At 40.4% G+C, this 121,896-nt stretch overlaps 7 protein-coding genes, 1 non-coding gene and 2 pseudogenes across 8 annotated transcripts; 5 read left to right on the top strand and 5 right to left on the bottom strand.

Annotated features, from left to right (window-relative positions):
- Positions 1–7,907: 7,907 nt before the first annotated feature.
- LOC139468756 (uncharacterized) lies at positions 7,908–26,705 on the bottom strand. The gene is made up of 8 exons (XM_071250886.1): positions 26,608–26,705; positions 16,802–16,916; positions 16,096–16,263; positions 14,990–15,064; positions 14,010–14,232; positions 13,164–13,375; positions 11,101–11,261; positions 7,908–9,874 (listed from the first exon to the last, which is right to left on the bottom strand). Exons 1-8 carry the CDS (start codon positions 26,656–26,658, stop codon positions 9,617–9,619), a joined length of 1,263 nt encoding a protein of 420 aa, XP_071106987.1. The 5' UTR covers positions 26,659–26,705; the 3' UTR covers positions 7,908–9,616.
- Positions 26,706–26,989: 284 nt separating this feature from the next.
- Positions 26,990–62,934, top strand: LOC139469876 (coiled-coil domain-containing protein 6-like). Its single transcript, XM_071252192.1, has 9 exons — positions 26,990–27,389; positions 41,933–42,082; positions 46,489–46,617; positions 47,638–47,741; positions 48,301–48,458; positions 53,058–53,214; positions 53,787–53,905; positions 57,365–57,588; positions 61,231–62,934. Exons 1-9 carry the CDS (start codon positions 27,168–27,170, stop codon positions 61,300–61,302), a joined length of 1,335 nt encoding a protein of 444 aa, XP_071108293.1. The 5' UTR covers positions 26,990–27,167; the 3' UTR covers positions 61,303–62,934.
- LOC139467474 (uncharacterized) lies at positions 62,277–62,852 on the bottom strand. The gene has a single exon (XM_071249019.1). The coding sequence runs from the start codon at positions 62,850–62,852 to the stop codon at positions 62,277–62,279; it is 576 nt and encodes a 191-aa protein (XP_071105120.1).
- An 8,070-nt stretch (positions 62,935–71,004) lies between the features above and the next one.
- On the bottom strand, positions 71,005–73,309 carry LOC139469873 (cytochrome P450 2C23-like). The gene has a single exon (XM_071252189.1). It carries the CDS (start codon positions 73,121–73,123, stop codon positions 71,633–71,635), a length of 1,491 nt encoding a protein of 496 aa, XP_071108290.1. The 5' UTR covers positions 73,124–73,309; the 3' UTR covers positions 71,005–71,632.
- Positions 73,310–75,201: 1,892 nt separating this feature from the next.
- LOC139469874 (cytochrome P450 2H2 pseudogene) lies at positions 75,202–78,039 on the top strand (annotated as a pseudogene).
- A 348-nt stretch (positions 78,040–78,387) lies between these two features.
- LOC139468755 (cytochrome P450 2J5-like) lies at positions 78,388–81,243 on the top strand. Its single transcript, XM_071250885.1, has one exon. The coding sequence runs from the start codon at positions 78,503–78,505 to the stop codon at positions 80,024–80,026; it is 1,524 nt and encodes a 507-aa protein (XP_071106986.1). The 5' UTR covers positions 78,388–78,502; the 3' UTR covers positions 80,027–81,243.
- Positions 81,244–83,033: 1,790 nt separating this feature from the next.
- Positions 83,034–88,122, bottom strand: LOC139468753 (E3 SUMO-protein ligase ZBED1-like). The gene is made up of 2 exons (XM_071250884.1): positions 87,972–88,122; positions 83,034–85,312 (listed from the first exon to the last, which is right to left on the bottom strand). Exon 2 carries the CDS (start codon positions 85,291–85,293, stop codon positions 83,314–83,316), a length of 1,980 nt encoding a protein of 659 aa, XP_071106985.1. The 5' UTR covers positions 85,294–85,312; positions 87,972–88,122; the 3' UTR covers positions 83,034–83,313.
- Positions 88,123–92,634: 4,512 nt separating this feature from the next.
- LOC139469875 (phenazine biosynthesis-like domain-containing protein 1) lies at positions 92,635–100,524 on the top strand. Its single transcript, XM_071252191.1, has 9 exons — positions 92,635–92,739; positions 93,827–93,926; positions 94,942–95,040; positions 95,479–95,588; positions 96,314–96,343; positions 96,872–96,960; positions 99,006–99,199; positions 99,588–99,650; positions 99,843–100,524. The coding sequence occupies exons 1-9, from the start codon at positions 92,635–92,637 to the stop codon at positions 99,950–99,952; spliced, it is 900 nt and encodes a 299-aa protein (XP_071108292.1). The 3' UTR covers positions 99,953–100,524.
- Positions 100,525–101,965: 1,441 nt separating this feature from the next.
- On the top strand, positions 101,966–107,073 carry LOC139467473 (phenazine biosynthesis-like domain-containing protein; annotated as a pseudogene).
- A 533-nt stretch (positions 107,074–107,606) lies between these two features.
- Trnaf-gaa (transfer RNA phenylalanine (anticodon GAA)) lies at positions 107,607–107,679 on the bottom strand. The gene has a single exon. It is a non-coding gene; the product is annotated as a tRNA-Phe (tRNA).
- Between the last annotated feature and the right edge of the window lie 14,217 nt (positions 107,680–121,896).

Here is a 121,896-nt window from a genome sequence, read left to right as displayed (position 1 = left end):
TGACTGTACCAACTGAAAAAATGGAGATGATTTAGGTCCATTTCCATTGTCGAACAAGCACTCCTTTTTAAGAGATGCAATCTTTTTTCATTTTAAAAAAAAATGTTATATCCAAAGTTTAATATTTTAGCCATTACAAACACCTCTTTGAGAAGAAAAGAACGGAAGTGAATCCTCGTCACTTCATATTTATTAAGACTCATCCTGTGATTAAAGGACAGTTAACATTTATTTATCTCTTGCCAGACCACCTGTTATGTGTTGCCAAATAAATAAAGATATTGATATACACAAATTGTTTTATTTTTATTGGAAATGCCTAAACGAATGTTTAGCTCACCTGGCCTCGCCATGTCATGTGGCATGAGGATTGTTCATTCATTTTATTACATTTTTGACTTCTCTGAATCAGCTTGAAGGATTCAGCAGAGTTTTGGGTGGATGTTTGTTACTATGAGGGAGCTCAAGTTTGTTCATGGCAGCAAACTAGCAATGGCGATATGGCAGCCATCTTTGATGAAGCAATAATATAAGGGTAACGCTATTTTTCAGGGCATTATCATCTGCAGAAGCTCGAGGTCTTCCATTAACTGCCCGACGAAGGAGGACAGTTGAAACGACAGAGGGCTTCTGCAAATTGGGAAATAGAATTTTTTTATCAAATAAAAATAAACAATATCGGTTTTGAAACATTTTGTGCAATCAACACGAATTTCACTGACCCACTTTTACCAAAATGGAAACGTCATAGAACAAAGCAGATGACGTCACTATTGAGCGTGACGTCACCTTTCCCTATCCCTATGACGTCACCTAACAATGGGCGTGACAATGGCCCGCGAAGGAGTTTTCATGATAATTATAGCCATTTTAGCTATAATGCTTAGTAATCCTATCCAAAATGGCCAAAAGCCTAACACGGTAGGTGAAATGGTCACTGTAGGTAGTGTCAAGTCTATTCATGACATCGTGATTGGAAATAACATACTTTAACGTGAGCTAGTTGTTGACACAAGCTGGTTTCTTATGAGGTGTGGAGAAAGACATCATCTTGGGTCACAGACTTTCTCATAGATAGTTTTCTCTTAAACTAGCTTTTTTTAGCCATTGTTTTGTGCAGTAACAACAAAACAATACGATTTATGAAAATATTTATCAATAACATTGGCAATATATTAGGGGCTACTCTGTTGCTACATAAAAGACATACCCTGCGGGTATGAATGAAAAACCCTGTGGGTATGAATGAAAAGGTAGAATGCTAGTTACCCTGCGGGTAATGAACAAGTCCTGCGACCGTGCCGGCCCTGGACTGTAAATTGGAAGAAAGGTACTTTGGGGGCCACAAGCCATTCCTATGCTGTATGCAGGGGATGGAATGACTTGTGAAGCCCAAATGAGGTTGTGTGCAAGATGATGTACTTGATCCTGCCAGAGCCAGGCCAACCTCATCCTTTCCTCAACCCTGTGAGGATTCTGAGTTAGAATTGGTCCCCAGCAACCTATGCTGGTTGTAAGAGGCAATGTAGTGGGGATTATGGGTTAGAATTGGTCCCCATCAACCTATGCTGGTTGTAAGAGGCGATGTAGTGGGGATTATGGGTTAGAATTGGTCCCCAGCAACCTATGCTGGTTGTAAGAGGCAATGTAGTGGGGATTATGGGTTAGAATTGGTCCCCATCAACCTATGCTGGTTGTAAGAGGCAATGTAGTGGGGATTATGGGTTAGAATTGGTCCCCATCAACCTATGCTGGTTGTAAGAGGCGATGTAGTGGGGATTATGGGTTAGAATTGGTCCCCAGCAACCTATGCTGGTTGTAAGAGGCAATGTAGTGGGGATTATGGGTTAGAATTGGTCCCCATCAACCTATGCTGGTTGTAAGAGGCAATGTAGTGGGGATTATGGGTTAGAATTGGTCCCCATCAACCTATGCTGGTTGTAAGAGGCGATGTAGTGGGGATTATGGGTTAGACTTGGTCCCCAGCAACGTGTGCTTGTTGTAAGAGGTGACATAATGGATTGGGTGATCAGGCTTGCTGACTTGGTTGATAGCATGTCATCATAACCCGATAGCGTGGGTCATTTCCCACAGTATCCATCACTGGATTGTCTGGTCCAGACTTGACTATTTACAGGACACGGTCATATAGCTGGAATATTGCGGAGTGCAGTGTTAATCAACACACACATGGATGGTAGGTAGCCAGAACATAAATTCATGGTTTAGGTTTATAGCTGTATTGTTGATATTGACTTGATGCTAGTTGCCAATGCAACTTTACCTAATCATGTTAATGAAAGGAGTTTTAGGAATGTACCTACATATATAAAGAGAACAAAAACCTTCGAGGAGAAATGTTAATGTATATGTTTCTCTTCCTTTCTTTCTGTCATTTAATGTATTCATTGCAAAATCAGCATTATGTAAATCTATGGGAGATGGCATTCTATGTTGTGATAACTTGTGCCCTATCCTTTTGTGAGAATAAAATATGTTTAATATGGTAATGTTTGAGATAAGTATAATCACAAAATTGAGAGATACCACAGCATGTCCCTGGGGCACTTAAACATTTGGATTGTATTGTCATTGTGTGCCAATCCTTCTTGCTTTTGTACAGGAGTACTCTACAGTCCTGGGGGGCACGGGTGGCCCAGTCGTCTAAGGCCCCGTGATTCGTTGTGCAGAGTTGCGTCCCTTGGGCACGCCAGAAACCTATGATTGTGGGTTCAAATCCCGGTTCGCCCCGATTATGTTTCTAGGTTTGTCAGCGCCATACCCATGCTCGTGGGTTTCACCGAAGTGGTAAACGTCTGAGACCTGCATCACTTAGGGCTTTCCTCCCACACTAAGCTGATGCGCCGCGATATAATTGGAATACTGTTAAAAGCAGCGTTAAACCCAACTCACTCACTCATTCACTCGCTCACTCACTCACTCACACTCTACAGTGCTATAGGGATACATGGGTTATGAAACTGATAAGTGTAAGTGTGAATACTTACAATTGCCAGTTGTTAATGGGATAGGGGCGAAAAGGAAAATAAATTATGTTTCATTTTTTAATTTATTTTATTTATTTAAGTATACTTCATTTTATTTTAAATTTCTTTCACTTGCAAGTGTTAGGTTTTTACAAGTGCCAAACATTTTTCACAGTCCGTCTGATGAAAAAATAAAATTTTCAGTTTCAAAACATTTTAGTAGCAATATTTTTTAAGGGATTTGTGAAAAATGTACTATGCCAAGTCTAAATTGTGTGAAGTGAAGTTTTTATTGTGGGTGATGCCTACAACTTCTACCCACTTGAACAAAATAGCTGTAACCACACATCTGTTATACCTCCCATACTTTTAGTTAGTACTCCCAACTATTTAGTCATGTTTCACCTAATAGTGCCATGGAATAAAACTATTTAGTCATGTTTCACCTAATAGTGCAATGGAATAAAACTATTTAGTCATGTTTCACCTAATAGTGCCATGGAATAAAACTATTGAGTCATGTTCCACCTAATAGTGCAATGGAATAAAACTATTTAGTCATGTTCCATCTAAAAGTGCAATGGAATAAAACTATTTAGTCATGTTTCACCTAATAGTGCCATGGAATAGAATTTCCTCCCTTTTGAATCTGTGTATTTGTGCTTCCTTTCACAGATGCGTGTATTAGATATTTAATTTATTGATAGGGCATGCAATATGAAACATAAAAGATCAATTTCCACTTTCAATATATTTTATGAAAGTGTGGATTAGTATATTTAGTGGTATTAATTCCTTTAGCAGGAATGTCAGCTTACCTTGCCATCTTCCCATCATAGACGCTTTAGTAATTTAATATACCGGAAACCATGGTTTGGATCAGTGACCATCTACCATAAAGTGGTATATGGTCTTTTTGGAAAGTGTTCCTGGTTGTACACTACACGTGTAGTACAGAGTAGTCTCCCTTTGCTGCAAGGTAAGACATTTTTGTTTTTGTGTCATGGTTGAAAGTTTTAAACTGAATTGACCTGTCAACAGTAGATCGGGCACAAAGTATGTCTTTTCAATAGGTATAGCATCTTCCTTAGGCAAGAGAGTTAACCGACTATAAAAGTCCAGTTTCCACCCTTGCTGAACTAGGCTGGTATTATGGAGTTACATTTTGGCTGGACTAACGAGTCTGCATAGTCAAATCAAAATCGTGCACCAAAATCGAAATCCGGTTCGTTAACTGTCGTGCAGATTTCAGTCGATTGCAGGATTTGTAAGGCATGTGCACCGCCAACTCGTTGTCAGCAGATATTTTCCAAATCTTTTCATGTTTTTAATCAAGGTGCTCACGTGATTTGATGCATTTCGCGATGTAAGACCCGTTTTATCACAATATATATCTTTCGATTGATCAGATCGTCCTGACCGGGCGCCATCATTTTGTGTCAAGCAAACGCAAGTGATACGAGAGGTGGAATCTGATTGGTCCATAGGAGAGGCTTAGAAGAGACATAACTGGTAATAACCACTGGTGGCGCTACGATCGAGCCCAGTAATTCCAGCCTAGTTCCGCAAGGGTGGAAACTGGACTTTTAAAGTCGGTTAACTCTCTTGCCTTGGGAAGATGTAGGTATAGTTGCCCAGTTTTAAATGTTGCAGTTATGTCCGTTAGCTTCAAGGCCCTTGCAGTTTTCGATATGTAAAGGTTAAAGACAGTCAGATAATGGACAACGTACAATGACAAGTTCACACGACTTTCAGTCAGGTGATCTTTAAAGAGAAGAGGCAAAGTCGGTTTTGGAAATTTCTCGTTTATTGTTTGAATAATTGATTCATTCCGGTAGCACCTTCGGTGGGAGACATCTATCCTAAGCTCAGACTCACTGTCTGCGACATATTCATACAGGTAGATGCGCCATGCAGGTACCATGCTGTTGTGTGACTCTTGTACAAGCTCCATTGACAGCGGGCATGTACATGTGGCACTTTAGTACCCAAATGTATTTTGAATATCAGATAAAATCATTTGGTAAGCTTCCTACATTTATTGGTGGTACAAATTAAAATGTTCAATGCATCATTTTAAAATTTTTAATTTTAAACATATGTGAAAAATATGGAGATTTCAAACAAAAATCACACATCAATATTTGTGTCCTAACTCAAGAATGGGACAGGTGACAATCAGAGCTGAAATGTCATTTGATCTTATTAAAAAATATTTTATTTATTAAAGCATAGAAACTAAATTAATATATTTTTAAAAGGTTTCCATTTAATATGAACACAAAAACATACAATCTTTCACAAAATTGCATTAAAAAAAACCCATTTGATTAATTATAGCTCTAAAACACTGGCATTCAACACAGCACTTCTCTAAACCTGCAAACACACTCAACTTGCTACATGCCAACTCCCCTCACAACCCTCCTATACATAATGTCTGTCTTTATATACTTAGTTGCATTGCAAGTACTAAACAGCCTTTGTTCTGAGTCAAATGAGTCTGTTAGCTTTCACAGAAACGTCATATATCATCCCTGATAACAGCCCTACTGTCTTACCTTCAATGCACAGACTTAAAATAGTCATAACACTAAGATAGCTTTACGGAAGAGCCCAAGTTTCAAGAAAATGGCAAAAAAGTTTCAAAGTTTTATGAAAAATAACTGTTTTTCTTGGGTTCAAATTTGCTGCATGCTTCATAAAGCACACTTGATATGGTATAATTTTCACCCTTACAGATTGAATGACTTTTTAATTTCATTGCAAATTTTAAATTTTAGCCATTCTCAAAACTCCTTGGTAAACTGAACTAATCTGGACACAATACAATTTGTCATCCCCTGTGCATGACATTGCATTATCACAGTGGTATACCATATAAAAAAACAAGGCTGACTTTATCAAGTTTGTTTGTTGGGTTGTCATGTCATAATTTTCTTTCTTAAAATAATTGGCAGAAAATAAATAATGTACTTGCAAATTGGAATTATGTATTATCCATATGAATTAAATACCATGGTGTTTTTGTTTTTGCTTGTTGTTCAATGCTGCACTCAGCAGTCAGTGGTCTGGAAACAATCAAGTTTGGACCAGACAATCCAGTGATTGACATCATGAGCATCAGTCCATGCATTCAACCAAGTCATTGAGTCTGACCACTGATCCATTTAGTCGCCTCTAACGACAAGTGTAGGTTGCTGGGTACCAATATTCTGACCTGGAATCCCTATGGTTACGGACTATGGTGAAGGAGGTACCTGTATTTATAGACATTAATTCACAGACAATCCATAATTCCGTGTAGCATGTTGGCTATTTTCTAAAAGTATCATGAACTTCCACAGTGTCAGAAAACACAACCATTATGACACAGCAAGTATCAGTAATGTCTGCAAAATCCTGAATTGGCATCATCTTATAAACATTAAACCAGGTAACTTAAAACAATCATGACTTCACCTCTTCAGATCAGAAACAAAGATGAACAGTCATTGCTTCAAAGTGTCTTCATAAATACTGGATATTTCACACAATATCTACAAATAGTTGAGTCAAACTACACTCAATTGTGATGTAAACTTGCACATAAGTATTTTGGACAAGCCAAATCAACATAAATATATACAAGAGATCACTACAATGTCTCTAAAGAGAAATAGGAATGCAAGACGAAATTTAGCAAATATGCCTCAAAGATATGCAATTTTATAAAAACAACAACAATCAGAACATCTGATTGAGTTTGCGATATAAAAAATAATCTACATTCAGGTGTGTGTCTTAAGTTGTTAGTTCCTGGGCCGAACTCACAGAGCAGAGAACATTGGAGACACTGCCCTTAACAGCCTGTATGATCATCATTCTTCTTTTAGAAACTTGTCTCTCTCTTAAGTGTTTTGATCTCAGTTGTCTTCGCAGCTTTTCCTCTTTTAATCTCCTTTAATGGGGAAAGTTTAAATGGCACTCCCATTCATTAGCTTAGTTTAATTGACATGATTCAATTTGATTGACGAGAAGGGAAGAGCTGATTGACATGTGTTGTTACTGTTAGACAGTTGGACAGCTACAAGTCTTCTACAACCCACACTGCTGGCATCATCTAGACTAACATATCGTACAGAAAAAAACAGTTGTTCAGTTATCTTAATAAAAATCTAATAAAAAAGGGAGCCCAGTGATTCTCTTCATTTTCAGATACTGCAGTAATCTAGACTTGCCAAACATTATAGACTTGCATGGGCTGTAGTTGATATAAATGTATCAGGGTCTGTAAAACAGACTAGGCATCATCCAGTTGTTCCAGTCACAATACTGCAAGCATCAGCTCCATCACTGACTTACTGATAATATTCATAATTGTACAGTGTGTACATAAGTAACTTGGGTATATCATGTTTGTATAAACACCTGTAGTATGAATTGAATGTGTTTCAGTTCTTATGTCCATCAACCAGGTCCATGTTTCACCTACTTGGTTATAATGCCATACTTTCCAATGGGTGAGTGAGTGAGTGAGTATGGTTTTACGCTGCTTTTAGCAATATTCCAGCAATATCACGGCGGGGGACACCAGAAATGGGCTTCACACATTGTACCCATGTCGGGAATCGAACCCGGGTCTTCGGCGTGACGAGTGAACGCTTTAACCACCAGGCTACCCGACCGCCCCCACTTTCCAATGGACATAAGGTGGCATTATAACCTGGTTGTACTGTATACTTATTTATACACCTGCAGGGCATTATAGTGTGTTTCATTCATATGGTTAAAAAAAGTGAGTTGTAAATAATCCACACAAGGCTCCTTCATCACAAGGTAAATTACAGATAATATAGAGGTGTGTGTGTGTGTGTGTGTGTGTGTGTGTGTGTGTGTGCGCATGTGCGTGTGCATGCGCGTGCATGCATGCGTGTACTCATTTTTGTGTGATAAATTGATGTAAACTACAAAAAAAAAGTTCAAGAACACACACAAATGGAAGGCTTCTGCAATAGCCACCAGCTATGACAGATTAACTATTGTCATATGAAAAAAAAACCACAGGTGTTTTTTAACTTCTGAGTAGTTTGTTTCCTCACTACAAAAGATTTGATCCTTGGTTTCAGGAAGACAAGTTCCAACTGTTCCTACCAACAGTCGTGTGTGATTTTCTGCACGAGAGACACACAAAAAAGTAGGTTCTCACAACCCCTCATACAACATTATCCATAATTCTTTTTGCGACGTTCTCAACTATCGCCTCATCTGATCTGACTAGCTGTATACCATTATAAGAACTGTCATGGCAATACAATTTATGTAACAAATGTTCAATGCTTCTTAGCCAAAAGTGGGCAAAACCAACTGCAATAAATACTACTCTAACTTGTTATTATTCTTCTAACCTAGTTACTACTGCTGACAACTAAAATACTGTTCATATAGTGCTGCTGCCTTGGTTTACAAAAACATACTGTCAGGTAACGCTCTCATTGCGTGGCTCCAAAATCAGAGTTAAACAGTCGCTACCTTACACTGTTTTGGGTCTCTCAGAATATTTACACTGGACACCTCTAAATGAAGTTCTTTGTCCAATGGGCCCTTATCATAACTTGCCCTTAGCTATGAATAAGGCAATCGTGACAGACAATAGGCCTCTCCCCGAGGAAGCATGTCTCTGGGTTTCTTACCAAAATGGCTGACATCAATTTGTGGACTGTGTCCTGTTCACGTTTGTGTAGGGGTACAGAAAGTGAGTGAGTTGGTTAACACTGCTTTGACTAGTATTTCAGACATATCACATTGTGTGGGATGTGGGAGGAAAGCACAAACTGAAGCAGGTCTTTACTTTACATGTAAAGATCCAATAGCTCAAAAGTAAATTTGAACATGTATGGTATGTGTTCTTATGATATGTTCTCAGCTATCTTAACAACAAGTGTATGCATTCTTGATTTTGATTTTGAAGTAATTACCAGTCTCATTTATACCTCATCTCATAAGATCTCAGTTCACTTACATAATGAAAACTCACAACCTTAAAGGGCAATCTTTAAAGCAAATATGTCTCAAAGGTAATCTTTTCACCATTTTGATATGTCAGTTTCAGGGAAAACTGAATTTCACAGACCACTTCTTGAATTTAATTTCAATTCTTCACTGAATTTTCTTCATACAAACAAAACCATGAATAAATAATTGTGGATCAACGTTAAAATGGACTTGAAAATTAAAGAACTTTGTCCCATTGACCTGATTTTTTAAAGATTCCTATCATGGTGTGATTATACATATTTTCCTCATTTGTAAAGGTACAACACATACTGTAAGCTACCTTTTACTGTCACTCATAAATGAAATAATTCGTTGGGGACTGTTCCAAAGTGACGTGAAATACCAAACAATGTTTTTCCTTCATATCAAAATAAACGTCTTATCTTTCAGACAAAATTAAAACACATTTAACCTATAATGATAAAACTATAAATTTCATAAATAGATTTCTCCTCAGCATATTATTGATATAATTACTGTCGTATTTTAAATCCTTTCTGCAGCTGGTGATCATATTTCTTGGACAGTGTAACTTGAAGACTTCATACCCTGACCATAGATTCCCTTGTGCAGCAGCATGAGGCAGAGCTTGCCTAGTCCTTGTGCTGTTTGGTCTTGGGACCCTGAGTTCTGGGGACAGCACCGGAGCGGAACAGTAGCTGCCAGTACCAGACCAACCCAAGGACACAGAATGAGGTCACCACACAGATGTACTCAAAATGGTTGGGAAACGCGGTGCCGCAAATCGTGTACCACTCTTTACCGCTAGCGGGCTGTTTCTTCATGCAGTGGAAGTCGAAAACACCTTCATCATATTTGTTGAGGCAGAGATACTTGTGCTTGGATAGAGTCTGCAACAAAAGTCAAAATGGTTGAAAAACTAGTTTTGATGGTGTTTATTAGAACATGTGTATCGGATTCGGGGGCGGATCCAGAACTGAAAAAAATAAGGAGGTGGGGTCCACTTGTCGAAGGGGAACCCACCCATCCAGGATCCACCACTGTCATTATTGTACTAAAATGGCTTGTTCATATAATCAGCAGAATCTTGATGCTTCATACAAGCCACGGTAATATAGGGGATATATGGCTGACTGTGGCATAAAACAACATTCACTCACTTACATATACGCTCCTGACAACGGGGACATGGACATAGAGGAACAAGCAGCTTCCGTCAAAACACATAAAAAACTCAGATCATAAGAACCAAGTTTCCCTCTAGAGTCAGTGAGTGACTACGGTTCTATGCATCTTTTAGCAATATTCCAGCATTTTCACAGTGGGGGACACCAGAAATGGACTTCACACATGTGGGGAATCGAACCTGGGCCATAGGTCTGACAAGTGAACGCTTTGACCACTCGGCTACCCCACCGTCCCTCGTATTGTAGCTACAGATGAGTAACACTGTTATGTGTGTTCCCATCTTTCAATACTTAATGCAACCCACCGAAACCCTAGTCCTACCAAACATTCATGGTGCATGTGAACCACCTGCATGTACACATACTATTATACCTTCAACAGTATAAGGATAACACAACATAAAACAACAGGCTCGCTGACTTGGTTGATGCACGGTCATCGATCCCAATTGTGTGGATTGATGCTCATGGTATCAATCACTGAACTGTCTGGTCCAGACTCGATTATTTACAGACCGCCGTCATATACCCCGGTAGCTGGAATATTGCTGAGTGCGGCGTTAACAACAAACCAACCAACCAACCAACCAACCAACATAAAACAAAATGTCTAACATCGTTTAAATTTGAGGATTAAAATCTAAAAATTAATTTATCATGGCCTGATGTCAATGACATAAATATTGGCTGTAACAACTGTCTGGCTGTAACTAGTTGCATCCAAGGTCACTGTACTACAACTTGATTACAAAACAATAAAACTGGCGGTAAATATCAAATATGGTTCATTTCCCAAATACACCAATCACAGTTAAAAACATTTTTTAAAGGACTGATAAGAATATGATGCAAGATTGTGAGAACAATAACATCAAACCTCAACAAAAGAGCCTACAAACATTATTTCAATCACTGACAGAGGTACGTACCATTCCGAATGGAGTCTGGACGGGTAGCGTCGTGCTGCAGTTGCCGACCGGCTGGTGGAACCCAGTGGATTGAATACTTTCTGGCACTGCAGTGATCACGAGGTAGATGTACAGCCCATAATGCAGCAGCACGCAGAGCAGCACCTCGCTGATAGCACCCCCTGGTAAAACATGCACAAGAGTGAGTGAGTGAGTGAGTGAGTGAGTGAGTGAGTGACTTGTATGACAAGTATTTGGTGAGAGAGCGACATGCACATGAGTGGCCGAGTGAGGTAGTGAATTTGTACGACTTGTATTTGGGGAGAGAGCGACATGTTCAAGAGTGAGTGAGGGGGTGAGTGAATTTGTACGACTTGTATTTGGGGAGAGAGCGACATGCACAAGAGTGGGTGAGTGAGTGAATTTCTACAACATGTATATGGGGAGAGAGCGACACATTCAAGGGGGGTAAGTTTGTGAGTGAGTGAATTTGTAAGATATGTCAGTAGAGATGCCAACCCAAATTGAAGCTTTTCGAGTAGTGAGTGTGTTAAAAATTGTAAATTCATGTGAAAAAGCGTAATGTTAAAGGTACCATAATGTGGGTTTTTGCATCAGCATTATCGTTAGGCTTAGATGTACGTGAAACACACATTCACATGCATTGATACTAGTAATAGTCGCACAGGCCGTCACTATTTGAAATATGGGGCGATAAAGCTTAAAATAAGCAGAAAATATTAAATTTAAACTGCTTGTGTTTGACTAGTTTATGATTAAACCATGAAATTGAATAACAAAGTATTCCATGTCCCAAAAGCCCCCATTATTTTAGCCAGGTAACAAAAAAGGGCCTCAAAAAACTTGGGAAAGGTGTCTGGAATGCTGCCTCCTTGTTGAAACATGGTCAAAGCTCCACTAAATCATAATATTCAACATGTGACAAAACATTATTAATTGACAGGGTGATGTTTTGAGTTCCGAAGAAAAATAGGCATACTTGCAAATATATCCCTGTTGCATGCGTCCGTGACCAGTGCTTTAACAATTTGATCTTTGTGATATTTTTTTGCATGTAATTATTTGTGATAATAATGTCAAAATCAAATTTAGGGTGGACAAGGTAATTTAGGATGAAATTAATAGAATAATTTTAGGCTGAAAAGTGTAATGGTTGGCAACTCTGCGTTAGGGATAGACACGGACACTTGTCTGTTACGCTGAGCCTTGTGAAAATCCAGAGGGTCTAGTTGTTTTCTCAAAAAATCTAGGTATCTTATATAAACAACTAATCCAAAATGATCTTCAGGCTATCTCAATTTCACCAATGGTTTGAGTGAATGAGTTGAGTTTAATAACATTTTGAACAGCATGTAACTTATATCATGGAAGTGTTCAGTATTAAAGGGTTCTGGGTCACCAAGGTTTGCTTATAAAGTATTCCAGTGTAGGGACCCCTGTATCTTATCTCTTACACAAGGGTTTTAACAAGGATCTCTTAGGGTCCATGTTTAATTTTGAACACAACATGACGTGTCAGCATAATGTGGGAGTAAATCTCAAAGTAATGTGGATCATGATGATGCTGAATCAGAAAATTGACTCTGAGATCAGCAGATCCTGACACAACTAAGAGATGCAACTCTACACATTTTAGACACACATAAATTGTGTTAACATGACACTGCTGATTCTAAAATGTCTAAGATACAGCTCAGATGGACATAATAGATTTAATCATGACAAAACCTCAGACTGATTTTCTTAATCTAATTTTATTTCTTAAAATGACACTGATGTAACAGTAAAAACTAGAAAATATGAAAGAATCTTCATCGTTATGGATAGCCAAGTTATGGAGGTGAGTGAGTGAGTGAGTAATGTTTTACGCCGCTTTTAGCAATATTCCAGCAATATCACGGCGGGGGACACCAGAAATGGGCTTCACACAATGTACCCATGTCGGGAATCAAACCCGGGTCTTCGGCGTGACGAGCAAACGCTTTAACCACTAGGCTACCCGACCGCCCCTGGAGGTGAACTGAAGAGGTACCATACTGATAATCTAGACAGGAAGTACTTACTTGACTTCTGAGGTCCCCTGGCTCCCTCTAGTGGTGTTCTGTCAGCAATCCACACAAGGAGGCCGTAGACTCCCAGCAGCATGAGAACACATACCTCTGTGTGGAGCTTGAAGGAGTCATGCAGTGGGTGGTAGATCGGCAGAAACTGAAGCACTCCCAGGGGCATGGCCAGAAGGCCAGTCGCTATGGCAACCATCAGCTCCAACAGGAACCTTATGTTAACACAAAATACAACTGACCTTTTCATACGACAAAACTTGAAGTCATAAAGGTATCAAAACATTTGTTTTGCTCATGACATACCCATATCCTGTTGCGTATAATGAAATGCCCATGTTGTAGAGTGGAAACATTACATAAAATGGATCTGTTATCTCCCTTTGACCATAGCTAACCACACCAACCATAAATGAAATGATATGTAAGCATGTTGGAGAAATGATAGAAATGGTCTAAATTAGTGGAGTGAGCGAGTGTGGTCGCTTTAGAAATATTCCAGGACCCCCTGAATTTTATCTGTTAACATGAGAGCTATGACAAGGAGAGCAATGACAATACATTAAACTATGGTTGAAATGATCTCATAGGGACCACTAATTTTAGTTCGCTATAACCGTAGTTCGTTATAAGCATATAAATGACCACGAATATACAGCAAAAGTAAGGGGATCAAACTTTTTTTTGTTATAAATGTATTTTACTGTTTTTATGCGGCTTTCAAAAATATTTGAGAGCTATAACAGCAAGGACACTAGAATTGGACAAATTTTCCAAATGTGGGAAAAATCAAATCAAGCCTTTGGCATGACGTCTAAATTAGAGGGACAGGAGTAACAAAGATGTTACCCAGCAGACTGGAATTTGTTTGCTCTCTGACACAAACAGTTGCGGAGTCCATGGAAAACCAAAGTGAAGCCTGCAGCGAAAGTTGCGTGGAAGTAGTAGCTGGTCCACGGCACTGAGTAGTGGCGATCGTAGATGTTGGGGTCATCGTCGTGCCATGTCCACCACAACAGCTTGATGCCCATGATGTCGTAGGGAACGTCCAGGATAACAACACTGAGCCCAACTGTCAAGCAATACAATCAAGACATATGACAAGCCCCACCGTCAAGCAATACAATTCATACATGTACAAGCCCCACGGTCAAGCAATACAATCAAGACATATGACAAGCCCCACTGTCAAGCAATACAAAAAGTACATGTTAAAAGCCCCAGTGTCAATTTAAACAGTTCTAACATGCTTGGAGTGAGTGAGTGAGTTTGACTTTATGCCGCTTTTAGCAATATTCCAGCAATATAACGGCGGTGGACACCAGAAATGGGCTTTACACATTGTACCCATGTCGGGAATCGAACCCGGGTCTTCGGCATGACGAGCGAACGCTTTAACCACTAGGCTAACCGACCGCCCCCTAACATGCTTGGAACTTTTAGTGAGTGAGTTGGGTTTAACGCCGCTTTAAACAGTATTCCTGTTATATCACGGAGTGTCAGCTTAATATGGGAGGAACGCCCGAAGTGATGCAGGCCTCGAAGTTTACCACTTTGCCAAGTTTGGTGAAACCCACAAGCACGGGTATGGTGCTGAAAAAACTAGAAATATAATCGGGGCAAATTGGGATTCAAACCCACAATCATATATTTCTGGTGTGCCCAAGGGACACAACTCTGCACAGCAAATTCTGGTGTGCCCAAGGGACACAACTCTGCACAGCAAATTGCTGCAGCTCAGATAACGGAGCCCCTGTGGCCCCCTCAGTAAACTAAAACGGGAAAGTGACTTGATGAAACCATGTAACAGCTTCCGTAACAGATCGTACCTGCAAAAGGTTCGGCCCATCCCCTCAGCTTCATATGTCCGACAGCTACTGATGCCACATAGTACAACGATGGGTCTGTAACAAGCAGTACAAACTCATCTCAGTCTCTGGGGGGGGGAGCTCTGGTTATTGCTCGGCAATTGAGTGAAAAACAGCAACACCAAACCACAAGCAAACTTGCATCCTGTCTAACTAATAAAATGCACTAACACTGTCAAAAAAACCTGCAATTTTTGTGTTTGTAAATTGCAATTTAAAGTACAATTGTAAATACTTATCCGATCATACACTATGCGTTTCTTCCTTCTGGAATCTGGTCCAGACAATCCAGTGATTAATATCATGAGCATCGATCCACGCAATTGGGATCGATAACATGCTTCAACCAAGTCAGCGAGCCTGACCACGCGATCCCGTTAGTCGCCTTTTACGACAAGCATAGTCACCTTTTACGGCAAGCATGGGTTGCTAAAGACCTACTCTACCCCGGAATCTTCATGGGTCACAGACATATGCAAATATACACACATAAGTATAGAGGTGCATGTGAACGAGGGATAATACGAGTAACAATCTAAGTTAAAGGTAGAACGATGATGAGGTACCACTAAATGCAAAAAAGAGAACTTCCTTCTCGTTATATATGACAAATAGACAAAAAATAGACTTGTTTCTTGTCCCGTTAAGTTAACTGCAGACGGTCCAAGCTGTTTGGTAAAACACAAATGCCATGAAAATTAAACAAGAAAAAAGAATACATGTTTACTGACTGAACCTGTGATGATCCGTGTTAGAATTGGTCTTCAGCAACCCATGCTTGCCATAACCATGAATACAGGCGACTAACTGGATCGGGAGGTCTGGTTCGCTGACTTGGTTGATGCATGTCATTGTATCCCAATTGTGTAGATCGATACTCATGATATCAATCACTGGATTGTCTGGTACAGACACGATTATTCATACAGACTGCCGTCATATAGCTGGAATATTGCTGAGTGCGGCGTTAACAACAAACCAACAAAACTGACTAAACAAGATGAACCCATTCCCCTAAATCCTACCCAATCAGAACCCCCAGCCATGGTGATCATGCTTCCACTTACACAGCAACAGAATATGGAGAGGTAGTCGTTGCCCCAGCAGCATCACAGTTGCTTGTGCGTGCCAGAAGTTGTCAATGTCGGGGAGGAAGTAGCTGACACATTCCACCGTCAGGCCATGGAAAACTGATGCTAGCCACAGCCACCGAAACCTACCTCCATGTCGCATAGCTGAAAGGAACACATCGTCAGTGTTAAATAAGGCCGTGTTATCTCAATCTGATTTGGCAAAATTTAACTGGATATTTTTCTGAAACCTTTGAATATGTTGTACTCTATCGCTGATATTTTGCTGTTTCAAAATTAATAACGTAAAGTCAATTAAATGAAATATTTCACCTATGACTAAAGAATGACAAAAGTTAATTCTCTTAATTCAAGGACAAGGGACAGAACTCTGGACTTATTTTGCACAGAATCAGCAATGATTGATCAATTTATCAAAATATGGATGTCGAATTAAGCATCTTATTTGTGTTGATGACTTTCTTGAAAACACTCAATAATTACAAAATGTTAACGTGTAGGTGTCATGGAAAAAAGATAAAGATTGAACTTCTTTTTAATCTTTCAATGAAAACAGGGTTGGCAATGACTCGGCATATTTGTGATACAACAAATACAAAATAAAGGCCTATTATTAATGGAGGTTTGTTTCTAAGAATAATTTTGTCTTGACTGTGGAGTAAATCCGTGTACTCCTCCTCACCATGAATGAACGTAAGGAAGGCCATGGCATAGAAGGCAATCTCACAGTACAGGAAGTTGTCATGCTTCTTGAGGATGACATCAGCTTTACGAAACTTAATCCACCAGTTCCACTCCTGAAAACAAACACTTGAATTATTATTATCATTCTCAACCAACTCTCACAACCTTCAAACTTAACTGATTTCCAATAGAAAATGACATGATTGATGCAGGGGGTGGCTGAAAGCACCAGGAGGAAGCCTTCTACACCAGGGGGGTCCAGGCACTCCAGCATTGTTGGCAGAAGTGTGTGGCCCTCGGTCGGGGAATTATGTTAAAAATTAACTCCATCAACTCCATCAACGTAGTCCATCATAGTAAGGCTCAATATGTTCAGCCATTGATCTTATGTGTGGAATGTTAAGTGAAGAAATAGGGAAGGTTCGTATTCATCATGATCTTCTATAAAAACAACCCCCCCACCATCATCCTAGACTAAATGATTCGAAAAAAATGACAAAAACACAAAATTATTAACATCCATAAAAAGCAAAAAACACCATTATAACTGTTATTAATACGAGTGCAACAAACTATAACACTTACAGTGAGAGATAGTTTCAAGATTGTTTGATAAAACTGCTGGCCTGTTGGCCTGTGGCAAGTTAAAATAACAAAAGGCTTGCTGATATGTTAAGTACATGGCCAATGTGGCAAGTCAAAATTTCACCCCTTCTCTGTGTATGTTTAAGTATTTCATGAGAAAATCATGAGAAAATATTTAGGGGTGATGGGGTCGTGTGAATGGTTAACTCAAAGAGAGATATGTTGTTTACAACATCATCTGTATTTGCTTGTAAACCACCATGACATGAGGCAAATGGAAGCCAAGATTTAATCTCAGAGTGCAGGTAAAGACATTTTATGGGTGGGGAGTTCTAAGTCCCCCTAGTGACTCAGTCGCTATATGACCTCGGGTTCGGCCACTTGGCGGCCTCCATCATTTAGTTGTGTGGCCAGTTAGTACAGAAAAGCGGCCAGTAAACTTTGAAAGGAGCAAGCCCTGCTGGCTATAGACAAATTTGTTGTTAAATGTACCCGTTTCAAGAAGCAATGGGCACTATTCCAGCTATATCACAGCAGGGTACACCAGGAATGGGTTTCACACAGTGCGCCCATGAGTAGCTTACACTTTACCACAGAGATAGGCCACCACACTAATCCACTCAAGATGTCTTGTCCTTTGAGTCTGAACTTAACCGATCAGAGGCTCAGGTGAATATTTGCAAACCACACTAATCCACTCAAGATGTCATGTGCTTTGAGTCTGAAATTAACCGATCAGAGGCTCAGGTGAATATTTCCAAACCACACTAATCCACTCAAGATGTCATGTGCTTTGAGTCTGAACTTAACCGATCAGAGGCTCAGGTGAATATTTGCAAACAACACTAATCCACTCAAGATGTCATGTGCTTTGAGTCTGAACTTAACCCATCAGAGGCTCAGGTGAATATTTCCAAACCACACTAATCCACTCAAGATGTCATGTGCTTTGAGTCTGAACTTAACCTATCAGAGGCTCAGGTGAATATTTGCAAACCACACTAATCCACTCAAGATGTCATGTGCTTTGAGTCTGAACTTAACCGATCAGAGGCTCAGTTGAATACAGTCGTGCCCCGCTTATACGGACTTCAGATATCCGGAAACCTCGGTTCCCGGACGATTTTCATTCAAAACGAAATAATTACTATATAAATTTACCCGTATATCCGGAAATTCAGTTTCCGGAACCGGACGGTCATTTTCATACACAAAACACTGAAATGCACTCAAAATTGTCTCACTTATCCGGACAGTACACTTCCGCTGGTGGTAATATCTTTGATTCGTGAGAAGTCAATTAACCAAGTGACACTGAGTTACGTTTGAGACGAGCTTGTTTATTGTACATGTAATCCCCCTCGATAAATATGGCGTCTGTGGAGGTCAGAGGTCAAAGTTGAACTTCATTACGTATTACGAGAACATTACGTGGCATTGTTTTATATCTAGGGATTAAGATTACCTTGTGTATTTTCTCGTAAACTAAGCCGGAAACAGCAATCAGCTGTACACACGTTTTCTTGGAATCGACCGGTGATTCGGTAAAGACACACCCAATGATATAACTTTATAGGATTTTTAATGCAAGGATCGACAACAATTGTATCTTAAACTATTTTTTTTATCAGGAATAATATATTTCATTATTTTCTTAATTATATGCAGCCTTTACTAAACATATTTAAAATAAAAATAACCCTAAGCGAAGCAGCTGATCGCTATTCTCGGGTATTATTTTTTACATGGAACCAGTCTGACCAGTCACCGTCAAGGCTCACGCGCACGTGATCGCGTGATCGCGAGAATTTCATGTTGACATAGAATCGTCAAACAAAAACAAATATGACTTTTAACGAGTCAAAGTGTGTCATTTATGATATATGTATCCATTCTCTGTCAACTAAAGTTCGTTTCAAGGCGTCAATAGCGGTATTCTGACCGTGGTTGCTGTTAATAACGGTGAGTTGTGCGATCTTCCGATCGCTTCACGCACGATTTCGCCGAAATTAATAAAAACAATATGTATAAGGAATTTTGTCATGAGTTGCGTAATTGAAGGGAAGTAACTCTTCCAGTAAGAAACTGGTTTCAGGTATACGGAAATTCGTTTATACGGACGAATTGTGAAATGACGCAAGTGTCCGTATAAACGAGGCACGACTGTATTTCCAAACATCACTAATCCACTCAAGATGTCATGTGCTTTGAGTCTGAACTTAACCTATCAGAGGCTCAGGTGAATATTTCCAAATCACACTAATCCACTCAAGATGTCATGTGCTTTGAGTCTGAACTTAACCGATCAGAGGCTCAGTTGAATATTTCCAAACATCACTAATCCACTCAAGATGTCATGTGCTTTGAGTCTGAACTTAACCTATCAGAGGCTCAGGTGAATATTTCCAAATGCAAATAAAAATAATAAAATGTCACATGGTCTTGATACATCAACATTTATCACAGTTTAAATAATTTAAATATCATGTTTTCTCTAATCGTTACATTACATCAAAACTATTAAATTTGCGTGTGCAAAAAATTAAATTAAAGGTTATTATTTGAAAACATTTCTACTATGTGAGTGTAAAAATGAAATACAATACATTTCAACTATTATGTTTGAAAATGTAGAAATTAAATTCAATATTATTATTTCATTACATTTCAACTACCGTATTAAGCATGTTAAGATTGTGAGTGTAAATGAAACACATCATGTTTGTGGGCAAAGCAGATAAGAATGTTTGACCCAAGCACACCCTACAGGAGTAAACAGAAAGCCACACCTACTCCAGGTACAAGTGTCAGTTAAACAACTCCTCACTGACATGTTCCATTAAAGTGGTAGCGCATGTTTTGACCATCATTCCAGAAGATGTATGGCAGGTAAGAGCAAGGTGTGCTCTGACATACGATACTTACAACATGCAGAACCCTGCAAATAAACAGGATTTATGCAGAAGTGGTGCTGTGTTGCTTGCCCGGCTTTTTAGACCATATTCTTCTATGATTATATAGAAACATCATCTATATTTTTTTAATTCAGCTTAAAGCTACCTTTAATCATACTCTTGATATATTAATGATTTAATTATATGTGCTATGGGCTCACCATGCCCTTTATAGACTAAAAGCAATGTTCTCCTTAAAACAACAACATAAAAACAAGAAGAAATACTGGTTATGAGTTGATGATGTTGTGAATCTGACCAGCCCAGGCAACATCTGTTTCACCTGGTGATAACAACCTGCGGTATTCTGCCAACTCAGCAGCTGCCACAGAGGTCACATGGACTGCACCTCCGGTGCCCGATTAATGACCTCTTGCCCACACACACAAGCCTAGTGTCTGCCAGTGTTTGGTCACTACTGTCATAACGGTAAAGCAAATAATGTGATACACTTGTAATAATATTGTAACAAGGTACGAAGGGTGGTATTCTATTTAATAAAATGTTAAATAAAATGTTAAATAAAATATTTGATAAAATGTTAAAAAAATGAATAGCTAAATGTGTTGTATTTTAATCCTGTGTTTGCAATTACAATCAAATCATGGGAAATATGTTTTTCTCACAGGACCTTACTGTATTTGCTGAATCAGAGGCTCAGGGTGTTTAGAAAATTAAAAAACAAGGTGCTCATTAAACAAACACAATGAGTATAAATTTCTTGTCAGAGTTTGAATGCGAGAGACCAAATTTAGTTCAAACATTACAGAAACTAATACTTTGGGGTGATATTAGGTTTCGAAACAAGGCAAATGACACATGAAATGTATTTTCCGTTATGGAAAGCATTTTATAAAAACTGTAATCAATACTGCCATGTGTGATTTTCTTAATGATAACCTGGAAGTAGAAATCACACTGACATATAATGTTTACCTTCGCTCTTGTGTCTCAATAACATAATGTCCCAGGTTTTAGTGTAAAGATTGAAGGAGATTATGTTGCAATCATTATTCTTATGTACAAGAGAAAAATCTATCCTACATGTACATATTCTGGTTGCTTTTTTTTATTTGCAATATGAATCATAAATATAAATACATCCTCTCTATAGCATTTGATATATCACCGTCTTATGAACTTTCAGAAATAGTACAGGGTTGATTGGTTGTTTAAATGTGCAGGGTGGAACAGGGTGCTTAATATGGCAAATACCGTATTTGACGTAATAAGCGCCCACAGCGATATTTCCTAATATATTGGCTTGTGAACAATCCCGATTGATCAATGTACACAAGACTTATTTATTTGTGTATAATACGTGTGTTATATGCATCCTTAATTATGGGAAATTAAATTCTGGAAATATATATCTGTTGCATATAAACATTTCAGGCTGTCAGCATGAACCATGAAGTTAACGATCTTTCAAATCTGTTATTTTTCACCAAAAAAATATTCTAATAAGAACCCCCTATTTCTAATTTTGAGAGCACCCTGGTTGCTTATTATGTCAAATACGATAGGTTAATCCCAGGGATTTATCTTGGATTTTAAACTAAGTGCCTCTAGCAGTCAATTGGGGAAAATATTGTTATTTTGTTCAAAATTAAGATTTTTTCTCACAGTTATTTTCTTAAATTCAGAGGTATTTTAATATTGCATGATGGGATTGCATTCAATGGTTTAATATAAAACTAAGCATCAAAACCTCTTGATCCTTATTGGTCCTTTTGGGACACGGAAGGCCCAGTTGGCGAAGGCGCCACGATTCGCTGTGCAGGGTTGCGTCCCTTGGGCACGCCAGAAACCTATGATTGTGGGATCGAATCCCGGTTCGCCCTGATTATGTTTCTAGGTTTGTCAGCACCATACCCATGCTCATAGCTTTCACCAAAGTGGTAAACATCTGAGACCTGCATCACTTCAGGCTTTCCACCCACATTAAGCTGAAACGCCGCGATATAACTGGAATACTGTTAAAACCCAACTCACCCACTCACTATTGGTTCTTTTATCAGTGAAATAGAGGGCACCTCTGCAAGGCCATAACATCAGTTATTAGTTATTACGTGAATTGGGAAATTTATAATTCCAAATTGGGAACTTTTATTGACATTTGCTGCAGACGTCGGCCTCTGAGCAGGTCTAGATAATCTCTGAATCCATTTCTGAGTTGACCACAAGGTCAACTGGTAACATGCTGTTCATCTTGCCGGACCCGCTGTACTTGCTGGTCAAAGTTCACAAGAGGCTAAGTATATGCTTTGAGATAATGAGTACAGGTTAACAAGGCAAGTAGGTTATAAATATGGAGTGAGGGTGCGTGGTATTACCAGTATATTAGTTCATTGAGGTCTACTCTCTCAATGATACATATCACAATATCATTCTTAAATGCTCGATATATCTGGTAATTTTTACCATGTGTTTAATGTTATACACTTGCCAAATACCTAAAGGGTGAATCTGGAGCGACCATCTACGTCTATTTATTGAATGAGTAAACAATTTGTTGTCATCTTGTTTTGTTCCATATATGAACTTCAATTCTTAAACAGGTGTTTCAAACTGCTTCTGAATTAAAAATTTAAAAATATGCAATATATCGTGATACGTATTGCAATGCAGCCTTGCACATCATAAAATATTGTGATCCATTCTACATGCTCTAAGACTCCAATACCCATCCCTAGGACTAGTAGGAGATAGTGAGTCATAATTTGAGATGAGTTGTTTTTGAACGGTCTGTTGCTTTCTATCACTTAAAAGCATGATGACAGTGAAGTTAAAACTACTTAAAAAAAAAGAAAAACAGTTAGGCACTAGTTGTAATATAACATAGTACTACAGCATTGTAGCTCACCTGGAGCATATTTTGAGAAAGACAGTGAATATTGTTTTAGATCTGCAGTCGCAATATTTCAGCTATATAAAGCATGTTTTAATGTTGTCATTAGGAAGTACAAACTCCAAAATTAAGGAGATATAGAGCTGAAGTTACAATTCAATGTGTATTAATTGTCAAAACAATAAGAAATAATCTCTGCATATTATTTAAAAGTAAGTAAATTGTAACAGAATGTGTTGAATTGGTGATTAAAGTTAACTGAAATAAATGATGTGTGTTCCTATATTCTCATTCCATTATATTGTGAAATCAGTATATGAACAATAGGTAATGGTTTGCAAACACTGTAGTTTTTTATATCTATATTTATGTCGCTGACTTGCTGTGCCAAATAACTTTAAACTTCACATTTTTCCCAAAAGTTTAATACATTTATTACAGGCCTTTGCTCTATCTATGTCTCTTTGATTGGCTAAATGAGGGGCGGTCGGGTAGCCTAGTGGTTAAAGCGTTCGCTCGTCACGCCGAAGACCCAGGTTCTATTCCCGACATGGGTACAATGTGTGAAGCCCATTTCTGGTGTTCCCGCCGTGATAATGCTGGAATATTGCTAAAAGCGGTGTAAAACCAAACTCACTCACTGATTGGCTCAATGAAGATCAGGATAATAGGGCATGGCAAGTTCCAATAAAACTAAAACTCCAGTCTTCTGCAAAATTTGGGGCTTTGAGTAAGAAAACTTGAACCTCGAAACTGTGCTATATTTATAAGTTTGAATACAGGTTACGATACATTTCTGTCTTTGGCACAAACTATCTATTGTCACATGGTTGGGTGCAGGAAACGTATTAATACCTGGGTAACAACATTACCCAACCCAGACTTGGGTACCTGGTGTACCCGTGCTAGCCCTACAATATTTACTCTCAACTAATTACAAACATTTGGCCTACAGTTATCCTCTACTGATCACAAACATTTGGCCTACATTTACCATCAACTGATCACAAACATTTGGCCTACATTTACCCTCCACTTATCACAAACATTTGGCCTCTCTCTCTCGCATGCACGCACACACAAAAAAGGCTTGGAATGTATCTCAGGTTAATCGTTTCACCGGATTCAAAGGAAGGACAACATGCACTGCAGGTCAGGTGTTCTAAAACTCTGCAAATGCAAAGACATACTGTTTCCACCAAAGGCTGTTGAGTGAGTGAGTGAGTGAGTGAGTATGGTTTTACGCCGCTTTTAGCAATATTCCAGCAATATCACGGCGGGGGTCACCAGAAATGGGCTTCACACATTGTACCCATGTCGGGAATCGAACCCGGGTCTTCGGCGTGACGAGCGAACGCTTTAACCACTAGGCTACCCGACCGCCCAAAGGCTGTTGAAGGATACCTTAAATCTGTATGTGACGACAAACTACATGGCTAGGTAGCAAGTAACTATTAACACACATTGAACTTGTTACATTTTTTTTGCTTTGAAGAAATGAAATCATTCCATGACGGGGTGAATGTACTGCAGCACAGTTTCAAAGATGTAACATTTCAGTATCACCACCCTGGCATTGCCTCAAGCTGGGATATGGGATGTGACACAATCTGACCAGTGAGTGACTCGTAATCAAAGCTTGTTCATGATATGACCATATCAATCAGGAATATTATATGAATATTTAATTACTTCCTGTTTTTTCATGTTATAATAATCTGATTAATTAATGATCATCAATCATTATAGTAAATATGTAACACAGGACTCACTATGCAACATCTCATAGGGCTCCAGATAAAGGCCATATCGGCGTATGTACGGGTTTTGATTGCATGCACACACACACACACACACACAAACACACACACACACACACACACCAACCAAGCAAGCAAGCAAGCCAAACCAACCAACCAATGCAAAGATATTAATGTGAGCATGTAACACAGGAAATACCATATCAACAAATCTGTACCGAAGTACGCAAATTAATCATGTAATTACACTGTCTGGTTACAAAACTATTCATTGTATATCTGGACTAATGTTTATAAACCCCAACTTACTGCTGAAGGGATACAATGTAAAATAATTCTGCTCATAATATTTGAATTTTCCCCCTTCCACCCACCCCCACACAAAATGAAATACAAGATTAAATCAGTTAAATTCCATTTAATACTCAAAGTGTACTCTTTAGTTTTGCCAGTACTCCTATTAGGACTGGGACATATAACTCGGGTACTCGGGTCGGGTGGGTCCTGAGTTGGACCCAGGTACCCACAGGACTATCCGGACCCATGGTTAGTCATGTGATATATTGTTTAATGACAAAAACTTACTATAGCTCAGTGTCGCTAATGTTCGCATTTCTTCACCATGACTCATTACTTCTACAGATTAGGGAAAACAGGCACCCCATTCTAAGGATCTTTTCTTCAACCACATAGAGAAATAGTGCTCTTATCCTAATCTTGTTTGTCTTTCATTTCTTCAACATGTCAATGGTTTTGATGGTTGCATCACTAATAACCCAGTGTCAATATGTACAAACAAAATCACAACAAATGCCTGTCAAAGTATATTTAGCTTTCAATACATGAGCCTTCTTCGCATATTATGGTGCTTTACAGCCTCAGAAATACTGATAAAAATATTTGAGTATCCGGTTCATACATTCATTGAATATATTTCCAAAGGTAAAGTTAAACTGCAGCTTTTATTCTTAGAATAAACAAACATAACTCAAAAGAAATGAATGGGAGGAATCACCAAGTATCATCATGTCTGCGCTTATATTATTGGAAGACAATGTGTGAGCAGTAAACAGTACAAAGGTGTAAAAAATCAGATTTCTCCTTTTAATCTCCTGGATCCTAAATGCATACAATAATAACAGTATTTGATCCATATTTTTGATACAGTAATAATATAAAAAATATAAGTTACAGTTGTTTATCAGTGTGTGTGTGTGTGTGTGTGTGTGTGTGTGTGTGTTAGGTATTATTTACATTAGTATAAAGACAAGTGAAGAATGATGCATGATACGATCATAGTTTGTTTTCGTTCATAACAATAATGATATATTTTGACAATGCTAAGCGAGGCCTGGCACATTTTCCAAAGAATCTAAGCCAGACTATGGCACTGCTTACGTCATTTTCACGAAGGTTATTGCGGTTCCATGAAAGTCACGAGCTTACGGTTTAGCCTAAGCCGATGGCAAATCATCAAATCCCATAAATAGAAAAGACAAAATAACCCAAATCAGCGCATTTTTCAGTGCCTTTTGACAAGTTGATACTTCCATCATTGAAGTGATCGTACTCGTGCAGGCAAAATTTGTTTTGTCAGTCGAATGATGTCAACCTAAATGCAGTCTACTCTGCACATCTTGCATAACCAACTTACTTCTTTAGTCTTTGGTAAATAATCATTCACGGTTTTCCACACTGCATCCATTATGTTGTCTCTATCGCGCGTCTGCGCGCGTATTACAACGTGCTTTACCTTTGACCTTTAGTGGACTATAAACTAATTTCCGGGGTTTTAGGAGCATTTATTGTCAAAATATTATTCTGATCGATACAGTGTTTTAAATTCCTTTAAAAAAAAGAATATTATGTAACTCATTTTTATACCTACATTAAAAACACTAACAACTGCTACCTTATTTCAACTCAAATTATGTAGCTTTAGTTTCAGAAATGCACTTTAAAAACATCAAGGATCCCTTACCATGCCAATGACCTCTCGGGTCATGACCCAGCGCAAGGTCAATTTATTTTATTGACAGATCTATCACGTCGCTGGTTTATACATGGAGTCAGTTAATCAGCAAAAATTCGAACCGAAGTGTTCTTGTGTTGAAATTCAACGTTGATATTCGACTTAAACATTGAAAATTGTATTGATATATGTTGTCGTAGCGGCGGCTAGGTAGTCACGCTTGTTGATCTTTGTCGATCACAATGGCGGACAGTGCTAGTGAGTTGGAGAGCGACACAAGCTCCATTGACGGGGGCCCTACGATGAAACCACCATCACCAGCACAGATGGAACAACTGCAAAAGAGAATAGAATCCCTGGGTCAGGAAAACAGAGTATTGAAGATGGAGTTGGAAACCTACAAACTAAAATGCAAATCGTTACAAGAGGAAAATCGCGAACTGAGAAAAGCAAGCGTGAACATTGTGAGTCAAATGTCTGTGTTTAGAAACATGACTAATATTTATTTTTCTCACGATATTTGAAAAATAATAGAAAGACAGCTACAGAATTTGATTTAGATGTTGTCATTGAATAATTCCAGATATCTAGAACCGCTGTCATTGTGTTGTGACAAATGAAACTCAAAGTATTCTCGTTGCTGGATCGTCAAACATGTCAAAAGCAATTACCATCTGTTCACACATGTCTCACACATGGCAGGGAAAAAAATTTGTTTGTTATGTTTAGCTGATATGTAATTCATTTTTGATAATGAACGTACATGTTTGAAGCCAGCAAATTAGTGTTAATGCCAGTGTCTGAAAGACCATTTTGGAGATATCGTCTTCTATGTCAACCAATATGGATGGCAGTGATTCAGGATTGATATTGGCACATTCTATATTTGGCTAAATATGTTTGATATTAATCCTTGACAATATCATGCCTATGATGAATATATAGAACTAGGGCACAGATTATATTCCACTTTTACCATGTTTACCTCATAGTTTGTTTTGAACAGTTCTGCGTTCCTGGTTTGTCTTATCCCAAAAACCCTGCACAGCTGCTGACTTTAGTGTTCTCACATTCTTTCCAATAACTTCACATTATCAGGCATATCCATTACTTAATGTTACCATATTCTTGAAAGTTTTCAGTTTGTGGTTATTTCAAGTAGGCCTGTCCATTAACATTATTAATGCTTACATCAATATCATGGGTGTCTTCTTTTTAGAATGTTATCTTATTTTGCAATTCCATCCAGGGCTTGATTTAAGGAACTTTATTTAACTTGCACCAAGTATGTGTTGACATGAAAAATATGATTGCACTCTTGTCCCATAAATTTTTCAAAGATGAAACATAAAAAAAAAACAAAAAAAAATTAAAATTCACTTCTAGTGTGCCAAATATCATTCAGAGACAGGCAGTCCGACAAAATGTTCAGTGCCTAACTCATTCGACACTTTAAAAAAACACACATTTGATTGTTAAAGTCACACCCCACAGTTTTCTTAACATGCTTAAATTGATCATGTGGTCAAACTTGGTGATTTTGTTGATAGTGTGTCAGCATGCTTGGATGGCATGGATCATTGCTGATAATATCAGTCACTGGTTTATCTGCTTTACACTCGATTATTTATAGGCTGCCATCGTACAACTGGAATATTGTGGTGTTAAGCAACAAACAAACATAAAATCAGGCAGGTTCTTGGTGTTTCAGAATAATGTGTTGTTGCTACATCATGAATAACAAGGTCATTGTGAAGGTTGTACATCTTTATGATGGCAGGGTGTTTCCAGTAGAGAAAGAAAATAAGAGATTAAAACATGGTATTGTTACGATCAGTGGCCTCAAGATGACCGTGGATCCCTCTCTCTCAACCTGCCACTGTGGCTTTATATATTGCAGATCTACCTCTACAGTTGCCTGGTCCTCCCTCTCCTCCCTTGTATATAAGGCGCCGCGATTCGCTGTGCAGAGTTGCGTCCCATGGGCATGCTAGAAACCTATGATTGTGGGTTCGAATCCCGGTTCGCCCCGATTCTGTTTCTAGGTTTGTCAGCACCGTACCCGTGCTCGTGGGTTTCACCGAAGTGGTAAACGTCTGAGATCTGCATCACTTCGGGCTTTCCTCCCACATTAAGCTGACACGCCGTGATATTACTGGAATAATGTTAAAAGCGGCGTTAAACTCAACTCACTCACTCACCCTCGTATATTGGCCCCAGCAGCTGATTTCAGTTATGTAGTGGTAATATGTAAATGAGTGAGATGCTAGGTCAGTCAAGTCCTGTATGCCAGTTAACATTTGTGATATGTCTGGATTTATTAGTGTGATGGGGTTCAGTAATTGCTACTGCAAAGCCTCTTACAACTTAACTACTGAATGTATTGCAGCAGGAAATAAGCTGATCAATTATAAACTTAACTTAAAAGATTAACAACATTGAACCAAAAATGCATTGTGTTACAGAGCTCCAGATAAGCTTTTGGTGTTGTGGGTATTTTACCCATGCATTTTAAAATCATTGGGTATCAGTAATTCTAGGTGCGTATTCAAATATTCTGTTACCCACTAGTTTTTACACATGTGGGTATTTAAGTTAAATATTTAAAAACACTATTCATCTAGTCCCTGCAAACTGGTGTCGTGTGGGTTCGAGAGCTTTATAGGACTAAAAAATACCACCATACTTCCACAAGAAAGTGTGATGACAAATTATCATGATGAGTTTGGCAAGGTTGACGGAATGCTAACTTATAATTTCAATATAAGTTGCTCATTTGCTAATCAAATACGCAGGGTTACTTCACAATATTTTGATGATACGCACAAGTTTTATTTTTGTAGCGTATCTGTAATGTTCGTTGCATATTTGATACGCTTGGATTATATTTTACTGCATATTTCTGCATTTCTGATGCGTATTTCACGCAGATACGCAGCTTATCTGGAGCTCTGTGTTAGCATTGTTCAGAATTTCTTTCATAAAAGAGACTACTCAGGCAGTAGGACACCCTCACCCTTTAAATTTTATGTCATTGAATAGTCACTGAAGATGAGCTTCTCTGCCAATTTGTTTTATTAAAAGAAATTGAAATGTTTATAAGAATAGTCCCAAGTATCGTCCCAAGAGTTTTCAGGATGGACAGTGTAAAAAGATTTGCTCTGTGCACTTTTCTACCCAGTGCAAGGACTGTTTGACTGTACTGTCTGCTAAGTGTTATTCAAGCTCTCTTGATACATATTCTCTTCAAAATTCCTTCTTGTATTGTCCTTTGATCATGCTGATATTCCACTACCAAAACTGGTTCCTCATGTTGATTGGCCGACTGAAGTTTGAACCAAATGTTCCTCACCAGCTGTGTTATACAAGATAGGTGTCCAACACTCAAGGTCACTGGGCCATCTGGTCAATTTGATCAAAGTGCCTTTGATGATGGTGCCTTCGGTTTGAGTGATTGCTGACCAGATGCCTTGCCCATTAGATATCCTATTGTAGCCTGTCTGTCATCTCACGACAAAGAATCTACGTTCAGCTCCACAGAGTGGGCAGGCAAACAAAATGAAAAGAAAATGAAGAAAAAACGTTTGTTGATAATAAAACTACTATGTGAATATATGTGCCAAAACAGGTCTCAATTTGAATCTTGACCTCAAGAGTTTGAAAATGGTTATGTATTTTGATCATTTTTCAAACTGCATGTACTCCTAGCATCATTGTTTCGTTTTGTTCGCTATGATGATTGCTGTATCTGAAAGGGAACAACAGTGCAACAAGATGGGGAATAAACAAGGCCATGGGCAAAGTCACTTCTCTTCTTTGAATATCCTTCTGCAAATATCACATTCGACGTAATAAGTGCCCTGCTCTAATAAGCGCCCACAGCGATATTTGATAATATATTGGCTAGTGAACAATCCCAATTAGCACCCTTTCTGATTGATCAATGCACACAAGACTAATTTAGTCATGTATAATACGCACTCGTGTGTTATATGCACCCTTAATTATGGGCAATTAAATTCTTGAATAATATATCTATCCTGTATAATACGCATATATCATTTCAGGCTGTGAGCATAAACCAAGAAATGTACAATCTTTCAACTCTGTTTTTTTTTCTCACCAAAATTACATTCTAATAAGAGCCTCTTATTTCTTATTTGAAGAGTGCCCGGAGTGCCTATTTACATGGAATCCGGTACCTTGAATATTTTTGTGAGACAGGAAATTTGTAAACTTATTTCAAAGTGTAATGAATATTTTCTTGGGTCACACTCCTGGACATATAAATCTTTTCTTTTAGATAGAATGGCATTTTAGGACTGGTGGGGGAGGTGAGAAACACACAAACCACAGACAGTCTTAGTGGTGTATTGGTGCACTGAAAGTTGCATACATGATGATACTTTGGGCCAAGATATGCAGGGATTCTCCTAGGCGTTCTATTTTGGGAGTCATCATACCCTCAAAATCTTTTTTTTAAATTAAAAAAAAAAGAGTTAAGAGTCATAATTGTAATTGCAATCAGTAATTTATTTAACATATCACCATAACTGTTACTTTCTCTTAAAAAGTGTTCCATATTTTTGTGTTCCAATGATTTGTGCCAATGATAAGTTCGTACACCTTAAGTGAAAGGCTGTAGTTTTTTACTGCACATTACATATGAAATAGCAATTTTATATTTTAATGTGTAAACAGAGATGAGAATTTTCCGCGGATCCTCGAATTTTAATGACCACAAGTTTGTTGAAGTCTGGTGGCTTCCCCGTAAAACCCCCATATTATGGACCAAGCTCCATTGCAAAGATGTTTCAGCTGAAAAGGAAAATACCCATTCTCATCCCTATGTAAAGTTTGATGGTACTAACTATTAGATACTAACACTGACACAGTTGAGTCTTTTAGATGGGGGAACCCTAGAGTGAGTATTGTGCCCTGGGGCCATGTATCGATGCAGTACTCCTCCATGTATGTAGTAATGCTTTTGTCAGCAATATGAAGCTAAATGAAAGATTTGTCCCAATACAACATATCACATGTAGTATGAGCTATGATTAGGTATTAACACAAATGCCATATTTATTTATATATTGAAAGGGATGGTCGGGTAGCCTAGTGGTAAAAGAGTTCGCTTGTCACGCCAAATACTTGAGTTCGATATCCCGATAGGGTACAATGAGTGAAGCCCATTTCTGGTGATATTGCTGGAATATTGCTAAAAGCAGTGTAAAACCATACTCACTCACTCACTCACTCACTCACTCACTCACTCACTCACTCACTCACTCACTCACTCACTCACTCACTCACTCACTCACTCACTCACTCACTGTTTCTTGATAGTTGTACTCTGCAGTCATTGTGACCTCGGGATTGCAAGGTAGGAAAGCCCCTGGCTGGTTTCATCAAGCATGGACCCGCCTCCATGGCCTAGTGGGTAGACCCCCCGCCATGTCCTAGTGGGTAGACCCGCCTCCATGGCCTAGTGGGTAGACCCGCCCCCATGGCCTAGTGGGTAGACCCGCCCCCATGGCCTAGTGGGTAGACCCGCCTCCATGGCCTAGTGGGTAGACCCTCCCCCATGGCCTAGTGGGTAGACCCGCCCCCATGGCCTAGTGGGTAGACCCGCCTCCATGGCCTAGTGGGTAGACCCGCCTCCATGGCCTAGTGGGTAGACCTGCCTCCATGGCCTAGTGGGTAGACCCGCCCCCATGGCCCAGTGGGTAGACCCGCCTCCATGGCCTAGTGGGTAGACCCGCCTCCATGGCCTAGTGGGTAGACCCGCCTCCATGGCCTAGTGGGTAGACCCGCCTCTAGGGCCTAGTGGGTAGACCCGCCCCCATGGCCTAGTGGGTAGACCCGCCTCCAGGGCCTAGTGGGTAGACCCGCCTCCAGGGCCTTGTATGTAGACCCGCCCCCATGGCCTAGTGGGTAGACTCGCCTCCATGGCCTAGTGGGTAGAGCGTCTGCCCAGAGAACTGAAGGATGATGGTTTGAGGCTCAGTATATTGTGTCTGAGTGGGGTAGCCATGTAAAACTGTGGCATGGTATCTCATTTCACCTCATTTCCCTGTCCAGATGTCACCTGCATGTATTTCCAGAGATTCTGATGACCTGCTGGTTAATGTAGACCCATTATCCATTAAACACCCTGACTCCATTTTTACACCATAATGTGAGGGCAATCATTACAATATCATACACATGTAAATTCATGCTCCCCAACTCTCCCCATCCCCTCCCCGCCCCAACACATTTCTAAGCATGTGATCATGCCCGGCTGCATCATACCAAAAGACGTTAAAAGATGGTACTTGTTGTTACCCTGCCTGGTGCTCTGCATAAAGGGGGCGAAACAAGAACTGGTTGGCTTGTAGTCAGTATACTGTGTGCTAGCACTATTAAATGGCATAAGTCTGGACTAGTACCAGCAGCCTCATGCAGGCACGCAAGTGCATTGAGGTCGTTATATAAGTGCAATAATCTTGGACTCGATGTTAGACCCCATTTCACCTCACCTTACACAAGACACTCCTTGTACTTAAATGTATTTTGCTGCAGTACACTAATACCCCCTATGTTTGAAAGGCTATTAACATGATAAACACTTGATATTTGAGTGTAGTTGGATGTGGAAGTGGTGTCAGGCTCTCAAACAGTCTCCCTGGCTGTGTAATCTGACAATCTTCCCGCACCAAGCTTAATATATATTTCATGTTAATCACAAGAATAGCAATAATATCATCATAATGGCTGTCTTTGCCCTGGAGAGTGAAACGGCAAAACCGGTGATTAGTGAAAATCAGCTTTTTGCATTTTGATCTGGCTGGTAAGATAGCAGTGGAGCAGCTACTGGTTCTCAGTGAGTGTGCCGGAGATCACTGACATACAGCTACTGGTTCTCAGTAAGTGTGCTGGAGATCTCTGACATACAGCTACTGGTTCTCAGTAAGTGTGCCGGAGATCTCTGACATACAGCTACTGGTTCTCAGTAAGTGTGTCGGAGATCACTGACATACAGCTACTGGTTCTCAGTAAGTGTGCTGGAGATCTCTGACATACAGCTACTGGTTCTCAGTAAGTGTGCTGGAGATCACTGACATACAGCTACTGGTTCTCAGTAAGTGTGCTGGAGATCTCTGACATACAGCTACTGGTTCTCAGTAAGTGTGCTGGAGATCTCTGACATACAGCTACTGGTTCTCAGTAAGCGTGCTGGAGATCACTGACATCAGTTTGTGCTGGGATTTGGTTCACCTTCAAGATTCATGCATAGTTTCATGATCGATCATATTTGTGAATAGAAATATGACACATTTAGAGCATTTTTCTCTTTGTTTCATGCAAGTAACAAGAGTTACATAGCAAACTGTTTGTGTGATGTTTTACAAAACTTTGCAATACAACTCCCCAATCAGGAGAGGTTGCAATACAAACAGGCCTGAAACCTCCGATGTTCCATGCGACACTCCATGTCATCATCCTTACAAATTCATTTGGGGCGGTAGGGTAGCCTTGTGGTTAAAGCATTCACCCGTCCCACCGTAGACCCGGGTTCGATTCCTCACAGGGGTACATTGTGTGAAGCCCATTTCTGGTGTCCCCCTGCCGTGATATTGCTGGAATATTGCTAAAAGCGGCGTAAAACCATACTCACTCACTCACTATTAATTCATTCAAATTATTTTTGTAATTGAAAATTGATAGATCATAGGTTTCATTATCATTTCCCTGGTTACATTTATTGATGAGATTGATTATTTGGAACATAACTAACGTTTTGTATATGTCAAGGGTACAACACAACTACTGGGTACTGACCTCCTTGGGGGAATTTACAATTTACAATTCCAATGTCTGGGAAATGCAGTTGATGTTTATGTCAATTACATTATTTACCCTTGTTCAGATAACAGTTGCAAACAATTGAAAATTGAGGAAATCATGAAAATGGTGACCTTGAAGTTAAAGGTCAACTAGAGCAATGTGTGATTCACAGATGTGTCAGATATTTAGGATATGACAAACAATAGATGACTGTGTATTGCAATAAGCAAATATATTAACAAACCTTCCATTTGAAGGTTTTTACCCATCGTTGTCAAAGTCAACAAACAACCTCTTCATGCTACTATTCTACAATGATCAATGTCTATGAGGGATTTGGTGGAAGCATAGATTCTGCTGTGTATAACAGTATTGTCACAGAAAACTATTTACCATGTCATGGGTAGGTTTCTTGGCAGGATAAAGCCAACAGAAAAAATTGATATCCATTGGGGTCATATGCGGATAGAGATGCAAATATGAAAGTCAAATAGGGACTACAAACAAACATGGCATCGCCCTTGTCATTCAACGGTTGAGTCAGAATTAACCCTTAAGAATCTGGAAAACTACTGGGATAATTGATATCATTATCGTAAGAATAGTCTCATATACTTCAAATCAGTGTCTAATTCTGACGTAGTTAAGGCATTTTACACGTTTTGGCAACTCTGATGATATAAATTGTGAAACAATTTAGCGAGGACACTAGTCTAGCAGGATCAGTTTCCATATCTGTGCTTGCAGACCAATTGTTGTTTTGCCTATATGTAGTTACGTCACTGCATAAGAGACAGGTTTCAGTTTTAACCATATTGACTGTTGTCATTGTCTGAGTCAGTGACTGACACATCACTTACCTACCTGACATCATGTATAATAAATGTGCACTCTCCAGGAAAACTTGCAATGTTTGGGTAATGTTTGTGAGAAATTGGGAAGAGATTTTTCGAGCACAGAATTGGAGAATGATATCACACTTGTGTGTTTGGGGATGGTATGTATCCTGTGTTAGGAATACACACTATGTATTTCACTCGCCAAGGCTTGCTAAATACAATGATTATTCCTAATCATGCTAATACAGGACATTCATCCCCAAACACACTCGCGTGATAACCTTTATATCAGTAGATGAATGCTGTCAATCTGTCTTACCATGTTTACCACTGTGTTATGGACTCATGTTCATACATGGGTACTAGTCACTAGACTTGCACAAGTCTCTAAGGCAATAATTAATAGTTTACATCATAATTTTTAGATTATGTAAATAATAAGAACAAGTTGTCCCTATAAGAGACTGGAGTCTTTTGTACTGTTCACATATCTAGATTTGCCTCTTAGTATTAGGAAGATAGAATTACTACACATCCATGGAGGTTTCTTTCAGTACAGCTAGGCTAGCTAGTCAGATCTGTTCCATTACAGGGTGGTGGTGTAGGCTAGTGGTTAAAGCATTTGCTAATCACACCAGAGCCCAGGGTTTGATTCCTCGCATAGGCACAATGTGTGAGGTCCACTTCTTGTGTCCCCGCCAGGATATTGCAGGGATATTGCTAAAAGTGGTGTAAAAGCATACTCACTCACTCTTGTGTCCCTGCCAGGATACTGCAGGAATATTGCTAAAAGTGGTGTAAAAGCATACTCACTCACTCACTCACTCACTCACTCACTCACTCACTCACTCACTCACTCACTCACTCACTCACTCACTCACTCACTCACTCACTCACTCACTCACTCACTCACTCACTCACTCACTCACTCACTCACTCACTCACTCACCGATGTCAGCCCTGCCAGCTGTCTATGATATTGATAAACATGTTTATGTTTAGCCATTAATGAAGACAGTGATGCAAACTTTAACATGCTTAATATGGAACATTCACTTCCCCGTATACTGATAACATATTGGGACATCCCTGAAAAAGCCTGAAATTCTACTAGCCCTTGGGATACCTTTAGCATTCGACAAACTGATGCTATTGCCAATATGCATTGCTTGATGCTTCTTAGCATTAGTTTGTGCGGTCTGAACTGTTTTTCTTCTTTTGGCAAGATAGGATTCTCAAACAGTGTTTGTCTTGGATCCCAAACTAAGTGCCCTTGGCAGGCAAATTCGAAAAAAAATGTTATTTTGTTTAAAAAAAGAGAGTTCATATTCTTTTATTTTTTAAGGTATTTTAACTTTGCATTGTAACGTTGAATTCTGTACAATAATGTCAAATTAAGCCTCTTTCTTGGGTCTGTTATCAGTGGCATATGTCACCTCGACCAAGTCATCACATTAGCATACAATATTTACATGAAATAGGAAATGTCAAATTCGTATTTGGGGATTTCTAGTGACAGATCCTGCAGACCTGAGGCCAAACATCAGAGTGTGTGTGAGCAGGACTAGATAATCCCTATTGTCTCAAGAGACTGAAAGTGGTTTTGTTCATAATGACAGTGATTCATCACCGCAGACATAATGACACAACTTATGTGGTTGACCGCTCATGATCATTCTTACAAGTTTATCATGCTTCTACTCTGAGTGTGTCGAAGTTTCAAGGAGCCATGTCATAGGAAATGTTTGAGGTCTTAGTCATCTGAAGCTCGGCTGTAATTGTTTTGATAGCTTACGCCAGTATGATATGAACGTAATAAGATTTGTGGTGTAAAGTTAGCATTCATCACATATCTTCACAACAATTACTTTTCCAATATCAGTGCAAGTTGTTAAGGTGTGTATTGAGGTAGTCATAAGTTTAAATTTGTGAAGTTTTGCTGTGAGATATTTTTATTTGTGTTGTTATTAATATTAATTTCCTTTTGTTACATATATTAAATGATAGGACATGTCAAATGTGGTCAACTGTGTAGCCTTCAACATTCCGTCTGCCAGAGACTACTTAGTCGTGCAGAGGACAAGTAAAAATCGCATGATGGCTGTCCTCATCGACAAGTAGCATTTAAGGGCTGTAATTCTGAACCAGTTCTCTATGCATTCAATTTTGCTGCAAACTGGATTTGAATAAACCTGATAGAACATGTAAACATAGGATACTTTTTGTCCCATTCAAGCAAGGTAAGATGCAAACTCTGAAATTAATGCGTCTCCAAAAGAATGCGACCACTGGACCCTAGCCAAAAATGAGACTCAATATGAATGCGACACCCCCTCCTCTCAAGCATGAGTGGATGTCTATCTAAAAATGTCAGGTTTAGAATCCTCACCTTAATTCAACCTTACATTAATCCAATCACACACCAAATAGCACCGCTTATTAGCTATGAGTAAAGTACTTCTGCAAAAACAATACATGCGCGCTGGCTCGTGTGGCCTTTGATGCATTCGCAAAGAACAAAGGTTGGCGTCTGTTTGGACTTGCAGGTGTGATCAGTGATGACATAAGTGAGGAGAACTCTTGTCTTGACCCCAGCAGTGACAATTCACAGGACGTAATTAGTGTTTGAATGACATTGTTTGTATGCTTCATATACAAGTGCTGCTCAATAAACAGTGGTGTGGAATACATCAGTGTATGTCTAAGTTGGTATTTTTGCTATCCAAAATGTCTTATTGTCGATATACATGCGATGTTTAAAATTGCATTTTTCGCATTTAATTCATGCTCGTGTTAATTTCAAGATTTACAGTAATTTATAAGGCTGCTATGTACTTAAACCATTGTACTTTCCTCTTGATATCGTTTTCAGTAAATATTTACCCGAGTCACTGCTAAATCGAGATGAGACACAATTTTCAGAAACGACAAACTATTAATGGGGCACACCATGTTCTACATTAGGCACACCTGGCCCAGTCATCCAAGGGATCATAATTCACCCTGCAGAGTTACCTACCTTAGGCGTGCCAGAAACCTAAGAATCAGAGTATAACCTCAGATGTGCCCTTATTATTGTTTCTTGATTTGTCAGCACCTTACCTGTGCTGGTGGGTTTCAGACCTGCATCACAGCAGGCTTTCTTCCCACATCAAACTGACAGGCCATGATATCTGAAACCCTTTTCAAAGCAGCGTTAAACCAGATTCACCAGAGGAATGTTATACAGTACCACAGAATAATGTTATACAGTACCACAGAGTAATGTTATACACAGTCCCACAGAGTAATGTTATACACAGTCCCACAGAGTAATGTTATACAGTCCCACAGAGTAATGTTATATACAGTCCCACAGAGTAATGTTATACAGAGTCCCACAGAGTAATGTTATACAGTCCCACAGAGAAATGTTATACAGTCCCACAGAGTAATGTTATACACAGTCCCACAGAGTAATGTTATACACAGTCCCACAGAGTAATGTTATACAGTCCCACAGAGTAATGTTATACACAGTCCCACAGAGTAATGTTATACACAGTCCCACAGAGTAATGTTATATACAGTCCCACAGAGTAATGTTATACACAGTCCCACAGAGTAATGTTATACAGTCCCACAGAGTAATGTTATACACAGTCCCACAGAGTAATGTTATACACAGTCCCACAGAGTAATGTTATACAGTCCCACAGAGTAATGTTATACACAGTCCCACAGAGTAATGTTATACACAGTCCCACAGAGTAATGTTATACACAGTCCCACAGAGTAATGTTATATACAGTCCCACAGAGTAATGTTATACACAGTCCCACAGAGTAATGTTATATACAGTCCCACAGAGTAATGTTATACACAGTCCCACAGAGTAATGTTATACACAGTCCCACAGAGTAATGTTATACACAGTCCCACAGAGTAATGTTATACAGACCCACAGAGTAATGTTATACAGTCCCACAGAGTAATGTTATATACAGTCCCACAGAGTAATGTTATACACAGTCCCACAGAGTAATGTTATATACAGTCCCACAGAGTAATGTTATACACAGTCTCGGGGCGGTCGGGTAGCCTAATGGTTAAAGCGTTCGCTCATCATGCCGAAGACCCGGGTTCGATTCCCGACATGGGTACAATGTGTGAAGCCCATTTCTGGTGTCCCCCGCCGTGATATCACTGGAATATTGCTAAAAGCGGCGTAAAACATACTCACTCACTCACTTGACACAGTCCCACAGAGTAATGTTATACACAGTCCCACAGAGTAATGTTATACAGAGTATCACTTATATGAGGAAATGACACAAGAATGTATTATTTATATGAGGAAATGACACAAGAATGTATTATTTATTTGAGGAAATGACACAAGAATGTATTATTTATATGAGGAAATGACATAATAATGTATTATTTATATGAGGAAATGACACAAGAATGTATTATTTATATAAGGAAATGACACAAGAATGTATTATTTATATGAGGAAATGACATAATAATGTATTATTTATATGAGGAAATGACATAATGTATTACATATTTGGTAAACATGGTAAAAGGACACCAGGACAAAATGACACAAGAATGTATCAGATGTGTGTTGAAGTATATCACATATAAGATTATTGATTGAACCTACATTATCAGTATATCTTACTAGGATGTGTATCAGCATGATTAGATAAGATTATGGTTACATGGCACTTAAGGTGTGTCGTTACATGGCACTGAAAGTTTCTCACAAATATGGTGAAATGACAGTAGACATGCTAAATCTGTATGACAAAATACAGTGAGATGACACTTAATGTGTATCAAATATATGTGAAGTGACGCAAGGAGACACCGGTTGTTGGAATGCGAGCCTTTGTTCATCGTGTTTGTAAATGCAGTAGATACTGCTGCTGATTCCTAGCACCAAGGTCATCTCTGCTATCACAGGGACCCCTCCTCCATGGTATCCTGTTCGACAGCTCTGTGTTAGTTTGGGTTGCATATAGTACAGCGTGCATGGGACGAGGTGACCTTGGACTGAATTTGAACTGTTGACGAACAGTGCAGTGCAGCTGGGACTGCATGTTTTTCTGTCGTGGTGCAATCAATGACTGCATCAAGGATCTGCTTGACAGAACTGTTTGAAATGATTTAGGATACACCGAGGATTAATCTTGGCCACTGACAACAATAAGCTGTTGTAACATCATTGCGTGTCAGTTTAGTGGTTTAACTGGTTTGAATTACATTCAGTAGTGATACATATGAGAGAGAGAATTTCTGAATGTCAACTTCTTTATCGTGAGAAACACGTTTCGGAATATATGCTTACTCCTGTTGAACTCAACAGGTGATTGAGAAAGTATATACCCCACAACAAAACCAACCTGGAATATTGCTATAAGCGGCATAAAATCAAACTCACTCACTCACTCACTCACTCACTCACTCACTCACTTGGTTAAAGAGTTTGGCATGCAAGAACAGTAAACTATTTTTATAACGAACAGAGAGATATAACAAACTGTTTTATTTCATCCCGGCCATTTGCTGTATATGTGCTTATAATGAATTATGGTTATAACAAACTAAAATTAGTGGTCGCTTTGAGTTTGTTATAACCGTAGTGCACCATGTTTACTGTATATGGGTTGTTCTCTCAGTCAATAAGTACTGTCTGTTGATAGAGGGGTGACAATCCTATGATGTTGGGTTGATTTTCCACAGGTTATATAGTGTTATATCATTATCCAGTCTGTGATGCAGGTTCTCTCTGTTCATTATTTGATGTACCAGTATATTTGTCAACCAAATATGTTTTTATTATCAAAGGATTCAGGGGAGTGGGCCAGTGGTTGTAGACAATGCAAGTGGCTGTGAAGGGTTGTTCCCCTTTGCCTTATCAGGATCTGCAAGTTGTCTTCACCAATATTGTAGATGTCTTTGGCTTCTGTTACTTTTGACTATGGAAATATGTATCACAGTTGGCATAACCCATTCATTAGATTGCACCGACTGTTTATTGATATTTGGTTGATTCCTTGTCATCGTACCCTGACAGCGTGGATTGTTGCTCATGATATCATCACTGGATTGTCTGGTCCTGACTTATTTATACATAGGCCACCATCATATTGCTGGAATATTTCTAAGTACAGCTTTATCCAACATTAACAACAACTAAAACACAAGTAAGGGAAACAAATAAGATGATCTTTCCAGGTTATCACTAAGTTATGACTATCATTCATATCTAACCTTGGAGATAAATGGCATTTGGTTTGAATAGAAAAGACATCCATGATTCTGATGTTGTTGACTTCCGTTTGCAGCAAGCCAAAGCTGAACAAGAGGAGGAGTTTATCAGCAACACTCTGCTGAAGAAGATCCAGTCTCTGAAGAAGGAGAAGGAGACCCTGGCGATGAACTACGAGCAGGAGGAGGAATACCTCACTAACGATCTGTCCCGGAAACTCATGCAGGTGGGTCTCTAGGGGTGCAGGTAGAGGGGAGTACCTCACTAGCGATCTGTCCAGGAAACTCATGCAGGTGGATCTCTTAGGGTGCAGGTAGAGGGGAGTACCTCACTAACGATCTGTCCCGGAAACTCATGCAGGTGGGTCTCTTAGGGTGCAGGTAGAAGGGAGTACCTCACTAACGATCTGACCCGGAAACTCATGCATGTGGGTCTCTAGAGGTGCAGGTAGAGGGGAGTACCTCACTAACGATCTGTCCCGGAAACTCATGCAGGTGGGTCTCTTAGGGTGCAGGTAGAAGGGAGTACCTCACTAACGATCTGTCCCGGAAACTCATGCATGTGGGTCTATAGGGGTGCAGGTAGAGGGGAGTACCTCACTAACGATCTGTCCCGGAAACTCATGCAGGTGGGCCTGGATAGATGGGGAGTACCTCACTAACGATCTCTCCTGGAAACTCATGCAGGTGGGCCTGGGTAGATGGGGAGTACCCCACTAACAATCTCTCCAGGAAACTCATGCATGACATTAGAGAGTGATTACCTAACCGATAAGACTGACAACATGACACACTGGAGGGACCGCATGACATGAGGATATAGGTTCCGAGGCAATATAACATGTCAGCATGTTAAGTGGCCTTTATTCAAATAAAGTAAACATAGGGTAAGCATGAATTTGATTTTCAACATCAAGGGCATTGAAATATAGGAACTCTGCCAAATTGGAGGCATGTTATATCTTCAGGCTGATAATGATGTAGGCAGTGATTTCTGATTCTGTTATACTGAGCATGCTTAGGGGAAAATATAATCTGTTTCTCTTAATCTCCCCTGTCAGATTTATCAGTGAAAATTGTCTGTGTTTACTGCTATGGTTTAGGGCTAGACATCACATACTGGTATGCAATAGCACTTCACCTTGACCTTTATGTCAAAGTCAAGTTACAAAGGTCAAGTCTAAGACATGCTGCTGAGGAAACACTATGCTCAGCTATATCCTGAAGGTCAAGGACACTTCTCACAGTGATGGTCTGTTGCTGCTCAATAGAAGACATCCGTCGTCATTGGTTGTTGTCAATAATGTTAAATAAAATACTTTCAAAATTATGCTTTTTAGACAAATATCAAGGAATTCACATCTCACATTTGTTTCATTGATTTGAATTAACCATTTTAAGTTAGCATAAAAATAATGGCCAATTCTAATTTTGATTTGAAAAAATATTTACCATCATCATAGATCAGAAATTCAGTAATGTAATAGTTGTAATAGTTGTTAAATGTTGATATACCTTTCACCTATGACATAGGCAATATATGTCCTGGAAATGTTTTGATATAAAATGTAAAACTTAAATAGAGAATATCTAAAAAAATGCTCTCCTAAAATGATATTGTGTTTTATTAGGATTTCTTGATGGAATTTAGAAAAAGTGACATTTCTATCTACTCTTGGCGATTTATACACTGGGGAGACAGAGTTTGCGTTGTTTGTCACGCGTTGTCTCTGTATGCACATATAGCAGGGGAATTATGTACATTTCATGCTAATGTTAATATGGTGTTAATAACAAAACCTCCAATTTAATTCAGAAATGAAAACTCGCATTTAAATATATATCTGATCCAGATGTAACTATGGTAACCAGTTATGGTGCTGTCCAATTTCTACAGCCATGTGTTTAGAAATACATTTCACTATAGAAGGGGCTGACCATAGTTCTTGCATTGCCTGGCACCAAGAGTCATGGGAATGACAGTAAACTGTCTGAAATACTGCTCAGTTCGACTTGAGAGTGTGTTTAACTTTCAAGTAAGAACTTTTTTTAAGTTTGCAAAACAAATGGAATAAAGTAGAAAGTCATCACTGTTTTTGTATCGACAAAAAGTGTTATTTCTTTGTTTAAATTGCTTTGTTTTTTAAAGATCCTGTTTTTTTGTAAAATTACAAAAAATATAAAGCCCTATCCTTACACATTGCCATTTTCGCTGAACTGGTCTCATAGTTCTTGCTCTTCAACGTTAAATTTGTAAATTAATTCTAAAATGGTAACGCCTGAGAGTATTGAAAGAGATCATTGTCCCAGTGGTGCCCTGATCTTCTACTTATTGTGTCTGAGTGTATGATTAAAACAACCCAGAGGGATGTCACTCATGACGAGAGTAAAACCACACGTGCACAGTACCTGGTCTGACACCCTACACTAACAATAGGGGAATACAGACTGAAACTAGTGAATTATTTATGATCACATGAAACTGATATTGTTTATGTATTGTTTGCAACAAGACAACAGGATAATTGCTGTGGGATTTATCCTGGAAATGCATTATATTTAATCAGGTAATGATTATCATTTGTATTTATTTGTTATCGTTTTGTCCATAACGGTTGAATTGATTATGAAACTGGAAACAAGCAAGCAAACTTTTGTCAAGACTTTGAAGTGAATATGACCTAAATATGACATGTCAAAGCTAAAGAACAACTAGTAGTGATTATCCACCAAAGTGGATTCCAGTGGGCATAAAAAATAAAATACTAAATTAGGGGTGAAAATGATGTGAATGGATCACTGAAAATCAGTGATGATGACCGATGTTTGTGTATAGGGTATGTCGTGTCCTGTTCTACCAGGTCCTGTTCTACCTCACACAATCTGTATAGATAACATGAATAAGTCAGTGTTCGTGTGTTGTGTGACGCCGCAAAGCACCACCCAGCAGAAATACTTCATGAACAAGTCTGTGGTCATTCATCATTCTTGTTCATGAACATGATGAACAGTCACTGACTCATGAAAAAAACCAGCCGTGACTTGCTTCGATATTTTGTAATAAGTCAAGTGACTTATTTGTTGTAAGTCCTATCTGAACAGTTTGGGCCTGTCATCTGCCACTACCCCAGCGTTAGAAATTGGCACTAGTCCTGTAGTCCTTGCCAAACTGCCCAATAGTTACGGTATCATTAAGACTAGAAGAAAATAGCCCCTTTTAAGGGTTTTGCTATTTGTTATCATTATAAGGACCAGTGGACTGAAACAGTTAGTTTCTATCACAGGGTAGGACTGCTGCCAAGTAACCTGTTATTAGTAAGTATAAGATATATGGATGAACAACTTCTATATTACAATTAGGAGCAACGTATCAATGTAAGTTCTAAGACCATTGTCAATCAAGTGATGTTCATCCACGTACATCCTTACTTAGCACTCCAACTTCTAAATGCCTCTTAGAGAAGTTAACCTGTGCTTGCCTGTGTTGGGAGGCAACTGTATAGATAAGGCAGTCGTGGTTGTTGACTTGGTTGATTGCATGTCCCTGACTCCACTGGATTGTCAGATTCCAGGGCCTGGGCCCCGTTCCACAATGCGATCTTAGTGCTATTTGATTGTAAGCCTATGTTAAGTAGGGGAGTTACGACCAACTTAGCACTAAGATCGCTTTGTGGAACGAGGCCCTGTTCTTCAAAGCGATCTTGGTGCCATGACCTTTGTCATTCTTGGAGTTTGGGAGTTAGGATCGTCTTAGCACTAAGATCGCTTTGTGGAACGAGGCCCTGTTCTTCAAAGCGATCTTGGTGCCATGACCTTTGACCTTGAGTTTGGGAGTTAGGATCGTCTTAGCACTAAGATTGCAATGTAAGCAATCTTTTTCATAGATCGCCCAAAACCTGGCCATTAACGATTTACAGTTGGCAGTGTCAAGTATGGCACAATGGATAAAACTATTTACGATTTCACTACTCATTTTCACAAAAAATTAGTGTTTGATATAACATTTATTAAAGAATACATTTAAGGTAAGAATCAATACTTTTAACTTAGTGTGCAATTATGATAGATACTTCTACCGAGAAGTGAAAAATTATGATCACCCAAATGCATCGATGTATTGTCCCACTACTAATAAATGTACTGAGGACAATACCTCCATATATGTTGGATGTTGTCATACAGTTTTCTCAGATTATACAAGCAAATAACCCGTGAAGATTCCGGAGTAGAATAGGTCTCAGCAACCCATGCTTGCTGTAAAAGGTGACTATGCTTGTCGTAAAAGGCGACTAAACGGGATCGGGTGGTCAGGCCCGCTGACTTGGTTGATGCATGTCATAGATCCTAATTGCGTGGATCGATGTTCATGATTTTAATCACTGGATTGTCTGGTCCATACTCGATTATTTACAGACCGCTGTCATATAACTGGAATATTGCTGAGTGCGGTGTAAAACAACCAACCAACCAACCAACCAACAACCAGCAAATAAGGGTTTCTAGAAAGTACTGACGTGTACAAAGCTGTTGGTATTGACCTCTAAGAGATGCTACCAGTCAGTGACAGGGACTTGCCCCTTGTTTTAACATCTGCTGTCGGTGTAGTTAGTTGTTGTTGTTGTTGTTGTTGCAGTTGAGGCAGGAGAAGATAGAGTTGGAACAGACATTGGAGAAGGAACAGGAATACCAGATCAACAAGCTGATGAGGAAGATAGAGAAACTGGAGGCAGACACAGTGTCCAAACAGCAGACACTAGAACAGGTCAGTAGCTCAAGGTGTTGTCCAGACAGCAAACACTAGAACAGGTCAGTATGAGGCTCAAGGTGATGTCAAGACAGCAGACATGAGAACAGGTCAGTAGCCCAAGGTGTTGTCCAAACAGCAGACACAAGAACAGGTCAGTAGCTCAAGGTGTGTCCAGACAGCAAACACTAGAACAGGTCAGTAGCTCAAGGTGTAGTCCAGACAGCAAACACTAGAACAGGTCAGTAGCTCAAGGTGTAGTCCAGACAGCAAACACTAGAACAGGTCAGTAGCTCAAGGTGTAGTCCAGACAGCAAACACTAGAACAGGTCAGTAGCTCAAGGTGTAGTCCAGACAGCAAACACTAGAACAGGTCAGTAGCTCAAGGTGTAGTCCAGACAGCAAACACTAGAACAGGTCAGTAGCTCAAGGTGTAGTCCAGACAGCAAACAATAGAACAGGTCAGTAGCTCAAGGTGTAGTCCAGACAGCAAACACTAGAACAGGTCAGTAGCTCAAGGTGTTGTCCAGACAGCAAACACAAGAACAGGTCAGTAGCTCAAGGTGTTGTCCAGACAGCAGACACGAGAACAGGTCAGTATGAGGCTCAATGTGATGTCAAGACAGCAAACACTAGAACAGGTCAGTAGCTCAAGGTGTAGTCCAGACAGCAAACACTAGAACAGGTCAGTAGCTCAAGGTGTAGTCCAGACAGCAAACACTAGAACAGGTCAGTAGCTCAAGGTGTGTCCAGACAGCAAACACTAGAACAGGTCAGTAGCTCAAGGTGTGTCCAGACAGCAGACACTAGAACAGGTCAGTAGTCCAAGGTGTGCCCAGACAGCAAACACTAGAACAGGTCAGTAGTCCAAGGTGTGTCCAGACAGCAAACACTAGAACAGGTCAGTAGCTCAAGGTGTGTCCAGACAGCAGACACTAGAACAGGTCAGTAGCTCAAGGTGTTGTCCAGACACAGTGTCCAAACAGACCATATGTATGATATTGTGCCTTGTATCATTATGATTTCTCCCTGTTGTAGTTGCGCCGGGAGAAGGTGGAGTTGGAGAATGCCCTTGAGCAGGAACAGGAGTCATTGGTCAATCGGCTGTGGAAGAAGATGGATAAACTGGAGGCCGAGAAGCGGTTAGTTGTGACTTGTGTGACCATGATCAGTTTACTGTTGTGTCTTGTGTTAACTTGGCTAACTTGTAATTGTGTCCTGTGTGGCCATTGTAGGTTTAGTATTGTGTCTTGTGTTAACATGGCTAACTTGTACTTGTGTCATGTGTGGCCATTGTAGGTTTACTGTTGCGTCCTGTGTTAACATGGCTAACTTCCAGTTGTATTAACTTGGTTAAGATAAAGATGTGTCCTGTGTGACCACTATTGGTTTATTTTTGTGTCTTGTGTTTACTTGGCTAACTTTTGGTTGTGTCCTGTCTTACCATTATCAGTTTAAGGTCTTTTGTGAACCTTTTTCATCAGTTTTATAAGTACATTTACTACAGTGTTGATGTAAGATTTAAATGAACAATTTTAGAAAAGATATCTGTTTGATTATCATGATGTTCAGAATATCATAGTATGTGTATTGTACCGTTATAAATATGAAGTGACTGTTCAGAAAATGAATAAGAAATATTTCATGTCATGAAGTTTTCATAAGTTTAAAGGAATAAGCAGCATTGTGTATGTGATGCAGGTTACTGCAGGAGAAGTTGGACCAGCCCGTATCGGCGCCACCGTCGCCACGTGATATGAACAACGGTGACACAGCACATAACCTGATGCAGCACATTGAGAATCTCCGCGGGGAGACCAACAGATTAAAGAACCAGCTCAGACAGGCCTTGTCAGAACGTGAGTACACACAGGGACAGACAGATCCTCCTTGTCAGAACATGAGTACACACAGACAGATCCTCCTTGTCAGAACATGAGTACATACAGGGACAGACAGATCCTCCTTGTCAGAACGTGAGTACACACAGGGACAGACAAATCCTCCTTGTCAAAACGTGAGTACACACAGGGACAGACAGATCCTCCTTGTCAGAACGTGAGTACACATGGGGACAGACAGATCCTCCTTGTCAGAATGTGAGTACACACAGACAGATCCTCCTTGTCAGAACATGAGTACATACAGGGACAGACAGATCCTCCTTGTCAGAACGTGAGTACACACAGGGACAGACAAATCCTCCTTGTCAGAACATGAGTACACACAGGGACAGACAGATCCTCCTTGTCAGAACATGAGTACACACAGGGACAGACAAATCCTCCTTGTCAGAACATGAGTACACACAGACAGATCCTCCTTGTCAGAACATGAGTACACACAGGGACAAACAGATCCTCCTTGTCAGAACATGAGTACACACAGGGACAGACAAATCCTCCTTGTCAGAACATGAGTACACACAGGGACAGACAAATCCTCCTTGTCAGAACATGAGTACACACAGGGACAAACAGATCCTCCTTGTCAGAACATGAGTACACACAGGGACAGACAGATCCTCCTTGTCAGAATATGAGTACACACAGGGACAGACAGATCCTCCTTGTCAGAACGTGAGTACATACAGGGACAGACAGATCCTCCTTGTCAGAACGTGAGTACATACAGGGACAGACAGATCCTCCTTGTCAGAACATGAGTACACACAGGGACAAACAGATCCTCCTTGTCAGAACGTGAGTACATACAGGGACAGACAAATCCTCCTTGTCAGAACATGAGTACATACAGACAGATCCTCCTTGTCAGAACATGAGTACATACAGGGACAGACAAATCCTCCTTGTCAGAACATGAGTACACACAGACAGATCCTCCTTGTCAGAACATGAGTACACACAGACAGATCCTCCTTGTCAGAACATGAGTACACACAGACAGATCCTCCTTGTCAGAACATGAGTACACACAGGGACAGACAGATCCTCCTTGTCAGAACGTGAGTACACACAGGGACAGACAGATCCTCCTTGTCAGAACGTGAGTACATACAGGGACAGACAGATCCTCCTTGTCAGAACGTGAGTACACACAGGGACAGACAGATCCTCCTTGTCAGAACGTGAGTACACACAGGGACAGACAGATCCTCCTTGTCAGAACGTGAGTACACACAGGGACAGACAGATCCTCCTTGTCAGAACATGAGTACACACAGGGACAGACAAATCCTCCTTGTCAGAACGTGAGTACACACGGGGACAGACAGATCCTCCTTGTCAGAACGTGAGTACACACAGGGACAAACAGATCCTCCTTGTCAGAACATGAGTACACACAGGGACAGACAAATCCTCCTTGTCAGAACGTGAGTACACACAGGGACAAACAGATCCTCCTTGTCAGAACGTGAGTACACACAGGGACAAACAGATCCTCCTTGTCAGAACCTGAGTACACACAGGGACAGACAGATCCTCCTTGTCAGAACGTGAGTACACACAGGAACAGACAGATCCTCCTTGTCAGAACGTGAGTACACACAGACAGATCCTCCTTGTCAGAACGTGAGTACACACGTGGACAGACAGGGACAGACAGATCCTCCTTGTCAGAACATGAGTACACACGTGGACAGACAGATCCTCCTTGTCAGAACGTGAGTCCACACAGGGACAGACAGATCCTCCTTGTCAGAACGTGAGTACACACAGACAGATCCTCCTTGTCAGAACGTGAGTACACACGTGGACATACAGGGACAGACAGATCCTCCCTGTCAGAACGTGAGTACACACAGGGACAGACAGATCCTCCTTGTCAGAACGTGAGTACACACAGGGACAGACAGATCTTCCTTGTCAGAACATACATTTACAGCAGCTGACCAAACCACGAAATTTGATGGCAGCTTTTTATGCAACACCATGTAAATGCTTGTCCACTGCTTGGACATGTCAAGGATATCATATCATTTTTGTCTTTATAACTCTTGACATTTTTGTATCACGTTGAAATGTCAAGTCAAGATTTAATTCAGCTTGAAAAAAAGGTTTGTTAAATTCACGAAGGAACTACTGTTGGTCAACAATGGTCAAGGAATCTTGGTATATATCTTCCTTTGGGGGGTGGGGGCACGGGTGGCCCAGTTGTCTAAGGCGCTGCGATTCGCTGTGCAGAGTTGCGTCCCTTGGGCATGCCAGAAACCTAGGATTGTGGGTTCGAATCCCGGTTCGCCCCGATTATGTTTCTAGGTTTGTCAGCACCATACCCGTGCTCGTGGGTTTCTCGGTGGTAAACATCTGAGACCTGCATCACTTCGAGCTTTCCTACCACATTAAGCTGACACACCGCGATATAACTGGAATACTGTTAAAAGCGGCGTAAAATCCAACTCACTCACTCTTCCTTTGGGTGGGGCCGAGATGGTTTTTGTGTGACCTATATATGAGGTCAAAGTCATAGAGAAGGCTATTTGTAAAGTATGTTTGCCATTTTCACTAAAATGCCTTTTTCTTCAGATATGTTTTAGATCATATGAATGTAGTTCTTTTATTTGAATAACTATCTATGACAAATGATGGTATGTCAGTGATCTACTTTCACTGATAATGCTGTAGGGCGTATGCTATGTTTTCATTGTTACATTGGATTCCACCAAGGGACATCATATGTGGAATATAGGCTGGAAAGTCCGTTGGAATGTTCTTGAAGTACTTGCCACTGATAATGGAGCTCAAATTCACTCTCAAGATTGTACACTTAAAAAATGTACCAGGATTGGTGTTTACATTAACTCAAGAAGTGTTTCCTGGTTTACTGTTGTAGGATGACATTTGGTACATCGCATCCTTGTTGTAGGGCATTGAAGTGATAAAATTTTGAAGGCCGACTATTCTAGTGCTAGTATTACCTTCTGATGACCTTGGGATTACCTAAGCTCTGATTTGTGCATGTGTGTCTCTCCTTGTAACAGTATGATGGTGTCTCTCCTTGTGATACTGAGGCGCAGTGTCTCTCCTTGTAACAGTATGATGGTGTCTCTCCTTGTGATACTGAGGCGCTGTGTCTCTCCTTGTAACAGTATGATGGTGTCTCTCCTTGTGATACTGAGACGCTGTGTCTCTCCTTGTAACAGTATGATGGTGTCTCTCCTTGTGATACTGAGGCGCTGTGTCTCTCCTTGTAACAGTATGATGGTGTCTCTCCTTGTGATACTGAGGCGCAGTGTCTCTCCTTGTAACAGTATGATGGTGTCTCTCCTTGTGATACTGAGGCGCTGTGTCTCTCCTTGTAACAGTATGATGGTGTCTCTCCTTGTGATACTGAGGCGCTGTGTCTCTCCTTGTAACAGTATGATGGTGTCTCTCCTTGTGATACTGAGGCGCTGTGTCTCTCCTTGTAACAGTATGATGGTGTCTCTCCTTGTGATACTGAGGCGCTGTGTCTCTCCTTGTAACAGTATGATGGTGTCTCTCCTTGTGATACTGAGGCGCTGTGTCTCTCCTTGTGATACTGAAGTGCTGTGTCTCTCCTTGTAACAGTATGATGGTGTCTCTCCTTGTGATACTGAGGCGCTGTGTCTCTCCTTGTAACAGTATGATGGTGTCTCTCCTTGTGATACTGAGGCGCTGTGTCTCTCCTTGTAACAGTATGATGGTGTCTCTCCTTGTGATACTGAGGCGCTGTGTCTCTCCTTGTAACAGTATGATGGTGTCTCTCCTTGTGATACTGAGACGCTGTGTCTCTCCTTGTAACAGTATGATGGTGTCTCTCCTTGTGATACTGAGGCGCTGTGTCTCTCCTTGTAACAGTATGATGGTGTCTCTCCTTGTGATACTGAGGCGCTGTGTCTCTCCTTGTAACAGTATGATGGTGTCTCTCCTTGTGATACTGAGGCGCTGTGTCTCTCCTTGTAACAGTATGATGGTGTCTCTCCTTGTGATACTGAGGCGCTGTGTCTCTCCTTGTAACAGTATGATGGTGTCTCTCCTTGTGATACTGAGATGCTGTGTCTCTCCTTGTAACAGTATGATGGTGTCTCTCCTTGTGATACTGAGGCGCTGTGTCTCTCCTTGTAACAGTATGATGGTGTCTCTCCTTGTGATACTGAGGCGCTGTGTCTCTCCTTGTGATACTGAAGTGCTGTGTCTCTCCTTGTAACAGTATGATGGTGTCTCTCCTTGTGATACTGAGGCGCTGTGTCTCTCCTTGTGATACTGAAGTGCTGTGTCTCTCCTTGTGATACTGAAGTGCTGTGTCTCTCCTTGTGATACTGAGGCGCTGTGTCTCTCCTTGTGATACTGAGGCACTGTGTCTCTCCTTGTGATACTGAGGCGTTGTGTCTCTCCTTGTGATACTGAGGCACTGTGTCTCTCCTTGTGATACTGAAGTGCTGTGTCTCTCCTTGTGATACTGAGGCGCTGTGTCTCTCCTTGTGATACTGAAGTGTCATGTTTCTCCTTGTGATACTGAGATGCTGTGTGTTCCAGATGAGGAGAAGATGGCACAATACGCCCAGGAGGAGCGGCACATCCGGGAGGAGAACCTGCGACTGCAGCGCCGTCTTCAGCTGGAGATGGAGAGGAGGGAGAGTCTCTGCCGCCATCTGTCAGAGAGCGAATCCAGTCTTGAGATGGATGATGAGAGGTAAGATCAGGTTCAGCCACAGAAGTAAAGAACTGGCTGCAGATGGCATCACTAGTGTAATATTGCTCAAGTTTCTCACATAGCTTTTTCATGGCATATTACTATTGGCACTCATGATGTCACTTTAGCAGCCATGTCTGAATTCCAGGGCAGAATAGGTCCCCATTAGTTAATGCTGTTTGTAAGAGTCCTCCCATGAGCATTTGGGGGTCACAATTACTGACCTGACTGATCGTGTGTCAGTGGCAAGGATATTTGGTAATGTAGTCTACAAACCTGCCCCATAGATGAATATTTACAAGTTGCCATGATATAACTAAAATATTGCTGATGTGACTGAAGAAAACATTCACTCACTTTCTGAGACTTTACAAATGGTGTTCATTGTGTCATTGTCTCAAAACATGGCCAATTCGCTTGTTGACTTGACTAGTTTCTAACAGTATTCTTTTGCTTCCAGCCTACCTGAGTCAAGTAATTTACATTGTTTTGGTCAAATGTCTGAAGGAAGGACCATCTTGCAGAGATGATATTTTTCCACCACATGATATTGAATTATTTCATGTTTCCAGGCACTTTAACGAGATGAGCAAACAGCATGATATGTCTGGTCACACAGTCCGTCCCCGTACAGTTTCTAGTCCAATACCCTATGCCTCCTCCAATACCACAGCCAGACCACTGTCACCTGGTAGGTATCTTAGCAAGTTCATATTGATGCACAATACCCTATGCCTCCTCCAATACCACAGCCAGACCACTGTCACCTGGTAGGTATCTTAGCAAGTTCACATTGATGCACAATACCCTATGCCTCCTCCAATACCACAGCCAGAGCACTGTCACCTGGTAGGTATCTTAGCAAAATCATATTGATGCACAATACCCTATGCCTCCTCCAATACCACAGCCAGACCACTGTCACCTGGTAGGTATCTTAGCAAAATCATATTGATGCACAATACCTTTTGCCTCCTCCAATACCACAGCCAGACCACTGTCACCTGGTAGGTATCTTAGCAAGTTCATATTGATGCACAATACCCTATGCCTCCTCCAATACCACAGCCAGACCACTGTCACCTGGTAGGTATCTTAGCAAAATCATATTGATGCACAATACCCTATGCCTCCTCCAATACCACAGCCAGACCACTGTCACCTGGTAGGTATCTTAGCAAGTTCATATTGATGCACAATACCCTATGCCTCCTCCAATACCACAGCCAGACCACTGTCACCTGGTAGGTATCTTAGCAAGTTCATATTGATGCACAATACCCTATGCCTCCTCCAATACCACAGCCAGACCATTGTCATCTGGTAGACAGGTTTCTTAGTGAGCTCAGATCAGTGCCCAATAGTCTGTTTCCAACACTACAGCCATATGACTGTCACCTGGGTGGTATCTTAGTGAGTTCAGATCAGTGCACACTTGTGTATGTTTCATACACCACACCGATACCACTCTCTCGGTAGGTATCTTAGCCTGATCTGTTAAAGTCTTCAAAACTCTTCTTATCACTACAACCAGACCATTGTCATCTGGTAGGTATCTTTGTATGGTCAGATCAGTGCACAATAGTCTGTTTCCAATACCACAGCCAGACCACTATCACCTAGGAGATATCTTAGCATGCTCTTAGCGCACAATAGTCTGTTTCCAATACCACAGCCAGACCACTGTCACCTGGTAGGCATTAGTTTCAGTGTCCCCAACTCTTCTTGTCACCACAGGTAGATGAATGTTGGTTTGTATACATCAGAATTACAAGTTTGTTGACTCTTCACAGCCAGTCAGTCGAACACACATTAGTTGTCCTAGAGCGTCTTCCAAGAGAGAGGAAGGTCAGTGGTTCGATCCTTTGGCCTTGTACCTAAAGATGTTTCTACATAATACTTGTTGTTTCCCAGTCTGGCACTTAACATTTAGAGATCAAAACAAAGACTGGGGCTTGGTGCCAGCCTTGGAATGTCTTGGTGTCTCTATATGAGGGAAATGATCTGTAACGTCTATTATATGTCTGTAGGAGCTCTATGCATAACTTATATAGAATGCAAACCGAATTTGATGCGTGTGACTATCTTGTTTGGTTTAATAAAGTGTTTGTAAATATCTCTCGTTCTCATGAATTTCTTCAGTTCTGCCTTGTAATCGCAAAATGAATGACGTCTCGCGATTTTTTATGAATGAAAAAAGTAGTCCCGGTGTGACAGAGGTCACGGTTATCCAATCAAAACGAATAAAACAAGGTCAACCTTGTACGACACACGTGTGACGTACGGATTTAGTATCTTACAACCTGTATCTTCTCCACGTGGGTAATAAAACTCAATTACACTTCACCTCACATTAGTGGTCCATTATAGTGTTTGCGAATGTTTCAGAAGGGGGCTGTTGTTTGCTATGTTTGCCTGGCTGGATGTGCTTCATGATCTAGTTTGCATTTCATGTCCACAATCACTTCTGATCTATCTATGTGATCCAGGCACCAAGAGCACACTTAATTCATAATCCATGTGCAGCATCCTACAGCCTTTGCCTTGCTTTGCCTGTGTTGCAGATGTTCCTCATCAGGCAGGCTTTTATCATCATGTTTCATTGTGATTTGGAAAGTAATGTGAAGCCATCGTTCTTGATTATCCAACCTTTTTCCGTAGATATTCTGTGCAAAAACAGTTGTTAAAAATTCTAAACTTTGTATAAAACAATGGGGAATCTGCGGGTACCCACTGCTTGTAATAGGAGCCAACAGAAATGGGGATCGAGTGTCACAATCTAGTGTCCTGTACCCTGTTCCCAAAGTGATCTTAGTGCTGAGGTGATCGTAACTGCCATACTTAACAGTGGTATGATCACTTTGTGGAATGAGCCCCTTGCTGACAGGTATTGATGTTTGCTTGTGGTATTAACCACTAGTCTGATTACATTCAGGCTGATATATATATATATATATATATATATATATATATATATATATATATATATATATATATATATATATATATGTAGCACTGCTGAATATCGCTCTCTGCCTGGAAATAGACTAAATAAATTATTCTTGGTTCCACTGCTTCATTGAATAAAGCCTGACACCTTAATGATTAAAAGGAAACTCTCTGAGACTAGTTTAGTAGATAGCTCATATTTTCACCCTAACCAGATAAGGTGCTGCACTCCCCAACAAAAATCTCTAAATTCATTTACAATTGTGACTACTAACACTTAAATAAAAATGGCACAGACAGTTTGTGGACCTGTGCACAGAAAAGGATAGATAATCAAGCATGATTCACTCCTTCACCTCCTCTCCTCCACCTTCTCCTCTCCACATCTCTCCACCACCTCTCCACCATCTCCTCCACCTTCTCTCCGCATCTCTCCACCACCTTTCCACCATCTCCTCCACCTTCTCCTCTCCTCCACCTTCTCTCCGCATTTCTCCACCTTCTCCTCTCCACATCTCTCCACCATCTCCTCTACCTCCTCCTCTCCTCCGCCTTCTCATCCTCTCCTCAACCTTCTCTCACCATCTCCCCTCCATCTTCTCATCCTCTCCACATCTCTCCTCTTCTCCTCCACCTCTTCTCTCTTCCACCTTCTCATCCTCTCCACATCTCTCCTCCTCTCCTCCACCTCTTCTCTCTTCCACCTTCTCATCCTTCTCCATTTTCTCCTTCGCTTCTGCTCTCCTCAACCTTCTCTAACCATCTCCCCTCCACCTTCTCATCCTGTCCACATTCTCTTCCTCCATTCCTGCTTTACTCTCCTCCTCAACCTTCTCTCCTCTACCTTCTCCTCTACCTTCTCCACCTTGTCATCCCTGTCCTCTCTGCACTTTTCCACCTCATCCCTCTCCTCTCCTGCTTCTTGCCTCCACCTTCTCCTTCCCTTCTACTTCTCACATTCTCTTCCTCCATTCCTCCTTTACTCTCCTCCTCAACCTTCTCCTCTCCTCTACCGTCCCTTCTCGACCTTGTAACCTCCCCTTCCCTACCTTCTCTCCGTCCCACCTTCTCATGTCCTTCCTCTCTTCCTCCGTTTCATTTTCTCTCCTCCACAGTCTCCTCCTCCTCCTTCTCCTCTCAGTATTTCTCGGTGTGCTCACTCATTCACCCATCGTCACACATTGTGTTGTTCTGCTGCCAGGTTTGACGTTCGTAGCTAAAAGTCCCCCGAGTCCGATGAGACGCAGTTTGCCGGGTCAGCCTTTCCACCCTCCCTCGCACCCACCTGGCCACACCCCTGGTCATCAGTCAGCCCCACACACGGGGTCGGTGGCAGCAGCAACGGTGACAGCCCCACCAGCGTTCCTCCCTGGCACGTCGCCACCAGTGTTCAGCAGCATGCCTGTGGTAAACCCTAACATCCATGTGAGTTTCTGTGCAACATCATCAGCTCCATCGTTGCATTATTTGGTACTGCAGCATGCATCTGTCTTGTTGGCTGTTTGTGTTTTGTTTGCAAATGTTAGCTGGTTCAACGTGCAGCTTTGCTGCTCTCTTTTGTAATTATACAGTCTTACATGGAAAGCTACCAAAATACTCTCCACACATTAACATTTAGCATGTAGGGTCTAAGAAACGTTAATACACAATAGATGTTTCTGTTTTTAAATTATTATGTTTTATATTTCATAATCATGATAATATAGGAATCCATGTTTTCCATGCTTTGAATGATCAGCATGTCCATCCGTCCGTCCATCCATCAGCCGTCTGTTTTCCATTTCTGGAGCAGAACTCCAAAACTGTTAATATTTCTTTTTGAAACTGTCTATATAGATCAGTCTAGTTAGGAACTGGTGCTTTTTGATGATTTGGGATATTTATTCTCTTCTTTCTTTTTTTTTGTCATGATTTTTCATGATGAAAACAAGTTGTTTCTGGTGCAGAACTCCAAAATAAATATTTCTAATTGAAACTTGCTATAAAGATCAGTCTAGTGGTGAACTGGTGACGTTTCATTTGGGATTTTGAAATATACTGAACAGCATTAATTTTTTCTTCACTTACCTGATGGTATCAAAGGGCACTGAACCAAATATGGGGAAAAGTAGCCAAATTCCATGAGGGGTGGGATGTCATCTGCTAATGACTCTTGGTAGCATCTTAATTGATATGGATCATGTACATAAAATGAGATTCAGTTATTCTGCAGTTACGGTGCAACACTGTAATATTTTCGTTAGTCTAGAGCAGAAACCGCATGTTATAAGATATATATATATATATTTATACAGAACAAGACAATACTGACAGTTATATTCTACTCAAAAGAAGTAACACCATTTGATCCTTTCATATGACTATAGTTAATCTGTCATGCCATGACAGATTTAACTTCTTTTGAGTAGTATATATGAAAAGTCATATACCAACAATTCTGTAGAAAATGTGAATATTTGAATTATCATTTGGTCGGAAGTGGTAAAAGGATGCTTGACAACCCAGTCTTATCATTCATCTTATAACATCTAGACTATCAGCAATACAGCTAAACACATTGCAATCCCAGTAGTAAATAGGGGTGTCATGGCATGACAGAATAACTATAATAATAGGAAAGGTCTGGTGATCCTTAACTTCTTTTGAGTAGTATATATACTTAAGCATCTATTGTTACTTTTTCCAATACAGGATTTATTTTCAAGTTTTGCACAAATGATCCTCAATTTAAAACAAAGTCAATATCCACACTCATAAAATAGAATAGAAATAGATTAATTGCTGGTTTTTTTCCATGACTTTGCCGTAATGGTTTACAATCATGTTCTCTTGCTTCACTAACAATAGTGTAGCCTAAGTGCTCTTGCTAGCTTAGGCCTATCATGAAATTAAATTGGATATTGAATCTGATTGGATGATATTATTAGAATATGCCTAAGTTAACCCATTACACAAATACCCTTTGTCAGCTGGGCAGAAGGAAGATTGAATCTTCTTAAACACTGTATGCAATAGGGCTGGGACGAGTCCAAATTTACTACCCGGGTACCCGACCCCCTATTACCTGACCCTACCTGGGTACCCACTGTAGGTCTCAAGAGTTTGGAACAAAATGTCTGACCGGTATTTGTTTGACTGCAGCTCTGGCTAAAACTATTTAGATACATGCGTTCACTGAAGTTGACTGAAGCTTTATCATTACTCAAACATTTACAAGTCAAAAGGAATCAGTGCATCGTCAGAAAGAAATGCAAACATTAGTGACTTGTAGTGAAACCACTGAGCTATAGTGAGTTTTTGCCATTAAACAATATATCACTTAACTTACCACGGGTCTGGGTAGTCCTGTGGGTACCCGAGTTACCCGTCCCAGCCCTAGTCCGTCAGGGAAGTACTTAGCCGTATAAATCTCCTGTGTGTAAACCATTATGATGATGTCATGCTGAGCCAGTAAATTCATTGTCCATTCTGAACAAGTTTTAAAAAGTAAAACTGATGGAGCTGTAAGTCATTATGCATATGTTTATTTATCAAATACAGCATGTTTTTAGTTGGAGATATCATTCATATCTGTTGATTCCGGGTGTAGAGTGAACAAATTCTCATGATTTCTCAATTAGGGAATCTGTTACTCGGATATCGCTGTGCATGTCCAGTGTAGGATGAGTATCCAAGGTTCACTGGCCAGGACGGCTTGTTACCGTATATGACCGCGGATAAGCCGACCCCGTAGATAAGCCGAGGTGTTAACTTGACCATTGAAATACCAAAGAAAATGATATGACCCGCAGATAAGCCGAAAAGGCAAAAAAACACTGCATAGTCGGACTGCAAGACATGTGCCGGTACTTGCAGATGTTCAAAAATATAAGATGAAAAATGTTGGAATTATATTGAAAAAGTCATTATTATTTCTAATAAAGATTTAACAAACCAGTCATCCACTTTCATAATGTGGGAAGCTGTTTCTCGTGGGTTTTTTTAATCTCATAATGATTGTTATATGTTGCCATCAACAACGAAGCACCATTTTGTGAATCGGTGTATATAGAATTATGAACCCGTGAGAAAATATATCAGCTAGAGCGAAGACTCGCAGTTTGAATTCATCATCGTAAGCATCGCGTTTTCGATTCAAACTCATGTTGAGAATGTCATGTTTGTAACTGTAAATGTTAAAAGTCATCTTATTTTACTAGCCCTACTTAATGGAGGTCACTATTTGCAAAATGTATTAAAATAGTCTTAAGATTATCATGTTTAACAACAGCTAAGCTGAGAAGTTGCTTGGTATTATACATTTGTGGTGGTTCTTCGACTTTCACAGCCACAACTACTTGCACATGTACATGCATATCAGTCAATCAGTTTCCAGAAATAACCCAGTTTCCAATAAACTACGTATTGAAAACAAAATGACAATAAATGATGCCTCAGCTGACTCGATGATTTGTAGAAAATACTAGAAATGAATAAGTATTTGACAAGAATTTTCAAATAGACATTTGGGCCAGCTTGACTGAAATGTTACTAGCCCAATTTAAAAGTCACTGGCATTTGACTAGTTGGCAGGCAACTATTTCCAGCAGTGAACATGTCATGCCATGAGGTAGGTATGTCATGACACACGTGACATAGAATACCTTCACTGGGTCCCCACCAGATATGGTTTCCAGTACATTAGATTCAGATAGTCACAGTAATGAATACCTGTCCTTGGATTGTCAGTAGGACAGGGGAGATAACTCTATCATAACCTTCATGATCAGATATCATACACTCTTGTCCACTGATTTGCCTGGTCCAGGTTTGAATCCAAAATGATGAACCAGAAGCAAGCTCCCACTGTGTATAAACAAAGAGGTCATTCCAGCCATCATGGTCCCCTCGCCCTTATCACTAGGTTCCAAATCATGTCCGCCTGTCACTTACATTTTGATAAACTATTAGCAACAACTTGAAGCAAATTCCACCGTTCTCGGTCTTTAAATCGTTTTGCGACTCCACTCATTTCACTCACCACCTGAATGAGCTTCCAGTACTGACGTTTTACATCATCCCTTTCAGAAACCCAGACCCAGCCCAGAAAAATTTGCAAAACCAAGCGCATTGCCGAGCGAGAAGAACGACAAGACATGATAGTAAGCATGGCGGTCAACAAGCGATTCCACCGATCGAACAAGCCCAACTCTTATCCAATCAACTGATAGTGTTGTCTTGCGTTCTCAAGGTGCTACATGGCCTTGAATGTTGTTGGTCGGTGATGGAGGAGGGCTGACCGCTGCCGATTTTCTTGTTATTGCTGTCAACTGTGAAGTTGGAGGCTTGCTGTGGATCTCTATCAAGGCTTTGTGCAAAGTTACCAAAGCTTAGCGGAATGTTTTTTTCAATCCCCAGTTGTTGAAAATAATTTAGATACAGTTTTTATTTTTAAACATTAAAAAATGATGGAACAGAAAATCAACAGTTTTTAAAAAAAAAAAAAATTTAAGGAAACTTTACAGAAATTGTTTTTGCATTTCGATTTCAGTTGTATGTTCCTATTTCTTTTCAAGTAATGTTATGATTCAGAAGAGTTATTTTTTTTCTTTGATCACGGTGGAGAGAAACAAACTTGTTATTTTTGTGCAGTGTTATTTTCCTACACCATGTACACGATGACCATCTTATTCTGTGATAAAGAATGATGTGGGAGTATAGGTTATGTGTTCTCAGTCTTTATTTCAATGGATACAGGAGTCCATATCTGTATGGGAAGATCTTGTTAAGCGTACATATTTTGTATTTTGTATTTTGAACAATCCTATCATCCCTTTCTGTCATTCTATCAGCCTTCGAAAATCCACCAATGCATAAGACCTGAAATGATTTCGTGTTTCCTATGTTGTCACTGTGACGTGAAGCTGTGTATATTTGTTATGGTGATTCCTCTGTGTTATGTGTGAAGATCACATATCAGGCATTGTTGATTGTTTTCAGGTGTAATGTATTTGCTGTGGTGCCTCGTCATGCGACTTGTCAGGGCACAGGAAGTCAAAGAAGACCATGTACATACAAACACAGATATATTTATGTTGTTCGTTCAGACATCATCTTAGAGAAGTGCCTCATTTTTAAGTGTCCCTGGGGAAGTCCAGGGCAGATAGCTTTTTCCCCGTACTTGTTATTGAAGTGTCCCTCATACTTGTCATGAAAGTGGAGATTGGTTGGCCACAATGGTTGCTGAAAATGGATATACCATGTATTGGGGACAATTTTCCTCTGCCAGTTGGCTGATCGAATGCCTGGTCTGGAACTGGCTGATTGAATGCCTGGTCTGGAACAGGCTGATTGAAAGCCTGGTCTGGAACTGGCTGATTGAAGGCCTGGTCTGGAACTGGCTTATTGAAGGCCTGGTCTGGAACTGGCTGATTGAAGGCCTGGTCTGGAACTGGCTTATTGAAGGCCTGGTCTGGAACTGGCTGATTGAAGGCCTGGTCTGGAACTGGCTTATTGAAGGCCTGGTCTGGAACTGGCTGATTGAAGGCCTGGTCTGGAACTGGCTGATTGAAGGCCTGGTCTGGAACTGGCTGATTGAAGGCCTGGTCTGGAACTGGCTTATTGAAGGCCTGGTCTGGAACTGGCTTATTGAAGGCCTGGTCTGGAACTGGCTGATTGAAGGCCTGGTCTGGAACTGGCTGATTGTACATCACTGTAGGACTGTAGGGTCGATGCTTAGGCTTAAAAAAATAAAAGAATTGGTTCTCAGGCAATGGCTTTTGAAAATATAGTGCGGGCGGGCGGGCGGGCGGGCGGGCGGGCGGTGTGTTTTTTTGTGTGTGTTTTTTTTGTAGTTCAAACTAGTATGTAACCAAAGTTTGTTTACAATCATTTTTGTGAAATCATATTGTTCTTAAGTATTGTAGCATTTCACTGCCAGGGTTGTGTATTCAAGATGCGGAATATTAAAAAAAAAAAAAAATTTAAATGGAAATAAAAACAAAACATGCGGCAGACTATATGTTGATGTGGGCGGTGCCTGAGAACCAAGACTATTATTTCTTTTAGCCGTACAACAGTTTGCTTGGTCCAAGACCAAGTGACCCTTAGTTGAATTTAGTGATATAGTTCATTATCTCTGACTTTGAAAATCCTCATTTGAAACTGTATTTTCAAGATCATAGTACAAGCATTTTCCTTTTCACAATGTTGTGTTGATATTTAACTGTGTAGTGGGTTGTTTTTGAAAATGTGAAAAAAAGTGCACTAAACTGTTTTACCTATTTTGTGAACAATTTTAGACGATTCTAAGTTCTGATTCTTTTTACGAGATTAATTTGGACAATGATGGTCAGACAGATGTGACCTGGGAATATCACATGATCTTCTTGAGCTTTCCATTTTCATGTGTTATACATGTATATTTGTTGTTAAGGGTGCAAGATCAGAACTATACTGCGTGATTTTTCAAGAATCTTTTCTCATCATAAAGTCTGTCAGGAACCAGTGTGTAGGGAGGGAGATATTGGAGTGTCGGATTCTGCGTATGCACACATGTTGTATAAATGGTGATATCATGAATCGGTGTACACACCATACTATTCTGTCATGCTTAGCCAATCATCTTTGCGGTTGGTGTTTTACACATCCATCGACTTGAAAAATGGCAAGATGAAAATTTCATTAAAGCACTTTACTGACATTTGACTCTAATTGTATATAAAAAAGAGAAAAAAATCAACAAACTCTCACTAAAATTAGTTTATGTTGAAATGAGGATTCATTCTGAAATACAAAAAAACATAGCAAAGTTTGAAGTGATTGTTACGGAATTTTGTTTTGTTCTTCCAATGTCAGTGGACAAATTTTTGTATTAAAATTATCACAAGGCAGATGAATGTGGCCATTTTCCCACCTAAAAGACTGCGCAACCGGTTATGTCATATTGAAGGGCCGTAACTCTTATCGGCATACAACCAAATTAATTACCTAACAATGCTGCTTTGGAAATCAGTACTTTCATGATTTGGGATGTGTTCTCGTGAAAGATTAACGTGAGATATATCTGCGTAATGTATAGCCAAGTTCCTTTATCAAAACTTGAAGTGTAGGAAGGCATCCAGTATGTCTCTGATCTTGCAACTTTCATCATCAGTCTGTAACTCGTTATCATGTATAGAGAGATTTCTTGAGAAATGTTATCGTGTTGAAAGACACAGTCATACTGAAACTTGCATTCCTCTTAAACGATGTTTTAGTATTGTGTATGCTACTAACCTTCACACCAGAGTGGCTTAGGCTGTAGTAAAAGGCATAGTTACCTCCCTTAGATGCTAGGGCTGCTGCAATACAACAGCTGTAAATATTACTGATACAGAGTGCCTGCTTGGTATAGGCCTTCATGCCTTGTAGTGCTAAATGGCCTGCACAGCAAAGGGAGGGGTAGTTAGCAGGAGTTGAATACTTCATGCAGGGTGTATCTCAGCTGTACAAGCCTACAAGGCTGAGGACATTTTTTGAAGGGGTGGTTGGCGACAGATTCAGGGGAGGGTCGCCTAAAGCCATCACTTCAGTTAGTCGGTGTTAAAGTACATTCATAGTTATACCAATATATCCTCCCCCCCCCAAAAAAGTCTTTAGTAATACCCACCAGCCTTGACAGATTAACTATAGTCATAGGAAAAAATAGTGTGTTTAACCTCTTTTGAGTAGTGTACAATTCCACGTTTTAATGACCAGTTCCTGATGGATTGTTTTTAGGCCAGACCAGTTTTATTTTTTCTGTTATGGATGAGTGACCAATTTCAACATTATTTTACAAAAGTAAAAATAAATATATTGATTAACAATTTTGTTGATCAAATAACCATTTTTTGGGGTCACCTGTATTTGTGTTTGCTTGCATTTTGCTATGTTTACCAAACAATATTCAAATAAAACATTTAATTGGTTTGGCCTCAAACGAAAAACACTGATATTGATTCTGTATTTGTTTGCACATATAAACTACTCAAAAGAAGTTAAGGAACAGCTAGGTTGGGTACTCTTTAACTTCTTTTGAGTAGTATATGGTGCTACTCTCCATTGAAGTGTTGCTCTGTCCATCAATACCAGTATAGTACACCACTTCTCTAAAATATTAACCTGCATAATTTCTTTTGTCTTTCATTTCAATAACTGTCAGCTTTTGTTTATGTTGCTTGTGTTTGTGACTGATGTGTTTGTGATCAGTATGGGTGTGAGACAATTCAGAACGCTGTATGCGTTCATCTACTGCCACTGTGTGTGGATATAGAGAATCTCACCCGAGTGTCTTTTGATATCAAATATATCAACATGAGTTGATAAAAGTGGAAAAAATCTGAGGCTTGCCGAGGATTTTTGTTGATATATTTGATATCAAAAGACACGAGGGAGAGATTTTATTTATCATCCAACATCATTCTTTCAACTTTTTCAATTTGTAGACAGTAATTAGCAGTGTCTTCAGTGTAAAAAGTACTGAAAACAGCTCCAGTAGCAGAGCCATTAGTGATGTCATTTGATTGTGACGTCATGGTAACAAGTGATGTCACAATGGTCTGCAAAGCATTGTGATGTAATTTCTCCGCAGCGATATCTACAGTGTAGATATCGCTTGATCTCATCCAAGCATATCTCCAGTGGGAGCAATTTTGGATGATAAATGTCTATAGTTACTGATTAGCCTTGGACCCAATCAGGAAACCACAGCTTATCAATGAAGTCATGTGTTAATTCTGATCTCTCCTTTCTATGTGTGCATAAGCATTCCTTTATCATTCATTATAAATGATGGCGAGATATATTTTTCTGATGTAAGCTGTACTACTAAAAAAGGTTAAGGATCACCCGATTCTTACATTACTATAGTTAGTCTGTCATGGCATGATAGATTAACTATAGTAGCACGAAAGAATAGTGATCGTGAACTTGTTTTTTGTAGTGTATGTTAGATACTGCAAATGGTTTCTTATCAGTTGATGGTTTAATATAGTGGTATATTTTGTCTGTTTCCCAATGAATATGTCCACAGTAACAGGGCATTGAAGCAGATGGAGGCTGCTAGTTTTCTGTAATTTGTTTAGATTTAGATTGTTTGGCGACTTAATGATTTTGTAGCTTATTTTGTTACCAATCAGTTTGTCCGTCTTCTATCGCAATGTTCAGAAGAATCTTCCTTTGCTGTAGAACAATGCCACGCTGCACAAAGATTTTATACTACTCCACATTTTATAGGGTTATTTTTATCTTACCATGATACACAAAACTGATTCTCTCATTTAAATAGAATGACCTGATTATCCCTGTCAAAAGTTGAGGAGTATATTTAAGGTATGAGTGTCTCTCTAGGTGTGAGGCTCAGGACGGTGCCCTTTTCTGTCAAATATGTTTTTGCCATTTCTATAAGATAAGTCTGGCATCATATTTTGACCAATTGACACTGTCGGAAGATTCGGATACTAGTCTGGGTATCATCAAGAGTGATATGACCCTGAAGAACTGCCATAGTTCATGAATGTGGTATGAGTAATGAGTGCTGCAGTAAGCTGTGATAGAGATTGTTAAATGGGCAAATAGGAGACTCTCGATGTATATGCATTGTTAGGAGTTTCAAGGGTAGACTGGAACCTTTTCCATGACAAAATAAGCTGATTTTTTCTGATTTCAAATTTAGGGACTTTTGACATTTGTTCAGAAACTTTATGTAAAATGCTACTGTTGATATGTTTCTCCACTCATTCATGGTGTTCAACAGGCTTTCAGGGCTTTTTGTGTCCAGAATTAGCTTTATAAACTATGTGTTATATTTTTCTTTGTCTTTATCTTTTTTAGCTTACATCAACCAAACATTCACTTGTTTTCATCAGGTTTGGGCTCGGCGATGTGCTGTGCAGAGTTATATGCCTTAGTCACACCAGAATGCCATGTTGAAATAGTAGATTCCCCCCCCCCTTAATCATTGTTCTGTTAGCAACTTTGCCATGCTTGTGTTTTGACAAAAGTTTAAACATCTGTGAACTGTGTTACTCTGGGTTTGCCTCCCACATTAAGCAGGCATGCCATTAAGACTTGCAGATGCATCCCACTCGTGGTAAGTGGTAAACGTCTGAGACCAGCATCACATTAAGCTGACACGCCGCGATATAACTGGAATAATGTTAAAAGCGGCGTTAAACCCAACTCACTCAATCACTCCCACTCGTGGTCATTGTTATGTCAAACTGTATCCATGCTTGTGTTTTTACAAAAGCAGTAAGGGGCGGTGGGATAGTCTAGTGGTTAAAGCGTTCGCTTGTCATGCCAATGACCCAGGTTCGATTCCCCACATGGGTACAATGTGTGAAGCCCATTTCTGGTTTTCCCTGCAAAGATATTGCTGGAATATTGCTAAATGCGGTGTAAAACCATACTCTCTCACTTTACAAAAGCAGTAAACATCTATGAACCATGTCACGTTGTGTTGTCCTCTCACATGAAGTTGACACGCTGTCACGACTGACCCACTGATGAAGAGTGTCATGAAGCCTACCCAAAAGCCCGGTTCGCCCCGATTATGTTTCTAGGTTTGTCAGCACCTTACCCCTGCTCGTGGGTTTCACCGAAGTGGTAAACGTCTGAGACTAGCATCACTTCGGGCTTTCCTCCCACATCAAGCTGACACGCTGTGATATAACTGGAATACTGTTAAAAGCGGCGTTAAACCCAACTCACTCACTCACTCACTCACTCACTCACTCACCCTACCCAACAGTTGACTCAGTTGATACCCGACCAAGCATGTGTCGGGGGGAAATATTATCACCTCTTGCATCTCAGTCCAGACGAAGGAGCTTATACCAAGCCTCTTAGCACTTACAGTGATGCTTGTTATATTTTATGTGGCCATTTATCATTATGTCCTATGTTGGATGTGACAGACTTACAAACCAAAGATGCAACCACAAGAGTGTTGCTTGTTTCATGTACTTGCTTAGTGTAGGATAGTTACCCGAGTTGGACACTGTCCGACAGCTTGATACTGTACTCGTCATCATTAAGACGGGGGTTTCGCAGGGCCAGATTCGAGAATATTTCACCATGTGGTACAGTTAGCAACATAAATATACTCTGTGTCATGTTTGACACACTTTATTTGCTAATTATTTCAGTTGTTGCGTGATTCTCAGACCTGAATGTGTTTGCACAGGAAAATGAATACCAAAGGCCCGTTTCTCAGAATCTGCATGTTTTGAGAAACAAGCTAAACTTTTAGAAAACACAATGAATGTTATCAGGTGGATTCAAATGAGAAGAAATTTAGCTTGTGCATTTTAACATGTGCATGTCATGGACTTGTCCAGCTGATTTGGGAGTTTTTCTGTAAGCGTTTTTGAGTGGAACAAAAAAAATTCGGGGATGGATAGTACAAGCAACTGGTTCATTTCTTCTTGGCTCATGGACTTTTTCAGAGATAGTTTTCTCTTGATGTTTGAAAAATCTTCTTTCTTTTTAATAATTCATTTAAGTCCTTATTAAGTACGTAGTCATGTCAGAAGTCCAAGAAAAAGTCAAGTCAGTCATTGAAACATGTATGATAATTTTCAAACTAATATTTCAAAGTTTCCAGTGGGACAAGAAGCACCTTTTATCTGACCTCAACTTTTCCTTTCATACACGTGTATGATGTGAAGAATTTACTGTTGCTCCTGTGTCATGGACTGGCGTCCATACTTACAGTTTGTAAATTTCTGTAAATGCCTGAAAAGTATCAATTGGTGAATTCCTCTCCTCCCCTCCACCCTATCTACAGACCTGAAAGAAAGCAGCGTAAAACATACTCACTCACTCACTCACTCACTCACTCACTCACGCACTCACTCACTCACTCACACACTCACTCACTCACTCACTCACTCACTCACTCACTCGCTCGCTCCCCCGTACCAGAAATAGGGATTCAACATAGAAAGTAATGCGATATTGACAATTACTGTTCTGCTGACTAGAGTATGATCGACAGTGAAGAACGAAGAGTCTGATAGACAGATATCCAGTTTGTGGGTTGTTTATGGGGTTTGGGACTTAATATGTAGAGTATAATATCACAGTCGTAACAGTGTCCAGTTAATTTGTCGTTTGATATATGTATTACAAAGGAGGGATTAAAGTGTTTATAATCATGTGATAAAAAACTAAGTTGTGTGATATTAACATTATTTCCTGACCAAGGGAAACAGGTTGATTTTTAAATCAGGCCTCAATTTTTATTGGTTAAATTTCATCCTTGAATATATTTTGTCTTTGGCTAATTGTAACAAAAATAATGTAAACAAATTGAATTCTGGTTCTTGTTTGAAAAGGTATTTTGAAATTATTTCCTTTCTTAAAATGCACAGAACATTTCGAACATTGGTAACTCTGGCTTGACTATCAGTTTGGTCTTCAGGGTTATCTTTAAAGAAATATTGACTTTATTCCCTCCAGTCTGATCTACAGTATATTTCATTCTCGCACAGAGAAAGATGTTCACAGTTTTTGCATTTGATGTAGAGTTATACTGGATATCACCATGTATAGTGACAGAACTCGCCTGATTGGTGCTGATTGTATCGGATTAATATCCAAATATATGATTATGTAAACAAATAGTTTTTTATGCAGGTAATTAAGTGTTTCATTTGTGCTGATGTCAACAGTTATTTGTGTTAAATTATTATACTCAAGTGAGAAGCGTTTCCTTTCCTCAGTACCTGTTTTAGTGGATATTGTATTTACGAGAATGAGTTTTGATATATATTCAAAATGAGTAGTTTTGATGAAAAGTTTCGACTGTAAAGAACTGTTTGTGATTATAAGAACATTCTAATTATGTATTCTGAGTCAGATTTGTTTAAGTCAGATTAAAATATTTTAGGATTAAATGTTTTACATTTGAAGACTCTTTAACTGTATGTCTCAGTTGATTCAAGGATATACTTGGGTTAATTGTTCCCATGTAGGAGATCAGATTCAGTTGCTTTTATTTGAGAAGAGAGAATGTCCGAACAATTGATTTAAGTTTGGGAAATTCAACTATTGTGTATGTGATTTGGTGTCTCTTGTCAAACATGTTTGACATTTGACAGTATGTGTAAATTATTGCAATGTGCTTATATTGAATGTAAATAATTGTACATTAATGGAGCCAATAAATTTTAATATACACTTTGTGTTTGTTTGAAAATGATCATCATATCTTGGACTTAATGGTGTGAATGTATTTATTTAATATAAGGGAACACTTCTTCAGCAACCCGTGCTTGCCGTAAAGGCGACTATGCTTGTCGTAAGAGGCGACTAACGGGATTGGGTGGTCAGGCTCGCTGACTTGGCTGATGCATGTCATTTTATCCCAATTACGTAGATCGATGCTCATGATATCAGTCACTGGATATAGCTGAAAACCAAAGTTGTAAATGTCTAAAACCTGTGTCACTTTGGACATTGCTCCCACACACTAAGCTAACGTGAGATTACTAAAATACTTTTCAAAGCTGTCTGAAATCACTTTACCTCTTCCATATCACCAACCTTGCAAGATGGTTTGTTTGTTTGTTGTTTAACGCCGCACACAGCAATATTCCCACTACATGACAGCGGTCTGTAAATAATCGAATCTGGACCAGACAATCCAGTGATTGACATCATGAGCATTGATCCACGCAATTGGGATAAGGTGACATGCATGCCAGACAGAGTTAATGGGTATTTGTTGCAAGTGGTCATACCTCATCATATATAAAAATTGTATAATATATCACAATGTTTAGCAATATTTTTTATTAAATATAAAATAATAGAATATTTTACAACATACACCCAATAGTCAAAGTTTCTAAACATACAAAATTACATTACTGTCCTTATATTCTAAAATATGGATATTCTGTCAACAAATAGGGTAAATAAAGGCCATACAACCCTTTCCATTATCATAAAGACATTTCCTGAAAGGAGTGTCAATTGTACATTTCTAATATCATAAACATGTGTCGGAATAAATCACTATCAAATAGTGATGACCCCAAGTGTTCATGAACTTCACAGTTCATAGTTCATATTACAGTAAGTGATCCTGTCATCAGTCACAAAGTCTCCCAACACTTATTCGATCAATATTCATCACCACGAATGCAATATATGTGTGCTTCAACAGAAGGGGCACGTAATTCTTCATCACTGAAGTTGCCATTAAGTCCATAATGTTTTTGACATTGCCGAAATCATTCATCATACTTTATGCCTCACAGGGATGCCATGTGTGAACTCATTCTTGATGTAGTTATGGTAAAATAGGAAGGATTATAAAATCTCACTCACTCACAAAGAGAAAGATTTAGGGTTCACTTTGGCCAAACCACTGACTTGATAAATGTGGGATTCCAATGTTGGTCAAGGTTGCAGAATCAATATGTGGTCATGGTCAAGTACAAGGAACAACCCACAGACATCAGACTCTCGGTGCTGCAATAAACTTGAATGGCAGAGGGGCAAACGTTACTCCTGGCACAGCCTCCATGGTTGGCGGTTGCTCATCTTCAGGTTGTTGGAACTGGAAGCGCTGAATCATTGCTGTCAGGAAAAGGAAGAGTTCCATCCTTGCCAGAGACTCCCCAATACAGGCCCGCTTGCCCAGAAAGAAGGGGATGAGTTCCTCGGGCTTCACAAACTTTCCATCGTCATCCAAAAATCTCTCAGGCTGAAACCTTTCCGGATCTTTGAAGGTTTCAGGGTTCATAAGCACAGAGTCAATGTTGGGCAGTACGATGACTCCTTTAGGGAATGTGTAGCCCCTGAACTTTAGGTCATGAGGAACACTGTGCCAGATTGACACAGGGATGATGTTGGCCACTCTCTGTATCTCAGCTATGGTTGCTTCAACATAAGGTAACTCCAGCTTGTCCGACATAAGTGGCAGCCTCTCTTGGCCGATGTTCATCTTGATTTCTTGGAAACATTTTTCTTGAATATCAGGATATTTCATGAGCAGTAGAACGCCCCATCGTATGGTAGTCGCAGTGGTTTCAGTTCCTGCAAGGAACAAATCACCAATTACTTTTTCCAGATTTTCTAAGCCAATGGAAGACTCAGCGTTTTCACGCTCCTTCCGCTTAATCTCTCTTATGTAAGCTGATATATAATCATCAATGTTGGACTCATCATACTCTTTCAAATGCTCATCCATAGAAGGTTTTGTCAGATTGTTGACAAAGAATGCCAGATTCGCCAGTGTCCTTTTGAACTTGAATGGGTCTCCCGGAATATACCGAGCAAGTGGTATGAAGTTCAAGCCGGCTGTAGCTCCAACTGACTGAAGGTTTTCATCTATTTTAGCTGTCAAGTCCTTGAAGAATTGGTCGCCATAGACAAATCTTTTGCCAAGCACTATAGAAGTGATTATGTTGGCCACCGCCGTGTGGATCAAATCTCGGAAATCAAACTTCTTTCCTTTCATCCCTGCAATTTCATCCAGAAACGAGGCTGATTCTTCATTAACCTTCACCTGCAGTATGTTCCTGCCCATCCCAAAGTCTCTCAGCGTGGACAGCGTGAAGCGCCTCTGTTCCTTCCAGACCTGTCCGGATGTTCCGGCCAAGCCCATGCCCTTGCTTACCTCGTCAACCACAAAAACATGAGGACGATCAGAGAAAACATCACCATGCTTCACAAAAGCGTCTTTCAAGACCTCATAACCATTCAAGATGATCACTAACCGATTACCAATATACACACTAAAAATGTCACCGTATTTTTTATGCCATTCTCGGAATTTCTTCTTCGGATTCTTTCCGATGGACAACGCATGGCCAACAATCGGTAAGGGGAAACGTGGCCCTGGGGGTGTTCCCGACGGCCTCCTGGACGTCAGCCACAGCACGAGGGCACCAACACCACAACTGAGAATCGCTGTCAGATTGTCCGTGAAAAATGTACTCAGCATTGTCGCTTTCACTCTTTTAAAATAGGGTATTTGGGCCTCAGCGAATGGATTGTTATTTCCTTCAGTAGTCGATATACAAGACTGTAGGTTTACTCAGTCAAGATATAGGGACGTAGATATATACACCAGTCGTGATACAGGGCTGTAGATGTAACTTCACACACCAGTCGACTTAGTTCGACCACATATTTGTACTAGTTATTTCAAGTGAACGCGTAAAAATAGGCCCCTCTACGCGTACCGCCTCCACCAATCAAGGGAATGTACAGTGTGGCGAAACTGGAAGACGTGTATGTTGGATTTGAATCAAGGCCAGTGAAACTATGACAGGCTGTATGTGAAAAGGCGAAACATGGACCTTGGACCCAGATAGTATTTTATCAGTGGTTGATCCCGTATCAAAGAATATCTTCTTGGCCCACTTTACTTTGCCCTATATTTCTCTTATGTTTCGGACCGCCTCCGTGGTCTAATGGTAGAGCGTCCGCCCGGAGAGCGGACCAAAAGACGTTAAAAGATGGTACTTGTTGTGACCCAGTCTAGTGCTCGGCATTAAGGGGCTAAAACAAGGACTGGTCAGCTCGGAGTAAGTATACTGTGTCTGAGTGGGGTATTTATGTTAACTGCGGCATGGTATCTCAGTGTGCTAGCACTATAAATCGGCATCAGTCCGGACTAGAACAAGCAGCCACACACACACATACACGTGCATGCACGTCGCTATATAAGTGCAATAATCTTGGACGCGACGTTAAACCCCATTTCACCTCACCTCACCCCCCTTATGTTTCTTAATCTGTACAGGGACAGGTGTCGCCGATTTACTGTGCAGACAGTAAGTTACATTTAAAACCACTTGACCGACAATAGAGCTGCACATGCACTTCATCCCAAACCTACAGGTACAACATCTGTATATTATCATTTGATACCGTTCCACAAGTGTGCCTCACTTTCCCTGAACCATATTATTTTCCCTCCCGCCCATCCCTGACTAGAATGCTATAACCCAAAATAAAGCAAGTCTTATTATGTTTTAACAGGTTCAGGGCTGAATCTCCCATCTCTCTGAGGCTCCTTTCAATTTAAATGAATTCTGAATAATCAATGTCCATTGGTTGTCAAATTTGATGACGTATATCGATCTATTAGTTCATGATTACCCCATTTACGCAAAGACATAACTATATATCAGACTGAGTCTGCATTGTTACATTTTTCTTGAACGCAGGTGATTCTCACTGCTGTTCACTTGAGGCAAACAAAAGTCAGCCCTGTAGACTTTCAGTATACAGGTGACCCCTGGCTTTGTATATTCAACTACAGGAAGGGGGGACGGGTGGCCCAGTCGTCTAAGGCGCCGCGATTCGCTGTGCAGAGTTGCTTCCCTTGGGCACGCCAGAAACCTATGATTGTGGGTTCGAATCCCGGTTCGCCCCGATTATGTTTCTAGGCTTGTCAGCACCATACCCGTGCTCGTGGGTTTCACCGAAGTGGTAAACGTCTGAGACCTGCATCACTTCGGGCTTTCCTCCCACATTCAGCTGACACACCGCGATATAACTGGAATACTGTTAATAGCGGCGTTAAGCCCAACTCACTCACTCACTCACTCACTCACTCACTCACTCAACCACAGGAATTGTTACATTTTTCATTAATGCAGGTCATTGTCACTGGTGTTCACATTTGAAGCAAACAAAAGTCAGCCCTGTAGACTGTCAGTATACAGGTTACCCCTGGCTGTGTATATTCAACCGCAGGAATTCGTAGCTGTACACAAATAAAACTATTTTTACTGACCCATGTTTATTGACCCATGACATTTGGCCTCGAAGGATACAGTGGTCAGTAAATGAGTCGATAAAATAGGTTTGTGAACAGCTGCCATCGATTGCTTGTGGTTCAACGACGCCATAACGACGGATATATTCCTGCATAGTGCTTAACGCAGTGCAGCAGTGTGTATTGACACAACTCGAAACCCAGTTTTTTCAATGCGATGATGTACCCCAGAGGCGTACTTTGAATGCACATGCATTGTCCTTGGTCTGTGGCTAAAAATAACCTATCGCGTTCGTGGGACAGACTCTGCCCCAACAACGAAAGCCTCGTTACGCTGTGAAGTCAATCTGGGTTGAACAGTGGATTGGGAGTGTGGTCCGAGGACAGAGTATACGGAGAGACACAGAGTAACAATGTTGGAAGAAGTTTTCACCGGATATGCGACTCCGATTCTGGTATCAGGGATATGTCTGCTGGCACTGTGGCTCAGTACCAGACGTCCATCCGGGCTACCACCTGGGCCGAGACCTTTACCTGTCTTAGGCAACCTGCTGTCCATGAAACCTGACTTTAGGGAACAGTTTCAAGCATGGAGAAAACTACACGGAGATTTGTTCACTCTCTATCTAGGCAACCGTTTAACTATAGTGTTGAACGGATTCGATGCTGTGAAGGAGGCGTTGGTGAAGAATAGCGAGGTCTTCGCCGTGAGGCCCTACGCAGTTGTGTTTAACGATCTTTTCAAGAACAAGGGAGTGATATCAAGCAATGGGGACGTGTGGAAGGAACAGAGAAGATTAACCCTCTCCACGCTGAGAGACTTTGGAATGGGGAAAAATATGCTTCAAGAAAAGATCAATGAGGAGATTAGGGTTTGTCTTGAGGTTATCGCAGACCAGAAGGGACAGAAGTACGACACTAATCATATTATCCAGACATCCGTGTCGAACATTATTTGTTCTATGGTGTTTGGGAGACGATTTCAGTATGACGATCCACTGTTTATAGAATACCTGAGAAGGACAGACGAGAACTTCAAGGCAGCTGGGAGGCTTGGCGGTCTCAACTTCATCCCATTTGCAAAGTATATTCCTGGTGACCTTTTCTTGTATCACAAGACAGCTGAGAACATTGCGTTTTACGAGGACAGGCTGATAAAACCTTCCATTGAAGAACATCTCAAGGCCTTTGATGAGAATAACATCGACGACTTTATCGCTGCATACATCAGAGAGATGAAGGTTAAGGAGAAACAAGGCGTGGAGACGTCCATTGGATATGACAATCTGGTTAAGGTCATCGGAGATTTGTTCATTGCTGGGACCGACACCACGTCTACTACTATTCAGTGGATACTGTTGTATCTGACAGTTCATCAAGACATCCAGGCTAAATGCTTCAAGGAAATCGAAGACAATATTGGAACACAGAAACTGCCCGGGATGACTGACAAGCTGAAGCTTCCTTACATAGAAGCAACCATTACAGAAGTACAGAGGATCGCCAATATTGCTACCATAGCTGGATTCCATGGCGTCACCGAAGACATAGTATTCAGAGGATATCGCCTCCCCGCTGGGTGCATTATCTTCCCAAACTTAGACTCTGTCATGATGGATCCTGCAATTTGGGAAAATCCTGGACAATTTCGACCAGAGAGGTTTCTCGGTGCGGATGGTAAATTCACCAAACCCGAAGAATTCATCCCGTTCTCAATGGGTAAGAGGGCGTGCCCAGGAGAGTCACTTGCCCGGATGGAGCTGTTCCTGTTCATCACGGGTCTCCTCCAACGGTTTCAATTCCTGCCACCGGAAGATGAACCGCCGCTCTCGATGGAGGCTGTGCCTGGTGCAGTGCTGAAGTCTCAACCCTTCAAGGTCGTGACTGTACCTAGGAATTAGATTGTGTCACTGTGTTCTTTATAACTGAACAGGGATCGTGTAATTATGTTGAAAATATCACGAAGAGAGTTAGTCATTTTTGTTGGATCACCAATTACATTTTCGAAGGTATAAATGTTTAACGTGTATCAAAACTAAACGCAAGGATGTGGGGGTGGGGTGGATGATGTGTTTGTTGGTTCCGCGTATGCGAGTAGATGTTGTTACAGACTGCATGATGCAAGGTATAGTTGCCAGTAGCTCTTATCTTAAAATTACTCTTGTAGGAAGCCAATGGAATTAACAGAGGTAAACAAGTATTAAATTTTGGTTTGTGTTTGTAACAATGGTGAAGACCATCAATCGCAATGTATTTTGACTTCTCCCCTATGAGTGAGTGAGTATGGATTTACGCCGCTTTTAGTAATATTCCAGCAATACCACGGCGGGGGACACCAGAAATGGGCTTCACACGTGCGAACGCTTTAACCACTAGGCTACCCGACCGCCCCTCTCCCCTATGAAGTGTCTCGGGTTGATCACTGGCGGTTAACTCTCAATCGGACATTGTTATACTATCTCTAGTGAGCTGTGCTTGCTACAGCAAGTGAGTGAGTAGTTTTACGCCGCTTTTAGAAATCTTTCAGCAATATCACGGCCAGGGACTCCAGAAATAGGCTTCACACATTGTATCCCCGTAAGGAATCGAACTTGGGTCTTCGGCGTGACGAACGGACGCTTTGCCCTTTGGGCTACCTCATCGCTCCTCAACAGTAGGTGATATGCAGTTAATTGGAAGCCCGAAGTTACGCATATTCAGGTGGCAGACATTTACCATTAAACATTGGGCACTTTTATGATATACAGGATTGTTAAATTCAGTTAATTTTATTTCTAAACAGTCACGTCTTGTGTTAACCCGGAGTAATGGGTAGCTGGATAGTTAGAGCGTTCGCTCGTCGCGTGTTCACTTTCCATTGTGGGTTTACTGTATGAAACCCAACACCAACTCCGTGATATTAAATAAATAATGCCAAAAACGGTGTAAGGCATCACCCACTCACAGTATCCAGCGTTTGTATGTAGTGCTATATATTTTTTGGTAAATGTGCTCGGAAACGAGAACATACATGTTGCATAATTTCTTCTTTTGTTGACTCTCGCTTACCCAGTAGTGCTGAAGTGGAACTTAGTCACTATTTGGTAAAATTATTAATTATGATATAATTATTAACTCATACTGTAATACTAAATGAATAAATATTATTAAGTCAATGACTCTTTTTACAATTTCATATGTTATGTAGTAATATCAATGTTCAAAACATTTAAATTACTAAAACATCTAGGAAAAACATTAAATAAAAAAATCTAATATGTTAGTCATCAGAAATTATAGTCCACTTTCTCACACAACAAGGCGTAAATTCTACATCTGAATGGCAATGTGGCGAGCTGGTGCACTATTCATAGTACCACTAAGGCTATTCTATCCCTATCCCGTTCGGTAATAACCTCTTTCAGTCGGTCGATACCCTGCGCAGAGCAATGCGGCGGTGAGCCTGGTATAGTCAGTCTTAATCGCTTTATTGACTGCGCTCATGGGCCGTTCCGATTTGTCGAATTATGTGACAGGTAAAATGTGTCTCGACATGTCTGGGATTTGGGAGATGGTTGTTTATAACAGTCGCCCTTGCAGCTGTAACCTGTAAGTATGGACCAGCTAACGCAGATGATTTGTGACAATGTTACTACGACCTTGATTGTCGTTGGATCCGTGCTAGTTGTTGTGTGGCACTGTAGCAGACGACAATCACAACTTCCGCCCGGACCCAGACTGCGCTTGCCTTTGTTTGGAAATATGTTTTCATTTACACGGGGCATTAGAGAGGCGTTACAAGAATGGAGGAAGGATTACGGTGATATATTCTGTTTATACCTCGGACAACGCCGTGTCGTGGTGCTGAACGGTTATGACGTCATAAACGAAAGCCTTGTCACACACGGGCACTTGTTCGTGAAACGACCAGACCTGTTCGTTTCTGAGTATCCCAATCATGGCAGGGGCGTTCTGGGGACCGCTGTGACAGTTGGGTTGGAACAACAGCGAATAGCTGACGTTTGTCTCCGAGGTTTTACAAGCGGATCCGGGAAGGACATTTTGGAAATTAGGACTGGCGAAGAAGTCAATAATTTACTACGGCTTATCAAAGAAGAAAGTGGTCGAAATTTGGACCTACGATTTTTTATTAACTTCGCTGTCACTAATGTCACATGTTCTATTTTGTTCGGCAAACGATTTGAAGATGATGACCCACTCTTTGTTGAGTATTTGAAACGACGACAAGAGGATTTTAGTTTGACGGCCATTTTAGAGTTTATGCCATACCTGCGTTATTTGCCAGGAGATATATTCAATATAAAACGGTTGGCCGAAAATGTTGCATTTACAGAGGAAGAAATAATCAAACCTTCCATAAAACGCCATGAGAAGGATTTTGATGACCAAAATGTGACTCTTGTATCGGCTTTTTTAAAGGAGTGCCAAAATCTGGGCTTGCCTGTGAATGATGACCATCTTGTTAATATTGTTGTAGATTTGTTAATTGCTGGGTCGGAACCCACAGCTGTTGCTATCCAGTGGGGTATTCTTTATTTCATTGCTTACCCTGATGTACAGGACAGAGTCTACCAAGAAATCAAACAGAATGTAGGCTTGCATCGTGTCCCGAACATGTCGGATATGGAAAGCCTCCCTTATGTTCAAGCAACTATTTCCGAGGTGCTGAGGTGTGTGAACGTAAATCCTTACGGTGCCCGGCGGTTTGCTTCCCGTGACGTTATGTTCCGGGGATACCTTATTCCAGAAGACACAATGATTGTACCTGTTTTAGAATCAGCGTTGTTTGACCAAGAACATTGGGACAACCCAGAAGAATTCAAACCGGAGAGATTTCTGAATGAGGAAGGGCATTTTGTAAAACACAAACAATGGATTCCTTTTTCTATTGGTCAAAGCTCATGCTTAGGTGAGCAATTGGCAACTTTGGAAATGTTCTTGTTTCTCTCAGCAATGATTCAACAATTTCGGTTTCGGAAATCAGAAAAGTCAAAGCCGCTATCTTTCAATTCCGATACAAATTTGTCATTCAGACCTTATCCGAAGTGTGTTCAGTTGATTGACAGGCACCGTGTAAGCGAACATAGGAATAACATTCCATCATGCTACCTTCGTTAATGACATGGTTTGCAAACGCGGGTCACCTACACACCGCACGATGTGTATTGAATGATGTGTTACCAAGAATACGTGTGTTAGCAAGGGAGTATTTAAAACTGCATCCTCTATATCTTCAGGGCTAGCATTTCGGTTAATCTACAATAACGCCTGGATCCATTCCTGTGGATCTTGCGATCGCTAATTACCCGCCATTGATTTTTATTGACATTTTACCGACCAATCAAACGTCGACATAAGGGAAAGAGTAAGGGAGGTAACTCGAATTACAAAGAAAACAGGCCATTCCCAGTTTTAATGGACATGAAGACCTCCTTTTAATCATTAAGATTTATTTAGTGCTCTCTTTTGCGTCACGTTGTCGGTCAGTTTTTCAGTGTTGAATGTCTCGCAAACTCGATCCTGATCAATGGAACTGTCCAAACCAACAATTAGGCTGGTTTGGTATGTTAGACCTAGCAGCTAGTCTATCAAATTGGCAAATGTAAATCAAAGGCGGGTTGGAAGGGATCCTGGGGTTAGTGAAGGTTTACCGACATGCGAGCCCTGCATATACAGATGTTTAAAGGGAGGTCCAGTTGCTAAAGTGTTCACATCCTGACACCAAAGGCTTTTTATTGCCCAAAAATGTACAGAGTGTGAGCCCATGTGTTATGTCGTGATTTTGCTGGAATATTTGGAACATGTGGCGTAAAACCATCCTCACTCACATTTTGAGGCGACTAACGGGATCGGGTGGTCAGACTCGCTGATTAGGTTGATGCATGTCATCGATCCCAATTGCGTGGATCGATGCTCATGATGTCAATCATTGGATTGTCTGGTCCAGACTCGATTATTTACAGACCGCTGTTATATAGCTGGACTATTGCTGAGTGCGGCGTTAAACAACAAACAACAAAACATTTTGATCTAGATCTAACGTCGTGAGTTCTGTGTATATAACCACCACTTGTATTCCCTCGCGGAGACTTTGGTGTAAAAGTGGTGACTCCGAACTTGTTTGTGTGAGAGGCGACTGAGATTGAGCGGGTAGGCGCTGGGATCGTACAAGGCGTTATGTTTCTAGGTTTGTCAGCACCATACCCGTGCTCGTGGGTTTCACCAAAGTGGTAAACGTCTTAGACCTGCAGCACTTCAGGCTTTCCTCCCACATTAAGCTGACACGCCGTGATATAACTGGAATAATCTTAAAAGCGGCGTTAAACCCAACTCACTCACTCGTACAAGGCGACATGGATTGCTCAGGAGGATCAACACTCAACCATGACTGTTCGTTCGCGTGTTGTTTAACGCCGCATTTTTACTGGTATTCGGCGTGAACCCCCGTAGTCGTTTGAGAATGAGTTGGTATGTAGCAGTGAGGTAGAATCTCAATACTTATATATGCATTGGTATTGTAATTTATTTGATAATAATATTTACCTTGATATTTATTGAAAATTGTTTTTCATTTCCATGTTTTTTTAATTACTGTTTATCATTGTATTCATTGTACTAATAACGTCGCAAAATAAAGGTACATCAGACTTTCAAGCCTGTCATTTGTTTAGAACAAGACCTTTTGATCTCAGATCAGTAATTGACGTTCAAGGCTTAATTGAGAAGGGGCGCCTGACTTCGTTGATGCATGTCAGCGTATCCCAATTGCGTAGAGCGATTCTTGTGACGTGTATCGATTATTTACAGACCGCCGACATAGAGCTGGAATATTGCTGAGTGTGGCATTAAGTAACAAACAAACAATCAGACCGCCTCCGCGGTATGGTGGATAGGGTGTCTGACTGGAGAGCGGAAGGTCAGTGGTTCGAACCCCGGCAGCGTCATACCAAAAGACGCTAAGTGTATCTCTCGGAATGCACAATCAAGCCGGTTGTGGTACGGAAATGTACAAGCACGCACGCACGCACGCACGCACATGCTCTCACACAATGTTCACCCGCTGTTACAGTTGATACTTAACGTGTCTCGGGTTTAATTCCACTCACGGGTACGACGTGGGAAGCCTATCCTAGTGTTGTTTTGAAGGGTATTTATAAAAACATGATATAGCCTTCAAATCATGCCACTCTGTGTCCACAGCAAGTAAATGTTCTCCATTATCAGTGAGTAACCACAAAGGCTCTCTAATCTATACATGGAGAGATCCCGTGGTGATTTGGTTAGAATTGGTCCCCAGCAACCTAAAGTGGTCAATAGCCGGGACCTAATGGATTACGTGTCATCGTACCTTTGTTGTTTGTTTGTTTGTTTGTTCTTTAACGCCGTACTCAGCAATATTCCTGTTATATGACGGTTGAAGATACTTCAATTAATTTTGCACCTAAGTTCGATGTTCTACGCGTAATGTTCGAATGCGTAGACGCCGCACCCAGCAATATTTCAGCTATATGACGGCGGTCTGTAAATAATCGAGTGTGGACCAGACAATCATGAGCATCGATCTACGCAATTGGAATACGATGACATGCATCAACCAAGTCAGAGAGCCTGACCATCCGATCCTGTTAGTCGCCTTTTACGAGAAGCATAGTCGCCTTTTACGGCAAGCATGGGTTGCTGAAGATCTATTCTACCCCGGATAGATTTTCACGCGTTTGTCGTCGTACCTCGACGGCGTAGATCGTTGCTCACACTATCGATCACTGGACTGTCCCGTCCTGTGTCGATTATATACAGGCTGTCCTGATTCAGTTAGAATATTGCTGAGTGCAGCGTCAAACAACAAACAAACACACTGACACATGGTACATCTTGGACAAAATCGACAACAGCCGCACTAGTACTCAATATATATTTCAAAGACACAAGTAAGTCAATGTTAATGGAAATATACACATTTTTACAACAGTAGTGGTGGTCGTCAGTTTTAGGGATTGTCTATTAAGTTTATGGTGTTGGGGCATTCACCCAAATGTCTTGGGGAAGCCCACAACTCAGTATTGCTCAGGACGCCAGTGAACGATTATGTTTCAGTAAGATCTGATGACAAAATACCCCCATCCCAAATCTGTCTCTGACCAACTTCAGGTGCCATAATGTGTATACATGACAACTGTAGTCCACAGAGCTTCTTTGTTACAACCGTGCGTGCGTAGTGTCACCAATCATGGCGGATGGAGATAACAAAGCATTGTCAGTATGACTGTACCCGTTGTAGCATCATCACAGCGATGACGCAATGGCATAACGTTTTTACAGAAAGGCTGAACATAATTAGAAAGCACTAAAACGGTACTCGAAGAAACCCTTCATTTCGTAAATGACAAAAGTATTTCTGCCTTGATTTAAAAAGTCATTTTGAGATTTTGATGATTCTTGTTGAGGAATATCATGGCATCGAGGTTCTTGGGTGGAATGCATGACCTTTGAACCCTGACGGGATCTCTGTCTGGAAGGAAGATATGCTCAGCCGGTCTGGAGGTGGCCATGACGCACATGTACTTCTTCGCAAGGCATGAGATGTTGGGGAAGATCTTCTCCCTCTCGTACCACCAGATCAGTGAGGTGCTAGATGTGATCTGCTTCTCCGCCATAAACCGGTCAATTTCCGAACTCACCATCTCCACCGGCGACATTTTGTCTAAAGGGACGTCATCCTTGTGGCCTACGACATCGGATAGCCAGTCGTTTTCAAATTTAGAAGCAGGAGATTTAAACTTCATCCTCTTTTTAACAGGTTCTTCCGAACTAGGGCTACTTCCATGGACGTCCGATCCGTTCGAGATAGAGAATGGTGGTCCTAGGATGATGTTCTGAATGTATTCATCGTCACTGTCCACTTCCTGTTTGATCTGAAAGTCCGTCAAGAAAGGTCGCAGCGCTGCATCATAGAGCAGCCGCCTGGCCTTTTCTCTCTCGACTGCCTCGACATAACGCAGTTCTTTATAACGAGGGTCTAACAGTGAGCAGACGAGAAGAATGTCCCGGATGTTGTCCGAGCAGTATGGAGAACGTATTTCCTTCCAGATGGTGTTCCGGCACTCTTTAATCACTGGGCAGTCTGTTTCACCTCCAAGAAGTGTGATCTCAAGCTTCTTCAGGACAGGCAGTATCATTGACACCGTGACCATCCTCTGCTCACAGAGTAACATAGAGGCATTGTTCAGGGGTCTCAGTAAGTCTACAAGCTCCTGACACAGTTTCTGGTTATTGGAATCGAACAGAAACAGACGCACGTCTTCCTTCTGTAAATCGGGATTCTGGAAAGCCATTTGGATTGAGGGCATATCTCTGATGATCTGTTCAAGCATTGTAAATGTAGAATTCCACCGATCCTCGTCATCAACCTGCAAGGAATTCAAAGAAGGGAGGGATTGCTTCTGACTATCTCCAACACCAGACATAAAGAAACGCGACAGTTTTCGGGCTGAAACAATCATGCTCTGTATTTCGGGTTGAGCTAGTCCTTTCTTGGCTGCAGCGTTGATCGTTTCAGCGAAACAAGGCAAGTGTTTCCATTTCAGCAGCCCGCCGGACCTTAAAACAGTTTCATGACCTGACACAAGGATTGGTTCACATGTTATCCGCCAATTAGCTGCCTGGGTCTTTAGGGTTTCAGATATGTACCCAGCAGTTGCATCTACAGGCAGTTCCACTGTTTGCAACGTAAAGGAATTTAACTGCCACGACCTAGAAATGTAATTAGCCGTGATGGTCAAGTATCTCTCCGAGGACGACCAAATGTCTGTTGTCAAAGTAACATGCTCTTGATTTTCAAGTCTGGCTAAAACCTTAGATCGCCCTTCCTCATACATCTGGGGCAGGAGGAAGTCCTCGAGATGTTTCCTTGAAGGAACATCTGTCTTCGGATCTAAAGTGTGTATTAGGTTCTGAAAAGCCTGACTAGCTATCGTTGTAAATGGCAGCATACCGTCAATTATAAACTCCATGATTGCATACGTCAGAGAAGAGGCTCTAGGAGACTCCTTCCCACTACTCGGTCCGTGCGCCGCTGCCATGGACGGAGGAATGTGGACGATATCGTTGACAGCTTGTGGACTTAGAGTGATAACCTGGTCATTTTCAGAGAAGCACATGACCTGGGCGACCCCCACCTGGTCCTTCTTCAGGTGATGGTTGACGTAGTGGGTGTGGAGGTTGGTGGTGTTGCCGGTGTAGCGGACGCCGATGCGGCAGTATTTGCAAATGGCTCTTGTTTTGTCCAGCGTATAACCGTCATCACTGAGATAGAAGCCGAAGTTCCTCCACACGTCGCTCTTGGCCTTGCCAGGAAACTCGAAGATCTGTCTGTATCCGCCCTCCATGTATTCAACGATCCTGGTGCTGAAAAGAAATTATGACGATAATTGATAATTGTCAAAAGAAAAAAGTAAAATAGTAAAATACATACTAGTAACTGTCATCATTTCAGTGTCATGGGGGCGGTCGGGTAGCCTAGTGGTTAAAGCGTTCGCTCGTCACGCCGAAGACCCGGGTTCGATTCCCGACATGGGTACAGAGTGTGAAGCCCAGTTCTGGTGTCCCCCGCCGTGATATTGCTGGAATATTGCTAAAAGCGGCGTAAAACCATACTCATTCACTCACTCAGTGTCATAGTATGTACGTTCTATTTTTTTTCTCCCGTATTAGACACGTGCAATTGTGTAATTGTGCAAAGTGTATGAGAGGTGGATGCTCCTGGTATATCTTTCGGCAAGACTGATAACTCTCTGGTGTTGACGTTTCATATTCATGTAAGAAAACAATAATTTCGATGTTTGCCCAAAGCCAAAGAACGTATTTACTGCACAGAATGTTCTGGTTCGGGATTACGTTCAATCACTCGCCAACATGGTATGCGTTCCCGCTCCTTTCCAATGAAAGCGAGTGAGTGGTATTACGACGCTTTTAGTCATATGCGAACAATATTCCGGCGTGGGTCGTCCAGAATTGCCTTCACACATATTGCCTAAGGTCTTCAGCTTGACGCGCCATTACTTTCATCACTTAACTACAACACCGGCCGCCAGTCTCTTCGTTATCTCGCCTCCGTGGTCCAGTGGTTGTCCGAAGAGCGGAATGTCGGGGGTTCGAAAGCAGACCGTGTCATATAAAAAGAGTGAGTGAGTGAAATGTGTTTCACATATTGTACTCATGTGGGGGAGCGAACGCTTTAACCACTAGACTAACCCACCGCCCTCATACCAAAAGACGTTAATAGATGGTCGACTCGGAGTACGTATACTGTCTGCGTCTGAGTGTTGTCATGTTAAACTACGGCATGGTATCTCAGTGGGCTAGCACTAAAAAATCGGACTTAGTTCGGACTAGTACAAGTAGTACTCACACACACACAGTATGGATGCACATGCACACAAGCCACGCACACACAGAGTATGCACGCACACGCACGCACACACACACACACACACACACACACACGTGCATACAATTCATAAGTGCAATAATCCTGAACGCGGCGTTAAACCCCATTTTAACCTCACTTTTGTTCTCATTTTACATGAAATATACTTTGAAGAAACACCTACCAAATCACATCAAATCGCATTGTGTAGGAATAAAACATGACACACATCTGACCCTCGACCATGTTTTGTACCTCATCAGCAGAGAGGTTTCATTTATTAATACTGTTAGATGATAACCTACTTTCAATAATTCATTATGGTGCTGGAATTTATGTTTCATATAATTAGATTGAGATGTATAACAAATTCATCTTAACAGCCTCAATACATCTGAGTTCCGTCCATGATAAGAGTACAGGAAAAAACAATGCAAGATACTGTGTCAACGTAACTCACGTTGTTTCCCTGTGAGAAGCGAACCGGGTCAGTGACTTGACTAGCGAACGCTTCAACCTCTAGACTACACAACACATCAGGGAATGTCTAGTACATATTAACTCCAAACAGTGAAAGCTCACCCGAGAGGCCAAAGGTTAACATAACTTATTGTAATTGGAGCTTTGTTCAACAATTATTGACCTATTTATATGGTGTATATACATGTATGTAATATACAAGGCACTAATTCATTACACACACACACACACACACACACACACACACACACACACACACACACACACACACACACATTTATATATACCATCTTTCAATTTCAGATTAAACAGAATACTTAACATTTCGTTATGAGCATATATACAGCATATTGAAAAATAAGCTCGTTTTATCGGTCAGTTCGTTATAAGCGTGTTCGTTATAAACGTAGTTAACTGTAATGAAAATTTATGAACTCTTTTATTACAGTTATGGAACTCGATATATCCTGAACCAAAAGATTACTACTGAATTATTGATCACACAATACAAGAAATAGTAATTCCTTCGTTTTTGTTTAAGTTTCCTGCACTTAAATATAAATTTTACTTGCAAACAATTTACGAGATAAGATCGGAAAATCGGTGTCCAAATAATGACGACAGAACGAAGACGTATTCCGATCCATAGACGTCTTTGGACAGCCCGTCCACATTAGGACGCCCACACGTGATATTATTCGGTAGCGATATCTGTGCGTTGTAGGCAATGACCTCTAATAACCGGTCAAGCATTCTTTCTCTTCATCAGACATGTGTCAGTCCTTAAACAACACACTAGCTGTGCTGTCGTGCTGGTTTGCAATCAGCCAAGTCTAGAGTTTCAGTGGTGGATGCGATAGATCCCCCAGATCCATACTATCAGACCAAAATCGAAACTGAAAGACCTCGGATAATTCACCTTGTCACATGCGAAGTGATGGTTTTCACAAACTCCGAAATGTAATAAAAACATGCATGTAAACATGTATATTTTAGTATTGGTTAGGATACCGAGTTTGCCGGTGGCGGATATGTAGACACGCCAACCTGTTATCTAGGTCAAAGTACAGCTCGATAGCCATGTACGGCTTGGTTGTGGCAGCCGAGAGACTGGTCTACAAAACGATGAAATATATTTACATCTTGTGAAACACTTACCCGTAGCACGCGCCTCGTTCTTTACTTCTTCAATAATGAACAGATTGTTTATATTCTGTCCTATCTACGTATATCTGTGGAAATTTCCATGCATTTTCATCGATAGACCACAAGAAAACGGAACCCGATAATCGCCATGAGAAATCGATCCTCCTCAGCTCGCTGGCTATACAATAACCGAGGTATTGGTCACTAGAGCGCAGTTACGTCCCTTTAACTAGTGCAATTAGAACCGGAGTTATCAGTGTGTTATTCGGGCCGTGTTACCGCGGGATATCATCTGCTTGTTTGCCTGCATTCTTTTTCTGTTGTAACTAGGACAGGTTGGGTCACTGTGACCTTTCATTTAGACGCTATATCGAAAATTTGCTGTATCAAAATAGCAGGCGATATATTTTCGATTTAATTTCATTTATATACAAGATATAAGATACAAAATGTTATTGCTGAAACGGTTCCATGTAGAAACAGTGACAGTATTCAATAAACTATATAAACAGGCACATAATAAATATGTTACCTAAAGTCAATGAAAATACTGTCAAAACGTTAGGGCAGGTCTCAGAATTGGCATTATCGTTTCAACACATGCATGAACCCGACATCCATTTTAAACCGATAATGTCGAATAGATGTGTCTGTATATGGTATTTGTCGACATTGTAATGTAAGCGAAAATAGCCAAGTGTGCGAATGTTTATTTAGCGGATTATATCAACACACGAGTATGTCGGGATAAGCAAAACCTCGCTCGCGGATTGGCTGATTTTATCTGTAAACAATATACTTATTTAGGAAATGAATTTTACATTGTGGTTGTTTACTGGAGTATGTACGCTTTGAACCGTGCCAAATAAAATCGTGTAAATATGGATGATATCACAGAACAGGGAATTTCCCACGGAATTGAAAACCTTGAAGAGTAGCCTAATTATATTCGTGTGCGTCATGTATTTTGAATTATATTCGACTTCAAAGTGAGGGTAGAAGAGGGAGGACATATTTGTCCCTGTTGCATCCAGTAGGTAATGTAATATGTTAAAATAAGTGTTTAATGAAACCTTGAGTGAAAAAGAAACATTAATTTTTTGTCCGACATTTCCGATCCTCACGATCGTGGTCAGCAGGGGAAAGAATAAAGAATTGTTCCACTCGGGGACTCCCTATGAAAAGTAGTTCTAGTCAAAAATTGTGTAACCGTCAAAAGGTGAAGTTTATACTTTGTAAACGTCACTTTGTCGAAAAATGAACGGGTCATGTGATCAGCAAATTAACCAATGAAATCATCGGAAATCCCTTAAATTTCAAAATAAGAATTTATTCTATATTAAAAAACATTACTCTGGATGATGTCAGAATACGAAAAGAGGGACCCGAGGATTCGACCCCCGAGGTGGCCTGACCGGACCGAGACCGCAGGCCATTTAAACCGTCCTCTGTTTTATTACTGTATCTTCGCCGCCAGGCGTAAAATGTTAGCATACCAGACGCCATCTTGTTTTCTAGCAGACGAGTCAATTATCATCACGTGGAAGAACAATATTGATCATGTGACGAGTCAATATTTGAAGTCACTATCAGTCACATGATTTGGGGGTCTACATTGAAATGTACTGTTTCGTCACGTGGTACGGATGAAATTGCAAGATTCTTAATAGAGGCATAAGAATACCACATGTTGTCTGTCTGTATTGGGTCTAATATAGCCACGGAATACCTACAGCCATACTCATGATAATCCGGACGCCCTTGAGAATCCTGATAAACGAGTTTTTGTCGTATACAATATGAAGTCTGTACTTTATTATATCTATATCCTCTAGAGGTCGGAATTTACTCGGATCTGAGCTGACCAGAGTATACTCCTAAATGTCCAGGCCCTGTGGTCGTCCTTATGCTGGACCACACGGTGACAGCGGATGTCTTGTGACCAGCAGATGCCTCCAGCAGACGATCCATTTGTATTTCCAAATGAGAAATTAACACATTGACAGATTTAGATCTAATCTTTTAATAATAAATATGCAAGAGTTCAAACTGCATCTAAACTAATTGATGTTTTTAAATTCGATTGCATTTGGACATTTATAGTTTTTGTTTCGAGCTTTAGTTTTGGTCTTTACTTTCCGATGATCGCATCTGCTTTTTTTCTTGTAACAAAAGGTCCCATTTATTCTAACATATTTTTAATAACACGTTTTAGGGCTGGAACAAGTCATGCGTACCACATATGTGGGCTGTCAAGAACTTGGTAAGTGAGTGAGTGAGTATGGTTTTACGCCGCTTTTAGCAATATTCCAGCAATATCACGGCGGGGGACACCAGGAATGGGCTTCAGTCAAGAAGCTGGAGATCATATTACTGAGCAAAGCCACTGTGTAACAAAGTAATTTGTACCAGATGATCCGATCTCAAAGTGAGGGATGATAATAAGCTACATGGCACAGCTGATGCATAGTCCGTCTTACAGTCTCGGAACCAAAATATTTCCCTTCCGCCCAGTCCTTACTGTATTGTTATATGAAGCAAGGCTAGATTGGGGTTTTGTTTTTATGTATGACAAAATCCCCCTGTTCTAATAATGGTATTGACTGATTCACACGCTAAGTGTTAAACTTCAACCATGTTATTTGGACAAAAAATGTTGGAATGTTTCTCTCGGCATTTTTGCAGTTATTATTTATTAGGAAAATGTCCCCTAGTCAACTTATTGATATGAAACTCTTGGGATTTTTACCTTTAAAAAAGGATATGTTCAGTACAATAGACAACTACTAGCTGGGAAACAAACTAATTATTGTCCAATCATTCTCTGCGTGGCATTTGCTGAACAAATTGCATCGAGTGTGAATGCATCCATTTGCTTCATATAATCGGGAACCTTCTGATAGTCGTATTCATACAGACCTGGGTCTACAGTGACCATGTATTAAGGTACTGTAAATGTAACTTGTGAAATAGCTACGTTTGAGAAAAACACCCATTATATTCAGCTGCATGGTTGGACTACTGGTAGTGTTTTTGACATGAATCGAAGTACAGGAGCTAGTCCCCTGATTGGCGTTGTTAAAACGTGTCTGATAAGTTTTATACACTTACTGACAGCCACCATCAACCTGTTTGACAACTATGTCATTATTCATTGTAGGATTTAAAATATACTACTCAAAAGAAGTTAAAGAACATCCGATTCTTTCGTATTACTATTATAAATCTTTTAAGAAATGACAGAGTGCCTATAGCAATATGACAGAATCGGGTGCCATGGCATATACGATTAACTTTAGTAATATGAAAGAATCGGGTGTTCTTAAGTTCTTTTGAGCAGTATATTAATGGCAATCACCAGGACATGTTACAGTGGCTATACACCGTACCTTGGTCCAGAGCGGATTATCGTGTACTACAAAATGGCAGCACATTCAGACATAAAAATTGTAAAAGAAAATTAAACTATATCACGACGACCTGTAAAAAATCGAGCATGTGCCAAACAGACTAGTGGTTGATATAATGGGCGACGTCCGTCGCCGTCAGTGTGTGATGACGCGCAATGACACAAGTCATCGAACTTTGTAGCCTCTCACAGGTTCTGGGGGTCCTATTCTAACCCGGGTCCATGGGACTGGGGTCATCTAGTCGGTCTTACATTAATAACCGAATCGAGTTCCTCATACCAGTCTCAATACAGACAGGCCACTGGGGCTAGCTGCAATAGTGAAGTGTTAGATCACACCAACATAAAGAAACGTCTTGACACGTCAAACCGATGGTGGATATCATGCGCAATCGGCACGGACATCGGCGTACAGTGTCACTCAGTCTGCAATGTCAACATTGCCACCACTCGGTCCCAATGTTAGTCGGCGCTTGTAGCAATCACTTTATACAAAGGCTTATTCTGCCCCTTTACTAAGGGAACAACTATCCTAATACAAAATTCTTAATATAAAATACTACCCATGAAGAATTTTACCCCTGGGTAGAATATGGCTTCAGCAACCCATGCTTGCCGTAAGAGGCGACTAACAGGATCAGGTGGCCAGGCTCGCTGACATTGTCGATGCATGTCATCGTATCCCAATTACGTGGATCGATGCTGGATCACTGAATTGTCTGGTCCAGACTCGATTATTTACAGACCGCCGTCATATAGCTGGGATATTGCTGAGTGCGGTGTGAAACAACAAACAAATAATATCAAATACTATCGTCATCATAATCATAGATGTCGATGATTTGTAATACCGATTATCTGAAAGTTCTGACAGAAGATATAACAAGGCCGTAGTTAACGTTTTTTGACAGGGGGGTGGCAAATATTTGTACAAGTATCACTTGTCCCAAACTTGTATTTTCATGATTCAAATCAAACTGTTTTCTATAAAAACTAACACACACACCCCGCGCTGGCTACGGCACTGTATAACGTTAGGTCTTATTTTGAAAAGAGAAAAATGAGTAAAGTACATCTAAATTATAAGTTTTTTGTGTATCATACGTTTTATGGAAATGACACAAAATAGCACATTTGTTATTAACCAGACCCACATATTAAATTACATTAAAAAAACAACAACATACAATAAAAGTACTTTTCCACGAAGACCTAAATACAATGTAAACCCGTCAGAAGGTCAAGGCTGTATGGGATTTGTCAACCATGTCCAAGTCAACTTGCCTCCCGGTTTTTTGCGTTGATGCGTTCACCAAGACGGCATTCAGTGGCAACCCCGCGGCTGTCTGCCTCGTTTCAGCGACCAGCACGGTGACTATGCGTTTGACCTATTATACAGCTGTCTCAGCTGATTTCAGCAATGTGATGCTTACTGAGTTGGACAGCCACTGCCCATGTGACCGATTTTCAGTGTCGGTATGTTGCGCATTCGGCACCACTCGCCCTTTTCCGGTACCCGAATTGGGTTTGTCCCAGTTTGACGAGTGACCACGAAGGCGCGTTGGCAGTATACGATTTTAGAACCACTTCAAGTCCCCAGGGCTGAAATTGCATGTTTCTACCAAACACAACATGGTTTATTTAACTGCATATTTAAATATGTAATAATATGAATATAAAATGAATAACTTATTATTTGTCCATGCTTCTCATTATAAAACAACGCATACAAACGACTGTCAATTAAGTCCTTATATCGTATACTGATATTCTTGATACTACTATAATATGACTTGGTATGAAATAAGACATACTTACATATTCATTGCACAAAGCATTTATGGTGACACCTAATACTATTAATTACAAAACACTACGTGAGAACTAACAACGTTTTCAGTTCAAAATAAACATGTAAAGTTTGTGGTGTTTTTTTCACAAGGTATCTAGTTTTCACATAAATTCGATTTATTTTACCAGTATTTTCCTGTTATTTATGATCAGGAGTGCCATTTTCTATTTGTTGACTGGATTCTTTAGCATTAAGCTATTTTATTGTATCGACAGTCGTCATTTATTTAAAGAATTATATGTATCATTTCCCTGCGGTCCTAGGTTTGTTATGGCGATTAGAGTTGTCTCCCTTAGCTAACGAGGTGTACTCGTTTCTGCAAACCGGAGCTGTATGCATAGCCATAACATGAGCAAGTATTTATGTTAGGTTGAGTCGTGGAAGAATTTCGAACTTCTAGAGGCTATTATAGTAAATGTATATCAAAGTTATATGTTCTGTTATACTATCCAGAATAGTTTGGTAGTTATAAATGTACTGCGGTGAGATTTAACTTGCTGGAATCATCACAGAACGATAAACTGTTGTAATATGTGGATGTAGGAGAAATACAGGGCCCAAAGTATTGATAATGTAATTTAATAAGCGTTTTTTTTTATTTCAAAGAATCTCACAGCAACATTGATGCAGAAGATCGCAGCTGAAATGAACTTGTCGGAGACAGCTTTTGTTTTCAGTGAGGGGAATGAAGATAGCTTCAAGAAAAGTAATTGTGATGTTATGAAATGTCTGCCTTTTTAAATTGAATTACACGAGTCGCTGCCCCCTGCCGTACCAGGATCCGCTGCCCCTGTGCAATCCTAGTCGCACACTGAGGATGATCCTTAGTCTGTCCACACGAGTGCGCGTTGATCTCACCAAAGGGGCTAATGTCTATAACAGTGGCTTTAATCCCATGAAGCCGACACCTAACGGAGAGTCCAGCTCAATCCCTCGCACGTGCAATGCCGGCAGCATAATAAAAAACAGTATCTTGAGAGTACCGCATCACTTACCGGTAGCTGATTATGAAACCTGACAAATCTTAATGCTAACATGTCCATGAACCCTCATTATGTAGTTTCAATTTTATAGTTCACCCCTGAAGTTCTCAGAGAATGTGCAATGCCTGATTCTGTCAAGGGAATATGCATAATCCCTGAAATTGAGTGGTCATGTCTTTATTCATATCCCCTGAAATGACATGACTTTACCTCTCACTAAGTAGACATGTCAGACACATGGCGTCTACCACTGATGATTTTCTTCTGGCTTTAATCGCCATACATAGTCATTGAAATCAAAGTGTTCTATTCTTTCTATTCTAAAAAAAACCCGAAAGATAAGTTTGACATTTTCAAGGATTATACATATTTTCTCATTATACATACGGGCGGTCGGGTAGCCTAGTGGTTAAAGCGTTCGCTCTTCACACCGAAGACCCGACATGGGTACAATGTGTGAAGCCCATTTCTGGTGTCCCCCGCCGTGATATTGCTGGAATATTGCTAAAAGCGGCGTAAAACATCACTCACTCACTCACTCACTCATTATACATACACCTTCTAACGTGTATGTTAGGAATCCCAGCCACTTGGCTCCATTTCAAACCGAGCGTTAACTCCACCATTTACACTCGGGTTAGTGGTTGAGCTACATTCATACTATATTATACTACACGTTTACTTGATTAGAATAGAATACTATATCAAAGGAATTGGTGGAAACAATGCATTTTCCAGATTGCAGGTTTGGCCTGCGGTGGTTCACGCCCAAGACCGAAGTGAATCTCTGTGGCCATGCAACGCTTGGGTCGGCTGCTGTCCTCTTCAACAAGATAGGTAGGGCTTAGTGGAAAAGGAAAAGATGAGTGGGGTGTTGTGGGTAGGGCCATAGGGTAGGTGGCCGGGTCTTGTCGGGTGTAAGGTTGAGGGGCGTTGGTGATGCTGGGGGTAGTGTGGTAGACTGGACACAGCATGGTATGGTGAATGGGTGTAGGTAGAGGAAGGGAGAGTGGGGTAGGGTTTATGGGCGTTGGATGGTGTTTGTGTGTGTGTGTGTGTGTGTGTGTGTGTGTGTGTGTGTGTGTGTGTGTGTGTGTGAGAGAGAGAGAGAGAGAGGGAGAGAGAGAGGAGGAGAAAAAGATAAAGAGAGAGAGAGAGAGAGATGGGGAGAGAGAGAGAGGGCGCCCAATATAGAACATATTCAAACGTGTTAATGAACCATATGCTATAGTTAAAAACTTAATCCCCTTAATCGGAAGTTGCGTCATTTTTCAGGAAATGAGTCACAAGAAATAAGTTTCGACACATTGAGCGGGATATTAACCACACGTCGACAGGACAAGTTAATCTCCATGGACTTTCCCTTGAACCCTTCTGAGGAACAGGTGATGTGCTGCTACTTGTCATTACCCTCGATTATCCAGTGTGTTGGCGTATTATCTGGATAAATGAGAGTGGAGATACAACATCGGGGTTACTCCAGGGTGTCCTCAGTAATGGAGAATTAGCTGTAGTATATATTGTTAATGTTTATACCCGTGAAGAGCCGGGTTAGAATAGTTTTCAGCAACCCATGCTTGCCGTAAGAGGCGACTATGCTTGTCGTAAGAGGCGACTAACATGATTGGCTGGTCAGGATCGCTGACTTGGTTGATGCACGTCATCGTATCCAAGTTGCGTAGATCGATGATTACGATCAATCACTGGATTGGTTCAGACTCGATTATTTACAGATCGCCGTCATATAGCTGGAGTGCGCGCGCGCACACACACACACACACACACACACACACACACACACACACACACACACCCAAAACCACCAAACAAACATCTAAACAAACAAAGTTAATGTTTAAGTAAGAAGCTACCGCTGACCATTTTGTTTCAGCGCTGCCCTGTAGAAATGAATATGAATGGATGAACAGCGAACATCAGTATCGAGAGTTGTCTCCCTTATACTGGCCGAGTGGTTTAAAAGTTGATTATTAATAAACAAGTGTACACTTCTGCAATATATACTAGTATACATGAAAAGCAAGCTTCCCATTAAATGAACATTGATTCAAACAATATAAGGAACAAATAAATTTCGGTTTTTTTATTACAGGATAGATCTGAAATGGAAAATCTCCTTAAGGTATGTTCGGAAGAAACATACAAAAGCGATAACAGTCATCCTCCCGAGGCAGGGGCGTTAACTGACTATAATTAATTAATATTATATATAATTAATTCACACATGCTTTGCAAATCCTGCAGTCGACCGAAATCTGCACGTTACGTGATTTTGATTGGACTTTGCATAGACTCGTACTGGTATGCATAGACTGTGCATAGACTCGTTTGTTGAGCCAGAATGTAACTCCGGAATTCAAGCCAATCTCGACAAGGGTGGAAACTGGACTTTTACAGTCAGTTAACGCCATTGCCTCGGGGAGATGATTAAAATAGACGATTGTGATTTCAAGGAACATGTTTGGATATTGTTTTAAAGGTTTCATCATCGTGTTTATCATCACCAGTACCACTCCAATAGTAAATCATCAGTATATATCATCATAAGGGACGTTACTCCACAAATTTGGTTTATCACTGGCCAGATTAACACAGTTTCACTGGACAGCAAAGCTAAGTTTAATACGTCCTCAATCCGTGTTCTTGTCAGGTTGTTGTAGACCCGTCACTGATTCAAGATCTGGAATACTCCCCCACAACCAAGAAGCTGGTGGTCCGGTTGTCGGACTCCGTGACACGGTAAGTCGGACCAATTGTTACGCACGTGCATACATTTGCTACCCCTATGAAGCACACCTGTGATACACGAGCTGTATAGCTTGTTACGTAAATGCAGATACCATTGTTGGCATAGTGTATTGACGTCACAAAAGATGATGACGTCATAATTTGTTGTCGACGTCATGTGACGCTTTTAGCTTCCCCCAGAACGGTCATAGTTTTCCGTACAAACATTCAGGAATATTTTTTTTATTTGACGTTTACACGATATACGGCTTTTCCATTGGACGAGAGGTCGGTCACATACACCGCTAAGTTGACGTTCATAAGTGTATGAACAACACAATTTGACGTTCATACGTTTTTCACGAGACAGTGTTCTTGAAATGACGTAAACACCGACGGACTACTTCCACATTCCTTGGGAAACCCCTGGGAATTCCCTAGCTCGAAAACATACATAAGCATTATTTCTGATCATTTAGAACCTTTAATCTTGGTCTCAGCATTTCAGTATACATTGAGAAACGTAAGAGAGCTTGACTGCATGATTGTTCACGAATTTCCTCGCTACGGCCCATCCTAATGAACAAACGAAAAAATGCACATCCAAACTATCGTCAGTATCGACTCGATCTGTGTCTAGGCTGACAGTGACCGTCTCCTGCAATCTACGAATTTACCTTGGTATCTGTTTGACGCATCTTTAATCACCTTTCAATAATCGGTCAGTTGATCAATTATGACTAACACATGTAACCGCCACAGGTTCATTAACAACTTCGGAAATGCTCCCGTCACGTTTATCGTGTCGGCCATTTTGACGTCTTGTACTTGATGTAAATGTATTACGACGCGCTGCCATTGTTACTGACTTACTGAGGTAGTTCATTACAGACCTTTCTCATCTAATGGGGATATTATATGAACACATGTGTTGCGTAAGATGTTTCTGAAGAGCAAGTTCTGCATCCATACGCTCATGTCACCTCTCTTTTTGGGGAACTATTTTATTCCGCGATATAGCTGGTTGTTGTTTGGCTGTTAGTGTAAACATGAAGTCACACGTACTAATAAAATTGTTTTTAGATCTTGGCCTACGTCCTTTGAGGAAAGAAATTGTGATAAAAAATTATAAGAATTGACTTTCACTTTGTGTGAGTTCATAGTTCAACCTGCATAGAGTGAGGGCCAAACAAAGTGAAGGTCAATTCTTAAATAACATCACGCAAAACTTACAAAACGAAATATTTATTGACTTTGTACCATGAACGTTAAATAAAATCAGTATTTAGGAGGAACATACTTACTGAGAGCAGGACGTAACAAAACTGTCGTTATAACAATACGTCTTCCTCGTGCTTACCTTCCACATTACATATGTATTATATGGTTCAAAATAAGCGAGTTAATATTAATCTTCGGATCAGTCTGAAGCAATGATTTCACGTGCTTTACAGCATTCGTGACGAATTGCAAAAGCCATTTTTGATGTAATTTGTAATGACGTCACAATAGTAAAGGCCTCATAAACAGTCACTGTTGACGACATACGTATACCGAGTGCATAATATAGAACACAACATATCATCACTACAGCTAATAATAGTAAAGTGTGGAATAAATATAATGTGATCATTATGATTATCCTGATCTTACGAAATCTATGTATTTCCCTTGCTCTAATTCGTATCTTACAAACACTAATGAAAGAAAAGAAAGAGCCCTATATGCAGCTGTGTATGGCACCATTGTGAATATTCCCCATATTTTAATTGGCTCGCGGGACACACTTTTATTGTTGACGTAAAATGTCGTAACGCCACAGATTATCACTTCTGACGTCATACTGGCCTGTTAGCTTCACGGTTTATAGACGACGGACGACGGACGACGATATGAGCTCACATGGCTTTTCAGACCAGGTGATCTAAAAATAGTGTATTATAGAGGGTGAAAAACACGCTAAAATTCTGAGCCAATAAATGAATGTGAAAATTTCAGAAATAATAAAAACAAATCGTATAATCCTTGCAACTACACCCTACCACGTGTCCCTGCAGATCGGAGCTGGAGAGCCTACAGCCGCAGATACCCCGTATGGTGGAGAGTGAGAGAACAGGCAAAGTGAGGGGGGTGATCATCACGCTGAGGGGGTCCCAGTCTAACGGAGCGGTGGACGCTGAGGGGCGGGGGTACGACTTTGTGTCCAGGTACTTCGCCCCGTGGGTGGGGATACCGGAGGACCCTGTCACGGGTCAGTTTAAATTGTAACGTATGGTTATTTTCCTCTGCTGTTCATTTATTTTAAACCAGCACTTTTCTGTTTTTTTAGTTATTGTTTTGAGCCTAATTGTGCTTTCATGCTGTTTGTGTTTTCATGGAAAAAACTCAGACAACACATATTGAGTGACGCATATGTATGTATAGACGTTCTCAAAAGGGTTCTAGCTCCGTATAGATGTAAAACCAGTATCACAGGCAAGTATAAACGAAATATTAGATGATAAAGTAGACACAATTTATGGATAACAACTTCTTTAATACTGTAAAAAGCGACGTTTCGGTATAGATCCTTATACCGTTGTCAAGCAAGACTTGCTTATTTTCTATAAATGAGGTTATGTTGATGGGCAATGTTTCAGGGTCGGCCCACACAGTACTGGCCAGTTACTGGTCAAAACAGCTGGACAAACACGAGCTTTACGGTGAGTCACGTGACGTCACTCTGTAATTATATTCCACCAATCAATCAATCAATCAATCAATCAATCAATGCTTTATTCGGTATCAAGCTAGACCCGAATTTGGTGTTGTTTTAAAGAACTTCTTTTGATTAGTATAACAGTTTAATGCAGAGTGTTGATATTGCATACTGCATGATTTGTTTGTGTTTCCAGCTCGCCAGTGCTCGCCCCGGGGTGGGGACATACACCTGAGGGTGGCGGGGGAGCGGGTACACCTGGCAGGGGACGCTGCCATCATTATGACGGGGACACTTGAAATATGATTCAACCTCGACTTACAGGGGAATATTTTTCAATATTTAGTCTGCATGCATGTTTTATATCAGAAAACGACATTGTATGTATGGTTTCATGGTATTTGAAATAGATAATATGTAATCAAATTGTATATGCTGGTATACCCGTGTGTCTGGTTGTGGTCATGTTTGTTGTTTGCAGCGGTCGTATGTGAATGTTATCGTTTGTTTAAGATTTGTTTGTCTGTTTGTATGTTGCTTAACGCCACACTCAGCAATATCCCAGCTATATGACTGCGGTCTGTAAATAATGGAGTTTGAACCAGACAATACAGTGATTGATATCAAGAGCATCGATCTACGAAATAGGGACACGATGACATGCATCAGCGAGCCTGACCACCCGATCCCGTAAGTCGCCTCTTACGCGACAAGCATGGGATGCTGAAGACCTATTCTAACCCGGATCTTTTGTTTAAGACGGACATCGGTGGATAGTACTGGATACGTGGTTCATTCCTGCAAGACTTTTAAATGCATGTTATTTAACACATCCCGTATGGTATCATATTACTGTTTTGTTTTATTTTTTTTTTTATTTCATCGGTTGTATTTCTTCGTCTTTGTGTTTGGATCTTTTGTTATTATTAAAAAGAGTAAGCCAAAATAATGTTCAGTTATTATTCATTGACATTGATCCAACTGCCAGAAACATTAACAGCAACAAATATATGCAGGGCTAATACTGTGGTTTACACGAAGTGACGAAGCCCAAATTGTACCATTTGAGTTTCCAGGCGTGTTTCCGCATAGCCACGTAAAATAAACAGATAAACATAGATAGAATGTGTAAATATTACTGTTTATATCTACCGCAAGTAACATGTTAAAAATTCTGAAAACATACATTTACATGATTTTCGGAACGAATGCATAAATCGAGCCTTTAGAAGACTATCTTCAAGATCTTGATATTCAAGTCAACACGAAGGCTTGACATATATCTCTGCCATCCCTTTAAGCAAACACAGCAACCTGACAAGAAAAGGTCAAGGTTATACTAGGAGGTCGGCCATGTCCGAACTACCAATATATTTCGTAGATGCTTTCACAAAGCCTTCTTTCAGTGGCAACCCCGCGGCAGTATGCCCGGTGTCCATTTACAATACGGTAAACACGTGTATTCATTCATCAGGCTCAGCTAATGTGACATTTGTCGTATAACCAGTCGGCAAAAGTAGATCGTGAAAACTCGTGACCGAATTACCCCGATCTTGTATCAGAATACGAGACTGTGGCTCACGTGCAGGTAGTGGCCGGCGATACCCCGATACAGACGGATGGATGGATAGATACATAGAAAACGTAAATTAGGGTTCAAAATTACATTGAAAAATGTCGACATACCTTCTGTTCTATCAATGATAAAGATATAGTGAAAATAATCAGGGCACAGTTTATATAAAGAATACTATATAGGATACCAGAGCCGGGTCTTATTCTATGTTGTCTTTCTGTAACCTCGATTCCTCGGATGCCTTTACTCAAATCTTCACTCGTGAAAGCTCTACTACTACTACTACTACTACTACTACTACTACTACTACTACTACTAATTATGGCCCGGCCGCATCATACCAAAAGACTCGACATTAAGGAGATAAAACAAGGATCGGTCAGCTCGGAGTCAGTATACTGTGTCTGAGTGAGTTATTAATGTTAAACTGCGACATGGTATTTCAGTGGGCAAGCACTATAAATCGGATAAAGTCCGGACTAGTACAAGCAGCCACACACACACACACACACACACAAACACACACGTGTATGCACGTCGCTATATCTTGGACGCGACGTTAAACCCCATTTCACCTCACCTCTCCACTAATTATGGTCTACGGTTCCTTCAAATAGAATATATCAAATATCTGTCTCAGTTTTTAGAGTTCAGTATCAGTATCAGTATATTTCTAGTATTACCATCATTCTGCGCAGAATCTAACCGACAAACAAATGCAGAAGGTTGCTATAGAGACGAATATGCCGACCACAGGCTTCATCTTCAGCGACGGGGATGACGAGAGCTTCAAAACACGTAATGTGGATCGGGGTCGTTGTTCTTAAGTAACAGCCTTAGGAATCAGCTACTGAGACAAGGAACCTGTTGTTATGGTGATGAGCGAGTTGGGTTTAACGGTGCTTCGAACTGTATTAATCACGGCGAGTAACTGTCGGGTCACCATGGGAGGAACACCCGACGTGATGAAATAAAAATGAAAATTTTCGCAGCTCTTCACAACTAGGGTATCCGACGTTGAATTTTTGAAGTGCCCCCTAACCTACATCGAGTCTATGTTGTATGCCACAGGGTCTAGGTTTTGCCTGCGATGGTTCACCCTAAAGACGGAAATAAATCTCTGTGGCCATGCAACTCTAGGCTCCACTGCAGTTCTGTTCAAGAAGCTGGGTAGTCGGATTAAAGTATTTAATAATAAATATCTTCAGCAACCCATTCTTTCCGTAAAAGGCGACTATGCTTGTCGTTAAAGGCGACTAACGGGATCGGGTGGTCAGGCTCGCTGACTTGGTTGATGCATGTCATCGATCCCAATTGCGTGGATCGATGCTCATGATATAAATCACTGGATTGTCTGGTCCAGACGCGATTATTTACAGACCGCCGTCATATAGCTGGAATATTGCTGAGTCCGGCGTTAAACAACAAACCAACCAAGCAACATTCTGGAAGAAGTGACAGACGATTAGGGCAACAGATAGGTTTTCCCTTGCCATCGGCATCGTAAAGGTCAGAGTTACTCCCCTTTGACCAGTCTTGTCCCGATTAACAGCCTCACGCGCAGCTCATCTCCAGGCCCGCTTCTCATTCTGAACTTGAGAGCTTTCAGAGTGACCTCTGAATCCAGTGATACTCGCAGCCAAACCTTCATCCCTTCAGAGTATGAATAATCCGCCAGGGTTAGTTTTAAAGTACAAAATACTATTTCAGAAATGGACTATAAGTCTATAAGATTATTGTTATTGGGCAGAAAGGACTAAAATTGACCCGTGAAGATTCCGGGGTAGAATAGGCAGACCTTTGGTGAATACCGGGTACAGGTTAGATGTACACAAAATATATCAGATTTCATTACCGAATTACGATTCATTAAGTTATCCATAAATTGTCTCTACTTTGTCGAATTACGATTAAGTTTGGACAATTTCGGTGAAACCAAGGAGTACAGGATAGTTTTAATTCCTGAAGGGCGGTCAGGTAGCCTAGTGGTTAAAGCGATCGCTCGTCACGCCGAAGACCCGGGTTCGATTCCTGATATGGGTACAATGTGTGAAGCTCATTTCTGGTGTCCCCTGCCGTGATATTGCTGGAATATTGCTAAAAGCGGCGTAAAACCATAACACTCACGCCCTCATAATACCTGATAAAAACATCTGGGATTCGAACCCAAACGGAAACCACAATGAATCATCCGGCAGCTAAGGGGCTAATTTCGAGTTATTCAACATCCGTTTTTTTATACATTTGTTTTCTTTAACAGGATAGAGCGGCGCTGGGGAACCTTTTAAAGGTGGGTGTGGAAACCTGAAAACAGATATCAATTCAAAATATACAAAACACGAATGAAATATTTGTTCTTCGTTCCGTTGTTGCGTAGGTTACAGTCATGGGCACATTTTTAGACCTTAACTTTGTAAATGTGATCACAAACATGGCCTTGTTACACGCGTACCATCCTAAGAATCCTCTCTATGACGCGTCAACAAACTTGATACTCATGGAGTCAGCTGTGTTGGTGTTCTGAGTGTTGTTGTGCTGGACTGTCACAGGTGGTGGTAGACTCGTCACTTATACAAGACGTGCAATACTCGCCCACCACTAACAGCCTACTGGTCAGATTGTCAGACTGCTGCTCAAGGTAAGAAGCTATTTACAAAATTCAAAGTGCCGTATTTCTTTAAATAAGTGATCGACCCTCGGATAGCTTTATCTTTTAGAAATCATAAACTATGTATAACTTTGGAGGTCTTCATACTGAGTGTAAAGTAAATGTATTTGATGTTTTTTGGTTATTTTTTAAAAATAATCCTTGCAACTACACACTACCGCGTGTCCCTGCAGGTCGGAGCTGGGGAGCCCCAGATTACCCCGTATGGTGGAGAGTGAGAGAACGGGGAAATGAGGGGGGTGATCATCACGTAGACTAACATTTAGTCTCTGAAATCTTATATTACACAATATCCTTCTTGACTCTAAAAATAAAAAAATTCCCTATGCTGATTTCAATGGAAATAGAGCTAGCTTGAGCTGGCTAGACTTGCTTTTGTATGCATTTCTAGATTATTATTTTTTCATAAAATAAATATATTCCACGGTCATGGTGCAGGACTAATCATCACGCTGAGGGGGTCCCAGTCTAACGGAGCGGTGGACGCTGAGGGGAGGGGAGGGGGTACGACTTTGTGTCCAGGTACTTCGCCCCATGGGTGGGGATACCGGAGGACCACGTGACAGGTCAGTTTCTAAAAATGGAAACATATAGCGGTTACTAGACGAGGTATGATTCTAGTGGTAATTATTTCGATGGCATTAATATATCTTACCTCATGTAAACTGCTGGGCCAAAAGCTTATACACCCATATTTGATGGTGGCTTAAGATATAAGTAACGCCCAATGGTACAGTGTGTGAAGCCCATTTCTGGTGTCCCCAGCCTTGATATTGCTTAAATATTTCATAAAGCAGCGTAAAACAATACTCACTCACACACTGTTGGCAACAGTGCCCTAGAAAGATTACCTTTATGTACGATAAGATAAGATTACACTATATTATCCCGAAGGAAATTTGGGTTAAATGGCACAAGGTCTCAGCTTATTGATAAACACACGCATGTATAAGTATAAGAAAATCACATATGTAATTAACATTAAATGTGGCACTAGCTAATAAATGCTTAACATTTATTTATTACAAAACGTGTTATTAAACCTGGTATCAGCTGGTCCGGGCCCTGTTAGCTCTCAACATCGGCAACTGCTGCCGGCGGCCAGAAGGAAGAAGTCGATACTCCGAATGTAAAACATGCGAGATATCGCTTCATATATTATTTGCTGTGTTAAATATTTGCTGCTCATGAATGCCGCCGAATTGCTGGAATGAGATATCAATTATTCTTTCCCCCGTGTTACAGATTTTGAACAGACAGATTTCCGTACCAGTTAGTGAAGTTAAAAGTTTGAATACTTAAAACAAATGTTTATACTTACCAGTGACCATACACCTCTTATTGTTATTATTTTAGGATCGGCCCACACAGTATTGGCCAGCTACTGGTCCCAACAGCTGGAGAAACACGAGCTTTACGGTGAGAAGACGTCATGATTTGTTATATTGTTTATCAGGAACGCAAATACGTTCATATACCCGAAACACAAGTGTGAAAAAGACGTGTGGTGTCACCATGGGAAAGTGACAGTTCAAATGCTCCTCTGTTCATCCAGCAGGGAATGGCACCCGATATGTGAGGTGGATGTAAAAATCCCATAGCGCCGGGAGGCAGCTTGGGTTGTATACTCACCAGGGAGTTGAGAATGATAACTTGAATGCATACGGGTCCGTTGGTCGAGGAACAAATTACAAGTATCTGAGGAAGTGCGGTACATCAATGTAGAATAGAACAGAAAAACACAATTTTCATGCTATTCATGTAGTTTTTTATGGATTAATGGTAAAAGTAAGAACGAACAAGTTTAATATGTACAATATTTCTTGCTAACGTATGTTTTGATGTCACTATATTAAGATTCTTTATGGTTTATATAAATTAAAGTGAGTGACTGTGTGTAAAAAAATATCTCAGTCCATAATAGCCACACCTCCAACATCAATCTTACTATTAGTAGCGACCTGCATCAATAGCTTCTAGAACTCATTTAATAACATTGCTAAAATTGTCTGTATATTTTTTCTTACCAGGCCAGGCACTTCCCTGGGCGTCAGGTCCGTTCTGTAACAGGGATTAAATTATCAATTATAAAAAAAACAAAATAATGAACAAAAAGAGTTACGTATATAGGCGGATGTATATGACGTCAAAGTAAATATTTTTGTTATTGAATATTGAGTCACGTGACAGATATCAACCATTTTGTTACCAACCATTTGCCTGAAATCGATACAACTTTGCGATATTGAGTAGATAAAGTATATAAGAAGAATGAAAGACACCAAAAGAAATCATGATTGAAATGTCTAACATCCAGTCTCGGTTACATCCCATTAGTAAGACATCCCATTAGTGAGGCACCCATTATAAGACAGTGGAGTAGGTGGGATTAATTAATCAAACACAGCCAGTCTACCCACTTAACAATGGTCACAGCCCATGATTAGCAGATTAATTAATATGAGTAGGCCAGTAATTCTGTTTGAATATTCTCAGGAAATAAATGAGTTTATCATGGCAGGTCTGCAGCAGGGTGAGTTCATTACCAGTCAAAGAGGTACTCTCCAGGTCCCCTTTCAGGGATATCTCCACTACAAGAACAAAGTAAGAACTGAACTCTAAGTGGCGAATATTTTAAAACAATGGATTTAAGGGATGGATGAATTAAAATGTTGAATGAAATAAAGTAAAAGAGGGTATCAAGCATCTTGAGTCATTTCTTTGTCTATAATAAGACAAGTCCATTTTCATGATAGGGGTTAATTACCTGATCAACATGTGCAACCAGGTATGACCTTGTTGTTTTAAGGTGTCTCACAACTGGGCTGTCTTACTAATGGGAGGAGACCCCAGTCTCAACTCTCAGCCAATATGCATATTGGCTTTTAATGTCAATCAATACGTACATTGCCTGAATGAATCTGTCAGTATACATATTTACTGATTCTTTCAGTCAATATACATACTGCCTGATAATAGATGTCGACTGTAACATATTCACGTGTGTGTGAGAGAGGCTGAACCAGAGAACATGTATTAACTAGGTTTATGTTTGTGTTTCCAGCTCGCCAGTGCTCGCCCCGGGGTGGGGACATAAACCTGAGGGTGGCGGGGGAGCGGGAATATGATTCAACCTCGACACACAGGGGAACTACAATATATGTCGCGGTTATAATATACTAGTGAATAATAATAATAAAAACTCTTAACGTTTTTTAAAATATATTTTACACATTTATACGTATGGCTGGTATGAAAGATTGTCATTATTAATTGTTTGATCTACATTATTTCCTGCGATGATTCTGTAATGTTATTGAAATTATGATAATATTTTTGATTCCATATTTGAAAACAACACTATTTGATGCCTGGTTAAATGGCCTATACTGTATGAACACAGATATGTAATATACCTAATACTATATTTAAAATCTGGATAGCGTATATGTTTGTAACAGTTTGTATGACGTCATTCTAGTTTTCATTAACGTAATAGTGACGTCATTAAAATGTTTAGTAGTGCTTACATTTTTTATACAAGTGGTAACATTACTGTGGAAAATCGCTCGAAAAGTACGGTATTTCATAATATATTTATCAATTATCTAAATAATATTATAGGAAGTGTTTCACTCACCATTTTGCTCGGATACGATTCATGAAACCAGTAAATATGAAAAAAAATTGGTCAGCCGCCAGAGTCCTGCACTCTGTGCCGGAACCCGGGATTGAACCGGGGGCCTTTAGATCTTCAGTCTAACGCTCTCCCAACTGAGCTATTCCGGCCGACAAGATAAACGGTGTTAACCGCCGGCTATAAATGTACTGCGGACGCTAACGTTATTTCATGAAATTTATCAATCGCCTGTCGCGTTGAATAGGCCGTATCAGTATAACTGAAGTATATTACAAAACAAATTAGATAATAGCTTGGGAATGAAATCAGGGCACAGCCACGCTCTGTGACAAATGAATATCGCTATGGAAAGATCACGTGGTCAGTGGGATTTTCCTCATAGTAATAAATTATGCGATATTATTATTAGGTGTGTATATACGATGTGTAGGCCTAGGCGCCTTATGTTTGAATATATGTGATAGCCAGTCGGGGTCTTCATTTACAGGCCTGATTGGCGTTTAATAATATTAATAAAAGAAATATAAAAGGCATTCAATTTAAAAAAAAGTACTAACTAAAGTCAAGGGGTATTATGTTTCAATCGGAATAATTAGAGAATCTCACCCTCGTGTCTTTTTACATGAAATCAGAGACCATATAATGGTCTCTGATGAAATATATCAACACGAGTTGATACAAATTATGGGACATTATGAGTGTTGATATAGATCTAGATCTAATTGATATCAAAAGACACAATAGTGAGATTCTATTTATCATCCAACAGCATTCTTCCAACCCTTTTTCAGTTTGAAAACAGTATAATTCCTATAAGTGTTTTAAATTGAGTGTAAAAATACAGCTTCAGTGGCAGAGAGATTCAAGACATCATTTGATTGTATATTATGACGTCACGGTAACCGATGACGTCACATTGGTCTGTAAAACATTGTGAAGCACGTGGAAGTTTGTTTTTGATGGATGATAAGAGTGTTTATCACTCTTGTTGTTGACGATAATATGAGACACCCGTTAACCATTTATTCCCTATTTCATTATATCAATATTTCGCAAATTCAATTTAATATCATATAATTAAAAAAAGATATTGATGAAATAATATGTATTATTGCCACATGTTCGCTTTTTATATTTTTAAATGAGTGCATATCTGAGTAATTTTTAAGTCGGATTTGAGATACCTAAAATCTTATAGTGGATGTGATAATAATCGATTTGATATCATCAATAATTCATATACTGATATCTTATACTCCAATGTGTGATATCAATTTTTCACTTAATGACATCTTAAATCATAATGTTGATTTTAGATATGAGTAAATCTTATTTATGATATTATCCACTCCTTTTTCATAATACCTGTCCCCTCGACTGTGCAGAATATCTTGATTAGCTTATGAAACACAGCATGAAGTCTTGGAACCTGTTATTAATAGTTCGCACACAAACACAAAGACATATGGCTTCATATAGGTGACAGACAGTACCGCGATATGACTTTAAGACAGAATTCGTTATTGTCATGAACCAAGTAGTGAATTACATTATCACAATTTGATTGTGGATATCAGTAAATCCATTTTGAATACAAACAATCGAATTCCATCTGGTTATTGATATTTAAAATTTCTTCCCTGAAATTGATATTTAAAAAAATGAATTATTAATATCATACAACAGGAAATAAATAGTCAAACCGTGCATGAGGCCAGTGTTGTCAGTAGCATCCTCATCATTCATTGTATGATACCCATTTTAGATTGTTGTCCCTGTGTTTTAAGATACCAACAATTCATTTTTTTTATCAATGAATTTTGATAAATATAACTACAGGTATAAGTGATTTCATTTATTTCCTGATATAACAAATTCGGATTTAGGTACCCAAAACAATTGTTGTGAAAATACATGGACAAATAGTTATAATTTTTTATTCAAATTCAATTTGTAGTCTTGAAATATCAACTTCGAGAGTCAGTCCAATCAGTAAATATTTATATGTAAATGAGTGAGTGAGTTGTGTTTTACGCCGCTTGTGTGACGAGCGCTACTTTAACCACTAGGCCACCCGACCGTCCCTATATGTAAATGAAATGGTGAGGTAAGGTAGTGACATCCAACATTCAATGGCGCTAGAACCGGCCAACCAGTATATCCATATTTTGAGAATAAACATCACGTGTAAATAAAAGTGTCAGTTAATCGTTTCTAGTCTGTCTCACAGTCCCTGAACCATATCATTTTCCTTCCGCCAGACTTGACACTAATGCTATAGCCCTACATGAAGTCGGTCCAGATTTCCCACTGGTAACTCCCATCTCATTGTGACTCTTTTTCAGTTTAAATGTAGTTGCTTGATTTTACCAGACTTGCATGTTTTGAGAGACGAAGCGTCAGTCGAAATCTTCCCTTATTAGGAAGGATGACGGAGTAGCCGATGTCCACGCTCACAAGATTATTACCAATTCCAATTAACTACATCTGCGAGCCCCGTCAGTAATGTCAAAAGAAGTGATATGGTCCTCGTTGGTTCATTGGTGCTAATTACATATTGGCTATTTTCTATTAACACATGAGACTAGTTAGGCAAGTACATTCGATATCCATTGTTGGGCAGATGTTGGCTACAATCTGCATGTCTGAACGAGTTTCATCATGACTCAATGATCTACCCAGTCTTACCATGTACAGAGTACGAGCATCTGTCAATATCAGTCTGAACCCGTGAAGATCCGGGATGGAATAGGTCTTCAGCAACCATTGCTTGCCGTAAAAGACGACTGTGCTTGTCGTAAGAGGCGACTAACGGGATCGGGTGGTCAGGCTCGCTGACTTGGTTGATGCATGTCATCGATCCCAATGGCGTTGATCGGTGCTTATGATGTCACTCACTGGATTGTCTGGTCCAGACTCGATTATTTACAGACCGCCGTCATGTAGCCGGAATATTGCTGAGTGCGGCGTTAAACAACAAACAAACAATATCAATCTGAACGTTGAACACGCAAGCAGAGAGGAAGCTTCACTGTCATGTATTTGGGAGATGAAAGCAAAACGCCTGACTGTTTACTGCAATATAGACAGTTTATATACTTTCAGGTTACACATCCCTCTAAACAGATAACCCAGTAATTCACTGTGCTCCAGCTTTATAGTGGCGGGGAGGGCGTTTTGTTCATATATATTCAGACAGCGCTGCATGACAAACAATTGTTTTCTCAGAAAGGAAGAGAACACAATTATTGGTCTGTTATTAATGACTGGACACGTCTGCGGCGATGACCCAAAACTATAAAGTCGGCGAGTTGATCATTTAATATTCTCAAGGGATTGCGAAAGTGACCATCTGTCTTGTCTAATCGATCTTGAACAATCGGCTGGTCTGAAGAGTCTGCAATATTACTGGCCGAACATCAAAAGAAATTAAACATTTATGGCTATGGTTGGAGTAATGACCGTTATCATTAGACACTCATTTCCCTCATGTCCAAATAAGGGAGGTCAAAGAGATGTTCGCGATGTCGCACGCCGTTATCGTTGCAGCGGACGGCAAGGCAGATGCAACCGTGTTTGCCTGTTACAGGACGTGTCACTGCAATAGTTGGAGGCTATCGGTGATTAAATTTAGCTTCATTAGCTTCTGGGGTTTCGAGAAGAGGAACGAGCAACACAACCCGGCAATTTGATCGTCATGCACGCTCGAACACATCGGGAATACTCACGCAAATAACCGATTGCCTCCAATCGTCACCACTCGTATGTTTCCGTAACCGACGGCCTGTCCCGAAATGACACGAGTTGCATCGTAGTTTTTTTCTTTCATCTTTTAACATTTCCAAATCTATAATGGATTATTGATGTAATGCCATATTTAAATGATTAGAAGCATTGGTGATGTGGGATAACATTTGCTCTATTTAAACTGTATGTGTCTCAACAGAAACTATATTGATAGACGGCCTCCGGTTTTAAAGAAACTGGACGTTAATGACTTAAACCATGCCCGTTATCTTGTTCGTAATATGATATCAGCCAGAACGCTGACATTGATCATGCATCACAGCATCCTACGGAGTAACTGATTATGAAGATAAATATTGACTCATATTTAAATCGACCAAGCTCCAATATTTCATATCACCGTAAGAATCATTCATGATATTTTAATAAACATTTGATTCAATGTAATTTCTCGAGTTTTCCTAAAGCGGCAATAGTTAAATCTCAAAATAATTATCACAGTAGAATTCATAGAATTATGGTAATGTCCAGAAGCCAGTGTGTAAATGAGAGTTACCTCCCTTCCATTACTTGTATTCAAGCTCCTTGCCAGCGCATGACACTTTTGTTACCTTCCCGGGGAGCTGTGACTGGTGGCAGCGATGGAACAGCGAGCTGGCTCTCGGTGTGAGGAGCTTGACTTGTATTCAGAGGCAAGGCTTCCCCGATACGATACTATACTATACTATAAACGTAAATATATTCAAAAGTCACGTGACTTATTTCGGCGTAAGTGCAATAAATGCCACCACAATTTCTAACATTAATAATTTTCTACGTAATGAAAAATATCAGCGACAACTGTAAATGAAAAGACACTTCACCTATGAAGTTCTCCTATGATCAATTTTAGTGATTAAGCTTAGGAATTATTTTTTATAAAAAACAGAATATATGGCTGTGTTGTAAATTATGGTCCATAAGCAGTGGAAGACAATGATTCATGTATATCCTATCTGTTCTTAACTGTGTTTAGTTTTTGTTTTTCTGTTAAAAATAACGGCAACATGACACAAGCATACGTTTGCACGTGAATTACTTCTTTAAATTCTAAGCCTAATAATGAAGGATCGTATGGGAATATTCAATTGCATTAATGCAAACGGAATAGTAATTAAATCCTTAATTGTTAGCAGAGCTTTTAAAAATAAGAAATACATATTAAGTACGATGTAAATATATTCTATGGACGTAGCGCAATGTTCCAAACTGTGAAATATTTACATGAATATACGTATGGTGCAGCGTATTGATTTTTCCATATTACGTAATGGATTTTTACGCAATAAACCTGGGTTCCGCTATACAAGTGGGCAGTTCGTGTAAGTTTATCGACTAGAATGAGCTTCTGACGCTTCCGCGCGGTACAGTGCTATCTACCTACCAGACCTGTATTGAAACAGGACGTTGAGTCAACATCACAACATGAAGCAGTAACGAGTGGGAATATAAGCACGCGCTGCAGCCAGGGCCGTTTTTTAAGTTGAATCTTAATTGTGATAGGGCTTAGTCGTTTATTATTATTGAGATGACGGCACCAAGTGACACCTAAAATTACTGAATTCTGTAGTTGTGACATATTGATTGATATGAGGAAGCATAAAAATTGGTTAAATCTCGTAATTATATATTCTGGACCAATCAAAGAATCTAACTGAGACTTGGTACAATTCCATGCAAAATATTTTTTTGATTTACCGTAAATCTTCTATTAACACCTCAATTAAAAAATCGATTCGTTACACAAGCTTCGAGCATTTCTGGTGCGAAGACGTTCAATTTTTGTGTGTTGCATTTGATTCATGTTTTGATCGTTAGTCATTTTGGGAATGTTTTAAAATAAACTTCTCACTTGAAATGCTGAAATGTTTAATCAGTGTGTTATGGTTCTTTATGTTTCTATCATTAAGCTCATCTAAGAACTAGCAGTTGTACGTACATTGACAGAAAAATATGTTTCTCAGCTGCGTCGAAAACTGACGGCGGCGTTCGACATAAGCATACAGTATTCACCCACCCAGTAGATGGGGGGGGGTGGGGGGGGGGGGGGGGGGGTGGGGGGGTTACATCCTGGGGGATCGTCCATTATACTGACTAATGTAACCAGACAGAATACAGGAGACCTCTCGGGGTAGTACAAGTCTGTTTTAGTCTCTTGATCGTATATTATTTTCCCTTCCTCCCACCCCTTACTTTAAGGCAAGAGCTCTAAATGAAGCAATCTAGATCTTCCACAGGTTGAGGAATCTCCCTTCTCACTGGGGCTCCTTTTCAATGTTTTTTCCAATCAAAATTAAATATTTTAGTGACTAAGCTATAGTCTGGCTGGTACTAGTATTCTCACAACTCATGTTATTTATCATTATACAAATGCTTTATAAGTGCAGAAGGTCACATAAGAAAAAAAAAGATTTTCATCCATTTTCAACAAACAATATGTAGTAGGTCGAATTCTAGTATATTTTGAATTTCCCAACCACTCAAACATAAATTTAAAATTGAACCAAAACGCCCATCCATGGCTTCGAAATGCCACAGCCTGCCTTGTGGTCAGGGCAGATCAAAAAGTGCAACTGTGAATGGAAAATTACTTTAAAAATGCGGAACGGGAACCGAAATTGGAATGCAAAATATTACAAAATACAACATTTGGGTCGGGCGGTGATGAGAAGCAGTACTGTATGATTTGTGGCCTAATCTTTCATGCGATCATGATTGCCTCACGCCCGGACGCACCAATGTGTTTGAGTCGCCAACGTTTGGCGCTGTTGGTTATACCAACGCACGTCACTGACAAGTGGTGTGGATATACGCAGCCATGGCTAAAATAAGGAGCACACATATGCAGCTATTGCATCGTACCACGACCAAGTTACTTCAAACAAAGAGGCAGATGTTGACCCAACGCTCTGTCTGACCCGTGTCACCGACAACGCTCCTGAAAAGCAGATCATGCCCTTGTCAAACACAGTTTGTGGCTAATGCATTGATTCCTTCTCATCTCAACAACGTCTACCTGCTGATTGATTCACACTGAAAGCAGTGTAGTTCTACAAGGGCTTACAGGACGTGACGGTGCCGAGAGTGATCAGGGTGGAGACGGGGTGGAGTGGGCGCCGTGGGTTGGGTGGGGTGACGAGGGCCGGGTGGAGCGGAGAGGGGTGGAGAGGTACCGGTGTTGTTAGGGGTTGCGTGTTGTTGTGAGGGGTGGAGTTGATGGGTCGCCGGGGATTGGATGGGATGGCGAAGGGTTTGATGGAATGGCGAGAGGCTGGATGTTGCTGTGGGGACTGGGTAAGGGTGGCGAGGGATTGATGGGTGGCGAGTGGTTTGGTGGGCTGGCCAAGGGATTGGCCTGTTATTGTAGGGCGGCATGTTGCCTTGTTAGTTTTAAACAAGACTGTACACACATATGGTAAATGCGCTTCCAGACAAACAAGATTTGATAAAACATCGACTAAACCCACCGCAAACATATACCCAAGTACACGTGTATGGATGCATCGTCATGCATGTTTATATCCGTACAATAACAGTGTGAAAGTGCAACTCTACAGTCCGTTACTACAGCAACCGTTGCTGTTGGGTACCTCACACAATGGACGACAGGAAACCTGCATGTTCTGTATATTTAATGCACGATTGAGACGAGTATTTGTATACGTAAACAATCCCCGTGGGGACCCCTGTTATGTTTGATCGCCCGTTACACAGCCGTATGCCAGCACTACAATAGGGGAAATGAGGCCTATACATAAAAGCTATTAGAGTGACCTCGAGTCGTTTCTATATGCACAAGTCCCTCTTCGAATCACTCTCTGAGTTCATACGGGTATATCGCTTGTGTCCCAAGGCTATTTTCACTCACTCTTGAATAAGCTTCTCACCAGCCACGCGTCTTTTACGCTCTGGAACGTACATTCATGCACTCGGTTTCTGAACAAAAGTCATTGTTGTTTGGACACCAATAGGAAATATATTTAAATATCTGCCATGTCGGCCGGTATTTTCGTCACCTAACAAACGATCCAGGATAAAGTTACATTGGGAGAAAAAGACCCCCTTTTGTCCGTATTGAAGTTGGCCCGTGAGATAGGTCGTTTGGCCCTCCTGCCATTCAAAGCTCACTATACCTTCGTGGAGTTTATCAAAAGAATTCTTGTCGTATGAAAACGTAATTACGTAGGTTCAGGTGTTATCAATGAAATCTACATTAAAGGGTGTGAAATCGACACGAGCTACCTACCTATAATATATGGAACAACACATCTTTATTTACGTTAAAGTCTATACCCAAGGTCGCACCTTCACATGAGATGTAAATAACATCGATCAAGGTGACGTTGCTTCACAGGCCGCCAGAAGACCCTGCAAGGTATGCGGCAATAACACAAGTCGTGTGGGAATTACAATCAATAGTAAACTCCGCGCTGAAATACAATCGCAAGTCCTTGAGCTGATATTACCATCGTCAAGTGAAAGGGGTACTAATGTTTTCCTGACATCAACGAAGCAAGGGCCAATTAATTGAAACCAGTGTCCGCGTAGTTAATATCCGAACTGAACACGTTCGTTTCACATTTCCTATGTTCGGAGTAGGCTTGCGTGTCAAACTGATAGTCTTAATGTTGCGTTGGCACGTGCGTGTTGGTAAGGGAACATTTAACGGGAATATAAATATAACCATATGTCCAAAGAAAATACCATGAACATGCGTACATATAGTAAGTTTACTGGTTTTTTTTCCACAAACGTATATTTTACTTCTCTTGTCTGAATGTTGACTGTCACCCTGTATGGGCGGCCATTCGGTCAAAAAATACAAAGTTTAAAAAAAGGACAAATATTCACAATTAAGGTCAAATATTACGAATAAAGAACTAAATGTTATTACTAAAGGTCAAAATACAATATTAATAGTCAAATGTTACGAACAGACGTCATAAGAAAAGAAAGACCGAATGGCCGCCCATAACCCTGTTCACCACTGTAACCGCAACCGCCAAAGCAAAACAATCCTGAGAAATTAACGGAAGCCATCGAACCTACTAAAAAGTTGGAAGACCTAAACTAACAAGTGACCAAAATGCGACTCACTGGCATTCCGACCCGTGAAGATCCGGGGTAGAATAGGTCTTCAGCAACCCATTCTTGCCGTAAAAGGCGACTATGCTTGTCGTAAAAGGCGACTAACGGGATCTGGTGGTCAGGCCCGCTGACTTGGTTGATGCATGTCATTGTATCCCATTTGCTTGGATCGATGCTCGTGATATCAATCACTGTCTGATCCAGACTCGATTATTTACAGACCGCCGTCATATAGCTGGGATATTGCTGAGTGCGGCGTAAAACAACCAACCAACCAAGCAACCACTGGTATTCCCTTTCTGCACACGACACCATTGTCATAACGAACAGTGAGGACTTGTGTGTGGAGAAAACGTGACGCTAAATAATGAAAGCCTCGTTTTGGGATTATGCAGCGATTTGAATAAGCGCTCGACGACTACCTTTTAAAACTGAGGTGCACACTGTCCCGCCCACCACAATTTCTACATTGTTCACTGCATGCACTGTGCGCGCACAGAATAGACTCTCCATGGCATTGTTCCCGATCATGGTGCATAAACCTTTTTCACACATAACGCCACATTTTGATTCATTGCTGACATTGTGTGACAGTTGTAAATCACAGTGAAATGTATAGTTTCCTTTTGAAAACCGCACTGGCGTATAAACATCTTTGACAAGTTCGGTCGATTAAGCAACCCCCATCACAGGTCCCCATGTATACCTGTCTGAAGTCGGTATTGAATTATCTCCGTTTTCCGTGACATGTATAAGGATTAGTTAGAAGTTCAAATACCGTAAGTTCTCTGATAAATGTTTCACTGACATAGGTTCCTACCTTAAATACACACTGTGGGGAAGCCGGGATAGAAATGGCCCCCAGCAACCTATACTGGTTGTAAGAGGCGACGTAATGTATCGGTTAGTCAGGCTTGGTAACTTGGTAGATTGCGTGACATCATACCTTGACATTGTGGGTCATTGCTCACAATATCGATCACTGGATCGCCTGGCCCAGATTCGATTATTTACAAGCCGCCGGCAAAACCTTTAACAAGACTTGTTTTGATATGGATACCTACTGAGACACAAGATACTGACTCCGAGCCGATCCCCTGAATGCCGAGCGCCAAGCAGGGTAACAACAAGTACCATATTTTAACGTATTTGGTATGACGCGGCGGGGGGTCGAACCACCGACCTTCCGCTCTCCGGGCAGACGCTCTACTCACTGTCTATTTGACTATTGAAACGGATTTGTTTCCACCAGACAAAACGTTTAAGGAAGAATTAACATATTGTATCTTTTTAACTTTCGGCCTACATTAAGCTGACCCGCCGTGATATATCGGACACGTTAGTCAGTTTGAAGTTCAAGCAAAACTCACTTACGGAACATGTGAGATAAATTCTGAATGTAACTACATTGTTTACGGTAATAATTGATTTTCATGTGAATCTATGTTGTTGTCCTCACCTACGCGTTTATGCACTTTATGCATGAAAGAACATGCCTAAATTCTCGTGACTTTAGCTCGTATTTTACATTTGAATGTTTTCCTTCTATTTTAAACTTTAGGTCCAGTTGTTACAATGACAATGAACCCGGGTATCGGCTGTATCCAGACCTTTTCAAAGTACAGTAAACTACGTTTATACCGAACACGCTTATAACGAACTGATCGATAAAACGAACTTCTCTTTTAGTTCCGGCCATTTGTTGCATATATGCTGTATATATGCTTATAACGAACTACGGTTATTACGAACTAAAATTACTGGTCCCTTTGAGTTCGTTATAACCGTAATTTATTGTATTTATATATGGTTACTAGTATTCAGTGGTATAAAAGCCTTTAGCCCAATCGACGCTGTATGTAATCGAGTCCCGCCCAGGTGAAATAGTTGATAGCAAGACAAACGCCGTCGGAGTATGACGACACGAATCAGTCAGGTCAGATCATAATCACCATAATGTTTTCGGCCCGTAAAACAAGACACTAAGGTACTTTTCGTTCCATTCGACAAAGGGTGTTGGGAATCCACTCTCACACTGAATCTCCCTTCCCGATCATCTTCGTAATATTCAAATTCGTGTATATCCTCATCTGATCCTCACCCCACCCCCACCCCCACCCCCACCCACACCCGTTGAAACAACCCGCCATGACGGTAAACGTTGTACACACACCCTGACATTAATAAGTCGACAATGTGAACAGTCCATCACCATCCCTTCCCCTCCCCATCCCGCCAAACCCCTTAAAAATTGACACGAAGGGCAAAATAGACTAATAAAATGCCGACCCGTGAAGATCCGGGGTAGAATATGCTTGCCGTAAAAGGTGACTATGCTTGTCGTAAGGGGCGACTAAAGGGATCGGGTGGTCAGGCTCGCTGACTTGGTTTGATGCATGTTATCGTATCCCAATTGCGTGGATCGATGCTCATGATGTCAATCACTGGATTTTCTGGTCCAGACTCGATTGTTTACAGACCGCCGTCATACACCTGAAATACTGCTGATTGCGGCGTTAATAAAACAAATAAATAAACAAACAAACAAACAAACAAAAAATGCCTTCGTGTATTTCTTGTGTCTGATAACTCTGCCTGTCAAGTGTCCACTTTCTGAGGTCGCTACAAAGTGGTCAAAAAGTTCCAAAGACTCCGGGGGCGGTCGGGTAGCCTAGTGGTAAAAGCGTTCGCTCGTCACGGCGAAGACCAGGGTTCGATTCCCGACATGGATACAATGTGTGAAGCCCATTAATGTAAATCATACTCACTCACTCCAGAGACTCCCATTATTGTAGAACAGAAAACATATAATAACAAAACAAACAAAGCGGCAAGGAATATGTTTAACTTCACAATCAACCTGACAATGACAAGTTACTAGCTTGTTAAATACTGGCATCCCCATGTGTTGTCAAGGACGTGTAAAAGTGAGTGTGTGAATAAGTGAATAATTCACATCTGCAGTATGTCTGCCAATATTGGCAACATGCTATTCAATAATAATAAATACATTTAGAATATTTAAAACCTGTCGGCAAAGGTCGGTCAAGTAAAATAGATTACCACAGAGATGTATTGAAAACCAGTATTTAACCATGAAAAGATATGACCATACATAACAATCAATAGAAACGGGCTTGAATTTAAGCTTCGGTCCGGATGAATCGGCCTACCTTGTTTTCCCTGAGGTGTGAGCGTGACGAGGAAGTGCGGTGTTTCTGTATTCTGTCATGCATAGCTAATGTCATTCAAAGATAACAATAAGACCTATCCCTTTCATATATAAATGATGCCTCCAAGGGAGAAAATACAAGGATATGATATTTTATAGCTTAAAGGGGAAAACAAATTAAATATATTATGTATGTGACCTGAGAAGATCCGGGTAGAGAAGAGGTCTTCAGCAACCCATGCTTGCCGTACCTGGCCACTAGGCTTGTTGTAAGAGGCGACTAACGGGATCGGGTGGCCAGGGTCGTTGACTTATAATGCATGTCATCGTATCCCAATTTCGTAGATCGATGCTCATGATATCAATCCCTGGATTGTCTGGTCCAGATTCGATTATTTACAGACCGTCGTCATATAGCTGGAATATTGCTGAGTGCGGCGTTAAACAACAAACAAACAAACAAACAAACAAACAAACTATTATGCATGTTCCTTTTAAGAGAAAGTGATCAAACGGAGCCAAATTCATAGCACTTTTTGACAATGTTTTTACTTGCATTCTAGAAATTGTAACGTTTCCTAATTTAAACTGTCACTAGGAATAGTTAATCGTTTGGGCAGGGGCGCGAACACTCTTGGAGTAACTAAGAGCTGCGACAGATTACAGGGGTGATGAGGGTTTCATCATCGTCCTCTCGGAGGGTTGTGGGCGTGTCGGGTAGCCTAGTAGTTAAAGCGTTCGCTCGTCACGCCGAAGACCCGGGTTCGAATCCCGACTTGGGTACAATGTGTGAAGCCCATTTCTGGTGTCCCCCGCCGTGATATTGCTGGAATATTGCAAAAAGCGGCGTAAAACCATACTCACTCACTCACTCACTCACTCACTCATAGGGTTGTGTGATGTCCAAGCCATCGGGTATCCATAAAACAGACAGACAGACAGACAAGCGTTGTTTTATGGTCTCATCTCATGGATCTTTCTCTTTACCATTCTTTAAATTATTATTTTATTTCTTTTTGGAGTACACAAACAATAAGTTTACATAATACAGTTCACATGCAATCTTAACTACCTTCACATTACAAAGTATATCTATGGATAAAAACAAACAAAACTATTCCAGTGTCAGGATGGCAAGACCTCATTGGAGAAAATGGTGACAGAGTGCCCCAAATTTTGTGAACTGTGTGTATTTACATTGTGAATATGATATATTTCTGTCGATGTAATATGAGTTGGTTATTTCTTGTTTCATGTGTGTTGGAAATTTGGTAGGGAGTCGGAAATGTTTTATTTGAATATATAAAATTGTCAATTTTGAAAATTCCAGTTTTGTCTTTGATCCATATTGCAAAGATGTTCCAGATGTTTTACAATATCACAGTCTAAGACTGCATCAAGGTTTGTTTTTCTCGTTTACAAAAATTGCAAAGAAATAATTCTTTATATCCCATTTTGTACAGCAACTCGTTTGTTGGTAAAATTCTGTGAATAATACTGTATGATGTATGGGAACTATTTTTGTTTTGGGGGAATATATCTGTGGGGTTACGATAAATCGTTTGCCAATTTGTTTTCGTCATGTTAAGGGCAAAATCTAGTTCCCATCTTTGAATGTAAGTTCTCAAGGAAATATGGCATTGAGGGGCATATAAAACCTTGATGCTAGGGATATATTCCATTGCTTGACATATTGTTTTATCGCTTGCATAAGACTAGAATATTCCAGAAAAAGTGTTTTACAATCGTATCTCTGTTTTAGGTCTAAAAGATCTAGAATATTTCCACCCTCGTCTATCAAATCATTTATAAGATACCCTTTCCAGTGTATATAAAATACCGGAGTGTTCCAATATATTCGTATTTTGCCATAAAGATTTGGATAATATATCTTTTTCCTCTTTGGTAGAATTTCTTTTTATCTACTAATGGTGGCTATCGTCTGTCTTTATCACAGTTTGACTGGTTAATGCATTGTTACACCCGAGACAGGAAGCGTGGAACCTGCAGGTATACACACGTATATACTGGTAGATCGGTGTCGAGTGACAGATGGCCTTCGTGGATCTGATAGTTTGTGTTTCTCATATTCTTCACTTCATCCTGACTGAAAATATCAGAGGTTATAACTGCAAAGGTCATCAAATCTGCCAAGGTGTCTTATACCAGAGCCCTTATACCAGATCCCTTATACCCTGTCTGTGTCTTATACCAGAGCCCTTATACGCTGTCTGTGTCTTATACCAGAACCCTGATACCCTGTCTGTGTCTTATACCAGGGCTCTTATACCCCGCCTGTGTCTTATGCCAGGGCCCTTAT

Source organism: Haliotis cracherodii, unplaced genomic scaffold (genome assembly GCF_022045235.1).
Source record: "Haliotis cracherodii isolate W230 unplaced genomic scaffold, xgHalCrac1.p SCAF_2, whole genome shotgun sequence".
In the NCBI taxonomy this organism is placed as follows: domain Eukaryota; kingdom Metazoa; phylum Mollusca; class Gastropoda; order Lepetellida; family Haliotidae; genus Haliotis; species Haliotis cracherodii.
The sequence above is the reverse complement of the archived record's forward strand: the minus strand, read 5'-3'. Positions and strand labels throughout refer to the sequence as shown.

Excerpts from the sequence above, each read along its gene's own strand:
- LOC139468756 (XM_071250886.1), bottom strand. The coding sequence starts at position 26,658 with ATGGATGCAGTGTGGAAAACCGTGAATGATTATTTACCAAAGACTAAA. Across the intron at positions 15,065-16,095 it reads TCTCCATATTCTGTTGCTGT|ACCCATCGTTGTACTATGTG; the intron begins GTAAGTGGAAGC and ends TGCTTGTTACAG. Across the intron at positions 9,875-11,100 it reads TCCAGACTCCATTCGGAATG|ACTCTATCCAAGCACAAGTA; the intron begins GTACGTACCTCT and ends CTTTTGTTGCAG.
- LOC139469876 (XM_071252192.1), top strand. The coding sequence starts at position 27,168 with ATGGCGGACAGTGCTAGTGAGTTGGAGAGCGACACAAGCTCCATTGAC. Across the intron at positions 48,459-53,057 it reads CAGACAGGCCTTGTCAGAAC|ATGAGGAGAAGATGGCACAA; the intron begins GTGAGTACACAC and ends TGTGTGTTCCAG. Across the intron at positions 57,589-61,230 it reads TGGTAAACCCTAACATCCAT|AAACCCAGACCCAGCCCAGA; the intron begins GTGAGTTTCTGT and ends CATCCCTTTCAG.
- LOC139467474 (XM_071249019.1), bottom strand. The coding sequence starts at position 62,852 with ATGTACAATCAGCCAGTTCCAGACCAGGCCTTCAATCAGCCAGTTCCA.
- LOC139469873 (XM_071252189.1), bottom strand. The coding sequence starts at position 73,123 with ATGCTGAGTACATTTTTCACGGACAATCTGACAGCGATTCTCAGTTGT.
- LOC139468755 (XM_071250885.1), top strand. The coding sequence starts at position 78,503 with ATGGACCAGCTAACGCAGATGATTTGTGACAATGTTACTACGACCTTG.
- LOC139468753 (XM_071250884.1), bottom strand. The coding sequence starts at position 85,293 with ATGGAGGGCGGATACAGACAGATCTTCGAGTTTCCTGGCAAGGCCAAG.
- LOC139469875 (XM_071252191.1), top strand. The coding sequence starts at position 92,635 with ATGTCCAAGTCAACTTGCCTCCCGGTTTTTTGCGTTGATGCGTTCACC. Across the intron at positions 95,041-95,478 it reads TGTCCTCTTCAACAAGATAG|GAAATGAGTCACAAGAAATA; the intron begins GTAGGGCTTAGT and ends GTCATTTTTCAG. Across the intron at positions 96,961-99,005 it reads TTGTCGGACTCCGTGACACG|ATCGGAGCTGGAGAGCCTAC; the intron begins GTAAGTCGGACC and ends GTGTCCCTGCAG.